At 46.4% G+C, this 144,179-nt stretch overlaps 1 long non-coding RNA gene across 2 annotated transcripts; it reads right to left on the bottom strand.

Annotated features, from left to right (window-relative positions):
* Window positions 1–63,910: 63,910 nt before the first annotated feature.
* Window positions 63,911–130,511, bottom strand: LOC131516105 (uncharacterized). 2 transcript variants are annotated; one of them, XR_009263892.1, is made up of 4 exons: window positions 130,024–130,511; window positions 69,510–69,593; window positions 66,141–66,268; window positions 63,911–64,911 (listed from the first exon to the last, which is right to left on the bottom strand). It is a non-coding gene; the product is annotated as an uncharacterized LOC131516105 (long non-coding RNA). The 2 variants fall into 2 exon arrangements; XR_009263891.1 differs by having other exon boundaries at window positions 63,911–66,268; window positions 130,024–130,212.
* Window positions 130,512–144,179: the final 13,668 nt, after the last annotated feature.

Below are 144,179 nucleotides of genomic sequence, written 5' to 3'. Positions count from 1 at the left end.
TAAATGCCTTTTTGCTTTCTGTCACACACAGCGTCACATGTCCTTTCCGACTGGCCAGGATACAAAGTCACCCTGTTTTCTGCCTTAGTAAGTAGTTTGGTTCTTGTTTTGTGTGTGTGCATGTGCTTTTGTGTGTGTGTGTGTGTGTGTGTGTGTGTGTGTTGTTTGTTTATTAGTAAAGAATCCAGGCTCTTAGCCATAGGGAAATAAAGGAAAGAGATCTTAATTAAAAAAAAAGAAAAAAAAGAATGTATTCAGGCATTTAACTCATGTTATTTATCCATCCCCTTGGATGTTGCATATAAACTTGTTTGCCCTGGTTTCTTCTTTGTTCATAGCCTTTTATGACACCCACCAAGCTTGTTCAACATGCACACTTTATTATATGTATTTGTCTTATTTATTGAGTGTATCCTACTAGAAAGCAAGAGCAGGGATTTTTGAGTGTTGTGTCCCCTGCCGTATCTCCAATACCTAGAATGATAGCTGGCACATAGCAGGTGTTCAATAAATACTCGTTGGCCGTAGGATTGTATTAGTACTGGCACGTGAATGAATGACGGAAGGTAACCTCTGACCTTGCCTGCTGTCTGGAGTTTAGACAATAGCTGGCTCATGACGTCACTCTACAGTCTGCCCGACAACATGCTCAGACTGTCCAGTGAATGAGTAAGAGGCCTGGGGCTTTGGGGATGCCACCTGAAGATTCACACCCGTATGGGGTCCCTTGAGGCCCTGGGTGAAGAGATCTAGCCAGTAGCTTCTCTATTTTGGCCACTCTTAGTTGAGTGATGGCTGAACAGGTGAATGTATAGCCATGTCCGGAGAGGGTGGTCCCAGAACAGCCTTCTGGAGCATCACCTTCAACTAACACAGAGGATGTTGCTGCCCCTGGCGAGTTTCCGGGAGTGTCACACCATATTTGACAAATCCTCTAGGCTGACAGTTGGTCCTATTTTTTCCGGAAAAAAAGGGAACACTCCAAAGACTAAGACAAGGTGCTAAACTTAGCAACAGCTGCCCGGTACAAGAGTTGGGAGAGGAGGCCATGATGAGGAAGTAAACCTTCATTTCCTCCCTACCTGTGACCCCAAGACCAGACAGATGTACAGAACACCTGCAGCTTCAGATCCTCCGCCGGGTCCCACACTCACAGACTCACTACCCTGGTGGACAGACCATATTGTATCATTCCCAGATTGGAGGGCCAGTAGCCGATGTTCTCCTCCATAGAATCATCCTTATGACTCTTACCCCCCCCCCCAGTCCTTCTTTCTGGCCAATGCCACGGTCTGGGAGGTCTGCACATTGGTATAGCAGGGTTCACTATGGTGAATCCCAACGCGAGGCATTGAACGAGAGAATTCCAATCTCTCGGCACCAAAAACTAGCAGTAAACCTCGAATGTCTTTTTATCAGATCACACGCTCTAAAGATTGGTCTCACACTCAAAAAAAAAAAAAAATATGAAGTAAGCAGAGAATATTTGATTCAGTAGGTTACATGTGTCAACATTTGCAGTATTAGAAATTAAAATTGAGAAGTATTTCAAATGTTAATTTTAATTAATTCTAGGATAACCAAAATAAACCATCGCATGCTAGCATAAATAACACATTTAATGAAAAATAATAATCGCAAAAAAAAAAAAAAAAACCTGCGAGGAGAGTAGGCTTGGTTGACGTTTTTATAAATCCATTCAAAGTTTGGCTTGATAAAAAAAACAGCTGGAGTCTCATGTCTGCTTCTGCATTTTATCTCTCGTAATATCACACAGCTTGCAGCCTCTGGAAAGTTCCACTGTAAACTCACGAGAGAATAAAAATGAAAAAGGCAAAAACAACCCTAGTATTATTATGAGAGTCATTTTGACAATTCTCATCGATTTGTTCCCCTCCACACTGAGGCTCTGGCCCAAAGGACAGGGACTCTTCTCTGGGGCAAGACGAAAGAAATTCATTTTTCCAAGAGATCAGTCTCCTTCTTTTTTTCCCCGGAAGAAATAGATTATTTCCTCCTTGCTAGCTATAGTCATTTTGTCCAAATCAACCAAAGTGTTCTACTTCGGTGGTTTGAGGAGTTTCCTAGGCAGCAAGCATAAAAATTCCATAAATGTACTCTAATAGAATATGCCAATATCCACTTACACCCTTATTTGAAACCAGTGGTTTTCGAACTTACTTCAACCATTGGGCACTTTATTTGAACGAAATCACATAAAACCTCATAAAGACAATACAGGCAAAGATGCTGTAGTGGAAATTGGCTCAGAGCCCCTGCTCAGCCTGCCCTGTGTCTGTGCCCCAGCACCTCCCCACCCTGCGCCCCACCCCCACTCACCCACTGCCACAGGACCCCCTGAGAGGGAATTTCAAGGATTCTCTGGGACAGCAGGGCACAATGTGAAAGCCAGTGAGTCAGGCCATTGGACATCCATCCTGGGTCACCTTAACTTATATTCCAGGCTGCCCCTCAAATTCGTGGCCCCATCCCAACGTCCCCTGTTCCGAATCCCAGATCCAAACCCATTTCTATGATAAGCCAAGAGTATAGAAGAGTAATCCCAAGAAATAAAAATTAAAGCAATAACGGTGACATGTTATACTCATCCTATTGGTAAAAGTTTTATTCTAACATATCAAATACTATAAAGGATAAGGAAACATAGGCGTGCACTGTGCATGGGAGGGAAAATTGATGCAAATTGGGCACTATCTAGAGACGCTGAAAATTCATCTTTTGTACAATCCAACACTTCTGCCCTGATCTATTCTGTTTAGAGAGACTAAACTGTGAACATAGAAGACCTACCCTAAGATATTTGTTACACATTCCTTGTCATGGCAAACCAAAAAAAATGGAAAAGATTAATGTACACTAATAGAAGGAAAGAAAAATAAATTGGGCTTTATACGCTGAAATACTATGCAACGGTTTGAATGAATGAATTCAATATAGTATACGCATATGATATATAATATATATATCAATCAACAAAGGTACTTCTCAAATATATTAAGCTAAATGAAGGAGAAAACTACCACGTGATACCTTTAGCACGTAACATTTATATATGAGTTCAAATGCTAGGAAATATTATTTTGGAGGTATTTATTAATATAGAAAAGCATCCAAAACAGCTGGAAGAATATGACGGTGGTTATTTCTCATGGAGGCAAAGGTGGTTTGGGACTGGGTAGAGTATCGAAAGGACTGCTATTTTATCCAGGATGTTCTCTCTCTTTTTGATTGTGTGTGTGTGTGTGTGTGTGTGTGTAAATGCAAAAAAAAAAAGATAAAATATTAACAGCTCTTAAATCTAGATCGTGATGACACGGACATACATTGTTTGATTCTGATTCCGTATTTTTCAAGCCTCTGAAAGTTTCGAAAACTGAAAGCAGCCCACAGCAAGTGCGGTTAACCCTTTTTCGAATGCTTTGTCCTCGTGACAAAGGGTAACTTAATCCTCCAGGCTTAGAAAAGCTCAATATAGCCGGCAGGAGACAACACGAGGTGGTCCACCTTAAGAACCCACACACTCAGCCCTTGGGCACTACTGGATTCTACTCTCACCCCACCTCGCCCAACCCCGGAGCCAACCCGAATTCTTTCTAGGCTCTACAGCCTGGGTTTCCCAGCTCTAAAAAAAAATGGTGCACGATGAGCGCATGTGTAGCCCTTCTGGAGTATCCATTCTTACCCATTTACCTAAACCCACAGAATCTGAACCCACACCCACACTCTGAACTATAACGGGTCTCCCGGGAGTGTATGCAGACTGCAATACAATCAGAGGATCCGAAGCGGGTTCTGCGTGCACAGCAATGAGCCCGGTGGAGACTCGAACTCACGAACCATGAGATCATGACCGGAGCCAAAGTCAGGTGCTCAACCGACTGAGCCACCCAGGAGCACCCAACGAAAAGTATTCTTAAGGATTGTGATTTTATTTATTTTTTTAATGTTTGTTTATTTTGGGGAGAGAGACCGCGTGAACAGGAGAGGGGCAGAGAGAGGGAGGCACAGAATCTGAAGCAGGACCCAGGCTCTGAGCTGTCAGCACAGGGCCCGACGGGGCTTGAACTCCAGAACAGCAAGATCATGACCTGAGCTGAAGTCTGATGCTTAACGGACTGAGCCACTCAGGTGCCCCAAGGGTTGTGATTTTAGAAATGACCTACGTAAGGCAGTAATGCTGATATTTATTTCATTTTAAGAATTAATCAGAAGTCTTCAACATATAGCTAGAGTCATAAAAGTGGCCATTTCTTTTTTTTTAAGTTTATTAATTTTGAGAGAGAGAGAGAGAGCAGAAGAAGGGTAGAAGGAGACAGAGAGAGATAATCCCAAGCTGGTCCACACAATTAAAGTGGAGCCTGACTCGGGGCTCGATCCCATGAACCGTAGGATCATGACCTGAGCTGCAACCAAGAGTCAGCTGCTCAGCCTGCTGAGCCAGCCAGGAGCCCCATAAAAGTACCCATTTCAAGCCCAGCACAAAGTATTTCTAAAGACCGTGATTTTAGCAAGGATACTATAAAAACCAAGACTTGCTTCACTTAAGAAGTAATCGGAGGTCTACAACAGGAGGCATTTGGGGAGCATGGATGCCCCATTCACTCCTCTGTTAAGGTGAGGAGGGGAGAAGGAATCTTCCTCCTTCACAGTGAGTCTGCTTCATGCTTCTCTCCTTACTCTAACATGGAATTCACAGAGCTTCAACGTGCAAGACCAAAACGCATGTCCTCAGCCTCCAAATAGCCACAGCCCAATTTTGTGAAAGTCCTCTGGGTCAGTCCTGATTTCCGCAATTATCTGCCTCGCCAACAAGAAAGCCCACCTTTAAAAAATGAATTTCTCTTATTAAAGGAAAACAGAGTTGCAGTGAATATTCTTATGGCTAAGGTTTTGTGCGCACTCATGGTTCTTTATACTACTGGCCGTCCCCCCCCAGAAAAAGAAGAAAGAAAGTGTCTGGGCCAAGAGAATTCGTTAAGTTCACACCAGCATTAAACAAGCAAAGACGTATAAAACGCTTAGTGGCAGGCTGGGACCTAGCCAGTTCTCAACAAAACATAACAATTGGTTATGCAATCAGGCAGCCAAGATCGGGATTGCATACCATATTTTTAAGACGTGGGGAAAGAAAATAGAACGCCACTGAAACATGTTCACAGTATATTATAAGGTAAAAATAACCTTTTTCAAAATAGTATATGCCCTATGATTTCATTTGGTTTTTCATATATCAAACCGGTTACTTTGGCGAAGTAACATCGCAATTTTTATTTGATTCATTTTGTTACTACGTCTTCGAGAATCGGAGCCCATTGATTTTTTTAAAGACGGGAAAGTTTGTTCTCACAGGAGACACAGAACGCAGGCCGGCTCTTAATGGAAAATCACGAAGCGTAACCGAAGCTGCCTTTCCCCCAAGCCTCCCCTGCCGTTGGAGCCTGATGATTTGGGGTAAGACAGGCCACACTTGGGTCTTTACTGCTGACCAGCAAAGGAACGGGGGCAAGATTCACAAGCTCCTTGGGTCAGTTTCCTCACTTACCAAGTAGGAATCATGGGTATTGTCATACCTCCTAGGGTTTTGTAAGCGCTAAATGACACAATACACCTAAAGCACTTAGCATAATGTGCCGGATAGGGACAGAAGACTCAGCAAATGTCAGCTACTGTCACAATTATTTGCCAAGACCATGGAAAAATAATGAGCTACCTTCCTACTTTAAGAATATTAAAAACTTTAAATCAGACCATGCTTGGAATTTCTGTAGCCCTTCTACAGTTTCCTATTTATTCTAGAAAATTGGGGCATTTGGCAAATTTCCTATTTGGGATATTTTCTTTCATCAAACTTTTCTTTTAGCCCGAGGATTAGAGGTGAAGTTCAAAAGTTCACCAGGTCTATTTTTATCTTTAGTTGGTTGGATAGCTTTTCCCTAAGAAAAAACCTTCTGTGAAAAAAAATATGCAGAAAGATTATGACATTACTATCCTAAAATAGGCTCTACAGACTGAATAGACAGGCCAGTTTATTTAAGAAAGATCTGTATCACAGAAATGGATAATTACAGTGATTATTCTTTTTTTTTTTTTTTTAAATTTTTTTTCAACGTTTTTTATTTATTTTTGGGACAGAGAGAGACAGAGCATGAACGGGGGAGGGGCAGAGAGAGAGGGAGACACAGAGTCGGAAACAGGCTCCAGGCTCCGAGCCATCAGCCCAGAGCCTGACGCGGGGCTCGAACTCACGGACCGCGAGATCGTGACCTGGCTGAAGTCGGACGCTTAACCGACTGCGCCACCCAGGCGCCCCTACAGTGATTATTCTTAATGGGTTTTTTTTTTTTGAGAAAAATGTCTGGATTCATCATTCCCATTTTTGTTTGTTTTTTTATTTTTTTTAATGTTTATTTATTTTGAGAGAGAGAGAGAGAGAGAGCACACTGGCAGAGGGGGAGAGGCAGAGAGAGAGAGGAAGGGAGAGAATCCCATGCAGGCTCTATGTTGTCAGCACAGAGCCCGATGCAGGGCTCTGTCCCACCAACCGTGAGATCCTGACCTGAGCCGAAATCAAGAGTCAGCTGGATGTTTAACCGACTGAGCCACCAGGCATTCCTTGTTTGTTTTTAACTTAGAAATCCACTAAACTACAGATAAGGCATCTTCAAAATTGTGTGTGTGTGTGTGTGTGTGTGTGTGTGTGTGTGTATTGACTCTTACAAATAGAAGTACTGGGATACTTATTAGATGGAATGATACTGGAATAAAATCAGATGAAAAGTCACTCATCCCAGAGACAATAGAAGACAGCCCAGGAAAGTGCCCTACCCTAAAAACTGAATAATGAGGCCCAATATATATCTCTGTAGATGAAGCAATAGAACATTCTTGGCGGTTTTTATTTAAATATCATGCTCTGGGGTACCCATAGAAGCATTATTTTTTTTTTTTTTCAACATTTTTTTATTTATTTTTGGGACAGAGAGAGACAGAGCATGAACGGGGGAGGGGCAGAGAGAGAGGGAGACACAGAATCGGAAACAGGCTCCAGGCTCCGAGCCATCAGCCCAGAGCCTGACGCGGGGCTCGAACTCACGGACCGCGAGATCGTGACCTGGCTGAAGTCGGACGCTTAACCGACTGCGCCACCCAGGCGCCCTGAAGCATTATTATCACAAGACCACGCGTCTGATTATGGGATAGAGAACATGTGACCATTGGGCACATAATAGATTTGTCTCCAATGGAGTCCCCAACGTGAAAGGCAAGTGGGTCACTTGAATTCTGCATATAGGGTTCACATCCGCCCCAGTCAATACATTTTCTCGTCAACCAATTCTACTCGAGGTCTTTCGGTACAGGAAGCAAGGTGCTTTGTTGGCCACTGCCGTGCCTTAAGTCCTCCTAGTCATTGCTACATCTCTTGAGCTCCCGCAGCACTTAGCGAGTTACCTCCCTTTCTTCTTCAGACTTCCAGTGGTAAAATGTGGTGGAATGTCAGTACACGTTTGGTCCTGGCCGCCCATTTCAATACCACCTACGCTAGTCCAAGTTTTCCTTTCGAACTGAATTATAATGATTTATTAAACGCCATGTCACAGTCTAAAGCCCCTTCTCTACTTCCCTCCCAACTCTGCTGAGGAACAGGAGGTGGAGGCAGGAAGACCGGGTTGGAACAAACCACTGCATTCATGTCAGCTGTAGAAAGAAGCCATTGACGCTGATGGCTGCCGTGGCTCTCGTAGCGTGAAGAAGAAAGGGCTGTAGGAACCACCTGATTGTGGTTCACCTTGCTAGCCACACAAGGCAGTATCCTTTGCCTGTGGCAGGGATTGGCAGGGAAAGAAAAGGGAACACACAAACTTAGCCTTTACCTCCTACCTGTGGAACATTATTATAATCTACACAAGAGTCCTCGGACTTTAATGAATTTTCCTATTCCCTAGACTTGTGTTACTTTTGTAAAAAAAAAAAAAATGTTTGTGAGGTTTATTTGGAGAGAGAGAGCAAGTGCACGAGTGGGGGAGGGGCAGAGAGAGAGAAAGAGAGAGAATCCCAAGCAAGTTCCACATTGCCAGCGGGCAGCCCAACGTAGGGCTTGATCGCATGATGAGACCACGACCTGAGCCAAAACCAAGAGTCAGATTCTCAACTGACTGAGTCACCCAGGTACCCCTTGTGTTACATTTAAATAACAGATGTCACAGCATTGCACTCAACAGCATGACACACGCGGTGGGCTCCCCTGATCATCTGATAGCGACTTCAGGGTGGTGACTGTGTCTCTTTCCCACTCTGAATCTAAGGCACGGCCTGACGCTCAGGAGATGATCCAAAAGTCATGAATAAGCGAACAGCTGGGTTTTAGGCTAACACCCGGTTGAACTACATAGCTTCTCGGCCACATCGCTCATGCCAGTATCTCTGCCTAGAATCTTTGCTGCCTTCCTCTTGTCTCTAAGAAGAATCTCATCCTTCAAGGCCCCAGTTCAAACTTCCATTTCCTTCGTGAAGATTTGGCTATGCCACTTTCTCAGTGTTGATCTGCCTGAATACGTGTCTATCATTTGTCCTTCAGTTTGACATAAGTTGTTTTGTTTTTGTTTTTGTTTTGTTTTGTTCATGTTTTTGTCTCTGGTCTTTTCAGTAAAAGAATGCATTCCCAGAGGATATAGGGAGACTATATTGCAGATCTTAATAAAAGTCCCCAAACAACCAGAAATTCTACACTGCTGATAAACAGGTAATTTAAATGAGTCATTCAAATGGGTTATAAACGTGATAGATTCCACAATACTTTGGAAAACTCTTTGGTGTTATCCTCGAAAGCTAAATATGTGCATATCGTGTGACCCTAGCAATTAAACTTCTGGGTCTGTGTGCATCAGAAGTGTGCATATATGTTCTCCAAAACCTATCACCTAGGTTTCGTCACAGCTGAAACTCAACAATTATGCAATGTTTTCTACAGTAATATGTCTGCAAATGAAAAAAAACTGGGTTTCTTTCATGTTTTAATCTTTTTAAGGTATATGGCTATCTAAAAGCAATTTTTACGGGCATCTGGATGGCTCAGTGGATGGAGTGTGTGACTCTTGATCTCGGGGTTGTGGGTTCAAGTCCCGCGTTGGGTGTAGAGATTACTTAAAAGTCTTTAAAAATCTTTAAAAAGAAACCATTTTTTAGAAAAACATTAGATTTTAAAAATTAAGACCATATTGGGGCACCTGGGTGGTTAGCCGGTGAAGCATCTGACTTTGGCTCAGGTCATGATCTCGTGGTTCGTGGGTTCAAGCCCTGAGTCTGGTTCTCCCCTGCCAGTGTGGAGTCCGCTTCAGATCCTCTGGCCCCCTCACTGCCCCTTCCCCCCTTGTGTGCACTCTCTCCCCCTCTCTCTCTCTCTTTCTCAAAAATAAATAAACATATAAAATGGAAAACAAAATGTATGACACACAGAGAACAAGAGGGTGTATGAATGGAAATGTATTGGAACAAGATTCTTCCACTATATACATAAAGTGGTGCCATATTATTTAAAGCCCATCTGTGATAAGACAATGTTATATACTGTAAACTCTATAGCAACCCCTTAAAAGTAAAATAAAGCAAAACAAAAACTCATGAATAAATAATGAAGAAAAAATGGAATCATAGCAAGCCAGTACAAAAGAAAAAGAAAAAAGGAAAAACGTAACCCAAATAGCCCAACTGTAGGTTAAACTACAACAATTTGATCATTGCACTGGTTTAAACACATCAAGTAAAAGGCAAATTTGGTCGAATCTGATTAAACTATGCAAGACTCAACCATACGCTAACTCCAAGAGAGATCATTGAAATATAAAAACAATAACACGTTAAACATGCAAGAGTGGGAAAAGATATATATGCAAATACTAACCCAAAGGAAGTTGAGTGGATATGGTATTATCAGACAAAGTAAATAGAACAATAAATATTACCAAAATAAAGGCTATTGTTTAAAGGGGATATTTTATAATGATAATTCGTCGAGGAGACAAAGCGATTCTTTATGTGTATGCACTCATTAACTGAGCTTGGAAATACATGAGGCAAAACTGATAGATCTAAAAGGAAAAATGAGCAAATCCACACTTAAGTTTGAAATTTCCACATTCCTCTTTCAGTAATTGATAGAACGATTAGATAGAAAACCAGTAAGAATTTAGAAGATTTGGACAACACTATCAATCAACCTGACCTTTATAGGCATTTATAGAACATTTTCCAGCAACAGCAGAAAACACATTCTTTTCAAGTGTATACAGAACATTTACCAAGACAGACAATACTCTGAACCATATAAGATGACTCAATAATTTTAACAGAACTGAAACAAAAAGTGTGTTCTCCGACCACAACAGAATTAAAATTAGAGAGTGAAAACAAAAAGACATCTGCAAAATCTGAAAATATTTGGAAATTCAGCAATGCACTTCTAGGTGTCCAAGTGTCAAAGAAGAAATTACAAGGGAAATTAGAAAAAACATTAACTTGATAAAAATGAAAGCAAAATATGTCAAAATTTGTGTGCTATCACTAAAAAATTGTGTGCGTCTGGAGGGATATTTATTAGAATTAAGTGCTTATATTAAAGAAGAAAAAGAAAGCAAGTCCTTGACTCACATTTTAATCCATTGAAACTAGAAAAAGAAGATTAGGTTAAAGCCACAAATGAAGAAATGAAATGATAAAGATAAGAACGAGAACTACAAAATAGAAAACAGGAAAACTGTTTGAAAAGTCAGTGTTCTTGAAAACAACAGCTCTAGCTAACCTAAACAGGAAGAAAGAGAGAGAATACACAAATTACTCTTATCAAGAGCGAAAGAGTGGACCTCACTACAGATGCTTCAGATTTTACAAGGTTAGCAAAAGAATATTATGAACAACTTTATACCAAGATAGTCAACAATTTAGATGATATGGACAAATCCCTTGAAAGATACAAACCACCAAAACTTGCTCATTCAAGAAGAATTAGCTAATGCCAATAGCCTTACATCTATTTTAAAAATTTACCTTATGGTTATAAAACCTTCACACAAAGAAATATCCAGAGCCAGATGGCTTCACTGGTGAATTCTACCAAACAATTAAGGAATGAATAATAGCAGTTTACATAAACTCCTCCAGAAATCAAAGAAGGAGGAAACTCATTCCAACTTATTTTATGAGGCCTTGGTTTGGCCATTACTATGAAATCTAGACAAAATTTACAAGAAAAATTACTTACAGACCAGTATCCCTGATGAACATGAACACAAACTTAAAAATTTTTTTGAAATCAAATCCAAAAATATGTAAGTAGGGTATTACATCATGACAAAGTGGAGTTGATCCCAAGAATGCAAAATTGGTTTAACATCTGCGAATCAAACAATATAGTTCACCATATTAACAGACTAACAACAACTACAAACTGATTACTTTAAGAGAGGACAAAAAAACATTTGACAAAATCCAACATCTATTCATCACATGGTAAACTTCCTCGACCTGAGAAAAGGAATCTAAAAATCAAAAGAAAAAACAAAAACTACAACACCATACTTACTGGTGAAAGACTGAAAGCTTTCCCCTACAGCAAAGGAATGAGATCGGATGTCTGCCCCCAATACTCATAATTCAACATTCCACTAGAGGTCCTAGCTAGTGTAATAAGGCAAGAAAAAAAATAAATTAAAAGCATATATATTGAAAAACAAGAAGCAAAATTTTCTTCATTCACAAACAACATGATCACCTAGGTAAAATATCCTAAGAAATCTATGTTTTTAAAAGCTACTATAATAATAGTGAATTTCATAAAGTTTATAGGCTTTAAGGTCAAGGTCTTAAAAAATTAATTATATTCCCATATATTAGGAATAAACAATTGTAAATAGAAATATAAAAGTTGTAACATTTGCAACAACATTAAAAACATAAGTTACTTTGGGACACATTTAACAAAATATGTGCAGAGCACCACTGAGAGAAATTAAAGAATACTTAAATAAATGAAGCAAAACACCATGTTCATATGTTCAGTACTGTGAAGATACCAATTACCCCTAAATTGATACATATGCTCAATGAAATTCCAATCAAAATATAAGAAGGAATTTTTGTAGGAATAAACACATGATTCTAAAATTTATATAGAAATCCAAAGGACCCAAAATACCCAATTCTGATAAAAAAGAATAAATTTGGAAAACTTACAGTTTCTTTTTCAGACCTATTAGAAAGCTACAATAATCATAAGGGCATGGTATTGGCATGAGGCTAAAAACTAGTACGATGGAATAGAACTGAGCGTCCCGAAACAAACCCAGACGCATAAAACAAATGAATTTTCAAGAGAGATGCCAAGACAATTCAATGGGAAAAGGATAATATTCCCAACACAGGCATTTTAACAATTGCACGGCCTTACCTGAAAAATGAATTTTGATGCTTATCTCATCATCAACAAAATTAACTAAAGTGAGGGTGCCTGGGTGGCTCAGTAGGTTAAGCATCTGGCTGTCGATTTTGGCTCAGTGCATGATCTCACGGTTTGTGGGATCGAGCTAACAACCGACTGTGCTCTGAGCATAGATCCTGCTTGGGATTCTCTCTCCCTCTCTCTCCGCCCCTCCCCTGCTCGTGCATGCATGCTTTCTCTCTCTCTCAAAATAAATAAATAAACATTTTTTAAGTTAAATAAAGAAGATAATAGTAGACCTAATATAACGGCTAAAACTGTTAAACTTCCAGAAGAAAATATAAGGGAAAATCTGTGACATTTGCCAAAAATATGTTTGCCCAGATGAATTTTTTGGATACGACAGAGACATTAACTATTCTTTAAAATTTTTTTAATGTTTATTTATTTTTGAGAGAGAGAGAAAGAGAGACAGAGCATGAGCAGGTGAGGGGCAGAAAGAGAGAGAGAGAGAGAGAGGCACAGAATCTGAAGCAGGCTCCAGAGCTCTGAGCTGTCAGCACAGAGCCCGACACGGGGCTCCAACTCACAGACTGCAAGATCATGACTTGAGCCGAAGTCAGATGCTTAACCGACTGAGCCACCCAGGCGCCCCAGAGAGACATTAACTATTAAAAATATATACAGGGTGCCTGGGTGGCTCAGTCGGTTAAGCATCTGACTTCGGCTCAGGTCATGATCTCGCAGTCTGTGGGCTCGAGCCCCGCATGGGGCTCTGTGCTGCCAGCTCAGCGCCCAGGGTCTGCTTCCGATTCTGTGTGTGTGTCTCTCTCTCTCTGCCCCTCAGCCGCTCACGCTCTGTCTCTCTCAAAAATAAATAAACGTTTAAAAATTTTTTAAATAAAAAAACACATATGAATTAGATTTCATCAAATATTTTTAATTGTTCTCTTCAAGAGACTCTTAAAAAATGAGAAAGAAAACTATAAAATGAGGGTAAAATGTGTCCAAAAGATCTCTGTGAAAAAGAGCTTTTATCCAACACATAGAAGAGGACAAACAACCTAATGCGTAAAGTGCACAGAAAGCAACAGAAGAAGATACCTGAATGACCAAAAACAACTACATGCAAAGGTATTCAACATCATTAGTCATCAGGGAAATGCAAATCAAAATCACAAGGAGTTTCTACTACAAACTCATTATAATGGCTAAAATTAAAAAGACTAACGCTATCAAGTGTTGGCAAATGTGTGAAACTGGAATTATCTTTTGTGCCCCTAGTGGCATGTTAAATGGGACAGCCACTTTGGAAACAAGTTTGGGATGTTCTTACAGAGTTACGTATACATCTACCCTGTGACCCAACAATGAAAACAAAAAAACTACTGATACACAGAGCATCGTGAATTAATCTCAAAAGCATTGTAATGTACCAAGTGGAAAAGGCCAAACACAAAATACCATGTAAGGTATCATTCCATTTATATGAAGGTTTAGAACACACAAAACTACAGTGATTGAAAATATATGTTAGTGGTTGTCACAGGCTGGAAAGGGACAGAATAATAAGCGGGAGAGAATCATGTGGGAGAGAATCATGTGGGAGACTGATATCATGGAAATGCTACATCATGATAGTGATGACCACACAACCATCTGCATTTGTCAAAACTCATCACAGTGTCTCTTAAAATTGGTGACCTCTGTTGTATGTAAATTATACTTCAGTGAAGTTGAGTAAAAAGTCTTCAAAGAGAAAAACTGTAAATATACGTGTATGTAAACCCATACACACACGCACACACCACACAGTATTACCCATGGATATACTTTTTGAATGAAACCTTTACATCCATGCAGAATAAAGTGCCCGTTATCCAAAATAATAGCTGTAAAAATTGAGTCTTCAATAAAATTTTATATGTACTTGTTCGCTTGTTTCCTCCGCACTCAGAAAATTACGATCCATACGTATGTTCTATACAACGGTATATGAAATAGCATTTTCAGTTTCCCTAAACACTTACTGTAGCCCTTGATGTAAACCATACTGCAAAAGAAGAAAAAAAAAACTCCATTTTTTAGAGGACAAATTCAGACTAGGGTTGATGAAAAGCTAATTCCCAATCCATGTTTAAATACATTTTATCAGACTATTTCATTTAGTAATGTTTGTGAAGAGGTTTTCCATCTGATTGGGTAACTATTTCTTAAAGAAAATCTCAAAGCCATGGTGATTCCATCATCGTATTGTAACAAGAATTTAGTATTTTTCTTACAACATACAGGGCAGAATTCAAGGTTAAGGGTAAAACACCAAAGATTTGCTTCAGGAGTAATTTTAATGGTAAAGGAACCTTGACTCTTGCCTATTATATTACTTCAACTAAAACTGACCTTCAACATATGAAGATTTCATTTTCGCAAATAAATGGCTGGACTGATGTCTTTTATTAGAATCACAAACAGTAATCAGTGTGCTTTCAAGGCCACAATCTTTCTTTTAATTCAAACTACAGATAATACAGATAATAGAAAGGAAGTCATGGGAGGGCACTAAAAGCTAAAGTAATCTTTGTTTCTTAAGAACACATAACTATTTACTTAGGGGTCACATTCTGCCACTTTCCAACATTACCAACAGTTATCATATTTATCCTGTTAACAGAATGGATTTATTGTTTGTGTATAATAATTTGGGCCCAAGCTGCATTGATGTGTTTTACGGCATGTAGTCAACGCCGATATATTGCGGGTCTATAACCGCTCCATAAACTGCAGATGCCATCATTGAAATGAATGAGCCCAAGTATCTACTGAGCTGTTTTTAATTATATGTTTATCTTTCCTCATTCCTTTGACTCACATTTTATTTATACCACATGTGGTTACATGTGGTGGAGAAGCAATTTTAGGAGGTTTTGGAAAACCCTAAGCAATCATCTCATTTTACTCAGCAAAGCCACATTACTTACATTGACAGCAATTATGTCTCTATATATCATAACATTCATACAATTTCTGGTCCCTTCCAACCACACTATTTCCATTTGAATTCTCCTAAAGACAGAAGACTTTTAAATGAAGCTTATTCATTGGTCTTGAAATTTTTAATGATGCTCTTGTGTTCATAGTTATAACCATGACATAATATCTAGACCTAATTATTTAATTATAATATGTCATCCTCTGCTAAAAAGAATCACAAATATTTACTGAAAACGTTAAATCATCGCAGGAAATAATTGCCTGTAGATGCAATTTAAAGAGGTATTTTGATTAACAGGGTTTATCTATACATGTAATACCTTTGTTTTGACTTAACAGGGGCTGGAAAGAGAGCACAAATTAAAATTCTCCGGCTGCCCCAGAGCCCAAAAGCCAAAGATTCTCAAGAACCGACATGGTCATGGGGTGCTTGGGGGCTCGGTCAGTTAAGCTTCTGACTTCTGCTCAGGTCATGATCTCATGGTTCGTGAGTTCCAGCCCTACATCAGGCTCTCCGTTGATAGCACAGAGCCTGCTTTGGATCCTCTGTCCTCCTTTCTCTCTGCCTCTGCCCCACTTGTGCTATCTCTCTGTCTCTCTCAAAATAAATTTAAAAAAAGAAGGAACCGACATGGTCATTTTCCACCTGAATGGCTTCTGGCTCACGCTTTCCAACCTCAGCCTATGCTGGTTACAGTGATACATAGGTGACTTCTGGCCTTAGTTTCTTTGATGTGCGCTTCAACTGCCCATGAAATGGAAGCCTCTCTCCCGTGTCCCCCTGGTACCCGGAACCCTGACTCAAAGGCTGCCTTTCCTGACCTCTGCCCTAAAGGCCGGGACTCTAACCATGAACTGTGGCTCACTGCCTCTTACCACCCATGGCAATGAATGCTAGGCTTTTTCTTCTGCTCTTACGCTAGCCTCCTCTATCTTGAACCCCCCCCACACACACCTGAATCTGCAAATGCCCTTCAGACGTTTGACACTTATGCCTCTACGTCCCTATACCACCTGGGCCAAACTTCCTGCTTCTCCCAGAATCCCTTGCACGAAGCCCACTTGCATGATGCCAGTGGCTTCAAAATCTCACACTGCTCTGTGTTTTCATTTTTCTATGGGTGGTTAATTTCCACACATAAATAATTACTATTTTATCTAAGGTTTTTTGTTTTGTTTGTTTGGTTTTTTTTGTCTGTGCTCATTCTGCTGCATAGTATCATGAATAAAATATCACTGGGATGACTTCATTAAGAGAAGGAATGTTCTCTAGCTTTAAAACTCAACATTATCTAATTGGTCAGAGTATCTGATTTAAGAGAAGTCTGGGGCTGTGAGTTTTATCATCAGCATTGGGCTCGTAGAGAAATCTAACAGGTCGTCTAGAGATAGCAGAGATTAGAACACAGTATTGAGACACTGAGAATAATTACCATTCCAAATCCACTTACGTACTTGCCACTTTGGACAGGTGAAGGGTCAAGGGCTTACCAAACAATTGTGTGCGGTGGTTCCAAACAGCTGGATACAGCCAGGCTCACATGCACAATTTAGTCCCCATCACACTGGCTGTCACTTACACTCAAAACACTGGCTCAAGAACTGTCCGCTTCAGCTCACTTGCTATAAACCAGATATATACACCCAGCCAAGCGCACGGGGAGGTAGGCTCCTCCTGGGACATATTTCATCACAAAAATGGAAGCCATACATGACTTCTGATAAACATTCTTGACTCTTTGGAGAAGGAAATCTCAATAGGCCAATGGTTTGTTTCAAAGCCAGGAAGGCAGCCGGTCGAAAGCGTTGGCATTGTTCCCTTTTGTTTCTTACGATGTCAGTTTCAGCCTGAATCCGAATTTATAATTCGGGGGGGGGGTATTTTCTAACTTAGAAGTTAGTTCATTACCTAAAGCATTTCTGAGAGCTGTTTTCAATGGTAGACAAGACTGAACTTGAAAGTTCATACGCTTGTTGGTTCATCGATCAACTATCTGTTGCTATGTATTCTGTGCTGAACACTATTCTAGGCATTGGGAACTCCACAGGGGGCAAAGAGCAGGTAAAATACTCTCTTCTTGGAGTTTACGTTCCGGTAGGGGAGAGCGGCAAGAAAACAGAATTAATACATGACAATCATAGGAATTATAAAGAAATGAGAAGAGGGTATAAGCGGAGGGGGGGGGGGGGGCAAGGCAATAGCAGAGGTAAGACGATCAGGAAAGACCTCTCGGAGGAGCTGAATGGAGACCCACATGCCTGAAAAAGAATGACCCAGGTAAAGAGTGGGGTGAGGAGTCTTCCAGAAGAAGGAAAAGAAGAACCAGCGTCCTTGAGGCCGAGAAAAATGGCCTTCATCTGTTCGGGGAGAAGCAAGAGACCAATGTGTCTCGAGCTAAGGAAGCAAGGGAGAGAGGTTAATGCTCTCCAGCATGGTCATTTCATATCACATTAATTTTTTTTTTCCCATAGCAGGCCGAGAAAATGCTGCTTTAAATCAAGCCTTTCTCTCCTGACCTCCAACCTGCCTGAGAAGTCACCTTTGTTTGAATTAATTATTTAATCACTTTCATCACACATGACTTCAAGAACTGCCTTGTGTTTAATTCAAGACAGTTGGCTTTCTCTTTGAAGACAGATTAAAAACGGAGTGGCAGAATAGAGAGGTGGTGTCTTAAGCTTAGGGCGGCTTCAGAGAAGTGCAGGGCGGAGGCGGGGGGGGGGGGGGGGTTGGCCCAGAGCTTTCCTTTGATTCACAAGAGCTGTTTAGATTCTGGCAGTGGGAAATTTCCCAAATTTACCCAAGTGACAATGTTCACTTCACAGAACAGGGAGCATGAGCTAATATAATAAATAAATAAACCCAGGCTAGGAGCCACACCTGCCCAGCCCCCATCACGATGTGACCAAGGGGTTCTGGAGACAAGAGAATGGGCAGGGGGATGGGGGGGGAGGTAAGCTGGGTTAGAAACAAGGCAAAACCCCATCGGCCAAGCCTCCTTCACGGGCCAGTGTGTGATCTGCGGGCTCCAAGGCTGTCTGCTTTATCTGGTTATTATTATATTATTATTATTATTATTATTATTATCAGACAGCTGTGATCTGCCTTCGAACCCTGTCACCACCATTCAGAGGAACGTAAGTGATATGATTAGGGAACATGGCATCTTGTGTAATCGGTCACAATCGCCCTCCGAGGGTTTGGGGAACACGACGCACACTTCCAGGGCTGCGTGACAGCGACTCGCAGGATGACAAGAGTTCCACTCATGTCTCCGCCTCGTGCTTACACGTCTTGTCTCGGCCACTATGTCCAACTGCTCCCGCTGTGCCCAAACAGGCCCAGCAAAGTGCGTCTCTCCAAGGAAATCCGTGCATTTGGGAATCCCTCCTTTTCTTACTTGTTAGATGAAAATTTTGCACCTGCCTCTGTCAAACGTGTTCTGCATGAGGGAATTTTCTAGTGAGCCAAAAACTTTACCTGTAAGCATTCAAATAGTTCTTCTTGCAATGCAAATTCGGTGAAATCTTACAAAACCAGGTTTTTTAATGTTTATTTATTTTGAGTGAGAGAGAGACAGAGACAGAGAGAGCAGGGGAAAGGCAGAGAGAGAGAGAGAGAGAGAGAGCGAGCCCAAGCAGGCTCCACGCTGTCAGCACAGATCCCAATGCAGGGCTGGAACTCACGAACCGTGAGATCGTGACCTGAGCCGAAATCAAGAGTTGTAGGCTTAAATGAGCCACCCATAAAAAAGGGTTTGTTGCTTGAAAATTGATAGTAAACCTTCTTCTTTTCTCTGAAATAATTATGACTTAACAGTCCCCCAAGGTCAAAGAAGTCTCATTTTCATTGTATGAAATGAAACAATGAAGTCCTTGGGGTATTTTAAGGGTTAGGGCTGTTGCCCCCTCGTAGGACAGCCTGTGCAGGAAACAAACCCAATAGGGGACCCGAGCTCTGCCGCTCTCTAGCTCTGTGATCTCGGACAAGTTGCTTAACCTCTCTGAATCTGCTTCCTCATTTCTAAGAAGGGACATCATAAAATCAGTGTCTCAGAGTTGTCCTGCGCATCTGTGCCAATCAACGTTCTCAGCTGCCAAGAAAGAGAAAGAAGAGAAGCTCCACCAACTTGAAGCGGAAAAGAAGGGTTTAGAAAGACATCGGGGAACTCGCTGAATTAAAGGAACACGTGGAAAACTAGACACAGGAAATGAAGAGGAACCAAGAAGCCAGGAAGCGGAGAGCCGAGGAGAAGCCAGGCTCCTGGCTGTCCAGTTGGAAGGACCTCACCAGACGCACCACCATCAGATCTTTTTGCCGCCGTGACAGGGGCGTGATATCAACAGTCTCTAGTTGTCTCTCTACCATCACGCGTGCTTCTGCTTCCCCAAAACCCACACCACCGAGATGCTCCCCAAAGACGAATGGGTTCAGCTGCTGGAAAGACGAGCCATCTCCTACACGAGTTAGGTGAGGGACCTACGGTAAGCGTCTCTCGCAGCACCTGGCACGTAGGACAGACTCCAGAAATGTCGCGTTTCTACTCCCAAGCCTTTTTCTTGGCTTCCTGATTACCAGCTAGTCCTTGCATACCTGCCTCTCCCCTCCAGAATTATTAGGCCTTCCTGACTGAGCTGGCACACCAGATTACTAAGCTGCTCTGAACGGTGTTGCAGCGGAAACGTTTCGCTCCTGAGTGAGACCGTGAAAAATGTCGAACAAAGTAAAGCACTGAGTAAATTTACGATATTTTATAGATATTGTTGTCACGTTAAACTTAGATTCTTGCTTTCAGAGAAGTGACGTGCGCTATCAGCGAGATCTGGACTATGACGGGGACACTCTAGCCAAGGGACTCTTATTCCCTTAAAAACAACAATTGGAGAGTTAGGGTTAGGAGGACTTCTGTGTGTTCTACGTGCTTTCGGAATCCCAAGCTGGAGTGAGCTGGTGCCCTTCTGGGAGAAGCAGAGAACCGTTGTGAGCATCACACCAGATAACAGAGATACAAAGCTCCCAGACCGGTGGCCTGGCACCTAATGGGTAAAGTTTCATCAGATGCTTCTCACTCATTAAAAGAGTGTGCTGAGCTCTTGCTGTCTTCCCTCCGTACCTGTTGGGGTTTTAAAAATCCCCAGGCCCAGACTGCACACCAGACCAATTATATCAGAATCATCTGGGGAAGAATCCAAGGCGCTAGTACCTTCCATAGGCTTCCTCCCCGGCCCTACATCCCATTACATTTGATTCATCTCCAAACCTCCTCTGTCTATCCTGGCCGCCACCACTCTCCCGGCACCAGGGCTAGGAATCATAGGTATTCATGTTCTTGCCATCACCTAAGGAGTTACCAAATTCCTTCTCTGCCTTCTCTCTGATCAAACCACGCTCCGCAATGCCATAGCCCAACCTCTAATATATATTATACCTAGACTTTTTATTTTTCTCAAAATCAAATCTACATACCCCGCCTCTGGATTCATCTTCCTAAAATGCCACCTCCTTTCTGACACCCCTACGATTCATCCATTATGAGTCTTCATTCCCCATTAGATAAACTCCAACTTTGTCATCCTGGCAAGCAAGGTCTTCACAATTTTCCAAAAAAAACACAAAAAACAAAAAACAAAAAACCCTGCTTTACTCAATCTACCAGTGATCAATCAATTAATCCACTAGTAATCATTACTGATTGGTAGAGACCAACCAACATCCTCTGTCCGCCTTATGCACCCCCTTGAGGAGAGGGTTTAGAGATTCTTGGCAGCCAAAATAGAAATTTGGTCCTACAGGGAGTAAATGGACCTGCGTGCATGAGCTACTCACCCTGCTGAGGGGAATCAGCTCCCCTAGGACACTAAGACCCTTCTAGAAATAATCTCTTGCACTCCATCCTGGAATCCCAGAGTGAACTGAATGCAGCTTACCCACGTTTGCTACTGAATCAGATATCCTTTGCAAATAAATAAATACATAAATAGGAGATAGATGGATAGACAGATTACAGATAGATGATAGATAGATGGATGGATGGATAGATAGATAGACAGAAGATAGATACAGAGATAGATAGGTAGATAGACAGATAGATAGATAGATGATAGATCTGCCCCAGTCAGATCTCCCTTTAAAAAAAATCAATCTTCATAGAATTTGCAAACCATTAACTCGTTCTAAGAACCACTGCATGTCAAACATATTCACTTTTTTCAACCACTGTATGCCATATCGTCCTCCTTTTATAGATGAGTAACAGATTCCCCGTAGTTAGGAAGCTAGCTCTCACGACTAGTGAAAGCCAGGAATAGAACTCAGTTCTCTTTGTCTCCAGACCTAAAATCAGAGCCATTGAGTTTCAGGGCTCCCTGAGCTTTAGAGCTGGAAAGAACCTCAAAGATGCCGTGCTGATGCTCTCATTTTACTGAGGAGGAAATAGGTTAACTAAATCTTACCTGGTCACGGGGCACCTGGGCGGATCAGTCGGTTAAGGTCATGATGTCACGGTTCGTGGGTTCGAGCCCCGCGTTGGGCTCTGTGCCGACCGGTCAGCGTCTGCAGCCTGCAGATTCTGTGCCTCCCTCTCTCTCTGCCCCTCCCCCGCCAGCACTCTGTCTCTCTATATCAAAAAAATAAATAAACATCAAAAAACTTTTAAATTTTACCTGGTCTTGCAGGACGGACGTGTCAGAGGCAGAACAGGAATTGGAGTCTCCTGTCTCCCATGAGCTTTTGTAACTCAGCTCGAGGAATCTGGAACAAAACCGGACCCATTGTCCCACCTGATCCCACGCTATTCTCACCACCTCAAAGTGCCCCTGTTTTCCTTTTCTTCTTACCCAAATCCTATCTCTTCCTCCAAAGCCATCTATAGTGGTCCTGCCTGTATTTACCAGGCCATCATTTAATCACGCACCTTCTGGCATTGTTTCCTGCTTATTTGTTATGAAGACCTTGTCTCCCTAATGAGATTTTTACAGGCTTTCTGCAGAAGCCATCTGATTCTTCCCGAGGGTCTCCACACCATAGGTAATCCCCGAAGCCTTGTGAGGGACAGGGTAGGGGCTCACTAAATGCGTGCTAAGTGAAATTAAATTTCTGTAATACTAACAAACAGCCCCGGTCATCAGTAATAGTTGCTTCAACCCCCGAATCTATTTTTTGAGTTGCCTTTACATCTGGGCATTTCTCGGCGTATTCAATGAACGTCCAAGACGAAGGTTAAGACTCTGTGTTCTCCGCGGTCTTGGGTGACCAGAAGGCCAGGGAGAGCTGACAGGTCTGTTTTCTTAAGTCCTCTTCTTACGACTGCCTTAAAATATTAATGATGTCTTCTTTTCAAATATAAGTGAGCCGATGTTTTTGTATCAATTCCAAGATGGATGGTTTAAAATGCACTTTTCTGAATTGGGTTGATTCGGGTCAAGGCTTAAAAGAAAAATGTGTGTATGGATAAGTAGTTAGAGATTAAATCCGTAAACAGCCCTCCATTTGCTAATGCTCTTTTGTCCTTCTGGGTGTTTGTTGGGTTTTGTTTTGTTTTTTTGTGGGTTTTTTTTTTTGCCACAAAATAACTTGAAGAATGTGTTGACATCTAAATATATAAATGCAACCCATAAAATTGATCTAAGTGAAAAATGTGTTTTAGGGTACCAATTAGGGTAAGAGTCAGACAATGTAAAAAACATGAGGGGGGAGGCGTCTAAGACTTAGTGGCAAAATTCCGCAAATTCCAGCATCTATATTTTTTCTTTCTTAGGAGCCCCACATGCTTCCTCTTTCTATGTAGACAACAGCTTGTGTTTCCTCCCTGTATGTGTCTCTGGCTTTTCACAAAAAGTATTAACTACCTGCCTCAAGCTTAGGCAAGGAAATTAACATAAGATATTTTCATTTGACCGCGATCGCATGAAGCCCTCTCTAATCTCATTTGGCACATTACCCATCAGATTTATGGAAATTCTCGATGAACTCTGACACTGAAGTGTAACAGTGGCATAAACTGTGTGTGAGATGCGGCTGTGGTGTTCACCAGGTATGCCCTTGACCTTGGCTACTGCCTGACTCTTTGCCTGGGTCTACTAGTCACCCTGGAATCCAAAATGAAATGTGCAGTAAAACCAGGCTTCCAAATACGCGGCACTGGGGCTGATTAGAGGGAGAGGGGTAAAAGGAATTAATAACGAGGGGAATTAAGATAGCCAGCAACTGCAAACAGCAGGGATCCTATTTCCACGGAACTTGAAAATAAAGTAACAATAGAAAGGGCAGTCCTCTAATTAAATAATAATTTTTTTTCCTCTTTCATGGTGTCCATGTTATTTAATGCCTCGACTTCTTCCATCATTTGAACCATAATTTCAACGGAATTATTAAAAGGAAAAGTTGTCAAACCTCACAAGCTCATGATCTGACCATTGTAAGTAATATGTCACAGATGGGGGGAAAAAAATTTTTTTAAGCCATGTGGCAGCAAGGTGCACTATAATAAGATTGATATTTGAAACCACATTGGTAAGCTTCAAACAATTCACGCCTTGCAACCTTATCATCTGGCACAGCTCCGAGGTATTAAAGAGGAGGTGGGGAGAGGAGAAATTATGGGGAAAAAATAATCACGAATTTCCTTCCAGCTAAGCAGTATTATCATCTGAAGGGGGCACAGGGCAGTATCTGTAGTTATCCACTGACCCCAACCCTCGTCGTCAAACGCCAAGTCAGCCCTCCCGGTTTGAATTCCCGCTCTGCCATTCATTAGCATGTGTCCTTAGGGATGTCGCTCAACCCCGTCACACCTTGGTTTTCTCATTTTACAGGCCTACCTTGCCTCTTCGTGTCTGCGTGAAGGTCAAAATGACACCATTGGTACAAAATGCTTAGTACTGGACCGAACGTATAGTTGATGCTCCAGATATTGTCAGCAGTCTCCTCTTCGTCCCAACAGATGGGAAAATGGAGCTCAAAAAAAAAAAAAAAAATACATGGCACACCCAAGCAGGAACCCCACGCTTTGCTGCTTTCTAAAAAGATAAAACAACACAACTTACGTTGATCACGTCTACGCATTGTACCGAGCGGACTGTCATTGGTCACTCTAAATTGCCACCCTGCTACCCGGAAGATCTCTTGAAATAGATTTTTCTAAGCCACCTGAAGTCCTTGGTTAAGCAAACATAACTACCGGGGTGCCTGGGTGGCTCTGTCGGTTAAGCGTCCAAATCTTGATTTCAGCTCACGTCATGATCGCATAGTTCATCGGTTCAAGCCCACGTCAGGCTCTGAGCTGACAGTGCAGAACCTGCTTGAGATTCTCTCTCTCGCTCTCTCGCTCTCTCTCTCTGCCCCTCCCCCCACTCGCCCATGCGCTTTTTCTGTCTCTCTCAAAATACATAAACATTTTTTAAACACACGTAACTACGTATTTTTCTTACTGAACTACCTCGTTTGGATTGTTTGGGTTTTTGTTCTCGAATGTATGATGGCAAGAAGCCAGGCTGAGACGTGTTCAACTCAACTGCACAGTAGAATCACCATTTTTAGGACTTGCTAAAAAAAAAAAAAAATCCGATCCCACAATCTCGTCTCATCCACTGAGTCAGGACCTCCAGGCCATGTGGTACCTGTGACTTCGAATATTTAGAACACTGTCTCTGGTATTTCCAGATCTGGGGCAAATCTCTGGGAAATGTTGATATGATAAATCATCTTTCAAACGTGATGATGGACAATTGTGGAGTGCGATGGAAAGTACGAGATTTCACAGGCTCTGAATAGTCTTTGTTGTTGGCTGCTGTTGTTATTAACTCCTTTGTCACCAAATGTCCTAAAGACATGGCTTACCTTTTTCACAGCAGACAAATATATGCACATACATACGTGTAAGTAGTATTTTTCCACTCACAGTGTTTTTTATTCCATATTCACACTTCTGCAGCCACAGCAGCATTGAAACCTGTGATTACCCATCGCAAACTTGGTTTTGGTGCCATTTTGATAATCTCTCTGTCTGAGGGTTACTTGTTACTCAGCGTCTATAATGCCACCACAACTTTTCAGTCTTAGATGGCTTTAAAAGGTTGTGGGGGGGGGGGGAGGGAGGGGAGGGTGGGTGAGGGGTATTGAGGAGGGCACCTGTCGGGATGAGCACTGGGTGTTGTATGGAAACCAATTTGACCATAAATTTCATATTAAAAAAAAAAACACCTCCTGGGGGGTGCCTGGGTGGCTCAGTATGTTAGGCATCTGACTCTTGATTTCAGCTCAGGTCACGGTCTCACATTTAGTAGGTTCAAGCCCCGCATCGGACTCTACATTCACAGTGCAGAGCCTGCTTGGGATTTTCTCTCTCTCCCTCTCTCTCTGTCTCTCCCTGGCTTTCTCTCTCTCTCTCTCTCTCTCTCTCTCTAATAAATAAACATTAAAAAAAAAGAATGATTCCTTCTAAAATATTATTAAGAGCCCATATGGACATACACACATTACTTGTATAATTAATTAAAGGTAACTTCAGTTTAAGAATTTCATAGCACCTTTGCAATAAATAAAGACCATTTAGGGTCACAAAGCCAGTCTCTGAACTAGAAATTATAAATGTTTAAAGTAGTACACGTGGCAATTTCCAAAAATGCATTTCTTGTTTTTTTTTAAATATGAAATTTATTGTCAAATTGGTTTCCATACAACACTCAGTGCTCATCCCAACAGGTGCCCTCAATACGCATCACCCACCCACCCCTCCCTCCCACCCCCCAATCAACCCTCAGTTTATTCTCAGTTTTTAAGGGTCTTTTATGGCTTGGCTCCCTCCCTCTCTAAGTTTTTTTTTTTCCTTCCCCTCCCCCATGGTCTTCTGTTAAGTTTCTTAGGATCCACATAAGAGTGAAAACATATGGTATCTGTCTTTCTCTGTATGACTTATTTTGCTTAGCATCACACTCTCCAGTTCCATCCACGTTGCTACAAAAGGCCACATTTCATTCTTTCTCATTGCCAAGTAGCATTCCATTGCGTATATCTATAGAGATGTCTGGAGCATGGAAGAAAATGAGGACATACTTCTTATAGCCTGAAACCTTGAACCACAGGGCACCCTTTTCCCCCTTTCATCTTGATTCTAACCCCTTTTTCTACTGACTCTCCATTTAACCGAAGAAACCCTTACGTGCCAGCATAGTGAGAGGGTTCAGAGATTCTTGGCAGCCCGAACAGAAATCTAATCCTACAGGGAGTGAATGGACCTGTGTGCGTGAGCTGCTCACCCTGCCGAGTGGAATCAGCTCCCCTGGGACTCTAAGCCCCTTCTAGAAATAATCTCTTGCACCCACCATGGAATCCCAGAGTGAACGGAATGCAGCTTACCCGGGTTGGCTACCAAAGGATCAGGTAAGACAGCCTCCTGCCGTTGAAATCATGGGTTAGAAAAGCAGTTGCAGGTATCAATGCTCAACCGCACCCACCCAGGAATAAGGGAGTGCCTCTTGGGTTATTCAAGGGAAATGTGAAATAAAGCCCTTGTTTTATTCTTGGCGGTAGCCATTTGCCATGACTCTTTAATGCAATGAAACAAAGAAACATGGATGAGACATCGTAATGGAGTTTGAGTGAAATATCCTGGGGATGCAAGGTTTCCTTTCTGCTATAATTGCATTACTAGTGATGCTCCATTCGGCCGAAATGGGACTACCAGTATTCATCTAAAAGATGCCCTAAGGCTTAAACCTTCCCCAAGTGGTGAGTCAGGATGGTGGGAATGTGGTTGGGGAATTTAAAACCCACTCAAACATCATTAATTAGAAATTCCCTGATGAAATTAAACCTTTGTATTTTGTGGGGATCATTTCGTGACACTCTGAGTGATTCTGTTGTGCGTTTTTTTTTTAACTGCGCCCTGCTCAGAGCTGTTTTTAAGCACACCAAATTTCTAAGAAAACCCGCCACATTCGCGATGTTTTCCCAAACATCTGAAACTAACAGATAAAGAAGCTGAAAAATTTTAGAGAATCGTACACTCAAGTGGCTTCCCTGTGCCTAGCTAGCTCCAAGGCCCAAGGCAAGACTTTCAACCTCGAAATCCATTGTCATCACTGAATACCCTCATCAGGCAAATGGGTGGAATCGTGTGCCAGGAACCTTGGGGAATGTCAGGGGCATTAATGATCTGAAAGCGAGCAGAACCGGCGCTGCCATGCCTAGGAAAGGATAAGAATTGTTTTCCCTCATTTTACTTCTATTTTAGCTTCTGCAAATTTCCAACACAGAAATCCAGGGAGATAACAGAGCCTGAAGATTCACTAACCCTTACCAGAGAGCTCAGCGGCAATCCATCGACCTCCTAAAACCCATCGTAATTGTCACCTGGAAGTTGGTCCCTGTGATCAGCTTTCCGTCTAAGGCATGAGACGGGTATCTTTAATCTCCCACTTTGCAGATGAGGAACTTGAGACTTAGGGAATCTGAGTAACTCAGGTCACGTACGTAGTAAGAGAAAAAACTGGAAGGTCCAACCAAGACCACAGCAAAGACATTTGGCCTCTCCCCACACAGTTGATTCAGAACTAGGCTCAGAACGGTAATGTTGATAGTTTTTCTGTCTTTTTTTTTTATTACATTTTTTTTTCAACGTTTTTTATTTATTTTTGGGACAGAGAGAGACAGAGCATGAACGGGGGAGGGGCAGAGAGAGAGGGAGACACAGAATCGGAAACAGGCTCCAGGCTCCGAGCCATCAGCCCAGAGCCTGACGCGGGGCTCCAACTCACGGACCTCGAGATCGTGACCTGGCTGAAGTCGGACGCTTAACCGACTGCGCCACCCAGGCGCCCCTTTTTTTTTTTAATTAAAGTTTTTATTTGAGTCTACAAATCTAGACGACTGCATTGTAGACTATTACAAGCTACTCACTTGAATATTATTGAATTGGAAGTCATGCGGAAGCTGGCGAGGCTAGGATTATAAAAAGATGTTCATCTCATGTCCCAACTAATAAGCTACAGATGCTGATGACGAAGTCGTCCAATCTGTTGACTATTGACATCCACGCACATACACAATTAGAGCACGTACTCAATAAAAGGAATATCTTTGTGAACAGCTTTCAACTTGTCAGTGAGTTTTATTCTTCCTCTCTCCAGTGGCTCCATGAGGACACTTAGCTTTGGGACAACAGCCTATGTTAGAGACCCTGATGGTGCATCCAGGAATTTTTCCAAGGCTTCATTATCCACCGTTACCAGTGCAACTATTCCAGTGGTGAAGTCAGAAATGCAATTGTCGGGGCGCCTGGGTGGCGCAGCCGGTTAAGCGTCCGACTTCAGCCAGGTCACGATCTCGCGGTCCGTGAGTTCGAGCCCCGCGTCAGGCTCTGGGCTGATGGCTCGGAGCCTGGAGCCTGTTTCCGATTCTGTGTCTCCCTCTCTCTCTGCCCCTCCCCCGTTCATGCTCTGTCTCTCTCTGTCCCAAAAATAAATAAAAAACGTTGAAAAAAAAATTTAAAGAAATGCAATTGTCTGGGAGCCGGGAGAATTGGCTCCTAATCTTGGGTGGGTGACCTTGGGCAAATCACTTAAATCCTGGAGGCTCTAGAAGATGGTATGGGTTTATTTTCCAGGTAGATGTTTCTTTATGAGACAATTTAAATAGCTCTCTCTCTCTCTCTCTCTCTCTCTGTGTGTTTTATTTATTTACTTATTTATTTATTGGTAGCAACTGATGATCCGATAAAATAGCAATTAGACAAGGAGGTTTTTCTGTATCCACCTCTGGCACGATAGTCTGAGAATAAGGATTGCCGTCTTTATTAGATAACTAATTAAAGCAGCAAGCTGATTTCAAGTCTCAGGGTGTGGTACCCATGCGTTCAAGTTTGCATAGTGCGTAGAGATCTTGAGTGTAACTTCTGTCATTTCACAGAAGTAAAAGGAGGATTTACCGTACCAATATGAAATCCCAGATCCACCAGAACGATTGTATGAATGGGATTTTGTGTCTTTTTTAAATCCTGTGACCTTTCCAGAAAACCATCCAACCAAGGTAGGATGCCAAGGCCAGTGGGTTCACCTAAAAGTCCGGCTGGTGAACTTGGGTAGCCATGGCTGCCCAGATGCTCAGGCAGAGCTAAAAATGTTACGAACCCTCGGAGCATGACCGCCAGTTGTAATTATTTGGTGGAGCTAAGACAGCACAACAAAAGCATTCACAACGACTTCATTTCATAGGTATTTTCACTTTCTGAGTTAAATATATGTTTGTACTGCGTGAAAGTTTACAACCCACAGATCTTAATTTAATCATTGAAAGGGGACGATAAAGATACTGACAGCACTTTACAAACGATGTTTTCTTTGACTCATTCATTTCAATAAATACATATTGAGCCAGGCTTGGGCTGAGTCCTGAGAACAGCAGAGTGAAAATGAACAGCTGTTTGCCTTTAAGAACGCTACAGAATTTTTTTTTTAACTTTTCTCAAAATATAATGGATCTGATCATCTTCTCAAAAATCTATGCTGTATATATTGCATATGAAGTCCAAAGGGCCTGCTTGGGAGTCTCTCTCCTTCTCTTTCTCTCTCTCTCTCTATCTCTCTCTTGCTCTTTCTCGCCCTTTCTCTCTGCCCCTCCCCCAATCACACACTCTCTCTCAATATAAATAAACAAATGTTAAAAAAAAAAAAAAAAAAAAAAGCTGGGGCACCTGGGTGGCTCAGTCAGTTAAGCGGCTGACTTCGGCTCTGGTCATGATCTCGCGGTCGGTGAGTTCGAGCCCCGCGTCGGGCTCTGTGCTGCAAGCTCAGAGCCTGGAGCCTGTTTCAGATTCTGTGTCTCCCTCTCTCTGACCCTCCCCCGTTCATGCTGTGTCTCTCTCTGTCTCATAAATAAATAAACGTTAAAAAAAAAATTAAAAAAAAAAAAAAGCTGTCTTTCTTGGGGGCACCTGGGTGGCTCAGTCAGTTAAGCCTCCAACTTTGGCTCAGGTCATGATCTCATAGTTCGTCGTGAGTTTGAAGCCCACATCAGGCTTTGCGTTAACAATGCAGATCCTGCTTGGGATTCTCTCTCTCTCTCTCTCTCCTCCTCCCCCTCCAGTGCTCTCTCTCTCTCTCTCTCTCAGTCTCTAAAAAGAAATAAGTAAAATTTTTTTTAAGATATATTTCTTTGGTCTTTTCAAATGTTTCTTTCCCTCAAAGTTTTAATTATCAATTGTTTTTTAATCTGTTTTATGGCTTCCATCTTCTTTTTTGGTAAGAAGTTTAAATTGGTATCTTAGAGAGTCTGAAAACATGTTTTTTCTGCCTAAAATATTTATCATAATATTAGACACACACTTTTTTCCCATAAGATGTTAAAAAAACAATAATTTTACATTTTTCTCACAATATTTAGGGGGAAAACGTCTCTTTTGACAAACATAGTGTATGTACACACTTAGCGTGACAGAAAATTCGTGTCTATTCTGTCATCTTTAAGCTTCAGATTTTTAGACATTTTTATGGTCATAGATCATGATATACTCAGATATCTCCCAATTCAGATATCTCCTGCTATTTACAGCACACATTTGCCGATTAGTTTTAGTTGTTTATTTTCCGTTTGTTTTCATGAATGAAAAGACGAACGATGCTGTTTAAAATAGGACTCATGGTTAGTTGTAGGCTATCTTGAACATTTTGTTCGGCTCAGAGTAGCAATGAATTCTTTTTCTAGATGCATAGGTAAAGCAGCAACAGTCCGTGATCATGGACTTAAAACTCAGAGCTAGGTCTGAGGGACCTTGGGCCCTTCCCCTGAGCCTTCGTTTCCGTGCGTACAGTGATGATGCTAATGTTCCCTCCTTCACAGACTGTTGGCAGATGAACCGGACGATGTGTGGAAAGTGCCAGGCGCGTGGCGGGCACCCAGTACGTGGACCGTATTTCTATGGTGCTCTTCTACGTGAATGTAGATGTGTTTGTGCCGTGATGAACCCAGTGAAGGTGTTTAGTCTCTAGAAAAGACAGCCAGAGTTTAGAAACAGTTGCTGGACTTTATTAACATAGGAAACCTTTCGTTAATCCATGCTAGGTAATACTAACTTTTAATTAATTAAAAACCTGACTGCGTATTAAAATGCCTTACTGTTTGATTAATAGAAATAGATTAGAAGGCAATGTTTTGTCATACTAAAGGTGCTTTCGATTGCACAACCAGAGAGAGAGCAAATGACATGGGACACCATCTAAACAAAAATCAGCAGCTACTAATGAGGCTTGTTAGTGATGCTAATCTATGTAAATGTTATTAATTGAGAACATCTATCTTTTATCTCCAACATTTGGTAATCAGGCAATTAAAAAACAATGACATTCCCGGTGGTTGTTCTTCCTGGGTTTTTTTTTTTTTTTTTTTTTTTTTTGAAGTGATCAAAGAGTTCAGAATAAGAAAAAAGAAAGTCCCTTATCAAGAGGTAGGCCTTGCCTTGGGCTACTAGGCCTCATTAAAGGCAGAAAAGCTCTGTTGATCACCAATTAACCTGATTTGTAGGAACTCTGATAAAGACCTCGAACAACAGGAGTTTTCTTACTATGGTAAATGACACAGTTTGTTGACAAAAACAAAAGCAATGCATTGAAAAAAAAGAAAAGAAAACTATAAAGGAGCCTTTGGCATTGAAAGTCAGTCTACACATAGGGGCCCGTGGACTGGGGAGAAGGGATGTTCTGCCCCTCTGGTGGCCTAATCCCCAAGCCCAGGGAATCAATCCCACCTTGATTAAGCCGGGTAGAAACAGGACACAAAGATGCCTTTGCCTTTCTACCATCGTGTAAAATCTCTGCCTGCTTCCAATTAGAGCAGACAATGGATTTTCTCAATGACGTGAAAAATGGTGGGTACCTTACAGAGTGGGCCCACATTCCTGGAACAATAAAATTCAAATCCAGGATTGTCTTGGCACCCCATCATTGAAGTTCTCGAGTATTCAGCCTTGAAATCGAACGTGGTTTTAAATTACGCCGGACAATTTATATTGTATGTTTTACACATGGGAGGTATAGTTGAGAGGAGAAATAACAGTAAAGACAGCAATAATAACAACAGTTTCTGTTGGGCACTTACCCGATAGGCACAGCACTAAGCACTTGGCAATGGATTCCTGCAATCGATGATCACAATAACCCCGTGACGTGCATTCCATTCCAGAAATGGATGGATAGGTAGGGATAGACAGATGCTTGATACGACTGATAAATAGATAATAGATAGATGATAGATAGAGAATAGACAAATGTGCTGTATTTAGCACCCCACTCAAAATTCATACTTCATCAATTACCGTTCAAAATCGTTTATTTTAAGCAGATCCAATTGGGTCCGTCTTTCGTTGAGGTTTGAAAGTTCTTTGAGAAACCATTAACTGTTCAAACCGAATTTCCCAGGTGGAGGGTCAACACGCAGTGTAAATTTCCCAACAACAGAGTTCGTCCGCTAGGGATTCGGGGTAAGGCAGCCAAAGCATAGGGTGGCTGTTTTCAAACAAGCTACACAACTGGCCAAGGGGTATAAATCTTAGAGAAATCTTAGGATTTTAGACATCAATGTATGTGGATGTGGTATTTCTGGCTTGTTTTTGTTTTCTTTTCTTTTCTTTTCTTTCTGGGTTTTTTTTTTTTTTTTCCTTTCCACATTGTCTCAAGTGGCCCAACACAGGCTAGAAAGCAAACAGCATAAGCACTGCCCATCATGGTCATAAAAATCATTTGCTTGATCATGACCCACTTCAGGAACAGCCTAAAAAGGAATATTTTACCAGGACAATCAGACTCTCTATTCTCAGGGCACCTGGGTGGCTCCGTCAGTTAAGCATCCAACTTCGGCTCAGGTCGTGATTTCATGTTTCATGGGTTAGAGCCCTGTGTTGGGCTCCGAGCTGACAACTCAGAGCCTGGAGCCTGCTTCAGATTCTGTGTCTCCCTCTCTCTCTCTCTCTCTCTCTGCCTCTCCCCTTCCTGTGCTCTCCCTCAAAGGTAAATTAATAAACATTTGAAAAAAAGAAACTCTATTCTCATCCTTCTTTCCATTATTTCTTATTGTATTGTAGTTGTTGATGGTTGATAGCTTCAAATCAGTATGCATTGGAAAATATTGTCATTTTCATATATTGTCTTTAAAATATGAGGTCTTTGAGAATTAGAAACGTTTAAAATACTGGGTATGCATATTGATCTATTTCTTCCATTGGATGGTCAAGGATAGACTGTCGGGACTAAAAGACAAGTAAGCTGGTTAACAGTCTGGGCCACACTCTGACTTTAGTCTTATAATGTGATGAAAAAGATTTAGGGACAAGACTGACAGAGATTCTCTGAACCTCAGTAACGGCCTGTTGATGTGGGCGGATGCGTAAGATATAGGAAAAGGCCTTATTTGTGTACTTGTTTTATCTGAGCTGATACTTTCTGAATCTTGGATAAAATTTGTAATAAACTACATTTGAACATTATCGTAAGGCCGCGGTTTTCAAATATTAATGTGCATAAAAACTCCCTGAGCGCTTGTTAAAATTCAGTGAATCTAGTGTAAGGCTTTAGAATCTGACTGAGCCTAAGAGACACCCCCCCATATGTGTACACACACACACACACACACGCACGCACACACACACACACACCATCTTTAACCAGTGATTCTGTTACTAGTAGTTCGAGAAGTAAAACAGCTCTGAAAATGATTTTACTTCATCCTAAATAAATAAATAAATAAATAAAATGTGCTGAACGCTTCTGTGTGTAACGGAAGATGTCCAGAAGCTACAAGATATTTAAGATTAATTTCTTTCGTCCCCTCCTATCTAAGGGACGATTACGAAATAAATTCCAAGCAAGACATATGGTAACCGATCGTCAATTGCATTTGAAAGCTAGAAAATCCATCACCGGAGATTCAAATTCATGGTACAATAACAATTTGTAACAATTTTACAACAAGAAATTAATCATGTTAGCCCCAAGTCTCAGATATCGGATTCTATCTTCATTTTAAGGACTTACTTAGCAGTGGAAAGGAAACATACGCGAGAGGAGAGGAGCAGGGGAACAATTGATTTATTGATGAGCGATTTGGGGGAACCATCAAGCGACCTGGAGCGTGGGCAAAGACTGTAGATCACACCATCTGTGGTTTTTAAATGCCTTCCTCTGTTGGCTCACCTCTACGTGGTTTGACGTAAAGGGGTCCCTGGACAACTGCCCAGTGACTTTCTGGCTGTCCTCGGGCCAGCTAGAGCTGGTTACGTGGTCGCAAACACCAGCAGGTAACTGAGGTGTGTGCGGAGGGTTAAACAGTAGGATGATGAGAAAGAGGCTCAAGTCAGGTGCACACAATCTAGAAAGTTTTGCCCCACGGCCGAAGCAAGCAGCGCTCAGAAGAAGAGAGATAAAGACTGACAAGGATGGCTTGGTGAAGACGATCCTGACAGCCACAAAGGGAGCAGGAAGGGGAGAGATTAAAAGTGACATAAAAAGGGATTGCCTGGCTAAAGGTCTTGAAACCAATAGGTAATAATTTGAATATGACCCAGAAGCTAATGGGAAGTCATTGGAGGGTCTTGAGAAAAGGAGAATGGAAACAGCAGGCATAAAAGATTATCGGAGGCACAGAAGATTGGGCCAATTGGAGGATAAGAGGCCAAGGGCTGGGGAAGGCTGGCGGGGGAACCCCAGGCCAGAGCGGGGCCCTGCCGCAGGCAGCAAAGCCAGGCAGGTTAAGTGGCTTGTCCGGGGGTCCCCTTGGGAGTTTCTTTGCTGGTGTATCAGTGTTATGTATACATGTATGCATACCTTGTCTTATTCTCAACACAAGATTTAACATAGTCTGTTTATCCTGCGTATCTACTCCGCCAACTTCCAAAAGCGTTTACCAAATAAGCTCTGAGTCAAAATCAATCAACTCAAAACTTCCAGGGGGCAGATCTCAGGCTTCAGTATAAAAAAAAAAAAAAAAAAAAAAAAACCACTCAGAAAATGACAACGTGCAGCCAGGGTTGAAAACCACTTTTCCAAAGGCAGAAAGGGAACAGATGTTCTCACGTCCCAGATGCTCGGCACTGATGACAAATTAGAGAGGTTCTCAGTAGCTAAGGCCAAACAGGACGTGCCCTGGGTGAGCAGTTTTCCTTTTTAGCTAAAAGACGGGACCCGCACCAGTTTTCGTTGACATTTTGTCCAGAAACTAGACTCAAGTCAGAAAGAAGTGTATTATCTTTTTATAAGGGTTTTGTGGAAAAGTTGCTAACGTCAAGTACGGTTTTAAGAAAGCGGTGCGCACACTTTGTCCAAATGTCCTCCTGCAGACGTTGGTAAGTCACCAGGTTCACACCATTAATGCGCAAGTCAGGAAAGCCTTTACTCCAGGGACCAGGGCAAAATGACGCTATGGCTGGTTCTCCTCCCCCTCCTCCCCCTCCTCCTCCCCTTCCTCTTCTTTCCCCTCCTCCTCCCCTTCCTCCTCTTCCCCCTCCTCCTCCCCTTCCTCCTCTTCCCCCTCCTCCTCCCCTTCCTCCTCTTCCCCCTCCTCCTCCCCTTCCTCCTCTTCCTCCTCCTCCTCCCCTTCCTCCTCTTCCTCTTCCTCCTCCTCCTCCTTCTCCTCCTTCTCCTCCTCCTCATCCTCCTTCTCCTTCTCTTTCTCCTTCTCCTCCCCCTACTTCTCCCTCTCTTTCTCCTTCTTTTTTAATCGAACACGCTAAACGAATATGAGATGTTTGAACAAACCTCTAGCAGATGCCACATGGTCAACAACCCATGAAATAATCCTCTCACGAAACCTGTAGTGAAGATATTTCCTGATCTTCTTTAGGCTGGAAACTGTATGCTTTACACACCGGACAGGAAGAAAAGTTGTTAATCTTCATTGCTTGTCTTTTAAGAGTGAGACTTTTTTTTCAAGTTCAGAAGGAGGCCAACCCTATTCAAAAAAAAAAAAAAAAAAAAAAAACAAAACACCAAAGGTATTTTTTTTTTTCTTCAGAGAGAGCCAATGTTTTCATCTGAAAGTGGGTCTAGTTCTTTTCGGGAAATGCAGATACCTGGTTGAGACCCAAAGTTGTTTGTCTGATACCGTGGAAAGACAGCAAATCAGAAATCTCTGATCTTCCCCCCAGAATTGTGCTTCCCACACTGCCCCTCCCTGCTTTCCAGTCCACACTTCCATGTTAGATGTTAGGATTGGACTCTCAACATGAATACAGAGAAGGAGTTAAAGAAGAAAAATAAAGAGACTACAAGATTTGATAATAAGGTAGAAGAAGAAAAAATAGGACAGAGGCATGAAAACCGGAAATTGGAAATTTCATGCGTTTGCCTAACACCAGAACACCCAGGCGGAAAAGTGAGTGCTTTAAGAAGTCAGTGATCTCGCTGCTGGGCCATGATATAATCAAACATCTGGTCATCTGGGGCATCTGGAAGGTTGTCTGAATTCTACATTTCTCCAGCTGAATGTTTAAGCGTCACTTGGACACCACCAGACAGCCTTTATGGAGAGCGTGGCAGAGAAGATGGGAAAAGAGAATACGGCTTACTTTGTGGGAACCAAATTAGTCTTATCAATAAGGTAGAAAAGTGGAGATCCAAATAGGGGTCTAGCTGGTTAAATCTGGATCAACGGAAAATACGCCATACACACACACACACACACATGCACAAAACCCTAAACAAAGAGCAGCAGTAATTACACCCACATGAAAGAGGGGCATGAATTAAAATTTCAGCAGCCGACCAGAGAGCGTGCGTCGCAATATGGCGGGATTGTTGTAGTTGTATTAAGACGTCTTAATTATATGATTGATGTGGGCTTCAAAAGAAAACTCAGAAGCCACAGTGGCTCTGAGGGCATGAGTATTATCGAAAGGATAAAGACAGCTTCCCCAGAAGAAAACCACTCTAAGAGGAAGCCTGGGAGGTTTGCCTGGCAGAACTAATCAATAATGTCTTGGTTTTATCCATATTAAGTTTAATAAAATTTGATGACATCATGATTGAAGATCCCACACACAATTATGGCGACATCAAAGGTATCCAGTAGCATCGTTCAGCTTGAGAAGTATAGCAAATCAGAGCCTGAATGTATATGACACACAGACCCTGGGAGGGCAAAGGCACTCTCTGAAGTCACTTCGGCCACATTTATGAAAAGCTGTGTAGGCTTCCTCACCAGCTTTAGCCCTCTCTTCCCTCTCATCCTCCCGGATTTCTGACCTCAGACTTCGGTTATTTTTTTTTTTAATTTATTTACTTTGAGAGAGACAGAGCACGAGCAGGGGAGGGGCAGAGAGGGGCTCTCAAGCAGGCTCTGTGATGCCAGCCCAAAACGCCATGTGGGGCTCGAACCCGTGAACCGTGAGTTCACGACCTGAACCAAAACTAAGAGTCTGAGGCTTAACTGATGGAAGCACCAAGGAAGCCAGAGTCAGCACTGGATTGGTCCTCGCTTGACCACGCGCCGCGAAGCCAGGTGAGACCAGAGCATTCCAAGGAAGACACAGCCTCGCAGAAAGGGAGAGATCTGGTGAAATCTCCACCCGGTCCCTTGCAACAACAACAAAAAAGGGGGGTGTGGGGAGAGGACTTGCTTGTCAAATTTCAGATGCCGTTCTGCAGAACAAAAGAAGAAACCGAGACCCGCAATTATCTCGGCTTTAAGAGCTCAGCGCAAATCGCTTTAATCCCCCGGACTTTGTACCGCCGTCAGATTTTATGTTCTCTTCAACAGGTGTACAAATTGTTTGGACCGAAGCAAGAAAACACCACTCAGCCCCCAGGGGCTGAAAATGAAAGCAGGTGATTTCAGTAGTTGAGTGGCGGTTGGTCGCTCAGTGTTTTCTCCAAGAAAGAGAGGACTTTCTTATTCCCGTCCGTGGCATTTGTTTTCCTCAGATAGGCGGCTGAGAATGCTATACAACTGTCCTCCCAAAAGCGGTTCAGTTAAGTGAGCATTCACTGGTTTTATGTCAGAGAGGCAAGGCAACTTTGCTGGCTTATTCAACTTCAACTATCGGACCAAGGAAATCATGAATTTCAGTACAGTCTTTCTGGTACTCATGGTTGCTAACCATTTAATTGTATTTGTTTATTTGAGGCAGGGGAGGATTGAGAAAGAGAGAGAGAGAGAGAGACAGAGAGAATCTCAAGCAGGCTCCACACTCAGTGCAGAGACCAAAGGGGGGGTTCCATCTACCGACCATGAGATCATGACCTGAGCTGAAATCAAGAGTTGGACACTCAACCGACTGAACCACCCAGGAGCCCCTGATAATCATTTTATTTGAGGATCTCTTACCACCCTGATACCTAACCAATGTGACTGACATGATATATTACAGAAGTTGGCTTTTTTTCTTTTTTCACTTGGCTTTTAAGAAAATAATAAGGGCGCCTGGGTGGCTCAGTCAGTTAGATGTCTGACTCTTGATTTCGGCTCAGGTTATGATCCCAGGATCGTGGGATAGAGCCCTGAGTCAGGCTCCATGCTGAGCAGGAAGCCTGCTTAAGATTCTCTCTCTCTCTCTCTCTCTCTCTCTCTCTCTCTCTCTCCGTCTGCCCCCTCCCCCACTCGCTCTCTTTCCTTCTCTCTAGAAAAAAATTTTAAAATAAACGAATAAAGTAATAACTTGTAGGTCCCTCCCCCAAAAGTCATAAAGTCATGATGAGTTATCAACAAATCAAAAAATAAAAATAATAAAAACTCAGCTTCTAAAAATAGCTGTTTCCCTGAGAGTCTCATTGGGTTCTGTTTTCGTCTCGTAACTTCAAGCAGATGAGAGTTTTCTAGGAGAAAGTGAAGTGATCTAATATTGCCAAGCACAACCCCTTCATTTCCCTCTCTGAGGGGGGTGGAGAACTCAGAAAGTCAGAGTCGGGCTTTGGACTCCAAAGTCACCTTGGTTTTGTCACACCACACGGCCTTCGATGAGCGAAACCAACACAATACCATATTTGAAATACCCTCAATCTTCCAGGTTTCTCCCAGAGTATTTTCTACAGCCATGTAACAGAAACTTGCTGAGGTCATTAAGACACCAAAGATGAGGGGACATTCGTCTCCTGGCATCACAGCCCATGACTACCTTGAGAGCCAATATTCCCACTGGTAAAAGGCTCTCCTGCAGTAGTTCAGATCTACTAAGAAGCAGAAGCCAAGGTAGGATTAGCCATACAAGAGATTTGACCAAAGAAGCCCGGCTGACTCGGCCAGGAGAGCCTAAGATTCTTAATCTCGGGGTTGTGAGTTCAAGCCCCACATAAAGGTTATGAAAGAAAGAAAGAAAGAAAGAAAGAAAGAAAGAAAGGAAGGAAGGAAGGAAGGAAGAAAGAAAGAAAGAAAGAAAGAAAGAAAGAAAGAAAGAAAGAAAGAAAGAAAGAAAGAAAGAAAGAAAGAAAGAAAGAAAAGAAAAGAAAAGAGATTTGACTTCTTGTATTTGTAACGTGGGGGCTCTCATGACAGAAGCAGGGCGGGTCCTGAGAAGGTTACTACCAATTCGAGCGCCCCTTCACCAGGAAGACGCCACATCCCTCTGTCCCCGTAAGAAGGAGCCTTGATTTCCTGGCCATGTTTGGGGACTCTGTCTTGAACTCACCAGAGCCGCCGTCCCCAGTGAAGAGTGATACCATTCGCTCTGATTGACCAGGGCTGGCGGTAAGAGAGTGAGAGTTAGTGCTACGTGACTTACACAGAGTGGGTAGAAAGATGAAAATAAAAGCTACTCTGTGCAGACAGGAGGGGTGAAGGGTCCATTGAAAATCAGAGAGATTAGCAGCTCATCACATTATTTGTGGGTTATCAGGAGACAGAGGTAATGAAAGTGAGACCTATATCCTTGATCAATAAGACTTTGACTGCATTTTGAGTTCATTTTCCCCCGCCGAGAGAGAGACAGCAGGCTTACTATTGATCACCGTGTTAATCCATAACCAGACTGGGCCTTCGCCTGGTGAAGCAAGCAGGAAAAATAAGATAATAAGCAGGAACTCTTGATCTTTTATTATGGTGTGCTAGATAATCACTCTGACTTTTAGTTGACCTTATTTTGCCAGCTTCCTAACTCCACTGTATGAAGGACCCCTTTTGAAAGACCGGAGGCCGAGAGTAAGTAGGCCAAGGGACAGTCACATCGCCGTAGGGCCCAGCGGTCAGAAGGCAGTGCCTCCAGACTCCACCCCCCGAAGGCCAAGTGAGATTCCGTGTCGATTGCATCTATATATATTTTACTGTCTATTTTATACATTTGTCCTGATATGTCAGGATCACTAAATCTCAGCCACACGTGTCACTCTCCTGTCGAAGGAGCCGACATCGTTTAGCGCGTAGTTACGCCAACGGGAAAAATGGAGACGTTTGAAGTTTCTGTTGCAGTGACTCGAGGGTCTCATAAAAGCCTACGGGGCCACTAAACGTCAGCGCGATTGCTGATCCAGAACCATTGGAGAGAGAAAGCAGTGTGTCTTTTCCTTCAAAACCTCTCAATCCGGCTTAAATCCTGCTGTAATGTAGGCGTTTCCTGTCCTGCCTTAATCTGTAAGAATATCAGCTCTTTGTCGGCGACTCAATATTGACTCAGGACTGTTTTTGCTGACATTTAGACCAGCTTTACCACGAAATCCCTCTGATAGCCGTGTGCAAATTAGGAAAATGTGACCCCTCTCAGCAAGCACAGCCCAGGCAGCCGGGGAGGTAGGATTTCAGCCTGCCCCCCCACCCCCCTTCCCCCCCCCCCAGGGAACAGGTGTGCACAGCCCCCAGGGGAGACCTCGATGCCCACCCGACTGCCAAGAAAGCGGGTTGATGGCGAGAATTTAGCCGGTCTTACCGCACTTTGCACAGACACGGTTCACTTTCCGCTCTCTGTGTCCTTGTCCCAAGTCGGCTATTTCTCATTTAGATTGTTCCTGTGATTTTCCAACTGAGTTTCCATCTGGTTCTTCAAGATGTTCACCCTACTACCCAAAGAGCACCTATTGGTAAATGGCAACTTCTTGTCACCCCCGAGTTAAGGATTCAGGAACAAAAGAAGGGGAAGGGTGTGTGCGTCAGTCAGCGTGTTAGTTGGATGAGAGAGGAGGAGAGTTCCATTTTGGAAGCATAATAATACTTCAGCTGCTCGACTCCAAATTCCAGAGGGATCCATTTGAAAGCAACACATTTAACGAAATGCCTTCATCACGTATCATCGTATCCTCGAGCTCTTTACCTTTGGATGAGCAGGGACGTTAAACCACTGAAGTTCCTATAGTTGTGAGGGGTGGGGGTGGGGGGCCTGAACCCTAAGGCAGAACTTCTGGAGCTGGGGTCAGAGGTACTTTCACACAACTGAGCCTTAAGAAACTTGAAACAGCATAGGTTACTAAAAATCTCATTTTCACAGTGAAAAGCACCAGCTTGAAACTACTATACTCAGTGCTTGGGATACATAAGTAAGTACCTCCCTCTAGCGTCAGGGTGGTCCACAAAGTTCTCCCTGCCAGGGGCACCTAGGTGGCTCGGTAGGTTAAGGATGACTTCGGCTCAGGTCACGGTCTCACGGTTTGTGAGTTCTTCGTCAGTTCGAGTCCCGGCTAGGCTGTCTACTGGCAGCACAGAGCCTGCTTTGGATTCTTTGTCTCTCTGTCTCTCAAATGAATAAACATTAAAAAAAAAAAATTTTAGGGGCGCCTGGGGTTGGGCATCTGACTTCAGCTCAGGTCATGATCTCACGGTTGGTGGGTTCGAGCCCCCGCATTGGGATCTGTGCTGACAGCTCGGAGCCTGGAGCCTGCTCGGGATTCTGTGTGTCCCTCTCTCTCTCTCTCTCTCGCTCTGCCCCTCCTCACTCACACTCTGTCTGTCAAAAATAAATAAAAACATTAAAAAAAAATTTTTTTTTTAATTTTAAGTTCTCCCCCAAGCGTTAAGTATCCCCCCTGAGGGGGTGTGTTAGTACCGATTTGCATTTCAAATGTAGAAAAGATTGTTGAGGAAAGATTTCTATTTTAAAATGACAAAAGTCAGGGGCACCTGGGTGGCACAAGGTGTTGATTTCGGCTCAGGTTATGATCTCACAGTTTCCTGGGATCAAGCCCTGCATCACGCTCTGCACTGACTGCAAAACCTGCTTGGGATTCTCTCTCTCCCTCTCTCTCAATCAATAAATAAAATTTTAAAAATTTAATTTAATTTAAAAAGTCGACCACAGTTGGGGCGCCTGGGTGGCTCAGTCGGTTAGGCATCCGACTTCGGTTCGGGTCATGATCTCGTGGTCTGTGAGTTCAAGCCCCACGTTGGGCTCTGTGCTGACAGCTCAGAGCCTGGAGGCTGCTTCCGATTCTGTGTGTGTCTCTCTCTCTGCCCCTCCCCTGCTCATACTCTGCCTGTCTCTGTCTCTCAAAAATAAATAAATGTAAAAAAAAAAAAAATTTAAAAGAAAAAAAAGTCAACCACAACTTACCTAAAGCCCCCAGAAAACAAGCCCGTCAACTGATGCGCTGGGATTTAGGGATGTCAGGACGGGGGGGGAAGAAAGTAGAGTCAGTTTTGAGTAACAGATGCTAGACTATCTCTGCTGGTCAGCCAATGACAAGTTGCCCCGAGGCCTTAGGCAACTTCTCTGAGCTTTCCTCTCTTCTGGAATGATCCAGATGGTCATTCCAACTTTAATGTCCCATCATCTCCCCTGCCCCATAAACAGATCCTAGAAGTCTGTTAAATAACAAAAATTCAGGGCGCCCGGTGGCTCAGTCAGTTAGGGTCAAGGTCCGTGAGTTCGAGCCCCACGTTGGGCTCTGTGCTGACAGCTCAGAGCCTGGAGCCTGCTTCAGATTCTGTGTCTCCCTCTCTCTCTGCCCCTCCCCTGCTCACACTCTGTCTCTCTCTCAAAAATAAATAAACACTTAAAAACAATAATTAAAAACTTACAAAAATTCAACTAAATAAATTTGAAGGTTTAATTGGCCTAATTAAGTAATTCATCCATCGACCAGAACCCCATTTAACAAATACAGAGAAGCTCCAAAGATGTGTACAAAATGTAAGGTTTTATAGGAAGGAGGATGGGGCGAGGAAGTTTTTGCAAAAGAAAAGATTAGTCCACGTGAGTCCACCTTCCCTGAGGAGGAAGGTCGGGGTAGGGTGGGGGGTCTTCTTATAGGTAGATCCTCTGTGATGGCTCCTGGGTGCGGCCCAGAAAATTCCAGATTGATCAGCTTAAAATTCTACCCCTCGGGTGGTCGAAACTGCAATTAAGTCTTAGTTTGCTGTCCTGGGAACAAATGACTCCACCTTAGCCTTGGTCTTGGCTGCGACTTGGCCAAAATCTTTTCGATTGCCACCACAAGAAAAGAAACCAAAGTTCATTACATAATCCATTGGGATGTTCCTACGAGTTTAGCTGGCCCTTATTTTAGGAAACCAAAAATAATTTCATCGAGTAGATGTTACTCAAAAACAGAGTTTATAAAAGCGGGGGCAACCTGTAACCGCTCTGTAAAATACTTGTTTTTAACTTCATAAAAATTCAGGTCTAGCTTAAATGGACAAACGATGCGTTTGGAGATAGCCGCAGAAACCAAAAGAGAAAATTCTCTTATCAACAACTTTTTTTTTTTCCCCTTCATTTTAAGGAGAAGGCAGGATCTTCGGGGAAAATATGATGCACGCGAAAAATGTCCCAAGAGCAAAATATTCCCGAAAGCCATGGTGGACGTTTTGTAGCGTAAACACTAAGCTCTTTGTCCTATGCTCATATACAAATGCAGATTCCTGACAAAATCGAAATCATGTTCTAAATATTATTCAACTTGACTTTTTTTTCATTTACCCTCTAGGATCATTTCTCCATACTCTTAAATGCTGTCGGAAAACTAGAGACCAGAGCCTTGTCATTGTAGTCTCCTTCCTCTGCATCAAATGTAAAGTCTACTTGCCTCATGTGTAAATGGGCCAAGGTAAACTGGGTCGAATTCTGAAAGACAAGATGAATTCCCAAATAGCGATTCAAATTCTCATTTAGCGATTGGACCATTTGTTTCTTTAAACGTAGCAACGAAACGGTGATTTCCAAGGTGGCTTTCATCTAGAACTGATTTTCCAAGCGGTTAGAATATAAACAAATAAAATTAAGGCCCCCGTGCCGGAAAGATGGTTGGAAACGTTGCCGTGGGCATAGGCTCTACCTTTGGGTGTTTCCTTGGTGCGTTCAGACTGCTCTACCAGAATCCCACAGATTGAGTGGCTTGTAAACTACAGAAATGTATTTCTCACAGCTCTGGAAGCTGAGAAGTACATATCAAGGCACTGGCAAATTCAGTGTGTGGTGACAGCCGAATTCCTTGTTCAGAAATGGCTGGGTTGTATCCTCACTCGGCGCAAGGGGTGAGGGAGCTCTCTGGGGCCTCTTTTATTAGAGCACTAACCCCACCCATGGGGGATCCCCCCCCTCGTGACCTGATCCCCCTCCTGGTGCGACCATACTGGGGTTAGAACGTCAGCACTTGAATTTGGGGAGGACACACACATTCAATCTCTTGCAGGCACTGTAGGACCCTATCTACTCCCTGATGTCGGGAGACACCTTTGGAGGAAATAAAATAACCCTTATGAGTAATCTTTTTTTTGGGGGGGGGGGGCTTCTCTTTTTACTTATTTTCCTTGATATCACGGGCTTGATTTATTTCATTGGTTTCCCTATGCCTGGGAAAAACACAATGGAAAGAATCTAAAGCCACTTAGAATGTTTACTTTTGCATTTGATCAGCCAAACGTGGACCAGCACTCTTGTCCACGAGGATTCCACCGTGCCTGCGATAAAAAGAGGTTTTATTCCACTAAGCTAGTTAATAAACACATATTTTCTTTAAAAAAAATTTTTTTTAATGTTTTTCTGGGGTGGGGGGAAGGGGCAGAGAGAAAGGGAGACACAGAATCCAAAGCAGGCTCCAGGCTCTGAGCTGTCAGCCCAGAGCCCGACGCGGGGCTCGAACTCGCGAGCCCTGAGATCATGATCCGAGCCAAGGTCGGCCACTTAACCAACTGAACCATCCAGGCGCCCCAATAAACACATATTTCCAAGAGCAGCTCAGAAATCCTGAAGTATTTTTAAGATTTCCATCAATCGACCCATCCCAAAGCTGGTTGATAAGTTTCTCTGCAATGGCAGATAGCCCCGCAGGCAGGCAGAAGCCCAGATTCAGGAGAGAGGGCAGGTATAATCCCTGCCATAAAATTTCTCCTTTCACCAGAGTGGCAACTACCAGGCATCACGGTCGGCTTTTTCGTTTATTCCAACTATTTAAACAGCTCTTCGCTGTAGGCAGTGTTAGCTCCATTGGACGGATGAGAAAATGAAGGCTGTGAGATCTCGAAGCCCTAATTAAAATGCGTGTGATTTCCAAGGTGGTAACCGTGGACACTCTTATCTTTTCCTTAGAACACTTAGTAGAGGGGCGCCTGGCTGGCTCAGCCGGAAGAGCACGTGACTCTGGATCTCAGGGTCATGAGTTCGAGCCCCACATGGGGAAGAGGGAATGGCAGTCTGGAGAGGGGAATATGTGGTCCTCAGAGACAACGTCTTCCTGACTGTGTCCAGGATTTTAATGACACTGGAAGCCTTTAATCTCTGCCAATAAAATGTCTTGGCATTCCTGTGGTGGGTATTACCTCAGCCTTCAAAAGGCAGCGAGATTGGACATTCTCCAAATCTCCTCCCGCCCCAAAATTGTAGACTCCCGGAACCATCCCACAGATACATTTGTCACCAAGAAAACTGGCTGTCATTTCAGACGGGGAGAACCACACAGGCTCTTGCTTGATGAGGTTCCATACGCTGGGTTATCTCTGGAGAAGGTTCTTTGACTCCTGAAGAGCAAGGCAGGCGTGTTGCGTCCAGAATGCATTATTTCGGTCGAGAAGTTAGGGTTACTTCTCAGGCCAGGATGTGGTTATGGCACCCCAAATTCTTACGTCGCTTGGTGCCACAATCCAGGACAGCGACCCCAGTCCCGTCTGTTTTTGCAAATTCCCGTGCCGTGTTCATAAAAGAGAGAATGAGAGAGGATGGCATGAGTCATTCAGATACATCACGCGACCAAAAGAGTATTCCCCGGGACTCCAAGAATAAAACATGGTTCTTCATGAAACATTCAAGATGCCTACTTTTCAGTGATGCAGTGGTTCCCCAAGTTCTCTTTTCTCAACCAGAAAATGGAAAAACGAAAATGGCACATGAGAACGTGAACATCTCATGAGCTACAAAGTTTATGCTGTCAAGTAGTTTTGTTTTTCTTTTTCTTTTTTTTAAATTTTATTATTATTTTTTTAATTTACATCCCAATGAGTTAGCATCTAGTGCAACAATGATTTCAGGAGTGGATTCCTTAGTGCCCCTTCCCCATGTAGCCCATCCCCCCTCCCACACCCCCTCCTGCAACCCTCAGTTTATTCTCCATATTTAGGAGTCTCTTCTGCTTTGTCCCCCTCCCTGTGTTTATATTATTTTTCTTCCCTTCTTTTATGTTCATCTGGTCTGTGTCTTAAAGTCCTCAGATGAGTGAAGTCATCTGATTTTTGTCTTTCTCTGACTGACTAATTTCACTTAGCACAATACCCTCCAGTTCCATCTACGTAGTTGCAAGTGGCAAGATTTCATTCTTTTCGATTGCTGAGTAAAACTCCATTATATATATATAATAATTATTATTGTATTATATTATTATTATATATTAATATATTATATTATATTAATATATATTATATGTATTATATTATTATATTATATATGTAATATATTATTATATATTATATTATAATACATATAATATATATAGAAATGGATGGGATGAATGGATGGGATGAATGGATGGAGGGATGAATGGATAAAAAAGACGTGATAATATATATACGTGTGTATATGTATATGTATATATATGTATACATACATAAAATATGTATATATATTATCACGTCTTCTTTATCCATTCATCCCTCGATGGACATTTGGGCTCTTTCTATACTTTGGCTATTGTTGATAGTGCTGCTATAAACATGGGGGTGCGTGTGTCCCTTCAAAACAGCACACCTGTAACCCAGGGATAAATGCTTAGTAGTGCCATTGCTGGGTCGCAGGGTAGTTCTATTTTTAGTTTTTTGAGGAATCTCCATACTGTTTTCCAGAGTGGTTGCACCAGTTTGCATGCCCTGTTTTTTCATTAAGAAAATGGTTGGGGCACCTGGGGGGCTCAGTCGGTTAAGCATCTGACCCTTGATTTCGGCTCAGGTGATGATCTCATGGTTTGTGAGTTCGAGCTCCACATCAGGCTCTGTGCTGATGGTGCAGAGTCTGCTTGGGATTCTGTCTCCCTCTCTATGTCCCTCCCCTGCTCAGGTTCTCTCTCTCTCTCTCTCTCTCTCTCTCTCTCTCCCTTCTCTCTCAAAATAAATGAATAAATAAATAAATTAAAAAAAAAAAAGAAAATGGTTTTTGAGGGGCACCTAGATGGCTCAGTGGGTTAAGTGTCCGATTCTCAATTTCAGCTCAGGTCATGATCTCACAGTTCCTGGGATCGAGCCCCAAGTCGAACTCTGCACTGACAGCACAGAACCAGCTGGGGATTCTCTCTCTCCCTCTCTCTTTCTGTCTCTCCCCTGCTCGTGGGCACTCTCTCTCTCTCTCTCTCTCTCTCTCTCTCTTTCAAAATAAATAAATAAGCTTTAAAAAAAGACATTTTTGAATATGCTTTTTTTTAAGTTTATTTATTTATTTTGAGAGAGAAAGTGTGCATGTGAGCAGAGGAGGGGCTGAGAGAGAGGGAGAAAGAGCATCCCAAGCAGGCTCTGAGCTGCAAGACCCTGGAATCATGACCTGAACTTGGTCATGATCAAGAGTTGGACACTTAACCAACTGAGCCACCCAGGTGCCCTTGAATAAGCTTATTTTTAGATTTTAATTTTAAGTAATCTCTACACCCAACATGGGGCTCACACTCACAACCCTGAGATCAAAAATTGCATGTTCTACAAATGGAGCCAGCCAAGTGCTCCTAAATACACTTTTAACTCTACAGTTGAACAATAAAATATTCACAATTAGAATACAGTAGAAGTCTAAAGGAAAATAAGGAACTATTCCAAATTCTTTTTTTTTTTTTTAATTTTTTTTTCAACGTTTTTTTTTTTTTTTATTTATTTTTGGGACAGAGAGAGACAGAGCATGAACGGGGGAGGGGCAGAGAGAGAGGGAGACACAGAATCGGAAACAGGCTCCAGGCTCCGAGCCATCAGCCCAGAGCCTGACGCGGGGCTCGAACTCACGGACCGTGAGATCGTGACCTGGCTGAAGTCGGACGCTTAACCGACTGCGCCACCCAGGCGCCCCCCAAATTCTTAATCAAGTATTATACATGATGCTTTCACTCATATACGTATGCTTTCACTCATTTCTCTTTTCTCCAACCCACGAAATACGAGAAAAGGATTTTTTTTTAAGACATAAGTCTACAAGGATAGGGAGAATGAAAGATAATATTAAAACAATCAAAGTTTGGAATCCATAAAGCGGGTGAATGGCTGGTCACTGAATTAGCAGATGCCAGAAAACTGAACCATAAGCCAAGCATGAAGGAATCTGTGAACAGATATGAATTACATAAAATAATCTCCAAGGATGCAAATATGCATAGCATCAAATATGTCTAAAACCTATCGTGAGAGGGGAAGGAGAGATTGGGACAGTAAAATAAAGAAAAAAAATTTTTTTAAATCTGCTGAAGAACAAGTCAAATATCTAGATCTTCTTTTAAGATCACATACCCAACAAATAGCCCACCCTCACCTTAGATACAAAGGACTGGAAGTTTATTCTCTGGGGCAAAATTTTTCAAAATTTCAAAGTCAAATGATCTCTAACTTAGATTTCTATACCCAGCCAAACTAAGTATAAAACTAAAGGCTAAAATACAGATACATTCAGATGTGTCTCTAAAATTTTCCTTCCATTCACTCTTTCTCAGAAAGCTATCATTTTGGGGGGCTCTGGGTGGCTCAGTCAGTTCAGCATTTAGCTCTTGATTTCGGCTCAGGTCATGATCTCACAGTTCATGGGATCAAGCCTCTCATTGGGCTCTGTGCTGACATTGTGGAGCCTGCTTGGGATTCTCTCTCTCCCTCTCTCTGTGCCCCTCCCCAGCTTGCATTTGCACTCACTCTCGCTCTCAAAATAAGGAAATAAACATTTTTTTTTTTAATGAAGATATGTATTTCTCTCCACCATAACAGTCTTGAGTGGGGAGGCTGGCTGCTGGGCCAAAGCTGGGTCCCAGTAATTACAGTAATAACAGAGGAAAGAAAACTCAGGAGAGCGTGCACACAATGTTTTAAGGACCAACCAATGACGTGGCATATATCACTTCTGTCCTACTCTGTCACTTACATGGGCACATTTCCCTACAAAGAGCCACTGGGGAATTTAGTCTCTGGCTGGACAGCCACGTTCCCAGCATGCTTACCAGCAAAGAAGGGGAGAGTGTGGAGAATCCATTGTGGTCACATTCTGAGACCAAGAAGAAATGTCTAAGACCGTACACTCCCACAGTGAATCCAAGAACACAACTACTCGAAAAAGGCCAGATGGGAGCAGAGACCAGTAAGAGCACAGGAGAGGCCACCTAAAGCCAAGCTCTTCCTCATCCCTAACGACCACAGGAAAAAGCAGCAGGGAAGGAAAGAAACCCAAAACACTGTGCATTGGCCCCGAAGAGACAGTTTTGCAGACAGTTGAAAGCAGAGAAACTTGTATTTCACTAAGCGGCACATTGAAAGTTCAAGCACCCACCAGCAACCCCACTATTACCCTCCAAGAAGGTCGGTCCTCATAGAAGCATCCAACCCAATATCATGAAGTAGAAAGGCTGCATTTTCTTTGCAAATCTCTGGTAAGTATGTACCAGAACCAACCCCCACTGACGGACATGCGCATGCTTTCACCTTTTCCTTTTATTTCTTTTTATTTATTTTTTTTTCAACTTTTCCTTTTAAACAGTGCTATGATGATTGCGTGTGGGCAACGTGCACACCTGTTCGTGTCAGTGCATTTGCCAGATTTGTTTCCTTTGGATAACATCTTAGCAAGGAACTGCTAAATTGAAGGGAATATGCTTTTTCTTTCTTTTTTTTTTTTTTTTGAGAGAGAGAGAGTGCAAGTTGGAGAGAGGCAGAGAGAGAGAATCCCAAGCAGGCTCCGCACTGTCAGCCCAGAGCCTGATGCGGGGCTCGATCTCACGAACAGTGAGATCATGACCTGAGCCGAAGTAGGACGCTTAACCAACGGAGCCACCCACGCGCCCCGAAGGGAATATGCTTTTTAAGGTTGCAGATATCTCTATGGAAGCCAATTTGACAAAAATTATATTAAAAAAATAAATAAAAGGTTGTAGATATCTCTTGCTAAACTCTCTCCGGTAAGGTTGTCCCAACTTACAATACCACGGCAGTGGAGTCCTAAACTCTCCTCATTCTGAGTGTTGGAAGTGCTTTAAACACTTCATAGGAAATTCTTATCTTGAAGTGGCCACCTAGAACATTTTGTTTTTGTGATGCATCCCGTACATGGAATAAGGATCGAAACTGAGACACTGGTAGGGAAGCGTTAAGCTCAGTAATGGGTTACAACTCATTTCTAATCGCGCAATGCGATGTTCGGTGACAGGTGCCGTAGAAGAAATACTGCACTGAGACCCAGAGTCACTACACTCAAAAGGCACTTCTAGGACTAGGAGCTGTGTGACTTTAATAAATCATTCTACCTCTCTGGGCTTCAGTTTCTTTATCCTTACGAAAATAGGTGATAGAGTGGAATGTATTAATTTCTTATCCCATAAAGTATCAGAAATCTTAACGATCACAAACGTTCTAATTTTCACTGGAGTCAGAGACCCTAGCCTAAAGACTAAGCCACGCATGACTGAAACAGAAAACTCAAAGGAGAAGAAATGTTTCATTTTGTACTGTCACCAAAATGATCTCACCAGAAACCTCATTAAGGATTCCCCTATGCAAGATAGCAACTGTTGGCTTAAACTCAGATGGATGGCTGTAGCTAATGTAAAATTTTCAGCATCATTTCACTTAAATTCAAAATTCAAATTCTACAAACATGTATTGTGCCGGGAGCTATTCCGCGCAAAGAATATAAAGCAGTGACCCTGTCCTAGAGAATGTGACAACATAGTTAAGTCATTTTCTCTCAGTAGGTTTTCAACCTAGAATTGTTTCTATTTAAATGACAGGGGAGAATACTAAGACTAAGAAATGCCAAAAGTAAATAAAATGTCCCAACTGATCTCAACATTGAGACTGACTTTTGGCAGTTACGTGCAGACTTTTCTTCATATTTAATATTTTTTGCATATTGTGCAAATAAATGGTTTTAATAGATAACACTGTGTGGGTCTATAATCTTACTGCTAACGTATACTAATTTAGTATTAAAATGAACCAATGATACATCTAATAATGCTTGAGTCAAAGTTTCAAAGTTAACAGAGAAATATGATCGACATCAGCAGAGTAACATGTTATATAATACAATGACTTAATTTTAAAAATTAACTCCGTATAATTAACTATTACACCAATTAAGCAATACGTAATTAGGTAAGTTATAGTCCCTGACACTTAGCCACTTCATCATAAAAGCGAAGCATATTTTTATAAACAAATAAAATAAATATGAAATCTATTAATTAGATGTGTGGTTGGAGCTAAGAATAAACATGAAGAATAAAAATTATCTATTTCCACAATCTGTGTAATCAGAAAATAGGCCTTGCGATGCGGCACATAATTATTATATTAGCACAGAGTGGTTGGTATGCGATGTGACTCAGTCCCTCAGTTTGGATGCTGGCTCTGGCATGTACCAGCGACTTAACTTTATTGGTTCATCAGTAAAATGAGGATAATAATGGTGCTTATCTCATCAAGCCTTTTTCAGAATTAAATGAGATAATGCACAGACAATGTTTAGCATAACCCTTGATGCCTGGAAAATCCTAGGCATGAGTACCACCTAGTTCATTTGCCAAATGGTCAGCTTCGTGCACAGTTTAATGTCAAACAGAATTCGGTGTTCACGTGGGCATACAGCCTGGTTCATCTCTGTGACTGGTAGGAGACCTCGGAAAATGGAAGCATAGGAGTTGTGTTATTTGGGCAAAAGTTCTATCAAGTCCTGTCCTCCGGCAGCTTCCTCCTTTCTGTTCGAGGGAATCAAGGTATTGTTACCGAAATCCGCACCCGCTCCCACTTGCAAACCACTTTGGCAAACAACGTCTGATGACGTTTCCAAAAGAGAACTTACACAGACGGGCGCTTTGAGGGGAGACAACAGAAAAACGACGCCGGCCAATGTCAAGCGAAGAAAATCTGTTGGAAGGAGATTAGGGAACAGGAAGGCTATAGAACCAGGTTTGGGAGCAGATGGGAACAGAGGTGACTCTTGAGGGTGGAGGCAAGCCCCTCAAGGCCACCCTCACTATAGGGGTCTGCAGGGTAGGGGCACCTGGGTGGCTCGGTCCATTGAGAGCCCCACTCTTGATTTCGGCTCAGGTCGTGAGCTCACAGTGCATGAGTTTGACCCCTGCTTGGGACTCTCTCTCGCTCCCTCTCCGTCTGCCCCTCCCTTGTTTTCGTGTTCACGCTCCCCCTCTCAAAATAAATAAATAAACTCAGTAAAAAGGAATCTCCTGGCCAGAAGTATCTGACGAGGATGGTCTTACACCTGCTCCCACCTATCTGCAAGGCTTAGGACACACGCCCTGGTGTGTTTGTACTGGGACAGAGGAAAGAAAGACGTGTCCCTCCGGACTGCTCTGGCAGCATATCAGTCCCGGAACGTTGCACAGGATGGGTGGCGGGAGAGGTGTGCATGCGTTCTGGACAACCTCACGACCCGGGGTGGTCACAGTCAAATTCATGAAGAATCCATGGAACCTCGTGAAGATAAAACACCATTGGAATCACATCGTTGGAGGTTGGGGGACGGGGGTGGGGGGAGGCAGTATAACTCCTCCCTGGGGAGCTTGGGGCAACCACAGTCTTTTGAAGGACTCACGCTGGGAAAGGATTCGTAAAACCAGGAGACATTATACACTAGCAGAGTTCTCGTATTGTCTGGGATTACATAATGCCATGTCTGTGAATATCCTTCATAAAACACAGCCCAATCTGCAAATGCAAAGTGGGGTATCAGCCCCACCAGACATGTATTAGAAAGGTAGGCACCATGAAGGCGGCTGGCTCAGTCAGTGGAACATGCGACCTTCGATCTTGGAGTCGTGAGTTCGAACCCCACATTGGGCGTAGAGATTATTTAAAAATAAAAATCTTTAGGGGCACCTGCGTGGCTCAGTCGGTTAGGTCGTGATCTCGGGGCCTGTGAGCTTGAGCCCCGCATCAGGCTCTGGGCTGACCGCTCGGAGCCTGGAGCCTGATTCGGATTCTGGGTCTCCCTCTCTCCCTCTGCCCCTCCCCGCTCGTGCTCTGTCTCTCTTGCTCTCAAAAATAAATAAAACATAAAGAAAAATTTTTTGAACAAAAAATCTTTAACGAAAGAAACATTGACACCTGTGTACACAGAATCTGTGGGAGATAAGCCATTCTTTTCCCTCGGCCACTGTTCCCCTATCCTCTCTTTTAACAATATCAGGTTTTATTTTATTTATTTATTTTTTAACATTTATTTAGTTTTGAGACAGAGAGAAGCAGAGCGTGAACAGGGGAGGATCAGAGAGAGGGAGACACAGAATCTGAAACAGGCTCCAGGCTCTGAGCCGTCAGCACAGAGCCCGACGCAGGGCTCGAACTCACAGCCCTCACGGACCACGAGATCATGACCTGAGCCGAAGTCAGCTGCTCAACCGACTGAGCCACCCAGGCGCCCCAACAATATCAGGTTTTAACTCATTTTAAAAATGAGTTTTGGGGCGCCTGGGTGGCGCAGTCGGTTAAGCGTCCGACTTCAGCCAGGTCACGATCTCGCGGTCCGTGAGTTCGAGCCCCGCGTCAGGCTCTGGGCTGATGGCTCGGAGCCTGGAGCCTGTTTCCGATTCTGTGTCTCCCTCTCTCTCTGCCCCTCCCCCGTTCATGCTCTGTCTCTCTCTGTCCCAAAAATAAAATAAAAAATGTTGAAAAAAAAATTAAAAAAAAAAAAATGAGTTTTAAGGAATTTTTTTTTTAATTTTAAGAATTTTAAGAAATTGTGGTGAGGAAGAATACATAGGCACAAAGTATACTAAATACACACACAGACACACATGCACCCAGACCCCATTTTATAAAGCTACCGATAAAATAATCCTCGTGCAGGCTTAACTGGTAATATTCAGGTATTACAAAGAAGGAACTCAGGATGGGGAAGGCTTTCTAGAGAGCCTGTCTCTGGAGCTGCGATCACATAGGAATTCAGGGGATGCTCTGACATTAGTATTAGGGGGACTAATTTGTTTGCATCTGTTAAATTTACAGTGCTTAACTTTTCAACGCCAAGACTGTCAAATTTCCAGGAAATGTTTGATTCTCTCCATTTCCTTTGTCTGCAAAATGAAGCTATCACTGAAATATTTCCAGGGAAATCCCAGTGGAGATCTTTATAGACAAAGGGGTAATTGCATAGATGGAATGAATTGGCTCTAAGACTTCGTACATGTAGAAAGGCAAATAATATTCTGATGATACTGAAGTTAGCAAATCTGGGGTTTGAGAGGTAAAAGGCACAGAGTTATGTAGGTGCTTGATAGCGACAAAGAAGGCAAAGGAAGTTTTAGGGAGAAAAAAAGCAAGTTGAAAAATATCTTTCTTTTCTTTTTTTCTTTTTTTAAATATTTATTTTTGAGAGAGGGACAGAGCATGAGCAGGGGAGGGGCAGAAGAGAGGGAGACACAGAATCTGATGCAGGCTCCAGGCTCCAAGCTGTCAGCACAGAGCCCGATGCGGGGCTCAAACTCACGAGGAACCGTGAGATCATGACCTGAGCTGAAGTCAGACTCTTAACCGACTGAGCCACCCAGGCGCCCCAGTACCTTTCTTTCTAAGCAAGGTTCAAAAAACTATACATTTTACTAAATACTAAAGAATCCAAATTATATTAAAGTTCTGTGAAATGGAGACAAAAACAAATCCCATTCATTTCTTTTTTTAAAATACCATTCATTTTCTTTTTTTTTTAATTTTTTTAACTTTTTTTTTTTTTTTTTGAGACAGAGAGAGACAGAGCATGAACAGGGAAGGGTCAGAGAGAGAGAGGGAGCCACAGAATCTTAAACAGGCTCCAGGCTCCGAGCAGTCAGCACAGAGCCCGATGCGGGGCTTGAACTCACAGACCACGAGATCATGACCTGAGCCGAAGTCGGACGCTTAACCGACTGAGCCACCCAGGCGCCCCTCATTCATTTTCTTAATAATGCCTTTTATTAAATAGAACTAATATTTTGATGAAGCAGTTTATCTTTTTCTATTTAATTTTTATCTTTATTTATTTATTTTAATGTTTATTTATTCTTGAGTCGGGGGGAGGGAGACACAGAATCCGAAGCAGACTCCAGGTTCCGAGCTGTCAGCACAGAGCCTGATGGGGGCTCCAACTCACAAACTGTGAGATCCTGACCTGAGCTGAGGTCAGAGGCTTAACCGACTGAGCCATCCAGGCACCCCAGATTTTTATCTTTTTTTAAAATGCCTTTATATTCTGACAAATATTTGCCTACCCCATATTCTTAAAGAATATAATTATTGCTTACACTTTATATCATCTGTCTGGAACTATAGTTTGTATATGCTATAACATAGGTACCATATTTTTCATTTTCCCATCTCAATTGTTCCAGAACCATTTATGGAAAACACCTTCTTTTTTTTTTTTCACTGAATTGTTCTGTGTCCCTGTTGAAAACTGACTGACTATATATGAGTGGGGCTGTTTCTGGACTATATTTTGTTTCATTAGCCTATTTGTCCTCCTTATACCATACAACACTGCTTAATTGTTATAATTTTACAATAAGTCTTGAAATAAAGTGCTGAAAGTTTTCTCACTGTATTCTTCTATAAAATGTTGGCTATTCTAGGTTCTTTGCACATCTATGTAAATGTCAGAATCAGCATGTCAATTTCTTCCAAAAAAAAAAAAAAAAGTCTGGAACAGAGCTAGCCTATCTGTCCTAAAACAGTCTACCTCTGGACTTATCCATGAGGCGGAAATAAAATGCCTTTTATTGAAGCCACTCTCATTTTGGATGTCTTTCCAAACTTCATTCTAATTGCTACAAGCTTTGATTGGCTCTGACGGACTGCTCGCTAAGCTCTGGACCAGTCGCCATGGTCAAGGAAGCATAATGGAGGCAGCCCCACCAGAGCCCCAAGAACTGATTGTGGAGAAGAGATGGCTCCCCGGGGAAAATGAGGGCAGGAGCGAGAACCAGAAGCTAGAGAGTAAGGGGTAGGTAATGCAGCATATATCTACCATCCACCAACATAGCCTCAAAACTAAACAGGCTGGAATGTAACATGCCTTGATTTGTTTTGTGTTTGACCTTTTTTTCAAAAAACTCATTTGCTTTAAAATGTGCGCCCAGCCATCCAGTTGCTTATACACTCTGAAGTACAAACAACAACATCCAGAGTGAAGGACGGCAAAACTTTGGCTTCTGAGCCCAATTCGTTCCGGAAACATTCTTGTAATCCAAGGCACTTGTATATCTAAGTTCATTTCAAGGACCTTTGGCTCAGTTGTGATCATGTGACGTTCGGCATCACTCACTCTTCACATTGCAAGACATCACTCGTTTACCAAGTTAAAATTTATTGGAAATGTCTGCTCGTCTCGCAGAACGCTCGCAGAATAAGTTACTCGCAATCCAAGGTTTTGCTGTATATAAAGGAGATGTAACTATGTAGCGATCCCAGAGATCCCAGACCATGGTTCTCTGAACAAACCTGGCAAGCCAGGTCAGCTATGCGAGAATCCAGAAGTTATGAGGACAAACTATTGTACCTGCCGTATGTGGAAGCTTCAGAAAGTACTTTGTTGGTTTGTTTCTGCTTAGTTTAACTTGATTTGCACTAACCAAACAACAAGTTGAAATAAAAATAGGAAGGGGCATGTTTTCAGATTGCAAACTTAATTTGAAAAGTGGGCAACAGGATGCCTGCCTGGGTGGCTCAGTTCTCCAACTCTTGACTTTGGCTCAGGTCATGATGTCACAATTCATGAGACTGAGCCCTGCATTAGTCTCTGCTCAAGCTGCTTGGCTATATCTCCGATGGATGCTCGGCCGTGGCATTCTGGGGATTACTTCCTCTTTCTCCTGTGCTCACCTCTGACGCCATCACATCACAGTCTGAATCGTGCCTTCCCGAGTCTTGCAGACAGAAAGAACCTTAAATGTCAATAGCACGCCAACCTCCTCATTTTCAGATGGGGAAACTTGCAGATAAGACCTCTAGGAACTTTTCTCAAATGTGAGCGAGTCTCCTTGCCCTTGAACAGGAGATATTTCTGTTTTGTATTTATCTTATTTCTTCCCCGTGGTTCATTTTGTTTCTTCTTCTTCTGAAGTCATCTATCAGAAAGCTCTCCATATGCGTCAACCAATCAAAGGTACTGAACCTTAAAACAAGTGAAGTGGGAGAACAAAGACAGACTTCCAGGGTTGAAGTGCATGACGGCCGTGATTGTATATTTAATTTAAAGCAATTAATCCGAAGGATTATCATCAACCTGCTGGCAGTGTTTGAATTCATAACCTGTCTGTCTACAGTGTTGTGCCAGACAGATGGAATTACCTGGACAGGATCCCAGGCTTCAGATCTACAGTACCATGCAGGTTGTTTGAGGTCAATAGCAATGAGGGTTGTTCGTAGCCAGCACCCAATACTTCTCCGGGGATTGGAGACACAGGTAGATCCATGAACACCTCCAGAGTCTCCTCAGGTGGTCACGAGCATACTGGACTCAGGATAGAGACCACACCGCCTTCACATGGCCTATCACCCCATAACACGGTGCCCTTAGACACTACCCTTTCTTTAGGAGCTCAGGGTCAGGTTCATGAGCCACTGCTACTGAGGGAATACGACTTCAGGCAAAGCCTTTTGGTACTTCGTCTTTCTTTCCTTCTTGTTTTATTTTATTTGCTTCTAATTTATGTGGCAATATAATTAACATTTTCATTAGTCACTTTGCATCCTTTATGGGGCAAGGGATGATTTTTATCTGATACTAATTTTACTCTATCAAGTTATACTACTGTGTGCGCTTGTAAGTTTGGAAGTATCCCAGAAGGAGCATAGGCTTCAGAACCATGCTGCTTTCCTTTAAATTTCTCCTCTGCCACTTAGTGTCTGTGTGACCTAAGAGGAGGTATGCAACTTCTCTGAGACTCAGTGAAGTAGGAATGAAAATATCTATCTCAGAAACGGTTGTTCGCACTAAAGGTAGCACAGAAAAAATACCTTGCACATTGCCAGGCACTGAGTAATCACCCGTGCGTCACTGAATATACTTACTTATGAAGCTGGTTATCTGTAAAGTGTTTAGGGGTGACCCTATTTCTACACAAGATTGAGTACAAGCAAGAAAAGCAAAATACCACAAGTAGGACTACATCAAACTAAAAAGGTTCTGCATGGGGCACGTGGGTGGCTCAGTCAGTTAAGCGTCCGACTCTTGATTTAGGCTCCGGTCATGATCTCACGGTTCACGAGATCGAGCTCTGCATTGGGTCGTGCATGGAGCCTGCTTGGGATTCTCTCTCTGTCTCTCTCCGTCCCTCCCCTTTCTCTCTCTCAAAATAAATGAATAAACCTTAAAAAAAATATATAAGAGGGGCACCTGGGTGGCTCAGTCGGTTAAGCGTCCGACTTCGGCTCAGGTCACGATCTCACAGTCTGTGAGTTCGAACCCCGCGTGGGGCTCTGAGCTGATGGCTCAGAGCCTGGAGCCTGCTTCCGATTCTGTGTCTCCCTCTCTCTCTGCCCCTCCCCCATTCATACTCTGTCTCTCTCTGTCTCAAAAATAAATTTAAAAAAAACGTTAAAAAAAATTAAAAAAAAATATAAGAACTTCTGCACAACCAAAGAAACCATCAACAAAATGAAAAGGGAACCTAAAAATGGGGGGAAATATTTGCCAACCATATATCTGATAAGGGGTTAATATTCAACATCTATAAAGAATTTCTACAGCTCAATAACAACAGCAGCAACAACAACAACAACAAAAAACCCCAGCCCAATTAAAAAAAAAAATGCGAGGAGGAACTGCATAGACATTTTTCCAGAGAAGACATCCAAATGGCTAATAAGTACATGAAGGGATACTCTACATCACTAATCATCAGGGAAATGACAATCAAAACCACAATGAGATATCACCTCACAACACCTGTTGGAATGGTTAGGATCAACCATTCCATCGTCCATTGTTGTCCATTGTCAACCACTGTTGACAAGAGGCCACCAGCGTTGGCAAGGATGTGGTGACAATACAACACTCGTGGACTGTTGATGGGAAATGTAAATTGGTACGGCCACTATGGAAATCAATATGGAGATTCCCCGACAAACTAAAACCAAAACTACCATACGATCCAGCAATCCCACTTCTGGGCATAGACCCAAAGGAAATGAAAGCAGGATCTCAAAGAGATGTCTACTCTCTCATGTTTATTGCAGTATTTATTCACAATGGCCAAGATATGGAAACAACCTAAGTGTCTGTTGATGAGTCAATGGATGAACGGATAAAGAAGATGTGATATGCACACATACACACACACACACACACACACACACTGGAATATTATTCTGCCATGAAAAAGAAGTAAATCTTACCATTTGAGACAACATGGACCTTGAAGGGATTATGCTAAGTGAGAAAAAAAAAAAAAAAAAACCTAGCTCATAGACACAGAGATCGGAATGATAGTTACCGGAAGCTGGGAGGCGGGGGAAATGGGAAAATGTTAGACAAAGGGTATAAATGTGTGGTCAGATGAATAAGTTCTGAAGATCTAATGTACAGCATGATTATAATTAACAATACTGTATTACATGCTTGAAAGTTGCTAAGAAACTAGATTCTCAAATGTCCTCACCACAAGAGAAATGACAATTATGTGACACGAGAGAGGTGTTGGCTAACACTACAGTGGGAATCATGTTGCAATATACATGTTGTATCAAATCAACATGTTGTACACCTTAAGCTTACCGAATGTTTACGAATAATAACAATAAATGAACAGGATCCAGCATTTCCTGCCAAGTTAACCGGACTGGATCTAAGCACATTAATACTGCCCTGCTTCCCCTGCCCTAATGCAAAATTGCCAGCTACAACCTTTCCTAAGGTGTCACCTTGATACCGGGAGGGAGGGAGACAGGAGAAGCAGAACAAGAGGAGTCAGGGAGACTCCCTGAATTGATCAAATGAATGCCCAACACTAACCAAGCCAAAGGGGGGCAGGACTATGACTGAGTCCTGGCTTACACAGTCACGGGCAAATGTCCGTCTCGGTACCAACAGAGAACTTGCAAGAAATCCCAATCAGAGTCTCTTACTATGAAACCCGGAAGTCTGTGATTTAACAAGCCCTCCAGGCGATTCTTATGCACATCAAAGTTTGAGAAATGCTGCTGGAAAATACTCATGATGGAAGGCACCCATAGCCATCAGCCGGTCCGGATAGATTAAGCACCAGTGACCCATAGGCTGGATCCAGCCTCCAAGATTCTCCGTCTGGAACTGCGAAATGATATTTTAAGTGGCCACCTTCACATTTTGAAGTTTGGAATTCCTAGGCTATCTTGAAAAATCAAAACCTGTGATAAAATTGAATCTGTGTTTCCACAAGGTCACATTTAACAAGGGGTCAAATAGCGGCACCCTTCTTTAGAAAAGGTCCATGCCGTCCGTGTTGCCATGGTCCCCACCGCTCTCCATGACCACACCTGGTCCCCACAACCCACCTACAGTCCCCTTCATGCCCCCGTGTGCATTTGGAATGATCAGTCCCGATCTGGTTCCACGCTCCCATCCCCCCAATCGCGAAAGTAAAGCTCGTGTCAGAGAGTTTAGGAACATTCAACTAGCAATTTAGGAACAGGATAATGTCTTCTATAAATGAGAGCTACCATTACAATATCATTTATTAACAGAAAAAAAGAACTTGGAACGAAACCCTGGCTCGGGGATGCTCTCTGTGTTGTGGTTCTGTATCTTCTTCCTTTGTGGCTGTCCTTGATGTTTACGTTCATGAGAGTTGTCCAGAATGTTATTTGGAAAAGGGAGGCATGGTGTAATTTGCTGAGTTTCGCAGGAAACAATCTAAGAAGCAAACAGTTTTGTTCTTGAGCGGGCAGCATCTTGTCTCGGTATTACATAGTCAAAGTGTGTCATTTCTAACAAATACCAGCAATTACTCTTGGAAATGGTATGCTTGTGTTTGTGCGGGAAGAGGTTTCTCATGTATCTGTAAAATGCGGATTTTTAAAGCTTCCCAGGTGATTCCATTTCATGCAACCAGGTTTAGGAAACACTGATTTGTTCAACCCCAACTAACACAATTATCTGCTCTCTGCCACCCCTGACAGATGGGATGGTCACTTTTATTTATTTACTTAATTTTTTTAATGTTTATTTATTTTTGAGAGAGAGAGAGAGAGAGAGAGAGAGAGAGACGGAGCACGAACGGGGGAGGGGCAGAGAAAGAGGAAGACACAGAATCTGAAGCAGGTTCCAGGCTCTGAGCTGTCAGCATCGAGTCCGATGTGGGGCTCGAACTCACGAACCGTGAGATCATGACCTGAGCCGAAGTCGGACGCTTAACCGACTGAGCCACCCAGGCGCCCCAGGATGGTCATTTTTTAAAATGTTTATAAGCCAATCGAATTATTGGAAAGTTCTTTTTTATACTGAGTCCACTTTTTTATACTGAAGTCCACCACCTACAATGCCTGTTTTCTACTTGATCCCCTTTGAAAGCTCTATTAGGACATTTAGCACATCCCACCCCAACAATGTCTCAACTGATCTTTATTTTATTTCGGAACTGACATCCATTACAGTCATCATCCTCAGGAGTAATGATGAGATTCGTCCCCTATGAAGATCTTCTGTATCAGACGCAGAGCTAGGGACTTTGGATCCCTTGTCTCGCATTCTCAACAAGACAGAGAAGTGAATTCTATTACCCACTCTTTCCCTGGCAAAGCCAGAACGGGGGCCAAAGCTACACTGTCGTGTTAGTCAAAGCTACAGTGGCCTGGCACCACTTGGTAGTCAGATCTGGGCATGGAACGTTTTAAACTGGGAGCTTCCTGATTTAGAACATTATATTGTCAGGTTTAAAGTGAGTAAGCATATCAGCGCATCATTTGTTTTAGACGCAGCCTCAGGTCTGACTGGCTGGGTGATGCACCCTGGAAGACGCCAGCATGGGCCTGCAGAACGCATCATCCATTACATGCGTCCATCTGTAAGCGCAGGCCATTGGAAATGAGCTTGCCGGGCCCTTAAGCGCAAGACAACAGTCTCAATAGAATAAGGGGAAGGATAGGGGGGCGCCTGGGTGGCTCAGTCGGTTGAGCAACTGACTTCGGCTCAGGTCACGATCTCACGGTCCATGAGTTCAAGCGGTGCCTCGGGCTCTGTGCTGACAGCTCAGAGCCCGGAGCTTGCTTTGGACTCTGTGTCTCCCTCTCTCTGCCCCTCCCCCACTTGTGCTCTGTCTCTATCAAAAATAAGTAAAATATTAAAAACAACAAATAAGTGAAAACTTAATTTAAAAAAAGAACTGTAGCCTATAAGTCCAATGAATGCTCCCCAAAATACAGAAGAAGAGCTACACAGTGGTCTAACGTGCTCAACAACCATTCGTCTTACCTTGTACAACAGGCGTCATAAAACCTACGCGCTTCAGATATGTGCTTGGTGTTCGATGTGTCTTTGTCACTTAGCCATGAGTTAATTTCAGAGCTCCAAGATTTCTTTTTTTTTTTTTTTAAGTTCATTTATGTATTATTTGAGAGAGAGAGAGAAAGCGCAAGTGGGAGACGGGCAGAGAGAGAGAGAGAGAGAGAGAGAGAATCCCAAGCAGGTTCCATGCTGTCAGCACAGACCCCGACACGGGGCTCGATCCCACCAACTGTGAGCTCATGAGCTGAGCCGAAATCAACCGGCGGTCGCTTAACCAACTAAGTCACCCAGGCGCTCAGAGATCCACAGATTTCTGCTAGGATTTTATTTCATGGTAGTGCATCCTTAAGGACAATGATTCTACTGGAGATGCGTTTGTAACATGTGATTTTTTTTCTTATAATTTACCAAGTAGAGTTGGGTGTGTTAACCGCTCGTTTACCTTCCGTTGTAGATATTGTTTCAAATTCTGTTGGATGGCTGTTTCAAAAAACAAATAAACGTGAACTCCAATTTATGTTTTTATTTTTAAGTGGCTTCAACAAATTGGGTCTTTCCTAATTGAAAGTTATCCGGTTTGATTACACAGCCTCAAGAACAATAGCAAAGTCAGTTTGCAATCACTTGATTTATTTCAAGTTTTCCCACTCTGCCGTTATTAAATTAATTCACCTTCTAATAAAAATAATTCCTAATGTTGAGAAAATACAGATAAGTAGAGGGAAGCTTTATTAAGATCATCAGTATTAAAACTAAATCCTTTTTTTCTCATTAAAGAAGATACAGTCAATTTAATTAATTCACATTAATCCCTAGTTGACATTAAATTCATCTAAAAATCTACACTCATAGAGATTATTAACACTAAGCCATAAAAAATGTTTAAAATGATTAATATATAGAAGAAACACAGTTCTAAAAATTCAAGTGATTATATTTTATAACGTTCTATAGGGGCGCCTGGCTGATTCAGTCAGCAGAGCATGCGACTCTTTCTTTCCAAGTTGTGAGTTCAAGCACCAGGTTGGGTGGAGAGATTACCTAAAAATAAAATCTTAAAAAACAAACAAGAAAAAAACCCCACTCTCAGAGCACCTGGCTGGTTCAGTCAGTGTAGCATATGACTCGTGATCTCTGAATTGTGAGTCTGAGCTCTGCCTCAGGTGTAGAGATTACTTAAAAAAATAAAATCTTAAAATAAAATAAAATAATAAAAATACTTGTGATTTAGGAAAACAAGAAATCAGAAAAATATCTTTTCTTTTTTTTTAATTTTTTAAAATGTTTATTTACTTTTGAGAGAGAGAGAGAGAGAGAGAGAGCGCACGCACAAGCAGGGGAGGGGCAGAGAGAGAGGGAGACACAGAATCCCAAGCAGCCTCCAGACTCGGAGCTGTCAGCACAGAGCCCAACACAGGGCTCGAACCCACGAACTGTGACATCATGACCGGAGCTGAAGTCAGATGCTTAACCGACTGAGCCACCGAGGCGCCCTGAAAAGTGTCTTTTCTAGAGAAAAAAAAAAAAGAAAATTTTACTAGGATATTGATTTAGGGTTGATATTTCCTTCTACATTAACTGAAAGTGATCATGGTATAAAAATTGAGCCCCAAATTATTTTTATACCTATACCAGTTCAAGTCTCATTTTGAGAGACAGCTCTATTTTGTGAAGCTTTCTGATATTTTATTCCTTTACTTTTTCTAGAAAAGGAAAATTATTATAAGATAATCAATAATTCACCTCCAACATTTTTACATCACTCCAGATTGTAAAGCTATCTATGGACCTCTAGTTACCGGTAGATGTCCGGTGACATATTTTGATTCTGGCTTTTTAAATCTGTTTTCAGGCTATAGGCCACTTAACAAAGACTGTCATCATGTGTGTTCAACCCTAATTTCAGACTGAGTTCTCATCCCAAGTCCATGCTGATCGGCCTTATAAGAGTTTAACTTTGCTTAATGAGCTCCTTCATACAGGGTTCAAACCTTCTACCAGGGCAAGTCAAGCTGAACAGAATAACTGTCTTTTCAACGTACACTGACTTAAAGAACTCACCCTTCACATCAAATGACAACAACGAGAAACAGACTTGTATTTTATCCAGCTTTTCAACTGCATGATAAGCTCTGGAGCTAATTAATTTAATAGACTAAAAGATGCCCATTTTCTTTATTTACTTCTTTTTTTTTTTTTGTCTTGATCAACATTAGTGTGCTTGAACTGACACCTCTATTTTTCTTAGAGTTTTAAAGCTTCCTTTCATGTGGGAGAAAAATGGCTAAATATGTCAGGGTTTATCAAACAGAGCCTTGCTTTTTTGGCTGGTCCCTTTTGCCTTATCTAGCAAACACATTACCCTCTCCATCAAAATGTGGCCGAGCAAACAAGGCAGTAAAGCCCGCACACATAACCAGAGCTACCTTTAAACAGCCTCTAGACTCTTTAAACTCAGCTAGAAAGCTGATTAGGTCCCAGATCTTGCGTATTATCTTATTTTTGATAGCTGTGCTATGAAAAGGCAATAAAGAAAAAGCTGTCTAATAAGAAGGCAAGTTAAAGTGTCTGCTTACTTAAGAGGTACACTTAAAAGGAAGGAGGAAAAAAGAACTGTGTAAACTAGTAGAACTATTTGCAAATCTCAAAGGGAGCAATTGTTCAAAAAAAAAAAAAAGAATTTATTTGTGAGTTAAAGGGGAGCCACGATATTTCCTTAAATCTCAGCATTCACATACAGGAAACAACTTCGTCGTGGCGTATTTTCCTTTCTGGGGATATCCTCGTATCATTGTTTAGTACACTGTCGACAACTTTGAAGCTGTTGTTTGTTCAAATGGGAGAAAGTCAAAGATTCCTTCCAGGCCTGTGGAATAACCACAAAAAGACACACAGGAAGTTATGTATATTTCACTGAGGTTACCTTTCCCTGATCTAAGAGTGAATTAATTAAAAGATGAGAAAATACTTAACACTGAAACTGACTTGAAATATCTGAGATGCACTTTTCCTATCAAACACAGCAACGGCAGGTATTTAGAAGGAAGTATGTCAGCCAATGAGCAAATTGCATGCCTGTTTATCTGCATCTTAAAGTCACTGAAAGTCCAACTTCTTGGGACTGTACAGATTTTTGGCGTATGTGCAGAGTGGAAACAGACTGGCTTACCCCACGGAGCAGGTGGAAAAGAAAAGATGTGAAAGGGATATGGAATGCTGATTTAAACAGATGGGGGGGGGGTTGATTCTAGGTGGCAAGGTCAATGTTAACATGTGTAAGAAAACACCAGCTCCTGTCTGGACATGTTTGCAAGATCTGGTTTGGGAAGTGACATAAAATGAAAACTATTCCTACCTGAGGTTCTGTGATCTAATTGTAACAAAAGCAAGTCATACTCTGTATCCTTGGAGGGTGACTTGGAGGGACTGGGGACGGGTGCTGTTAGTTGCCATTCAAGGACTCTGGTTCCATTTAGCCCAGGTCTTGAGTTACTATCTGGAATGGCACTAGAGCAGCTCAAAAAACATAAAGAAAGAGATCCCATAGTTGAGGCAATGCTGATTTTATTCCCAGTCGAAACTGGCTTTGTCTTAATTCCAAAAGTCAACATGTGAAAAAAAATCAAACCCTGAAAAAAGTGTATTATCTAACTCTATTCCTTTCCATACCAAGACTCTAGTTTTTAATCAATATCCTAACATGAGGAAATGAGGAAACATCCTTTTCTGTTAAAAAAGAAATTTAAACTTGGGGCGCCTGGGTGGCTCAATCAGTTAAAGGTCAGACTCTTGGTTTCAGCTCAGGTCATGATCTCACAGTTCCTGAGTTCGATCCCTGAGTCAGGCTCTGTGCTGACAGCATGCAGCCTGCTTGGGATTCTCTCTCTCTCTCTCTCTCTCTCTCTCTCTCTCTCTCTGTCTCTCTCTCTCCTTCTGCCTCTCCCCTGCTTACTCTCTTTCTCTCTCTTAAAATAAATACACTTAAAAAATTCTTTTTTAAACCCTTATTTTTTTTTAAGTGTACTTGTTTATTTTGAGAGAGGCAGAGACAGTGCCAGCAGGAGAGGGGCAGAGGGAGAGGGAGAGAGAGAATCCCAAGCAGGTTCCATGCTGTCAGCACAGAGCCAGACTCAGGGCTCGAACTCAGGAACCGTGAGATCGTGACCCAAGCCGAAACCAAGAGTTGACACTTAGCTGATTGAGCCACCCAGGTGCCCCTAAACTTTTTTAAAAAATTTTTAATGTTTTACTTATTTTTGAGACAGAAAGAGACACAGCATGAGCAGGGGAGGGGCAGAGAGAGAGGGAGACACAGAATCCCAAGCAGGCTCCAGGCTCTGAGCTGTCAGCACAGAGCCCGACGCAGGGCTCGAACTCACCTACCATGAGATCATGATCTGAGCCGAAGTCGGACTGAGCCACCCGGGCGCCCCGTGCCCCTAAACTTTAAAAAAAAAATTTCTTTAATACATTTAAACTTGAACAGCTTCATAGAAGATAATTCCTAGTACATAGGAAAAGAATATCATAAAACCCAGAGGCTGTTAAAATTTGCCACGAAGGACTTAAGTACATAAGGCAAAATGGGGAGGCAGTGTGCTGGCACCCTTACCAAACCAGGGGCTAAGAAGTCACATAGCTGTTAGCCTTTTTAGAGGCTCTTATCGGAATTTTCCTGTGACTCAGCCTACAAACCATTCAGTGGCGTGCCAACCACACCCTGCAGCAGCGTTTCAGCTTGACATTTACAAGGAAGGCGACTTACTGGGGCTCGGGAGACTGGGAGCAAGACAGTCATCGCTCGGCCCCAGGGACGGTTTTGCACTGCGGTCAGCGCCTTCATAGAACCACTTCAAATACAGAGTTGAAATTTTGGAGTGTAATCGCAACGCTGTGGGTGACCGTAAATAAAAGCACTGTTGGGGCGCCTGGGTGGCTCGGTCGGTTAAGCATCCGACTTCGGCTCAGGTCACATCTGGCGGTCCGTGGGTTCGAGCCCCGCGTCGGGCTCTGTCTGGGCTGACTGCTCAGAGCCTGGAGCCTGTTTCAGATTCTGTGTCTCCCTTTCTCTCTCTGACCCTCCCCCGTTCAAGCTCTGTCTCTCTCTGTCTCAAAAATAAACAAACGTTAAAAAAACAAAAAGCACTGTTGTCAATAACACAATGCGACCCTGATGCAAATGGTGGGCTGTGAGGATAGCAGATGCCAGCCTAGTAATAGATACAGGGCGGACGCTGCCTTAGGAGGGTTGTGTCTTAACTCACTCCTTACAGCAACCCCCGAGGCAGGCACTATTATAATTTCACTAGATGAGGAAACTGAGGGGCAGAGAATTGTAGTAACGTGTGCCCGGGGCTGCAGAGCTAAGAAGCGGTCAAACTTGAAACAAGTTCAGTCACGTACGTGTCTGTGCGTGAGCATGTATTAAACACCACAAAGGTGCCCCCTTGAAAAGAAATGGGAGCCCAGCCAATTTATTGGTCTCCCCCGGAGACAATATAGGAAAGTATTTTTTTTTTTGTCATTATTGGGGGTAATATACATTGCATTCTATTAAAGAAACCTGGTGGTGGATGGCTTTAAAAAAAGGTTGATGTTCAATGCAAACCAATGATTTGTAAAAACGGTTTGGGAAAAGGCTGCAAATTGATTTACAGCGTAGCTCAAAACTCCTTAGCTCACCTCATTAAAATGTGGAGATTCCGTTCACCACAAATTGGTCTTTCCTTCATCTTGCTTCATTTGCTACCTTAGGGCCCCCTGACTGACACTCTGTCATAGGTAAATATTTCCTTTGTCAGCCTACCCTCTTCTCTGTCTCTGTGGATGTTGTGTCTGTACTTACTTTTCTTTTTTTTTTTTTTTTTTAATTTTTTTTTTTTAATTTTTTTTTCAACGTTTTTTATTTATTTTTGGATAGAGAGAGACAGAGCATGAACGGGGGAGGGGCAGAGAGAGAGGGAGACACAGAATCGGAAACAGGCTCCAGGCTCCGAGCCATCAGCCCAGAGCCTGACGCGGGGCTCGAACTCACGGACCGCGAGATCGTGACCTGGCTGAAGTCGGACGCTTAACCGACTGCGCCACCCAGGCGCCCCTGTACTTACTTTTGATAATGTCTGTTTTTCTCCGCAGAAAGACGCATGTCCTGGAGTTTTGCAAATAGTTTGGGTCTTGTCACTGAACACCATCTAGGGATAAATAGCACCATCAAAGGATTGAAAAAAATTGCTGAACTTAGTATTGTCAGCAAAGAAGGTATGCCATCAGAGTCACCCACACCTGCCCCAAGTCTAAGGGACAATTAAAAGGAAATGGTCGCCGGAATGGAAAGTAGAGATCACATTTGATTAATCTCTTTACCATCATTATAAAGTATACAATCAAGCCAAAAGATGCATTTTTGTGAATAACAGCACGAAAGGGAGGGAAATGAATGAATGAGTAGATGAATGGATGAGAGAGTAAGAAAGTTTTAATTATAAATGTTGCCATTGTTGCTATCACTGGGATATACAAGAATTTTTCCTGCAATGTTAACCTAAGACCTGACGAGAAAGAATAATTACTTTAGATGCGCTGACTTATTTGGGGGGCAATTATGCACTTAACATCTTTTTAAAATGCTATGAATCTTCACCCTCCGGTGCAGCATTATATACTTATGCAATTAACCACACTGATAATGACCTTCCCATCGGATCTAGAATGACAAAATGAAACTCTGATCGACAAAGAGATTCATAACAGTGCTAAGGTGGCCTTTCCAGGCTTCATGAGTCATCCCAAGAGTTTCTGAAGGACAAACATAAAAGTAGCAAGCACAATAAACAACAGTATGCCTATTACTGAGAAAAGAACACACATTTGAAACTTTATTTTTACACACACACACACACACACACACACACACACACACACACACCCGTTGCTAACCCGATTGATAGAAACCCAAGAAGATGCACCAAAAAACGTGTTCCATTTTTGGAAACACTATTTTTTCAAGCACAAATTAGTACCCATACCCATGCGTACTCTGTTGGTGTTAGTTTTTCAAAAGTCAAGGAGAAAGCTCTTTTCCTCCAGAAATCTCATAGGAAGTAATTATTCACTGGTCCGTCAATAGGTAGTGCTAATTTCACTAGGATGTGCCCAGATCATTAGGATCATTTACTTGAAAAGACCCAAATAGTATGAAAGTGTATGTATGGACAGTTTGTTCTTGTGGGGAGGGGGGGAAAGAATCGTTTTCTCACCCATGGGGTTGGGGGTCTGGGGCCATTGAATATTAGTAACAATCCAGTCTGCTGCCAGAGGAGGTTAGGAACCAATTCCCAGTGCAACCTCAGAAAACTGTAAAAAAACAAACAAACAAACAAAAAAAAACATTTTGTCTCCCTTCCTACTGCTTTCCACATCCCATAGCTGTTATTGAAAGAGAGCAAAGGAAAAGCAAAAGAGAAGCCCACACTATTTGACATTTTCACCACCACCACCACCACCACCACCACGACACCCAACCACCTTGCCACCCTCCAGCTAAGGAAATGTTAGCCCAGCCACAAATCAAAATGAATAATCTGATTACACTTGGGGAACCAGAGTAAATAAAGGTTGTGTGCCCTGTAATTACCCACACTGAACCATCTCAGGAGGTATTTAAAATATTTGGGGGTTGCAGGTGGAGAAAGGTTTCTTGGCCGTAGTTGTTCATTGAAATCTCTTACAGGATTTTTTTTTTTTTTTTTTGAAACCTAGCCTGTGATGCAGAGCCTGCTGGGCTAAATTATGAACCAAAGGCTTTGGGGTGGGAACAATCAATCAAAATACCTGGGGTAGTGTGTAATGTGCATGATCTTGTCAGCATGAGCAGGCTGCCCCTGAACACGGTCCCTCAGCAGGTTAAATAAATATGATACTATAGACAAACCGACAGGATCACACGGCTGCATCAATCAGCTGTTGATAAAATACAATCTTCCTTTAATACACGCTGAGAAAGTTATTTAACACTTACAAAACCTATATCCATTTCTTGTCCTTTTTTTTTTTTTTTTTCTTTCCAAAGTGTTACTCTTTTCAAGAGCAGGGGAAAGAAGTTGAGCCATCTCGGGTGGAGGAAGGGGATTTAATGGACCCAAAGAAACAGACGCGGCAGCCTAACCTGGGCGGGGGGGGGGGGGGGGGGGTACAAATAACAGCCATGGGGGTGGGGGAACCGGCCGGAGCGTCCCCCACCCCCCAGAATGCAAACCATGCCTGAAGCTTTGCAATGGGTCTCAAAAAAAAAAGTGGATACCCTTGTTGAAACTACCCCCGCAGGGAAGCCCCCGGGTGCACAAGCAAACGCGCGTTATTTCAATTCCGTTCTTATTTCAGCTCTGCAGTTTGCCTGCCTCTGGAGCAGATGAGAGAACCATTCCGGATTTATTGAAGGGGGGGAGGGGGGGATGGAGGGGGGTTGCTGGACAGGAAATCATTTAACAGGCGGGGGCGGGGTGGGGAGGGGGGCTCCAGTGAACTTAGAAAAGTGACCCCATAGACCCGGTGGTAAAGGGGTGATCGTGGCTGACTGCACACCGGTGAAATTTGGGGGGGGGGGGGGTCAGTACTAGGGAAACAGGGAGACAACTGCCCTGAGTTCGCAGCGAGGGTGCTAAGCGCCTGTGTGCTCTGTGGCTTGAGAAAAAGCCCATCGGTGATTAAGGAGCCACTCTCCCCGCTTGCAAACAGACGACAATGACAGGGGGTTGGTGCCAGGACCCTCCAGAGCGCCGGCCCAGGCTGGACCGTAAGTCGATGTTGACTTTAACCTTCGCCTGGCGCCCACGGTCCCCCCACCCACCCACACGCGGCCGCCTGGCCTCCAGTGGAACCCCGGGATCCTCTCCTCGGTCGCGCGTGGACCCGCGACACCGCGCGCCCGGGGCAGGGCCGGGCGGAGAGTGGCCCCGAGCGCCGGGGAGGGCGTCGGAGGCCGGGGGGGGGGGGGGGGGGGCCGGGGAAGTGCCGACGGGCTGTCTCTTAACGAGTGCAGATTAATGTCCCATCTCACACTAAGCTCTCCTAAGTGCCGTCGCTCCAGCCCAAACACTGCGAGCGTGGCGAGGCGTCGCCTGCCACTCAAAACGCCGATCTTTCCCAGCCTGTTGAAATAACCCGCCGGGGCCGCCGGAGGTGCTGACGGCCACGTTTGTCAGCGCGCGGAGCCGCGCGGGACCCTCCTCGGCGGCGACCGGGGCTCGGAACCAATCCAACGCGCGCGAGCGCGGCCGCACTCGGCGCGGCTCCTCCCCCGGCCACGCACGCCCTCCCCTCTGGTTTCCCGAAGATTCGCGCGGGGAGAGGCTGCTTTTGGGGACCCAGGGGTCTGCGGCGGGGGCGACTTAGGTCGCCGAGAACCGCTCCTTGCCCCGCACTGTCGCAGGCTTGCCTGGGCGGCCTGTGCCACGTAGGCGCAGAAGGCGACAGATGGAGACCCGGCAAAGAACCGGACCGGGACGGCCGGCCTGCACGGACCCCCTCGGCCCCAGCAGGCCCCAGTCCCCCGGCAGACTCCCTGCCCACGCCCCACGTCCAACTCGGAGGCTCCGTCCCCTGGGCCGTAGGCTCCGTCCCCTGGGCCGGAGGCGGGGAGGGATCCAGGTGAGGGAGGGAGGAAAGGAGGGATCTGGCTCCCCTAGGAGCTCTTTCCATCCCGGAAACTCGCTTGAGGTCCCCTCCCGACCCCCGACCCTCTCCCCTCCCCCCTCCCCCGGGTGCGGCTTCAGCTCGCGGTGGCGGCGACCCGGGCCTCGGGGACGGGGGGAAGCGCTGGAATCCTTGCAGACTTTTTGGAGACTTGGCGCTTTCAAGAGCTCTTTACCTGAAACTGACACCCGCAAGCACTCCCCGGGGACCTGTTGGGCAGATGGAGTGGCAGGGCCAGGCGGGGCCTGTTGGCGAGACACGGGGACATTTGTCATGGGTGACCCGGCGCCTCGGCTTCTGAGCCCACGCCGGCGCGGGGAGGCCCGCGCTAATGTAATAAAGCGAGAGCGACAAGAGGAAAGGCCTCTCTCGCCCCGGGGCCGCCACATGCTCACTCCGTTTTACTGTCAGGGCTGGTCGAGGCTGTGGCTTCATTTCATATTCCATTAATATTTACAGCAGCTATTGAATTTCCCATTACAAAGTTCACCATACACACTGCTAATATGAAATTTTAATAGTATTGTGCACATTATGAAAAGTCCCACCATTAAGAGGGGACGCGGGAGGGTCCTAGGGAGAAGTTGCCCTGGGAAGTTATCCTCCACTGAACGCTTGAAATGCCTCCCAACGCCCCCCTCCCAGGTCATTACATGAATTCATTTGCGACTATTACCATAAAGACGCAAAACGGTGGGCATTTTATCAACACGGAAATCAAAAGCGAAGGAGGGAGGCAAGTGGGTAAAAACCCCGCTGGTTAAATTGAGTTTGCAAAGTTGTGCGTGTCGGTGCTTTGCCGTGACTTACGGATGTTTCTACACCGCCGCAGCTAGGCGTCCCTGGGGGGCAAGGGGGCGCCTGAGGAACCGGCAGAAGTTTCTAGGTTGGGCTGGGTTCTGGCCGCAGCCGGTCCGAGGCGGAGGCTCCAAGCGCCGGCGGGGCGGTGGGTGAGGCCGCCCTCTCCTCCCCGCTCCCCTTCCCCGTACGCCTGGCTCTAAGCCCTAGAAGTTCCCAAGGCTGCAGTCCTGGGGTGGCCTCGGGGGGAGGGGGAACCTCCCCCGAGAACCGTGTCATCTGTTTGGCAACTTCTCAGGACTGGCACCCTAAGTTCGGGTGGTTCTCTGGCAGGAAGATTGCCCTGAGAAACGTGGTTCCCTTGCCACGGGTTTTGCAACGGAGCAGAGAGGGGCAAATGCTACCCTGGAGGGAAAAGGAGAGGAGGGGGAAGGAAGAGAAGGAATGTGGCCTGGACCGTTGGAAGGGCTAGTGCACACCCCCTAACCCCAAGGTCCCGCCGCCCAAAGCGGCCCGAGGGAGGTAAACCCAGAGGCTCCAAGACGGCAACACCGAGCCCTAGGGATACAGTTTGTCTCGACGGCCCCTGGAAGGCTGCACAGTGGAGCCCGGGGGTGGGGGGTGGGGGTGGGGGGGTGGGGGGGTGGGGGGGCTCGGGCTGGAGACGCACCGTCTGCTGCAGAGGGGCAGCGGGGGGCGGGGGGCGTCCCCTTCCGCCAGGGCTCGCAGGCCGGTGGGTCCGTGCGCCCACCTTCCGCTCAGGTCCGAGCCCCGCCCACCTGGGTGCCGCCCCCAGGCCGCCCTCCGGAACGTGTCGCCTTCCCAGTCTGTGCCAGCATAAGGACAGTCAACTTCCTGGAAGACCCAACCGGCTCCGAACCCCTCTTGCTCTCGCATTTAACCCCATCCTAGAGTGGATAGTCAAAACAGAAGGAAAATCATACGTATTTGATTTTGTTGGGGGCGCGCGCATGGTGTCATAGCACTAGGCTGCACTAGGCTTTCACACCCCCTGCCCACGCACCCTCACACCACCCCCTTCCCACACTCCTGGGGTGTAAATTAGGGGCAGTACTTTAGGCGCCACGGCGGGGTCTTAATAGGCTTGTTTCTGCCATGAGACGGCAATTTCTGAATCTTTAGGTTACTTCTCAGCCTCAGGAAAATGACAGTGACAGAAGGTAAAGATGGGTGACATTTCCACAGCACGATCTGGTGTCGGGTTTTTTTTTTTTCTGGGTTTTTAAAAATTATTACTATTATCATCATTCCCCCAATTTTGTCTGTTTTTTTTTTCCCTTCAGCCCCTAAATGTGTCATGCTTTGTCACATCCTCTGTGTGTGTGTTTAGAGAACATTTGAATAAAAGGCTCGATGCCAGGTATTGGTGACACAGGGGGTGGAATTTTCAGCCGCTCCACAAAGAGTTGGCCGCCTCTATTTGCATAAGGTCAGAGTAGTGCTTCTGATAGAACTTTAGCAGCATCTCTGTCTCTTAGCAACACTCTTGCACTCTTGGTCCCCGCATTAAATTGACTGGTCCCTTCCTTTTCTTCCTTTCATTGGGAGGCTTACAATAAAATGTCACCCTTCCAACCTGTGCCTGTCACCCAGTAGGTCATCTGTATCTCCCCCTTCCCCCTCCCCCAGCTCCTCCCCTCCCCCTCCCCTTTCTCTCCAGCTCCAATTAGAGGAGGAGATGTTTCATTTGGTGGAGTCCCAAAACTGTCTCATTTCATTGTGTTAATTCATATTAATACCATTTCTCCCTTTGTTAGTATTAAGAAAAAGCCCTCGTAAACAGAGGCGCGATAAAGAGCAAATTGCCAGCACCTGCCAGACAATGGGCCTGCGAAAGGGTAATAAGGCGAGTGCAGAGAGAGAGAAAGCGAGGTTTGGGTCAGCCTCCCCACCCATTTAGTTGATGCAAGGTTGAGTGCAGCCGGAAAACCCTGGAAGCACTTGGAATGTGCCGGGCAGCCTCTTGGCTCTGCGATGGGACACGGTGACAGGATCCAGATGCTGATAGGTGGTGTTAATGGAGGGTCACGTTTGGACAATAGTATCCATCACTTGCCTCCTGGCTCCTCTGTCAGATGGAGTCGTTTCTGACTGCTCCATCACTCAGGTTTGGGATAGATTCAATTATTACCTTCACCCTGGCAACGGGATATACGAATCTCTGCCCAAAGGACGTTGTTATTATTGGTATTAATTATTATTATTGCTGCTGCACCTCTCCCTTTGTTCCTTTTAAAAGAAGAAGCTCCTAAGTGTTCAAAAACCCCTTCCTATTTTAGCCTAACCAACAGCCGCCCAGTTACTAAAGCCCATGGGATAATGGCCGCTTAATTAACACAAAGAAACTTTTGTGTGCATGCCTGAATGATTATTGCTGATTTTTATAATATTATCAGTTGCCTAAATTAAATCGTCTCTGGATGTTTCCCCAGGTCTTGGGAGAGTCCAACTTAGGGTCTTGGCGCTCTCCTTAAAAGAAAGTGAAGAACTCATTTCCATCAGGTTGAAGATCAAGAAAACCAAAATCCCGGGACACTTTTCGTAAAGGGAATTGGGAATCAGATGTAAGGTGTTGCTGAAGTCCCTTTACACTCTTGTCTCTGCTCTCCTGGACAGAGAAACTGAACCTTTTCTCAGAAGAGTGGTTTGTTTTCTGTAACACCCCCTTGAGTGGGGCAACTGGGAACGTAAAACACCTTGCTTTTCCCTGGTATTTTCACAAACCCTGGCTTCGCTTTCTCCTCTTTTCTGCCTAGCTTGCACGCCTTGTAATTCCTGCACTGTATTGCTAGATAAATGTGCAGGTAATGGGGTCTGAGAAAAGCAATCAGGGTTAGAAGTCAACTAGCTCCTCTTTAATAATTCACGTGTCATATTTCTTCCACTATGTCAAGTTTGCTAAAGAAGATGGACAGGGGCTGACGGGCAGCCACTTGAGTTTATTATTCTCAGCCTCAGAAGGGAGGAAAACCATAAAAAGAGATGTTCCCGCTCTTCTTACAAAGGGGCTCCGCCAGTTTGAGGCTTCCTCAGAATTCTATGTTGTCTTGCTGACCCTGCTTTCCAGTTCTGCAAGCTGACTGGAAGATTTGTAAAGATGGGACAGGGGAGCCAAAAAATATTCCTGGGGACTTTGCGGATTTCCATTTACCTCTCCTTTCCTCCTCACTAGTGCCTTCATACTTATTCTCTTCCCAGTGGCAATTTTTTTTTTTTTTTTTTTTTTTTTTTGCCACAGTACAGAACACCTCTGCCAGGTCAATTTCAGTCAGTTACAGATGACAACTCTTGTTGTAACTTTCTTACACATGACCTTTCTCCCTTTTACAACTTTTTCCCTCCTCCCGGGGCACTGTTTGTGACAGCTTCGTGTATCTTCTACTTTTAAATCTCTCTGTCCTCTTTCTTTTTGGAAGGGTGTGGGGAGGGGGGAGGGTTGAGATATGGGATTTTCTTCACTCAATAATTGGTTCTTTCCAGAAAGAGGGAGGGGCACAGTCTAGAGAAATCAATGAAGTTTTAAGCAGATTTAAGTTTGGTTCTGGAGAACAAGATGTTTTGTGTGTGTGTGTGTGTCCAGATTCCAAAAAGGAAGAGAGAACAAAAAGATAAATAAAGATTGATTCTTAGGTGGTGAGACTGTGCCCCAACACAGAAATGAGCATCATGTTTACGCAGTTTTCATTCCCCTATGGCTCCTGTTGCCTCATCAGATTTCTAAGCATTCCACTCTACACAGACCAAGCCCGGGAGTGATTTCGTTTACAATTTCTCTCTCCCAATCTTTTCAAAAAGCCAAACATTAGAGGAAGGTTTATCCATCGTGAGGGCTAAAACTTTTTCTACGGGTTACTTTTTCCATGAAAAGAACCCTAGAGTTCTGCAAACCTTTTAGCTGATTGGTTGTTGATGGCCAGGCGGATAAAGAACAAGCATTTTGCATGTTTCAGTTCTTAAGAGTTTGCCAACAAAAATAACCCAGTAAATCGGTCTTTGGGGGAAATATAGTTTCATCTTCAAGGTACTAATGGCACACGTCATGACAGAAAAATAGTATCTCCTATCCTATTCATTCTGTAACTTCAGTGCTAAAAAAATTATCTATTTTAGGCGCCTTTTCCACTCAGTTTAGTGGCTCTTTAAATTCAGCGTCTTTTCTGCAGCAGGTGCCCACCGTGGGCACTCACGACTTGTTTTTCAGCCTCAGTTGTTACAATATGAACCTTCCCAACTTGTAGATCTATTTGTCTGTCTGACAAAGTGGTTGGGGGGGGGACGTTTAACCGAAAGTTCCAGTGGAACAGCAAACAATGGTTTATTTAAAAAAAAAATCAGGCATATTTGACAAGAGAATAAATAGTTTTGGAAAAAAAACTAACAGTAAAAGATTGTATTGAGGTTAGAAAAACTAACTTGGGTTTACACCGGTCTTGTTGCATGGTGTGGGGGAGGGGTACAATGTGCCCAAGACCGTGCTTCCAAGAAACTGTCTATTTAAAACCACTCCCTACAACTTTTTCGGGTTGATACACTTTATCCGCTTCACTCATCAGCCAAGCCCTGGAACAATTTTTCAAACACCCCTCAGGACCCAGCCCTCTTTCTTGAATGGGAAATACTGATGGACCCTAGCTGTTTGTTCAGTTTATCTAATTTCTCTCCCTCCTCAACGATAGAGGTTCATGTTTTATTTGCATAATTTTTTTAAGCCGGGCGTCGGGAGGGGGGAAAGAAGGATCTGTAGGGTTTGGGGTTTTGTTTTTGTGCTTAACGCATTTTGCTATGGCGCGCTAAGCACTGCTGGGAGAAAGTTTCTAGTTTTCTGGCTTTCACTGAGTTCGAATCCTTCAAAGCAACGAATTTTGGATGGAGGCTTGCTTTTGAAACTGCTAGCCACGCCTTCTCTAGATATGAGAAATGGGGCTAGAATTTGGAGAAACAGATCACCCTTTGGAGGATACAACGTTGCCCCCCGCCCCTTTTGTCCTGCATTTCTGCAGATAACTGAGCCACCACCCCGACCCCTACTCAACTGGCATCCCCAGACCAACCCAAACCTTGCAAGCTCACTTCCCTGTGGGGCGCTGGCTTTGTGCTCCGTTTGGGGTCCCCTACCCTACTCCGAGTTGAGGGCCAGGCGAGGCAGGTCTGAGCACTCACAGAGACAAAACTATTTTCCACTGGCGATGGGTGATGAAAAACATTTGAAACGCTGCCAGGGAGAGAGAGAGGACGCGTTCCCCACCCTGCAAAATCAGCAGACTTAGCAGAAACCCCCAAGGCCGCGTCTCCCACCTTACAGAAAATAAAAGTCTGCTCGATTCCTTTTTCTTTTTCTTTCTTTCTTTCTTTCTTTCTTTCTTTCTTTCTTTTTTTTTTTTTTTTTCTGTTTTAACTAGGCGAGAGGATGTAAACTCAGAGTAAACCCAAAACAACTCAAAGGAGCTCTAGGGGGAGCGTGTGGGGGGCACATCCCGTGGATGGCAGGAGGCACATCCCTGTTCTCGCAGAGGTCCGCAAAGAAACAGAGCCGGGGAGACAGGGAAATGCACGCTTGCCGCCTGAAACCTAAGACGCAAATTTGCGCGCCGGGAAAGGGGTGGGTGGCGCGAATTTTCTGGGCCGATCGCGGGGCCGTGGGCGGCGCGGCTCCAGGAGGGAGGGCGCGGGTTGGTGGGACCCGGGGCCCTAGGGCGCAGGGGGGCGGCGCCCCGGCCCCCGCGGGTCGCCCCGCGGGCCCCGCGCACCCACGCGCCTCGGCGCCCACCCGGATTCCATCTCGAGCCGGCTCACACCTATCATTTGAAGCCATCTTCGCTCTGTCTTCCAAACATCTCGAGCATTTGTGATTCCACCCGCCGCTCCTTCTTATTGAGTTCTCCGTGTCTCTCGGCAACTTGTCATAACCTGTAATAAAATGCCCTTTCTGGCGGGAGGTAGCGTCCAGAGGCCAGTCTTTCCATTTGCAACTGATAGCCGAGGACAGGAGCCGAGGCGGCCTCCCTTTTGTCCGCCTCCGGCTTTAACTCCTGCGGGGCCGGCCTCGCGCTCCCAGATGCCGGCCGGGTGCGGGTGAGGGTGCGGGTGCGTCCCCTGCAGCCTCCGGGCAGGGCTCTGGGAGAAAGTTCTGGGCTTCTGGGGCTGCGCGCACACGTGTTGCCAAGGCGTGTTCCTCAAAATGAGAAGAGGTTGTTTGCACATTTCGTTTCTTCTCCTCCTCCTCCTTCTACTTTTTTAATGGGGTAGGGGGTGAGGTTGACGGAAAGGAACAGACCTGGATAGGGTCACATTGAATGATCCCGAGGTCACCGCGGCCAGCAAGGGGGGGGGGGGCGCTTCTCACTGGGTTGGTTCTTTAACTGGGCCGAACCATTTTCCTTCATTAGGGAGACCCATCCTGTAATTCTTTTTGTAACATGTGTTCGAGATTTTTCTATCCGACCTGTGAACGTTAAGGGTTCACACGGGACAGCGGTGTGAACTCACCAAGGATGGGGAGCCCCAGAGGGCCAGGGCGTTCGGCTGCCCAACCCCGGATGTGCTATCTTCCTGCAGGGGTGAGCCCCCCCCCCCAAAGCGCACTCTGGCTTCGCAATTCCCCCTCCCCCGTCCCAGTTGTCTGAAACACCCCTCTCCAGCAGCCACCATTATGCATTTAGAAGGACCCCCATTCCGAGATGTCACCTTAGCATTCTCTAGGGTCGCTGATGGGAGAGGTGGAATCGACCAAATATTTCTCATGTGACTTTCACCATCTGTGACAGAAGTCACCCGCTTGGGGAGGAGGATGGGGAAGGCCGGTAAGGTTGTGTCAGGACTGGGAAAGAGGAGCCAAGCCAGGATCCCTGCCACCGTCTTCCTGGTGCCTCCTTGTGTCCTTGGTTTATCTGTTTAAAGAAGGAAGTAGGGTGGCCAGGCAAAGAGACGGTGTGAGTGTCCCCTTCCTGATCCCGGGGGCCCCCTGTCCAACCCCACAAGTCTTCCAGGTCCCCCAAGCGAGGAGGGGGGCTGTGAAGTTATTCTCATCCAGCTGTGAGGCAGAAACAGCTTTCCCTGATCTCGCACCCTCGGCCTGCCTCCCTTGACCTTCTCCAAAAGAGATGCCCACTGACTCTGGTCTGTCCAGCTGAGATTCCAGACTTCCTGTGCCCACCCCTCTCTGCCAATTCACACACTGTCTGCTGATTTCTTTCTACGCCCGGAAGCCAGTTCAACCTTAATAAGCAATACTTGAAAAACCCAAACCACGTTCTGTCCCCCAAAGGAAACCTGCAGAAAATGGCCAGCTGAACTCTGCAGGCGATTTCTTTGGGGGCAGGGGAGAGTGGGAGGGAGAAGGAAGAGTATGTGTCACAAATTGTGATAAGAGACGGAGAGTGGAACCATGTGATTTGAGAGTAGCGGTTATTTTCTTGTTCCTCCCCATCAAAGTCCATTCTGTTTAGTTAAGCAAAACAAATGCATTTCTGTCTTCTGCACGGAAAGGAGCTGGTGAGATCTAGTGGGGAGGAGTTTAATGGATCTGGGCAAACTTAAGCAGGGGAGGCTTTTAATCCCCCGAAAGAGAGAAAATTAAGGGGAAAAATAGCAAGAACACAGAAAAGGCATTTCTAGTTGAGCAATTGTTTTAGAAATAGTCCACCGCGCAGTTTCTTGCCATCCCTCATTTCTCCTTTGTTTTATTTCTCAAGCTTGATGGGTGGGTCTCTAGGACGTCCTGGGACGTGGGCATCTGAAAGTGGTTAGTTTGCTATCAGTTGGGCCAGTGCTCCTGCCTTTATGAAGGTGATTATTACTGTCCCTTTTAATCTCTGCACAAAGCCAGACTCCCTGTCCCCCCGTGTGTCCTACTTTTTGTAGAAACTACGAGGTTGCGAATCCTAGAAACAGTATTCATTTAAAACACTGTTCGGAAACACTCAGGACATATTTGAGGAGCCTGACAATTATAGCCCCATTCTCCCCAGTTAGCTCATAGGCTCTATTCAGAAGGAAGCCATTTGGGGGCATGTAAAAGCCAGTAAATTTCCCGCCGCACAAAAGAAACGGGTGCTTTCTGCCCACTGCCTATTTCCACTCGAAAGCGAATAATGCCCCAGTTACCACCAGGCCTGACTTGATTTATCTTGGTTAATAGGATTAACGTGTCAGCCCCTCTCAAGAATTTCCAAATGCAGATCTGGAGGGTCACTGACTCGCTGGTGTCTTTTTTCCTCTCTGATGGGCATAATGATGCACCTCCAAGCAGAGGGCCTTTGTCCGGTGAGGGCAGGCAGATTATCTGTCTCCAGTGAAATAAGGCGTGTTGCCACCACCTTTGCCAAGACTCAAAGCCAGAACCCAGTCACTATAAAATAATTGTGTCACTGCCTCACCAGTGCCCTGTTCGTGTTTCATTTCTCTTTTGACCGTAATTGAATGGTTGAAAAGCAAAAATGTAGACAAATTCCAGCCGTATTGAGATCCGTTTCTTCCTCCGCTACCTCGGCCCATCATTAGATACTTTCCCTCTCTGCGCAGGAGGTCAGAGTGTATAAATATAAATTGCATTTTGCATTACTTCTAGATGAGTGAAGCTGTCAAAGCAATAATATGAGCTTTCAGTCCCACATTCTAGCACTTCTTTCCCATTTTTTGGCCAAGAGGTCATGTGCAAATTGAACGTGACAACCCAGAAGACATGTCCAACAGACTCGTATTGTTACCCCGCTCCGCCGCCTGGCTCATAACAACATTAAGCCCACATTAGTCTCCAGCCTCCTCCGCCAGACAGGAACTCCTAACCATGGGACCTAGGCTTCTCAAAAAGTTCACTTCGATGCTGACATGTCGTCTGAAAGTGACAAGAAGCACTAACCTAGAATATTTTTCATCCAAGATGCATGAGCATGCCATCCTTGGAAAGACCGGGCCAGTGTCTTACAAGACAAAAAACTGAGGAACAGGTGAAGAGCCAAAGAGCCCCCAAAACACACACACACACACACACACACACAAATATACTTGCTTCTATTTGCAACTACTGAAATTTTCCAGAATCCAATGGTAATGTGGTTGGAAATCATTTTCGCCGTTGTTCGAACGATGAAGGTGTCACTCAGGAAGCCACCTTAAAATATGGATTGACCTTGGACTCTTAATAGCAAGTTCTGGTTCACAATCGCCTAACACAGAGTTTTAGCAGGGCACCGCCGTGATTAAACGATGACCCTCCTCAAACGCTACTGTAGCAAAAGAATTAGAAATTGTGATCAATCCGAAGGAAACTCAATGGCTTAGAGGATGGGTAATTGGCTATCAATGTGACCCATTCTTGTCTCGCCCAGATTGCAGTTAACGCAGAGCTGTTGTTCGCTGACAGGGTGTTTGATGGCTTCTAGGAAATGAGTGGCTGTTTTCATTCCTGTTCCAAATGGACAGGTGTCTACATCAGAATTGGCAACCTGGTTGGCACGCTCCAAGAGTGGCCAAAGAGCGAATTGTTTATGGCGAATAAACTTCCCCCCCTCCTGTGACACTCGTGCACACGTGTGAGTGCTGGCAGTGGGGAAGGGGCAGCGATGGAGACACCGGAGGCAGAAAGATTGGTACAGGTCCTTGAAACTTCAGCAGGCTGACGCCCTTTGTGTTCTGGGCGGCCGCCATATGCAACCACATCACCCCCGCAGCCCCTCTTGTGCCTTACCAACCTGCACTCGAAGTGCATCGATAAAAGTCATCGAGAGGCACGATAAAAGTCATCGAGAGCCGTGGCCAGGATGCTCCAATTGGTCTCGACCGCGAAAAAATATATGAAATAAGGCGATTTTTTTCAAAAGGTTTTTTACACTTTCTTAAATAAGTTTTCTTTTCGCACATCCTTCTTTTCTCACAGAAAGTCTCCTGATTCTATGACTGATACTATGTCATAGTCTGATACTATGTTTTATTATTTATTTATTTTGACATATAGTCCTTGCAACCCCAAGTTATGATTTCTGCAAACGATTTCGACTTCCTGAGCGTTAACAACAACCCAGTGTACGAGTCACATGCTTGAGGAAAAAAAAAAAAAAAAAAAGCATTCACTGTATTGCCCCAGGACCTGACATCATCTTATTATCTAACCTCTACTTTCGCAAGTATTAAAGTTGTTTTAAGTATAGGAAAAGCGCTGACTTCGGCGCGGGTCATGACCTCACGGTCCATGAGTTCGAGCCCCGCGTCCGGGCTCTGTGTTGACAGCTCGGAGCCTGGAACTGCTTCGGATTCTGGGTCTCCCTCTCTTTCTCTCTCCCTGCCCTTCCCCCGCTCGTGCTCTCTCTCAAAAATAAATAAACATTAAAAACAATAGTCCTTACTTTACAAATTTGTTTGAGGCTTCATGAGGTATCATGCTTCCCACCTATCTGGAAAGGACTTAGTCCTAAATCCGTGTGAAGCACCATCACTTCTGTCTTGGAAACTGAAGTAAGCTCGCTAAGTGCTGGAATCTTCATCTGTAGGGCAGACATAACAGCAAGAAGGTTGTAGATGTAAAACATGGGAGACATTTGCCGTGGTGGCCGAACCAGGAAAGGCCTCCGGTAAATGGGCTTGTGGTGGCCTCATTCAGAGATCCAGTGGAAACGAGTGAAAGACTCACTTTGGAAAGAAATGCATTCTTCAAGAGTTCCCCTGAGCAGTTCATCACGCCTGGACAGAGAAGTTAAACTTGTAGAGGACGGCATGGACGAAGGCAAGCTGAGAACAAGGCCCGCTTATCTCTCTTTGCCCCATGACCTTAACTCATACCTTGGCCTCGCACGAATTCGTCCCACCGGGGTGGGGATGAGAAGCCCTTGCGAGAGTGGGTTGGAGTAGACAACCCAAGTCCACTCTACCACTGAAGAAAACAGATGAAAGGAGACTCGGGGAATGTGTTTCACTGACCCAAAGAGGAGTCTTAAGAGCTGAAGGAGAATGTAGACAGTTGGAATATATTGTTTACTTCCTGCTATGATACACTCACTTCTGCATACGGGATCAAACCTTTCTGGAATTCGTATGTAAGAATAGACTGAGATGCCATTTAAAGATGCATCTTAAAAGAACTTAAAGAGACCCTGAAGCCAGCAGCCTTCAGTATCTGTAGACAGAACCAGGCGGTTATCGGAAAATCTACCCTGCCGGGGAAGGAGCCATCAGCCCTGGTTCTCTGGGAGCTTTACGTTAAGCCAGTGGCTATGTTTTATTTGGGCCTTTGGAGGAGTGGGGGGTGGCCTATATATCTGGAATAATATTTCACGTTGAAAATAATTTTTCAAAGTTTAGGAGATACCCTGGGATATCAGAGTTCATGAGTATAATCTCCCTGGGGGATGGGGGAGCTGGTAAAAACTGGAAGTTGCCAACCTGAAACCATTTATACGTCACTAAATAAAATGCTTGTGCGGGACGTATACAATACTTCTGTATATAAAACCAAACATTCCTTGAATGATTAGAAAGAAAGCCAGTTTGTGCAGATAGACCCTACTGCTGATTCATTGTGTCAGATTTGGTGTGTGTGTGTGTGTGTGTGTGTGTGTGTGTGTGTGTTTCCACTGTATCAACTGCCCAGTGATATTTAAAACCTCTAATGTCTTCAGTTCAGCAATAAAGCCAGATGGAATTGGGTTCACTCCATTCTCCCTAAACATAACTGCCTCATCCTGGAAGAGTAAATTAGATTTCGGGAAAATTAAAACATAGGCAAAAAGAAGTAACTCGTCTACGCAGTCACCACTGAAGACCCACATAGCCAAGTGTCTGGCATTTGCCTGTCATCTGCTTTGCTGACCATAGGGAGCAGCTCAAATGACAGGCACACAGATGGACACATTGTGTGATTAATGGCATCTACCAGGCCTGGTGGGGAGAATGCAGGAAACGGTGACAGACATGAGCTGGTCCCCTTTTTGGTTAATGCTCCTTCCAAGCTTTGAAGTAGAAAGGAATCAGGAAAAATTCCAGCCCCATTTTTTGCTAGAAAATCTGAAGGCACCCTTCTTGCTTTCTCCAGGATCATTTGCCAAGAGCAGACCTTTGATGGGTGGCTACACCAGGCATTTGATTGACCCATCAAAATTACATTCCCTCTCCCTCCTTTTTTCCCTTCCTTCCTTTGTTCCTTCCTCTCTCCCTTGCTTTGTTCTTTTTCCCCCCTTGCCTTCTTTTTTCTCCTCTTCCTCCCAAGCATTGTCTCACGTCAGCAACCTCAGAATGCAAACTAGCCTACCAGAGTGGGCTCTCCACTGAGTCTCTAAAGAACAGATTTGGAAGGGTGTGAAATTGGGAAGGGTCCAAGCAGGCAGCATGAAGATTTATACCAACTTCCAACTTGGTGCCCTTGGACTTCGCCTCGGTCACTGTCTAGCCAAGTGGGTCATTCCCAAACGTGGGACTTCTAACACGTCAAGAATATGGGAGACCCAGATTCTACTACTAGAAACGGGCCAAACTTGAAGCCACAGTCTTGGGATCATACCCAAGTTAAGAATTCTTTCTTTTGCTGTCTTTTATCTATTTAATTTGTCTTAAAAAGAAGTAATAAGTACATGCAGGAGGTAATAAAAGGTGAAAAATATTCATCCAGTCCTATTTTTCAGCCCCCCTATCCAAACTACCAATGCCCCCCTTTTGAAATTTTTTTTAATGTTTACTTATTTTTGAGAAAGAGAGAGAGACAGAGACAGAGACAGAGCATGAGTAGGGGAAGGGCAAAGAGAGAGGGACACAGAGAATCCAAAACAGGCTCCAGGTTCTGAGCTGTCAGCACAGAGCCTGATGTGAGGCTCGAACCTACGAACTGTGAGATCATGACCTGAGCTGAAGTTGGACGCTCAACCGAGTGACCCATGTGCCCCACCCCCCCACTTTTAAAATAATTGTTTATTTTTGTGAGAGAGAAGGAAACACAGTGCAAGTAGGGAAGGACCGGACAGAGAGGGAGACACGGAATCGGAACCAGGCTCCAGGCCCTGAGCTGTCGGCACAGAGCCCGACGCTGGGCTCGAACTCACGAACCGCGAGATCATGACCTGAGCCGAAGTCAGACACTTAAGGGACTGAGCCACCCAGGTGCCCCAGCAACAACCCCCCCCCTTTTTTTTTAATTAATAGACTTTTTTGGAGCAATTTTAGGTTTATAGAAAAATTGAGTGGAAAGTATAAAAAGGTCCTATACCCCCGTGCACCTCTCCCCACCTTCCCTGCCGATGATTAACATTTCGCTTTAGTATGGCACATTTGTTAGAATTGATAAGCCAATATTGAGGCATTATTATTAGATACAGTTCATAGTTTACATTAGGTTCACTCTTTGTGTTGTACTTTCTGTGGGTTTTGGCAACTGTGTAATGACATGTATCCACCATCATGGCATCATAAGAAATAGTTCCACTGCCCTAAAAATCCCCTGTGTTTTACCTAGTCATCTTTCCTCCCCTAAAAAACCTCTGGAAACAGCTGATTTTTTTTTTTTTTTTTACTGTCTCCAGACTTTTGCTTTTTCCAGAATGCGAGTAGTTGGAATCATACAGTATGTTGCCTTTTCAGGCTGGCTTAACAATACACATGTATTGGAGGAAACTTTTCCTCCATATCTGTGCATGGCTTAAGAGTTCATTTCTTCTTTATTTTAATGTTTACTTATTCATTTTGAGAGAGAGAGGTAGGGGGGACGGAGAGAGAGAGAAAGAGAGAGAGAGAGAGAGAGAGAGAGAGAGAGAGAATCCCAAGCAACCTCCACACTTTCAGCACAGAGCCCAATGCGGGGCTTGATCTCACAAACCATGAAATCATGACCTGAGCCGAAACCACGAGTTGGACGTTTAACCAACTGAGTCACCCAGGTGCCCTGATAGCTCATTTCTCTTTCTTGATATACACTATTCCAGTGTCTGGATGTATTACACTTTGTCTATCCATTCACCTACTGAAGGACATCTTGATTGGTTCTAAGTTTTGCCAACTATGAAAACAGTTGCTATGAACTCATGGGCAGGTTTCTGCGTGGACAGAAATCTTCAACTCAGACGGAACTCAGAATCGCCAAGGAATGTGATTACTAGGTCGGATGGTAAGAGTGTGTTTACTTTTGTAAGAAACTGTCAAAGTATCTTCCAACTCAGTGCGGTTTTTGTTTTTTTTTGTTTCGTTTCGGGTAGTTTTCAAGTACATATCGGTCAGCAGAATAGGCACTTAGCAATGATGGAAACCCAGACCCCACCAACGGCACCTGATAGACACCAAGGCAAGAGCTGTCACTGCCCTTTGGAGGAACACAGAGTTTGAACTTGAACTTGACCAAGCTACAGGGGTTTACTTCTTGCCTTGGCTGCTTACTTGTTCTGGGACCTCAGGTATTATTTTGTTTCCTCAGCTGAAGTTAGGCTTGGTAATAGTACCCAGACACTAAGGATCTGAGAGTTAGTGAGATATCCCAGTTGGGCACACCACTTGGTACAAGTAAGTGTTCAGTTAATGTTCATTATTTTTATAGCTTATTACAAAACCCAGCATCTTTCCCCCCAACCCCTTCCCAAAATAGCCAGTATATTCTTTCCTGATGAATCTGTGTAACAACGCATTCAAGGGAGCCAAAGACAGAACAGTTCGATGCATTGTATAATCTGGTGAGGAAAGAAAAAAAAAAAAGTGCCACCGCTAAAATAAAAAGAAATCAAAACTAGAAAGGAAATGTCTTTCAATGTTGAAGGTTTTGATCCACAGAATAAATTCCCTCACTCTCCTCTCATCCCGGATTCCCATTAGTGTTTCGCTGGCTCAGAATCCTCTGGGATGAGTCCTGGATTATGAAATGCCCTCTCTCTGGTGGCCTGCCAAAGCCTGTTCTACAGACACCCAGGCTAACCTGGCACTGGCTCACGGTAAGAAGCCTCCTCACCCCGAGGGCCTGACTAATGCTCATGTTTTTCCTTTCGCAGACAACTCCACAGGCAGGCGGAGCGGGGAGGGCCATTAAGCAATCCATGCGGTGATTTTTTTTTTTCTTTCTTTCTTTGGGCAATTCTTACATGATGCCATAATGATGTGTGAAAAATACAAGGGCCGGAGCTGTGTTTCTTTGTGCTGGGTTTGTTTTGGAAATTGACAAACAAGCCCAAAAGAACTTCTCTCCTGTGCATTCCTCATTAATAATCGATGGCTCCCCACAATACCCGCGCCCGGGTGGAAATGGAAACATCTGAGGGCACCTACCAGCTAATTTGCCTTCACGAGATCAGATAACTAGTTTTCCTGTTTTAACTGCATGGGCAGGGTTTAGGTGTCATGAGGTCAGAGTGTATGGAATTTTTTTTTTTTTTTAACTAAGGGTAAACAGCGAAACCTGATAACTTATTCAGGGCGTATGGCTCAAAAGCAGGCACTGGCTAATATGAGTCATATCACGTTAATAAAGCATGACACTAAGGGCAAATTTGGATCAAAATATTTTTGGTTAACTGTAAAGCTGAAATCTGACGGCAGGACCCAGAATCCTGCCAAGGAATCACAAACAGGGTGGGTTTGGAAAGTTGAACCGCAGGACACTTGGGTCTGTTGGAGTCGTCCAAAGCGCTGGCCACAGCCAGGTTTTAAGACCGTTCAGCCCATTGGTCCTGTGGGAAGAACAGGAAGAGGGCAGAGGGTCAGAATGAGCAACGTCTTTCTTTCTCTTTCCTCTCTCCCACCCCTGCTCACCATTCCTAGCACAGCTTAATGGCATCGTGAGAAAAAGAGAGGAAGGACAAAGGAAAGAAAGAACCAGTCCCCAGGAGACATCTCTCACTCTGTTTGCTTTGGGTGCACTGGGAAATCCCTCTTCTTTTCTAGAACATTTGGTGCTTAAAGGTCCAGTCCGGTGGGTCGGGATCACGATGAAGGGCAACGGGTGTCCAGAATCAGACAACAGAAACCAACCTGAGTGCTGGGTCGACCCCCTCCCAGCTCTGGGCCACGAGCCCTTAGCCCTTGTTCTCTAAGCCTCACTCTTCTTTGGCTGCCAAATGGAAATAGTAAAAGTAAGGAACATACCCCCTCCTCGAGTAAGGATCCCAGAAAACAACCGTGCCCAGCACGGTCTCTGGTGCACAGTGAGTGCTGAGTCTCAGTTCCTATGGCATCACTGTTGCCAGAGAACTACCCAGCTACGGATATTTGTTTTCTGTCCAGAACAGGAAATAGGCAGGAACAGGGTTGGCACCAGCAGGGCTCAGGCATGGACACTGAGGCTGGGGGTTTCAGTGGCCTCGGATGCCTGAGCCAGGTCGGTCTTTCAATTTGGTTCAACAAATGCACTGTGAGAAGCTTCTCTGCAGAAGACCCAGTAAGGGGTTGTCACCAGGATACAGGTGAACCCCACATGGTCCCTGCCCCACCAGCACTCGGCGGACACAGGGGGATTCCACAGACGCGGCTGTCCGGTAAATGATGCCGTGCCACGTTGCAGACAGTCCCTCAAAATAAAAGATTGGCCTCTGAATCTGAATTAACAGACACTCACCCTGATCCCTGTCCTCCACAAAAAATATATATACATGGAGATACATACATATATATACACACATACATATATATGTATATATACATGTATGTATATATGTATATACAATATATATGTATATACTATATGTATGTATATATGTATATGTAATATATATGTATATACAATATATGTACATATATATACAAATATATATACACAAATATATATATATATATATATATTTGAATAAAATAATTTCTGATTAAAATCCTTTGAAAATACACCCTGCAGGGGCACCTGAGTGGCTTAGTCGATTGAGCTCCCACATCGGCTCAGGTCATAATCTTGAGGTCTGTGAGTTCGAGCCCCGTGTCAGACTCTGTGCTGACAGCTCAGAGCCTGGAGCCTGCTTCTGTTTCTGTGTCTCCCTCTCTCTGTCTGCCCCTCCGCTGCTCACACTCTGTTTCTATCTCTCTTTCAAAAATAAAACATTAAAAGAAGAAGAAGAGTAAGTGAACAGATAGTCTATTAAACTGAGCAGTTGAGCTAATTCATCAAGAATTATTTGGAAGAAGGATGTGGTCCCACACTACATTCTTTTTTTATTTTGATTTTTTAAATGTTTATTCATTTTTGAGAGAGAGAGAGAGAGCATGAGCGGGAGAGGGGCCGAAAGTGAAGGAGACACAGAATCCGAAGCAGGCTCCAGGCTCTGAGCTGTTAGCACAGAACCCAGTGCGGGACTCGAACCCACGAACCGTGAGATCATGACCTGAGCCGAAGTCAGACGCTTAATGGACTGAACCACTCAAGCGCCCTCCCCGCAGCCCCCACTGCATTCTTGATGTCCCATGCGTCAGAACTCCAGTGGCAAAGCTCTGCTGGGCTCGGGGGAGGCCTTTTCGAGCAAATTTTCTTTCCCACTTAAGGCTGACTACCTCTCGGCATCCTGTCAGTCGTGGGGACACGGATGGATACATGCAGGGGGCTAAAGCTTTTATCTCCGGGCACATTCGGAGCCCTGCGTTTATCTTTCTGCACCAATAAAAAGAGGAGCAAGGGGAACATGACCTTGACCTTTAATTTTCTTTCATTGTCAACCAAGTAACCCTCTCCCTGGGTGAGACAGTTAAAAAGTTGCTTGATTTTTGTGACTTTTATGGCTTTGGCTACAGGAAGGAAGGAAGGAAGGAAGGAAGGAAGGAAGGAAGAAGGAAGGAAGGCAGAAAGGCAAAGAAAAAGAAAGGAAGGAAGAAAAGAAAGAGAGAAAGAATATTTTGAAAGCTAATATTAAAGTGTGAAGTACCTGAAAAGGCGTCTTCTAAGTTATGTGTGTCTGATACTGAGGAGCACTTGTAGAGAGATCTCTCTCTACAAGGTGTGCTTCTTTGCTGGTTTACAGACAAGTAACCTTTGCTGTTCCCAGCCCGTCTCCCTGGGCTGCCCCTACCCTATAGCCAGGTCCCCATCCAGAGAGCGGGAGACAGGGAGGCCGATGTCTGGTATGTTCTTGAAGGTCTAATGTTCTCTTCCTTGAAGTTCTGAGGCCACTTCAAAGAACCTCATTGTAATAATTGCAACTCTACCTAATCTTTATTCACTTTGGGGAAAAGTACGCCCTCTTGTCCCCCAAATAGCTTTCCAAACACTGTCGTTACTCTTTTCAAAAGAGTTGCCGGCACTCTGAGCTCTGATGGCCTCAGGAGCAAACCCTCCCCTAGACCCCTGTCACCCACCCATCCAGCTCCGTTGGGTTCTTCTGCCACAAGATCTGTGTGCTTTGTGGATGACTTTTTCTCCCCCTAACTCCTTCTTCCTCCTTCGGCCAACTTCTCCCCATCCCTCCCACATCAGTTTTAACATGGTTTCCCACCGGAAACCTTCATACCCACCCCCGCCCCCAACCAGGACCTGGCCTCTTCATCCACGGGGCTCTGGTTCCCAAAAGATGACTAATGAACTTTATGCAATTGTTTTCTCGAGGGTTTGTTTCCTGCTCTGTGAGCTCAGGGACTATTGCCTTCTTACCATTGTGCCTCAGTGCTTGCACAGAATAGGTGCTTAGTAATATTTGATGGGAGTCAAAGAGAAAAGACAGAAAGAGACAGAGGGAGAAGGGAAGGAGAAAGGGAGGGAAGAGGAACAAGGGAAGAAAGGCATAAAAAGGTGTCACTGTGGAGGCATTTCTAATTTGTCGTTACCGCCCCACCACACACACACACATACACACACACACACTCATTGGCCTCTCTTTCTCTTTGTTCCTCCCTCCTCAATTTTCTCCTCTTTACAGAAACACGAACATTAAAATAAAGTTAAAAGCCTCCCTTTTTCAGTGTGTACCCCAATTTAATCCTTTGTTATGATCATTCTGGGCCCCCACAGTTCAAATGTATTTCAAAGCCAATTTACCCAACAAGCGCAAAATATCATTATCTTTCACACAACATCTCAATAAATAAATGGCAAGATATGTCTTACTAAAATACAATTTTTCCATTTAAGTTTTGAAAATCTTACAGAAGTTTTAAGACATCAACGAATTCCATCTTGACAATGACATTAGTTTTGCAAAAACTAATAAAAATAAGCCACCAGGAACCATATTATTTGGGGGATGCAGGTGGGAACGAGACACATCTTGGCAAAAATCTAGAGAAAACGGGGTCTTTGGAGAGCTAGACATTTTAGTTAAATTTTTATTTCATTAGTAACTAATGCTTGAGGTGTCCATTTAGTTACTCAAATGACGTCTACCCTACTTAGGGAAAATAAGAGTTGCTTGCCCCCAGGGGGTGTCAAAATTGGAACAAAGTTGTGTCCAAGCCCCTTTAGGACATTTCCCGTAGGATAAAAAGTCCCAAGCTATACAAGGCTGTATAGGGACCAGACACTACACAGTGTATGAATTAGATAAAAATCCTTCCAAGAAATTTTCCCTTGCTTTCAATGAATTTCTCTTTCTTTGGTGTGTGTGCAGAGAAATCAAGAAGACAGAAGGGAAGAAAGAAAGGAAGAAGGAAAGAAGAAAGAAAGAAAGAAAGAAAGAAAGAAAGAAAGAAAGAAAGAAAAGAAAGAAAGAAGAGAAAGTGAGAGAGGAAAGGAGGAAGGAAGGAAGGGAGGAAGAGAGGGAGGGAGGGACAGAGGAAGGAAGGAAGGAAGGAAGGAAGGAAGGAAGGAAGGAAGGAACAGAGGAAGGAAGGAAGGAAGGAAGGAAGGAAGGAAGGGAGGAAGAGAGGGAGGGAGGCACAGAGGAAGAAAGGAAGGAAGGAAGGAACAGAGAAAGGAAGGAAGGAAGGAAGGAAGGAAGAGAGGGAGGGAGGCACAGAGGAAGAAAGGAAGGAAGGAAGGGAGGAAGAGAGGGAGGGAGGGACAGAAGAAGAAAGGAAGGAAAGAAGGAAGGGAGGAAGAGAGGGAGGGAGGCACAGAGGAAGAAAGGAAGGAAGGAAGGGAGGAAGAGAGGGAGGGAGGCACAGAGGAAGAAAGGAAGGAAGGAAGGGAGGAAGAGAGGGAGGGAGGGACAGAGGAAGAAAGGAAGGAAAGAAGGAAGGGAGGAAGAGAGGGAGGGAGGCACAGAGGAAGAAAGGAAGGAAGGAAGGGAGGAAGAGAGGGAGGGAGGCACAGAGGAAGAAAGGAAGGAAGGAAGGGAGGAAGAGAGGGAGGGAGGGACAGAGGAAGAAAGGAAGGAAGGAAGGAAGGAAGGAAGGAAGAGAGGGAGGGAGGCACAGAGGAAGAAAGGAAGGAGAGAAGGAAGGGAGGAAGAGAGGGAGGGAGGCACAGAGGAAGAAAGGAAGGAAGGAAGGGAGGAAGAGAGGGAGGGAGGCACAGAGGAAGAAAGGAAGGAAGGAAGGGAGGAAGAGAGGGAGGGAGGGACAGAGGAAGAAAGGAAGGAAGGAAGGAAGGAAGGAAGGAAGGAAGAGAGGGAGGGAGGCACAGAGGAAGAAAGGAAGGAAGGAAGGGAGGAAGAGAGGGAGGGAGGGACAGAGGAAGAAAGGAATGAAGCAAGGAAGGGAGGAAGAGAGGGAGAGAGGCACAGAGGAAGAAAGGAAGGGAGGAAGAGAGGGAGGAAGGCACAGAGGAAGGAAGGAAGGAAGGGAGGAAGAGAGGGAGGGAGGCACAGAGGAAGAAAGGAAGGAAGGAAGGGAGGAAGGAAGGAAGGGAGGAAAAGAGGGAGGGAGGCATAGAGGAAGAAAGGAAGGAAGGGAGGAAGAGAGGGAGGGAGGGAGAGAGGGAGGGAAGAGAGGGAGGGAGGAAGGAAGGAAAGAACATAGTACAAAAGCATCACAGAAGAGAATACTACATGTTCCTTTGTGTCCTGTCTTCACCTCTCACTTCCTCACCTGAAGGAATGATGTGATACAAAGATAGCAGAACTCCAAGGCAGGGCAAGAAATTGAGTGCACTGTAGACTCGCTCGTGACGGGAGATTTCAAAAGTTGGCATTACTAAATCTGGGCTGGAAAATAGAGATTTACTCGGGCATGTTAGGCATTAAAGATATGTACTGGCCAGGAAAACTGATGGATCCTTATTACATTGTCCCCAAAGAGACCGCACTGCGCTGCACAGTGAATGCTAAGGAAATTTAAGGCAAGTTATAGGAAATACTTCTTCACCTGGTAGAATTCATTCGGAGGAATTCGCTGCCACGGGCAGTCATAAAATCAATCACTGAGCTGGATTTTTCAAAGGGGCAGGATAATGCATGACCCACTCTGCTGGCGAGTTGGGAAGGATAGAAGCAATCAATTCGCCTGCTTCTAGGAGATCACAGTTGATTACAAGTGGGGTCAGCGAAAAGATGTCCCCCACACTTGATCAGGATAATTAAAAAGTCTTTGCCCGTGCTCACACGTCCTGGAAGGAAATCGGAAATAGGATATAAAGATCAAAAGATCTGATCCAACATGACAAATGTTTTTTGACAGGGACAAAACATTAAACAATGCCCAGATCAATTCCAGGAACTAATTATAGGTGTTCCTAAAATGTTTGTTTTTTTTTTTTGCCAAAGCATTTTTTTTTTTCTGGCCGTATAAATATCACACAACGTTTTCGTTTTTTGATCTGATTCTCCAACAAGTCTTCTTGGAGTACGTCTACCAAACCTGATCACGCTTAACATTTATGACTTTGCTTTTTCCCAGTGGAAAGTGGAGTTCAGTCGAAAGCTGCGAATGCAGGGGAAATATTGGCAAGACAATGCTAATTTGGGGGCTGTCATGATGAAGGTCGGTAATAAACATCTTTGATAAAGTCATCACAGGTTCAGTTCAGCGTCTTTTTCCTTTGAAATCGATCTCAGCTCTTTACCTTATTTTTCTTGGAAACGTGTTGTCTCTAGGACTTCCCTTTGCGCTGCCACGGATGTATCGAAAGCAACATTGCAGAGAAAGACAAACACCATATGATTTCATTCACGTGTGGAATTCAAGAAACAAAACAAACGAATGAAGAAGAAAGAGGCAAACCAAGAAACAGACTCTGGACTACAGAGAACAAACTGATGGTTACCAGAGGGGAGGTTGGGTGGGGAGATGGGCGAAATAGGTGAGGGGGATTAAGGAGGGCATTTGCGATCAGCTCTGGGAGATGTATACAGTTGTTGAGCCCCTATATTGTACACCTGAAACTAATAGAACACTTTATGTTAAAAAAAAAAAAAGCAGGGGCGCCTAGCTGTCTGAGTCGGTAGAGCGTGAGACTCTTGATCTCAGGGGTTGTGGGTTCGAGCCCCACGTTGGTGTAGAGATTACGTAAAAATAAAATCTTTAAAAAAAAAAAAGGAATATTGTACCTTTGCCATTCTAATTCATGAGCTTCAGGAAGAGACACTAAAAAGGCATTTCAGGTGTCACTGGAGCCTGCATTTGTGTTTGGGCACAGTCTACGAAAAAGGGAAATTTTGCTTTCCAAAATTACAAAACAGAGTCTTGAACAAGTCATAGTAAAACCGAGTCGTTGAATTTCACAGAAGCGCAGCGGGGCTGAAAAGCCATCATTGTCACCTCCTGAGAACCAGGAAGCGTTACCGACTTTAAGGGACATTGATCTGTCTAGTTTTATCACCTATGTTAAAGAAAAAGCAAACATAAAAAGCAAAGGTGTCTGGAAGTTCTCCGCAACTTGAAATCGTAGTTCTAATCTGAACTTACAGACATCCTTGTTTTCGTAAGCATGTTCTATGAAAACATCGTCCTGACCTGAAGACTAAAACAAAGATGAAAGTATATATCTCCGTGTTAACGTCAGCAAAGTTTTCTCTCACTACCAGGACACTGCGTTGGAAAAACTCTACAAGCCATTCCTGAATCAGCTCATGGGACACCTCATTGCTGCAAGCACTCATTTGTGGAGGGGACAATCTCTGGAACCAGACAGCCTGGCATCCAGCTGTGGCTCTGCCTCTCATCAGCTGGATGACCTTGGGAAAATCTTTTCACTCCCCTTGCGTGGACATCCTCTTCTGTAAAATGCGTAGAACAATATTGCCTACGCCATAGGATTGCTCGTAAGTTTAAACCAATATGAAATCACCAAAACCGTGCCTGGTGCATAGTAAGTGCTCAGAGGTGGTTATTTTCCTTCGATCCCCAGAAAGCCTGGCTTTTAAGGGAAGGCGTCTTTCCCCTGGGAGAGAGAGAAGGACAAGTAGAGGTCATTTCCTGTCTCGTGGATTTGGGGGCCACAGTGGGAGAAGCTCCCATTGTTACACTCCCTCCCCCTTCCGTCCTCCTCTTTCCTCTGCCCCTCTCCTGCCAGATTTCTACATAAGTCCTACACTTCTCAACCCAGCTAGGTGTCCTCCCTTCCCTTACTTGCCTCTGGTCTCCCCCAACCAAATCCCCATTTGGCTCACTCACACTCACCCACCAGCCCTCTGCTCAGATGTCATCAATTCGGAGAAGAAGTCCCTAAATCTGAGTGGGGTGTTCCTTATACACTCGCTCACAGCTCCCTCTGCTTCCATTGCCATCTTCCATTATTTGTTTACTTTCCGTTCCCACCATCAGGCTGCAAGCTCCGCATGGCAAGGACTTGGTCTTGTGCGCTCACCGTTGCTCCCCACCACTGAGCTCCACTTCTGACACGCTGTTCAAAGTCCTGAACGGCTCAAAGAAGCAACCAAGATCAAGAGGAAGCCTGCCCTTGGGGCGCCTGGGTGGCTCAGTCGGTTGAGCGTCCGACTTCAGCTCAGGTCATGATCTCACACTCTGTGAGTTCGAGCCCCGCGTCGGGCTCTGTGCTGATGGCTCGGAACCTGGAGCCCACTTCAGATTCAGTGTCTCTCCCTCTCTCTGCCCCTCCCCTGCTCATGCTCTGTCTCACTCTGTCTCAAAAATAAATAAAAACATTTTAAAAAATTAAAAAAAAAAAAGAGGAAGCCCGCCCCTTCATAGAATCATGCTATTTTCATTTGCCTTTACTCTGCCAAACCACGTGCTGAGGAAGGGCTGCTCAAATGAAATGGCTGTTTTCACCATTATATGACAGAAGAGTCACTATCAGGGTTGTGTGGAACTAAATGGTTTATCTTTTCAAAAACTAATATGGCGCCTGGCTAGCTCAGTCAGAGGAACATGGAGTCTTGATCTTGGAGTCATGAGTTTGAGCCCCACGTTGGGCATAGAGATTACTTAGAAAGAACAAAATCTTAATTTAAAAAAAAAAGACACTGGGAAATCTATAATGCAGTCTGCATTGGAAAAGTTTGAAACAAAGTTAAGAAATTCTTTCTTTGGGGCTTAGTTAGTCTAAGAAGAAAGACTCAGATGGCTGTTGTTTTCACATAAGTCTAAACTTAATTGTTCAGTCTCACTGCTGAGTTCACATTTATCTGCTAAAATATGCAAAGGGTATTAACCTTATAATCTTTTAAGTACACACAGTGTATACTTGGCTTTGTGGTGGGCAACTGGAATGGGAAAAAAAATAAATCAAGCAATTAGAAGACAAGTACAGTCTGGTCTGAGTGCAGTAGTGTTTACAATTAATTGATCACAGCCACTTACAGATTTCTTTGTTCCTTCTCCACTTTCACTGCTTCTCTTGACAAGAAGAAGAAGGAGGAGGAGGAGGAGGAGAAGAAGAAGAAGAAGAAGAAGAAGAAGAAGAAGAAGAAGAAGAAGAAAGGGGGGAGAAGGAGGAGGACGTGAAGGAGAAGAAGAAGGAAGAGAGGGAGAGAAGAAGAAGAAGAAGAAGAAGAAGAAGAAGAAGAAGAAGAAGAAGAAAGGGGGAGAAGGAGGAGGAGGTGAAGGAGAAGAGGAAGAAGGAGGAGAGGGAGAAGAAGAAGAAGAAGAAGAAGAAGAAGAAGAAGAAGAAGAAGAAAGGGGGGAGAAGGAGGAGGAGGTGAAGGAGAAGAGGAAGAAGGAGGAGAGGGAAGAGAAGAAGAAGAAGAAGAAGAAGAAGAAGAAGAAGAAGAAGAAAGGGGGAGAAGGAGGAGGAGGTGAAGGAGAAGAAGGAGGAGAGGGAGAAGAAGAAGAAGAAGAAGAAGAAGAAGAAGAAGAAGAAGAAGAAGAAGAAGAAGAAGAAGAAGAAGAAGGAGGAGGAGGAGAAGGAGAAGGAAGAGGGGAAGAAGGAGGAGAGGGAGAAGAAGAAGAAGAAGAAGAAGAAGAAGAAGAAGAAGAAGAAGAAGAAGGAAGAGGAGGAGAAGGAGAAGGAAGAGGGGAAGAAGGAGGAGAGGGAGAAGAAGAAGAAGAAGAAGAAGAAGAAGAAGAAGAAGAAGAAGAAGAAGAAGAAGAAGAAGAAGAAGAAGAAGAAGAAAGAGGAGAAGAAGGAGAAGGAGGAGGAGGGGAAGGAGAAGAAGAAGAAGAAGAAGGGGAGGAGGAGGAGGAAGGAGAAGGAGAAGAAGGAGGAGGAGGAGGAGGAGGAGGAGAAGAAGAAGAGAAGAAGGAGGAGGAGGAGGAGAAGGGGAAGAGGAAGAAGAAGAAAGAGGAGGAGGAGAGGAAGGAGGAGAAGGAGGAGGAGGAGGAGGGGAGGAGGAAGAAGGTGGCAAGAATAGCAAGGTAAAGGACTGATTCACGCAATTCATCCCTCCCATTTCACCCAGACCTGAAAGTTGCAGTTAACAGAGGCAGAAACATGGAACACTACAGATGAATGATTCAGTTCTTTATTCTCTCTTTGTGAATGCAGGCTGAAACAACATTTCGAGATTCAACAGTAACTAGCATATTCAAGCCGGGGCCAACTATGGAACCTCTGCTAAGCACTGTCTGGGCATTATGCCATTTAATGATCACAAGAATCCTATGAGGCGTGGAAGAATTATAACAATTCAGATGAGTATTTTGAGGCTAAGCGATTAAGAAATTTGCCCAAGGTCACACGACTCCCAATGGGTAAAGCCAGTCTCCAAACCATTGGTCATCTGATTAGAGTTTTCTTCCTAGATACCAGCCTATGCTCCTGCCCTCACTGAATCTCAGATAACCTGATGTAATGGGGAAAACTTGAGGTCCGGAATCTGAAGACTTGCACTAATTATCTGGGTTGACTCCCGGTTTCATCATTCGTGGTATGAGAATAATAATGTCTACCCTGCCTGCCTTCCAAAGCTCCCATGATGATTGGGTGAAAGAAATGCCTTACATGCAAGAACTTAGGAAACAAGAATGTGCTATACAAATATCAGCTGATAAGGTTTATTTACAAGTGTAGTCTGTTGATGGATTTGTACGAATTCAGTTGGTGTTTAGGGAGTATTTTATGTGTGACAGTTGGGAATGAGTTCCACCCCAGATATGATAAATGGATGAAAATGATGGACTTTGCCCACACAGATAAATGGATGTGACTTGAAGAAGGAAGCGTCTGTCCCATAACCATGAACTCCAGGCTTGGGGACATAGTAATTGGCACCTACAGAAAAATAGAACATCAAAGACAAGGTTCCTCTTCTGAACACAGCTGTGCTGGGACCAGCACTGCTCACAGATTAAGCAAAGGCAAATCCATTTGAATAACAGGGATTTCCTGGGGATTAAAAAATGATCTTATCGAAAGAAGAGACCAGCATTGGGGCGCCTGGGTGGCGCAGTCGGTTAAGCGTCCGACTTCAGCCAGGTCACGATCTCGCGGTCCGTGAGTTCGAGCCCCGCGTCAGGCTCTGGGCTGATGGCTCGGAGCCTGGAGCCTGTTTCCGATTCTGTGTCTCCCTCTCTCTCTGCCCCTCCCCCGTTCATGCTCTGTCTCTCTCTGTCCCAAAAATAAATAAAAAAAAAAAAAAAGAAGAGACCAGCATTTCCACATGTATTTACTTGGAGAAGACTGATCACTCATAAGGCCTCAAAGTTTTGTTTTATAACCTGTACGTCCTCCCCTCGATGTATTTTTCCATAGAAAATGAAAATGTAAAAGACGTTACCCACTGCTATTACCTTGCTGGGGAGATGTCGTGTTAAAGGGAAGAAGGTAACTTGAGATCCAGTTTCAACCATCAGAGTTTTCCACCTGTCCTTAGCATTGTAACTCTTGTCGCTTTTCGCATAAAATAACACCCTTGACTACAACAGTGTATTTTCTCATCCGCACTTGGCGAGTACTCACGCATAGCGCTGAGCGGGAGAATAGATGGCTGTAGGTTTGCTCTGTTCAACATCCATTCCGCACCTCCGTTTCCCTTTAAGACACAATCCCCTTTCTCTACTCTCAGTCCTTAAGATTTCATTGGGGCTGACTCCACCTGTTGTTTCCAATGGTGGGCGGGTGGCCTCACCCTGACCAATCAAAATGGCGGTGATTGGGTTCTTTTTTTTTTTTTTTTTTTTGGTTTGTTTTTTTAAGTCTGGGCCAGGGACCCAATCAAGACCTCTGGGTATCAAACCCGCAAGGTTTGGCGCAACTATTGGGAAAGAGGCTAAACTTCTAAGACAGCATCGCTGAGGTGCTGGTAGCCATCTTGGCTGCCCCTTGAAGCGAACCTACTTGAGGATAAGGCCAACGCGAAGAAAAGTGGAGCCAAAAGATAAAAACAAGTTTCCCAGGGGCCTTCTGGGCACACTCATCTGTCCCCCTGTTCTTTTCCATCAGGTGAGCTAATACATTCTCTTTTCGATTAAGCCAGTTTCTAGCGAGGTTTTATTACTTGCATCTGAAAGCAACCTCAACTCACCCAAGGGGATTTATCAGTTGTGCAATGTTTCTATGAATTACATGTTTTGTCTGCCAGGACTCTGATGGCTTCTCAGAAATCGACAGAAGACACTGAAAGAAAATCTGCGGAGCTGGGATTTACTCCTGTAAACGTTTCACTTTCCTTCATCATTCTTGATCCTTCCAGCACGTTGACTAAACGTCACAGCAAATACACATACAGCACATTCAATGTGACAGGTGCTCTTTTCATCCCATGTGTTTGGTAGAATCATTATTCTCACGGTGCCCACTAAGGAACCCAAAAAGAGAATTCAGTGTTCCAGAAGACAGCCAAGTGCTTGAGATGGAAGTTTAGCCTGGAGGTAACACCTTCCAGATGTTAACAGGTATTGTATTTGTATCAACATAAGAATCTATAAAAAGCACTTTGGTTAAGAGTCAAATTATCCTCATTCTGCCACTGAAAAGCTGTTGAAATTTGGAGCCAGCCGCCTAATCATTCCTTCACGCCAGGAAATGGAGAATGCCGGGAAAGAGGAAGGAAAAAACTAGCTTGTGCTCTGGCACTAGTCTTGGAATTCAGAGCTTTGGGTTCCAGTCCCATTAATTGGCTGTGTGAGCTTGAGCATATCATGTCATTGCCCCGGGTATCTGTAAAACTAAGTCAGCGATTCTACCTGCCTACCTCCGGTACATTGTATGTGAAGCAAACAAGAAAAGTTACCTGAAAATGACTTGGGAAGTTGAAGGCCCATGCAAGGTATCGTGACTACTTCTGATGTCAAAAACCTGCATTTGCCTGAGCAAGAGAGAAGATTTCCTTCATTGTGGTACCAGAGGAGATGGCGTAGAAATCCCCCAAGCCACAACCAGAAGATAAGCCTGGCCTGGGGTGGGATAGGAAAAAGAAGAAGAAGAAGGAGAAAAAGGAGAAGGAGAAGGAGAAGGAGAAGCTAAAAAACACAAGAAAGTCTTCATTTTTCAGCCACGCTCGATGCTTTCTCGGACATATTCTAAAGCTCTGCAACCTCGTCGTGTCATCAATTTCCATACACAAAAGAGTTAACCACTATATAAATAATAACAGAAGTAATACCTGGCATCGAAAGAGCTAGGTTTTAGTTACTGGCTCTACCGCTGGCTTATTTTGTGACCGAGGACACAACTACCTCCGGGGCTCAATTGTCCTGAAAGGATTGAATTGTATAATGGGATGGGCATCACTGCTGCGCTCCGGGATATGGCTTTCCTCTCCCTTTCAGGCACGTAGACTATTTATAGTTATGCTTGGACAGGTGGCGAGTTCTTGCCATCCGCCCATGAGCAAAAGAGCGACAGGTCACTTCTGGGCACGAGACATTCCCAAACTCTCTTCCTTTGCTCTGGCCACAGAGGATGCCACTAATTCAAAATGGCCTATTTGTCGATGGCAGAGCCTCTGTCATCGGCCCCTCGGGTGGGTATTTGGAACAAAGTCCCCTTGCCAACTTGCAACCAGCATGAAATATGAACAAGAAATAACCCTCTGTTTTGTTAGGCAACAAGCCTTTGTTACAGCAGCATAATCTAGCTTATCCTGAATGATAAAATCATTTTCTTTTACTCGCTAAAGTTGCTAGGCATATATGTTTCCTATGTTGAAATAATGGGGTTTAGAGCAAAAAGAAGCTACGAACCCCACAGATCTGCTAGGATATTTTCCTTTATAAGTTGGAGGGAGAGATGGGGGTAAGGAGAGGCCATGGGGTTTCTCTGCCCTCAGGAGGGGGCATTCTCTGAGATTTCCTTGACTACGTCTTCCAATTTGTCCCACCAAATTGGAATTTTTTTTCAAAAAAAAAAAAAATTAAAAGGGGTGTTTTATCTTACTAAATGTCAGAAAAATAGACGTCAGACTGGAAAGATACATATGTTAATGTAAACGTGTAGTGAATAGACATGTAGAGTTACCAGAATTAGATATCACATTTAATGCATCGGTCATATTTGTTTGCAGATGTGGCCCAAGCAACTTGCAAAACAAGGACATTTTAAGAAATCTAGTAAATAGCATCATATTCCTGGCTGCGCTCATTGTACCTCTACTCTCAGAACCAAGAAGTTTGTCCCAATTTACTATGGTAAATTTTATGTATTCCTGTTTTGCCAAAAGGTCAGAAGACCCCTTCAAGGAAAACACCGAAAGGTTGAGAATAGGAATAATGATATACTTGGTGGAAGGAAGCAAGACAAATGAGAAGGATATTTGTCTGTGTTATCCAAAGACTTTCACGCTTTTTATCGAACACTCATGTAAGCCCTAGACTTCCACCTAAAATATAAAATATCACAGGACCCATCCAAAAAAAAAAAACCCATTTGCTTGGCCAATTTCTTTTTTTTTATTTTTTTTTTTTAACATTTATTTATTTTTGAGACAGAGAGAGACAGAGCATGAACGGGGGAGGGGCAGAGAGAGAGGGAGACACAGAATCGGAAGCAGGCGCCAGGTTCTGAGCCGTCAGCCCAGAGCCCGACTCGGGGCTCGAACTCACAGACCGCGAGATCGTGACCTGAGCCGAAGTCAGACGCTCAACCGACTGAGCCACCCAGGCGAGCTTGGCCAATTTCAAAGTGCCTTTAAACAGAAGCACATAACACGAGTGAGGAAAAGGCAGGAAAGGAAGGAAGTAAAATGGATCCAGCCCGACTCCTGGTTTTCTTCTCCCCTACTTCATTCTCCATGGTAGAGAGGTAGATGGGAAAGAGGAAGGGGGAAACGACGGAGATTACAGGACTGGATGGGACTAGAAGAAGACATTGGCAAAGCGAGCAAGGTTAACGTGATAAAAATAAAAAAGGAGACAAGGATATGCAGGGAGTCTCATACAATTTCAAGCATGGTAGAGTCAAGGTGAAGTAACCAAGTGACGGACAAGAGAACCACTTAGTGACCTGAGTCCCTCACTAAATAGCCTTGAAGTCCGCTCGAGCCATTTCTGCAATGGCACCTATAGCTCAAACCTCAGAATTACGGCTTCAAGGTCACCTTAAGTGGTGGAAGAAGGGTCTCCAAATGCATTAAGAGAGACCAGTCAAAGGGCAGAACCGACATTGGACAGAAAGCCATTTGGAACTGATAGAACAGGAGCAGGAATGTTCAGCACCTTCTCCAGAGTCCAGCCCTACAGGCTGTAAAAACGTGTCCCTACTATCCTTATCCTACCTCGTCAGGCTCCTCCTACGGTAGCAGAGCGGTCAAACCATGCTTTAATCATACTTCTTGTCTCCAGCTTTTCAGGCAATCCCACCATACTGCTGGTGGGTAAGAAGGGCAGCCGAGTGGTCTAACAATGTAGGAAACAGAAAAACTCATCACGGAAAGGGGCAAGTTTCGAGAGACCTCCTGCACGCCAGGTGGTAGGTAAGCTAAACCTTTTCATACCTTGTCTTTTAAAAAACCCTCTACAGGGCACCTGTTGGGATGAGCACTGGGTGTTGTATGGAAACCAATTCGACACTAAATTCCATAATAAAAAAAATAAAAATAAAATAAAATAAAAATAAAAAGCCCTCTATCACACTCTTTGTTTGCTTGACTTATAGATGAAGAAAATGAGGCTCCAGGGGATTAAATGAATTAAGTTCTCACGGTTTGTAAATAAAGAGGTGGGATTCTGAGCCGGGTCATCTGACCCAAAGGCCAGCTCTGATCTCATATGGCACCACAGAAGGCATAGGTGAGCCCCACCCCCTTGAAGTTTCTCCCATTAACTGTTAAATGCCTTGCATTATCCACATTCTTCAGTTTGGTGGTTGGACTCATTCTCACCCATGAATACCTTGAGTATATCACTGTGGTGACACCCTTACTCATCTGGGTTGGTCGCGTCTACCTACCAAACGCAAAATCTGGGTTTTAACTTCTGTAAGCAGTGAGACGTAAAGAGAGGGCTTCAGCAAGTATTCCTTTAACAAAATGCTGGCAGATGTTCAAATGGGCTCAGAAGTATTTTGTAGTTAAGGAGTGGTCCCACTGGTGGGCAGCGATAAATACTTGCACAAGGACTGAACTTTTAATAATTAAAGAGATCCTCCTTCAGAAACACTCTTCTGTGAAGCTATTTTAGAAGAGGCTATACGAAAAGATGTGAAAGGATGTACGTTAAGCTTTTCATGTATTCATTTTAATTCATAGTCTCCACAAATATTTATGAGCTTTCTAGTCAATCCCAGAAACTGTGCGACTTACTTCTTAGGGATGTACTCGTTACCCATCGCTATGTAACAAATTAACCCAAAACTTGATAAGTAAAAACAACAAACACTGATGGTCTCACAGTTTCTGTGGGTGAGGAGTTGGAAAAGAGCCTGGAGTGGGGGGGGGGGTGCTTTTGGCTCAGTCTCTTGTGCGATTGCGGTCAAGTTATTGGCTGGAGGTGAGGTCCTCTTAAGGCTTATGGAGGCTGAAGAATCTGGATCCAAATTCACTCACCTAGGTGTTCCTGGCTGGCTATTACCAATTGTTACGCCAGTTCCTTGCCATGTGGACCCTTCTGGAAGGCTTCCCAGAGCCAGAGATCCAAAGAAAGAAAAAGAGAGAACACGCATCCAAACCAAAAGCCACAATTGGCTTTTTATTACTTTTCATTTAGTCTCCAAAGTAGTTCTACGCCGCATCTCAAAATCAGGCTCCAGCTCTCAAAGAGGGAAACATCAGAGAATCCCTGGATATAATTTTAAAACCATGGAGCGGAGCTGACTGGAAAGAAAACTGTTAAAGCCGTCTTTACGCACACGCCCGTGCTTTGACGGATTATAATTGACAAGTGCTATTTTATAACTTAATTTTCTATTAATATACTATTTATGACCATGTGCTTGGGACGGAAATGGAGACTCATTAGACATAGGGGGTAGGGTAGGCCTTCTCCTCTTTCTTACCCTCTCCACAGGAAACCAAAATTGCATCAATTCCCCCCACCAAGATGTCTGGGGGGAATTTAACCGAGGAGTGTTATTTCCATTTATGTGTCAAGATACTGCATGGACCCAAAGTTCTAGTTGGGCGCCGTCCCAGCTAGCTCAAAGAGAGTGGGGCACACTCCCAGTGACACAGAAAAGGCTGTCAGAGAAAGATCATCAGGGAAGCTAGAAACTGCCACCTACGTGTATTTGCCAATGATTTGCAACGTTCCAATTCATTTAACTTTTAATGGTCTGTATTTTGACCTGTCGAACTGTTTAGCAGATTCAGATTTCCACCATTGTCCTTCACAGCAAATAATGAATTCTGAAGCGGACTTTCCATCTGTCAGTGGAGAGGATCTCATCTCTGCGGTGAAATCGAGTTCCCCTCACCTTTCAACAGCCAAAGCACCATTTCATCGTTGGCAATGTGGAAAGCCACAAATCAATTAAACTTACCTTGCATTCACGAGTACCCATGAATTGCACTTACAATGGTTTTGCAAAAAAAAAAAAAAAAAAAAAATGGTAGCTCGGGGTTCTCATCAAAAGCACGGAAGTCAGGTAATGGCACATCCGGGGTCAGAGACTCCTTCCCTCTTTGTCCTGTGTGTGACTCAAGCGGAGTTCTTCTCCTTTTTTTTCTTCTTCCTTGGGCCCACCCGCCACATCCACTTTGCAATATTCCTTGTCGCTCTATTTAAATCCAAGAAGAAAACCCCATGCAGGTTTCTGAAGAGCCGCATGTGGCTAAGAAAGCCTCAGGTTGGAATGCAGCCCCTGTAATCCCCTCACAGGGGTAGAGAGAAAACAACTCCGGAGAAGGCTCCAAATACAACCAATGCCCCTTCGAGCTAAGTTCTGCATTTCGCTTTCTGCGTTAAAATCGCTATTGGCTGCACATCTGAGAAGGCTTAAGAACATAATTTATTCCATATAAAGTTCCCAGTAAATTATGCTCACTAAATTGGCAACATAGGAAGAATTTTTTCATGGACTACCATGGAAGATTATTAAAGGCCATTTCGTACAAGTAAAGACAGGACAGGTAGCCATACTTCATACAAAAGGAAATCTATTGGCATCCCAAGTTTTAAATGAAAATAATTTTTATCTTTTTAATTCACACGTTTATAATTTCAGGTTTGGGATAATTGCCCCTTCACACAAAATCTTCCTCTTAGCCCACATTTTACCATTTTTAAGCGCTTCTTCCTCAAACTGGGGAAATCCAAGAAAACCTTCTTTCTTGAACTCACTTTACTTCCATATATTTTTTTTTTTTTTCAGTTCCAGATTTATGCCAAGATAATAGCTCATTGCTCTGAAATGCTTGCTTTCCTGACAGGTAAATATTAACTCTTTGTTCTCAGCTTTGCTTTTCTCAGCAAGAGACCGAATTTAGTATCAGCCCTTCCTTTGTTTTGCCCGGGAATGAAAAACAGATTGGATCTATGTGCACGAAGCCAAGGCTATGGTTGCAAAGCAGGAAATGTGCTCCATGATTTATATAAAAACTCCTGAACATCTAGATATTGCATCACTGTTCAATGATTAATGAATATTTCATTTTCCTTCCACTTTATTTTTATTTTTATTTTTTTTGCAGCGAATAAAGACAATCATGGGCTGCAGAATGTTATTTGTAATTGTCCCATGATGACGTGATTGCTCTTCCCTCCTTGGTATTTCTTAGAAATGCCTGAATCAAGAATGTTAAATCCATACATTTGTTGTAACAATTATTTAGATACTTAAGGGTAGGCACGTGCGCATGGAGACAGTTCTCCAAGGTGGAAGAAGCTATTGGCTTCCTATCCGAATCCCAAAAGTGAAGGCTCTGTGTTTTGTGGTCTCCACAGAACCACCCGGATGCTGAAGGGCTGGCAATTGACCAAAAGCTGAATTCCCCCATCTTTTGCATTTTGTGCGTCCGACCCCCTTGGACTCTGGAACCATGTTTTCATATTGCTAATGGGAAAGATTGATCTTTGCCCCTGGGGAACCCACAGCCCTCAAAGTTGTGCCTTTCTTTGAGTCATATGCTGATGGCCGGATGACATTCAGACAACATCTCAGCTCTCTGGATACTGAGACTCAGGTCAGGATCTCTGAGATGATTATCAAGGCTACCATGGCCCCCTCAACTCAAAGCAAACAAAAGCTATAAACTTCTTTACTGAAAGTGTCTGCTGCTCCCAGGGGCTACGCACAACAGTAAACATAGTTCTCAAAAATGTGTTCTGTTTCACTTGTGAATTCCTTTGCAATTCGAATTCTAAAAAGAGAATTCACAGTAGAGATACCGGGGTCGGGAGGATTTTTTTTTTTTTTTTAAGGGAGAACGTATTTAGAAAAGAAGAATAGGAAGATATCTTGCCATTAAGCCAGTGGGAATTTGAAATTTCTCCAAGCCAAGGAGCCAATAGACTGGCTAAAACATAAGGTAGAATTCAAAGGGAGCCGATCATGTTTTGATCTCATTTTATGCTTTTCTTCATGCTTGTTTCCAAGATCTAATTGGTGCCTATGTTAGAGAACGTTAACGCAGAACAGTGGTACAAAAGAAGGGCATCAAAACATCTTAGATTAATCTGTCCTCCCACATAGATCTTGCCCTTTCCCTGGGCAAGTGGCCATAAGGTACTAACTTTTAAGAATCCAGATTATTGGCATTCCTCAGGTCACCCAAAGTTATAAGGAAGCCACAGGAAGAACCACAGTTGAGCCTAATTGAGAAAGTATCTTGGCCAATGTACAGACAACACATAAAATGACAAACAACAACAAAACATGCACACCCAAGTGAGTTTTGGTCATATGAGACTTCACTGTAGCTCTGAATGGTACAAAGACCAAGAAAGAGAGCAAAGTTGAGCCTTCCTGTCATGCTGAGAAGTAACGAAGGCAAAAAATTGGGCATCGATTTGAAGCCTCCAGCCCAGTGTTTTTCAAACTTGCGGGTCTTGAGTTTCTTGGAGGTGACTGCCCAAGGTCAAGGCAAGAGGACACAGTTTAATATCTACGGTGCTTTTACCCTTCACTTCGGCAGGCCAGTCCCCGCCGTCAATAAAGACTAGTTTTATAAGAACCGGTTTGCGTTGCGATCACTCTGTGCAATCACAGGTGAAAACTCCAAATGATAAGCCGAAGACAACCTTCAGATGCCCCACCTCTCACGAACACAAATGAAAAACCAAAATTCTTCGACTTGTATCCCTCGCTCGTTCAGAATGTACTGAGCTCTTCTTATGCGCCTGGCACCGTGCCAGGGGCTGAGAGCAGAAGTGAATCAGCTAAGCTCCCAGCCTCCAAGGGAGAGGCAGACACATAAAACTCACCAAAGCATCGCGTTTCATCTGTTCTGATAGAAGCGCGAGCCCCGAAGAGGAAGCCGATTGGTACCAGGACTTTTTGGCATACTTGCAGAGTCAGGAATACATTCTGGCAGGAATTGGTTTTTTCTTTTTTGCCACAGCGCTCAATATGCTAATCTCCTCTGACCTGACGTTTCCACAACTTGGTCTACTCGTATGCGTCCTTCTCGCTGTCTTAAACCTTCAGTGAACGCTCAGGGCACAAGGAGCTGCATTTATTCCCTCTAGAAGGAAATCTAAATGTGGCTCATCAGCTGGACTAAAAAGAAACGCCTTCCTTTGGGAAACAGTCTCGCCTACCTCCTCCCCTCCATGAAAAGGACAGACGGGCAGAAGACACGCTGTATGCGAAACCTACAGCTTCTTTACACAGGCCCCCGATAAGCCAAGGAGCGTTGCCTTTGACTGTTACCCCAAGAAAGAAGAACCCGATCTGACCTTCTCTGCCTGTATTCTGCGCCACCAATGTCTCTCTCTTGTCCCCACCCTTGTTCTGCCTCACCTGCTGCGGCTTCTGAGTCCCAGGTGAGATCGTCTCCATTATGAGGTCTTGCCCAGGTAGTTTTCTGTGGCAGGAGGGACCGCTCTTTCTTTCACGCTTCCAAAACTCTTTGTATCCATTGTCAGAATCAGTAGGTTACATTTTCTTACCCGTCCCTGCAAACTTGAAAATTCCTTGAGGCCAGGGCCCGTGACTTCCTAATCCACAAGTACCTTGCTCTAGGCTGGGAACATTTTTTTTTTTTTTTAATGTTTACTTATTTTTGAGAGAGAGAAAGAGAGAGCACGAGAGGGGGAGGGGCAGAGAGACAGGGGGACAGAGGATCCCAAAGGGCTCTGCACCGACAGCAGAGAGCCCGGTGTGGGGCTCGAACCCCCAAACTATGAGATCATGACCTGAGCCGAAGTCAGATGCTTCACCAACTGAGCTACTCAGTCACCCCAGGCTGGGAACATCTTCCCTACTCAATAGGCAGATGTTAAATGCATGCATAAGTGAGAAAGATTCCCTGAAGAGCAGGAAAATAACCATTCCTTCCCCTTCTACTAGGTTCTATATTCTCCACGTTATATACCCATGGCCCCACCCACACTTCTACTGCATCCCAGGACCCACTTGCCAAGCCAGGGAGCTTTAAATGCAGGATAGGCCTGGGGTATAACCAGTAGACACAGCCAATCCTGACCATCGGTGTCCCTCTAGGACTGACTGACCCAAGCTAACCACCTCCCTCCAGAGGAGTAACACACGTGTTGATGATTCCCTCCTACAAACTGGAGATCTGAATGCTATCTGTCATTCTGCTGTTTTGAACCAACATAATAACGACTACCTAGGTACATTGATTCTACAGTGGCCTTGAAAATATTAGATGCTTCGGTGCCCTTGGGTGGCTCAGTCGGTTAAGTGTCCGACTCTTGGTTTTCGGCTCAGGTCATGATCTCCTGGCTTCATGAGTTCGAGCCCCATATCAGGCTCTGTGCTGGTAGCTTGGAGCCTGCTTGGGATTCTCTGTCTCTCCTTCTCTCTGCCCTTTCCCCAATTGTGCTGTCTCTGTCTCACTCAGGATGAATAAATAAACCATAAAATAATTTAAACAACATATTAGCTGCTTGGCCTTATGGAGATGCCTTCGTCTTACAGAGATGTAACTTTAGCTTGAACCAGGTTACCAGATTTGAATCTGAATCGCCAGGTAGTTTTGCTTTGGATTCTCCCTCCTGTTTGGCTGAAAACCTGTGCTGTCAGCTGCCTTCCGTTCCCCCACTGATCAGCCAAAGAGGGTAAGCAGAAAAAACTGGGGCTGTCTTATTTCCGTGAACCAAGGTTGGCACTTCTAGCGTGAGTCAGTGGGCTGTGGCCAAAGGATCCTGCTCCGGTTTCCCTGGGGACAAGGCTTTGGCCCCCTTAGCATCTCAGCATCCAGACAGGTCCCACCCCTCAAGGACAATGTCCTCGCAGGGTTTTCAGGCGCAGTCACGCCCTGCCTATGACCAACAGGCAAAGGTTCTTCTCATAGGTGAGAAAACGATCCCAAGCAGTCAGTGAAACAGAAAAACAAAACAAAACAAAAAACAAAAAACAAAAAACCAACCAACCATCCGAATGTCTGTAGAGACCTACACATGTGGCACCTAAGACAGGGAAAGACATTTAGATCTCTTAAGGAAGTAATGATTTTGAAGATGATCACGGAACGGAAAATGGAGACAACTGGGGGAAGGAGAAATAGAGTTAAAGTCACATTGCCCATCCTTTGATCCACCCATCCCCCCAAAAGAATAGATTCTGAGGGGCCTCTGGGTGGCTCAGTTGGTTAAGCTCTTGATTTGGGCTCAGGTCATGATCTCACGGTTCCTGTGTTCGAGTCCTGGTTCAGGCTCTGTGCGGACGGCACGGAGCCTGCTTGGGATTCTCTCTCTTCCGCTCTCTGTCTCTCTCTCTCTCTCTCTCTCTCTCAAAATAAATACATCAACTTAAAAAAAAAAAAAGAATAGATTCTGAAATTCAGGAACGCTTTTGCATATAGCCAAAATGGACAACTTGGTGCTACTGATTTTATTAGCAGAAACCCTGTGATGAAAGAATCTTGGTTCTAATCTTGCCTCTGCCACTGACTAGCTGTGGATGACCTTGGGCCTATTAGGTGACCTCTCTGTGCCTTGGTACCCACATCGACAATACGGAGATAGTATAACGAATAGCATCCTATGCCTGTTGCAAGAGTTAAGGTATCTGACATAAATAGTGAAGTGGGAACCTGTCTGGCTCACACAGCTGAGGGGTCCTTCAGATAAAAGTGAACACCTGATGCGACAGGTATTAACATTGGAAACGATAGGCTACAGATAGAATTATCCTCATAGCGTCTCGTTGCTTCCACCTGCCAGGTGCAGGTCTATGTGGTTACCATCAGGACAACAGCCATAGATCTCATTTGTTATTTGCTTACTTGCTTTTATATTACTTATCCAATAATATGTAACATATATGTTCGTATATGTACTTGAAGCAAATAGCAATATATAGAGTATAGAAATATATATTTACAGAGAATGCAAATATATAATTACAGAGAATCATACAGGGAGGGGGGTTCTAATAAGGAGGGTATTTTCTTAAATTTACGGAACGTGAACTTGCTTAGCTAAGAAACCACCCTCGTGAGAATGTTGAAGAAGGAACACCTTAAAAAGTAAAGAAAAATGGCGAGGTCAAATACTACCCATCCCAATTTGGTAAGATAGTTCATGGCTCTCTATCATTGGTACTACGTAAGTCTGTGAAGACAGCACGGAAGTAGACGAGAAAAAAAGGGGGGAGACGTCCTCCTTGCTATTATGTCCCTCCATTAACACCTGCAGACAAGTCCTTCTGGTGACACAAGGGGACAGCTCTCTGTTCCACCTTGAGAACATTTTTCTGGGGTCCCGTGAAGAAACGGGACTTTTTAGTAAAAGGGAAGCTCTCCTTCGTGTGTTTACATCAGTGTCTCTCACCGTCATAACGGGGAGCGTGTTGGGGTGTTTGAAATGTTGCTTTGGGGCTACAAATTGTGTTATGGCCTCGCACAAGCCGCACCCATCTCCAGAATAAATCTGCACAAGCGTTGCCCCATAGTACAGGTGCTCTCTTTTCTTTTTTTTTCCTCTTTCCACCCCCACCCCTTACATCCAAAGGCAAGCGCTCTTTTCGTGGGACCTCAGAAAGGAATGATGATCTTCTCATTCTCTCAAAATAAATCAATAAACTTAAAAAAATAAAATACAGAAAGTGCAAAGTCATGGCTCTCAGCCCTAGAAGCATGGAGGGGAATCCCTGACCTCAGCTGAGGGGTTCAGGCACTGAAGCCCCTCACTGGCTCTGCAATGGGTGGGGGGGTGGTCAGATCGCCAAGCAAGGCCACTGCTCGGTCCCAGAGAGAGGCTCCATTTTGCTCTCCAAGTGCACCGATTTCTCTCCTGAGTGCGGGTTAGGACAGAAGCTGGCCTCCAGTAGGATCTGCCTGGTTCCATCCAGGTCTGGCATACTGCTAGCTGGCTAAGCTTGGTCAGGGCTCTCAACCTCCCTGAAGCTTCCTTTCCCCAGCAGAAAAAAAAAGAAAAGAAAAAAAAAATAGGAGGCCATTGTAGTACCTATGTCTCAGGGGTGTGTGAGGGTGTAAAGACATAACTACAAGTAACAGGCTTAGCCACCTGCAGGGCTCCAGAATGTATTTCTGACCCTTTATTTCTATTTTTCTCCTCGTCTTTCCCAGAGAATCCTTCTAGCTGTTGACAAAGTCGTTGCAGGAAGGTTAACACCCCGTGAAAACCACTGCTGGGCAAAGTTTAGAGATGGGAGGCGGGGTCAAAAGCGCGTGTGGATTTCATCAGGACTGGGCGGTGGAAGAGGGGAAACGGGGAAAAGGGCCGCAGCCAAAGCCCGAGTTCCAAGTCCAGCTTTGGCTGCCATTCCGGGTGAGAAGGGTCTCTTGTTGACCAGACCCACCCAGGTCTCGCTCCTGATCCAGGGTGAGAAGAACGAGGCTTTTGCCCTTGACTCCCTAACGTGTTCTGAAGCCCTGCCTCCCCTGGGTGTCTCCTTGCTCTCACCATGATGCAGAGCGAGGCAAGCGCGGGACTGTCGATCTAGGGGACGCTGGGCTGCAAATCCAAGAGCGGGGAGAGGGGGAGGGGGGTTCCGAGCAGAGAAAATTGGGGCCAGATGCGGACTGGGTCCTGCTCTTCTGTCCTCAGCTGAGCCTTGAAGTAATCTACCCCCAACGCGGAGGGAGGCCTCCCTGTCAAAGCCACTTTCCCAAGTTCTTGCCGATAATACCGAGTTCCCCAACCACTCCATCTCAAACCTGCTCGGATGTTGCAGGAGGCCACGAGCACCAGGGGCAGGGAACCCTGTACCCATCATCTCCTGATCACGCAGGAAAGGAAAAGAACTCGGTTGCCAAGAAAAGGAGATGTAGGCGGTGGGGTCGTTGCGGGGAAGGAGAGGAGAGGCGTCAGCTCGCCCTGCTGGAAGCCTCCAAGAGCAAGAGACTTTTGGATTCCCAAGGCCAATTAGGTCTAGCAAGCCCCGGGGGAAGCGGAAGTTCCCCCAGGAAAAGAAAGGACGGGTTGGGGTCCCAGTGACGCGTGTGGTGGGTGCCAAGTTTCCCAGCCCCTTGTCTTCCTGTCACCACCCCCACCTTGCGCACAGACATCGGTTAGGTGAGCCCCAAACAAAGGCCGTAAGTCTTTCCCACCGGGCCTCGCGGGGCCAAACCCAATGGTGGCTCCTTCTCACCTGTTCTGCCCTCTGGTTTCAGCCTCGACCTCCCCTGGACAGTTCTTTGGAGCCTAACTGACTTCTGCCCCGCACAGCGCTGGACCGAGAGGGGAGCCCGGCGTGGCTGCGAATGTCTTAGCCTTCTCTGGCTGACCTGCGTGTCTGAGACAGAATGGTCAGGTCCGCGGGGTACCCTCTGGGCCCAGGGTCCTGGGCCCAGCCTCACTCGGGTGGCCTCCCAGGGCCTGTGAGGCACCCTCCCGTCTCTAGTACTTGTCGTTCCCTTTTCCCAGCCTTTAAACGGGCCATGGGGATCTTAACTCAGGACAGCGAGTCCGGAGATTGCCCTACCCTCTCCCCTACTTCTTTCAACCTGCTGCTCTTCTGGTAACAGCGGCGCAGACGGTGCGCTGAAGGCCGGGGGAGGGGGGGTCCAGGCTGGGGGGCGGGGTGTGTGTGTGTGTGTGTGTGTGTGTGTATGTGTGTGTTGGGGGGAGCGTCGTACGATTCTCAATCTTGTTCTTTGTGCCTAGAAAGCTGCGTGGAGCCCGCGAGAGGGGCGAGCGCGGAGTGAGAGGTGACAGAGAAAAGCATTGGCCCTGCGGTCACAACGAGGACACTTGCGGGGTAGGGGAGCCGCGCCCGAGGGCAGGAAGGGTGAGGGTAAGTTCCACAAGCCCAAGAAGGAGGCCAGAGGCTTCGCGAGAGAAGGTGACGAATCTTGCTGCCTCGAACGTTCTGCCCAGGCCCTCAAGGCAGAAACCCGAGGCTAGGGAGTACCATCGGAGACCGAGCTGGGTAGGCGGAGCACACGAGGGGGCGTTTCAGCATCAGGCCCCAACCTTTGGCTTCTAGCCCCGGGGCGGGAAACCTTCCTACCTCCTCTGGGCGAGTTGGTACCTGGAGAGGCCAGGCCAAGGCTGGGGGGAGGAGGGGGGACGGGGTGGCGCTCCCGAACCACCTGGAGCCGCCGCACCGAGCACTGCGAATTCAAATCCAGTGGAACGGTGAGGGCAAAGGCCTTCGCAGCGCGGAGTTCACTCCCGACCGCGCATTGACTTTCCCAGTGTCTGCAATTCCTGATCCTGACCTCATAACCTTATTCAGTCTCCGCTCCGAGTTCCAGCTCACTCGGGGTGCCCGGCTTCCCCAGAGTATCAGCCAGGGTAGGGACGTCCACCGCCCCGGATGGATTCGCCAGGGACCAGGTTTCTCCGAGCTCCGCCCGGGGGCGCCTCGAGCCCTGTGTCCCCAATCCCGGTGTGGCCGCTCTGCCTGCTGGGCGGCCGGCCGGCCACGGCAGGGAGAGGCTAGGCAGCCGCAGGCCGCGCGCACAACTTTTTTGAAACGCTTTGCCGTCCACCTGAAAGGTGTTACAACAGCAATTCAATTACAGCCAATGGCGCACATCGTCCTCGCAGCTGGAAAGTGGGTAACTAACTGCGACCGAGCAGTGCAAAGGAATGTGGCCAAACGGACGTTACTTATTTTATTTTCCGCTCCTCCTACAAATCCCGCCCCCCCCCCCTTTCCGTCTTTTCCTCGCACTCTATTAATTGTAGCTGGACCTCTGGTTAATTAACTCCAAAGAGCTTTGTCTATCTGGACAGAAACACACTGAGAAATTTGCACCGGACCCTAAAAGCTGGACGTGACTCAAAAAGATCTCCCGAAGTTCCTCTCCTTTCCTTCCACCGCCATAGCCGCGGCCCCCAAGGAATAGAGCTGTAGTCCCCGGTGGCAAAGTCGCCTGGGAATGTAGCCACCTAGGTGCGCCTGGGTCCATGGCCGGGCTTCCGCTAGAGAGCCTCGTCCCAGGGCATGGTGCCCACCGAAGCCCATGTGACGTGGTCCGCAGGCACCCAAGGAGAGGTCGGGTCTGCTCCTAGGGGGCCGCACTTGGAGTTCATTGGAGAGAACAGACACGTTCGCCATTGGTGTCACGGCACGTGCAGTTCATGCTAAACTCTAAATAGCGTTCCGTGAAATTAGGAATATCAACAAAAATGCAGGAAGGTGTTGGGGGGTGGGGACGAGGCCGGAACGAGCTGCTTGCTCTCCAGGACAGTGGTAAATCATTACTCTACTCCACACGTTAAAATCTGGAGGGAGGGTTGGAGGAGGGGGAGAGGCCCTCACCAGGCAGCCTGGGCAATCATTTAGATGAAGGCAAAATTAACATTCGCTCCTTTGAAGCTGGAGAGGAGATGGCCTAAAAGCGCATGTTTATTTAGTGGATGTCGTATCAAAACGGGAAGAAACGCGTTGGCTCGCCTGGAGTTTTTAGTTTCATGATTAGTTGTTTAAAACCTCATTTCAGAAAAGGCCAAGATGGCTACGTGGGAATTCGAGCGCTTTCTCGCCGCCCCGCGGGGCGGGCCTCCCCCAGCAGCCACGGGATGTTTCCGACGTGGAAACGCTCGGTTTTCCGCGCCAGTATTAACGCAGCCGGAAGACGCCTCCGGTGGCGCCGCTTCTCCCTAGCCAGCACTCGCTAGACCCGGGGATGTTTTAGTGCTTTACTCCCGGAGAGGGCAGAGCGCGAGATACAGAGGTTGGGATGGGGTCCCGGCGGTGGCCTCCCTGCCACCAGTGCCCCTGAGCTTTCCACCTGACCCCACGCCTTCCCTGGCCTGGGCGCTGCCCCCTCCCCGCCCCTCCCATTGCCAGCCTGGCCGGAGGGGCTCGGCAGCTGCAAAGAAGGGTGCACACAGAGTCTCCTGAGTCGAGGCGAGCCGAGGCCGTGGCGCGCGGGGCCCAGCCCCGAGTTTGGACCGAAATGATGCCGGAGCAGAGTGCTCGGCGCGCGCTCTGCCCTGGACGCACTGGGCTCTGGGCCATGCACAGCCAGACGTGTTTGGGTTGTTTTTGGCTTTGTTTGCTTTAAAACCTAGAGGCGCGGGTTCCTCTCCAGCCCCGTGAAGCCTCTGACCTCCAGTTTACAATTCTCCGCTGGGCCCGGCCCTGCCCTTTTTTTCTTTCTTTCTTTTTTTCTCGTAAGGCGAGAATGGGACGGCTAGAGGAAGGTTCCTCGCCTGTCCTCCGCTCCCAGGGCCGGCGATGGTAGGAAACAGGGAGCGCCATCAACATAACCAGAGGTCACCGGCAGCCTGTGATTTGGAGTTGTCACGCTTGTCCCCGCCCCTGGAGCTCCTGGTTAAGCGGTTGCAGGAGGGGTCCGAGTTTCGCGGGTTTCGCCTCCCTTCCTGGTCCGAGGAAACCCCTCTGCTGCGGGCCAAGCGGGCAGCCCTCACGACCGCTTCGCTATTGGTGTTTTTCACGGAGGCTCCGGCCGGGTCTGCATTCTGCAGGGAGAGTTACCCCAAGACCTCCCACTTTCCAGCGGAGCAGCCTGGACCCCCGCTCCGGCCTGCTTGGGGGAAATCCCGGGCCCTGAGCACGCCCGCGGTGGCGTCGATGGCGACCGAACCCTGGCCCGCGTGCGCCGCCTCCCCGCTGGGGCCCGGGTGCGGCTCCGGCTCCGAGCACACGCAGCCCCCTCCGGCCCCGGGGGGGTCCCTTCCTCAGTCTCCCGGCTTCCTTCCTTCTGCTTATCCTTGCCGGCCCCTTTTACACTCCGTGAGCTTCTCCGGGGTGCCAGGAAAGGCCCCATAGTATTCGCTGCACGAAAGCTCGCTTTTAAAGCCCGGCTGGGAGGGCTTGGTCCTTGATGGGCGATCGGGAGCGAGACTTAGAGCCCTGCGGGTGGCCCTTCTGCAAAGAGAAAGCTCCCCTTCGTTTGCAGCTCTGCTCGAGCTTTTTAAAGTTCTTCTAGGAACCTGCTCGCTCTTCCTGTACTGTGATTCTGGGGGGCGGGGAACCGAGAGGCCGATTTTGAGGGTAGAGGCCGCCCTTCAGACACAGGGCCTCCAGTTCTGCGGTCAGAATTGGCTCCTCGGGTGTCTGCGAAAGCTCGAAAGTCCTATAGGACTCGAGGGGCACGCATGCTCCACTTTTCTCCACCTTGCTTCCAGAATCACCAAACCCAGGGCGCCTGCGGCCGCGTTCTCGCTCCCTCTCCGGCCGGCGCAGCAAAGCTGCAGGGGCTGGGGCCTGTCCCACCGCCCGGCAGCCTGCGGGGTCCTCCCACAGCGCCTCAAACCTGGGGCTCCCGCAGCCGCTGCCCCAAACTCCAGACGCGGGAGGAGTCACGGATTTGAACTTGTGAAACCAGTTAGTGCAACTCTTAGAAACTTTTCCGTTTCTGCCCACCTGTTAAAGAACACACGTTATTAACGGTTTAAGTCGGTAATTCAGGAAAACAGGAGTCCTTCTTTACACCGGCCTCTTCTCCCCTGGGGGGGGGGGGTCCCTCCTCAAGAGAGATCTCCTAAAACCTGCACTTAAGGGAAGTTCTTAGGAAACTCACTTGTGCTCATCTTGGTCTCAGAGGAAATGAAACCCAACTATAATTCAAATCGTTTCCCCCAAATAACTTCTTGTTTATCTAAGATAGCCAGCTAAAAATTAGAGTTGGCAGTGATGATAAATTAGCCCTTTGTTTTACTCCTCCTAAAGTTCCCCAAACCAGTAGAAGCTAATTGGAGATGATTCCTATTTTGGCAAAGTTGACATTCATTGCTTCTGGTTGTCCCCAACGTGTTCTCCAGCCCTAGCTGTCTAACCAGTATTTTTTTTCTTCTTCTGCTCAGCCTGGTCCCATTTCAAATTCCTTACTTTGGTCTGTTCTCATAGAACTGCCCTTCCCACCAGTTCCTTTTATTTTCTTTCCCCTGGTGGATCAATCACAGAGACAATTGATTTTTCTGTGTCCTGTTTGAACCAGAAAGTGCTGACATCTTGGGGGGGGGGGCGCGAAATATGAGTGAGCATTAACTCTCACCAAATAAGAGGCAACCAGGCCAATCTCTGGGTTTAGTGATTAAAGTTGTGTGTGCATACGTGTGCGTGTAAGTGTATACTCCTGTCTACATACCTGAACTTGGATAAATTGCCAGGGGTAAGAAATTTCAGTGTGCTGCAGGAAAACACGCTAAATGAGAAATCGTGTTAACAAACCAGATCTAAAAGTCCAGGAGTAGATCACTAATTAGGGAAACCCAAACTCTTGAGCTATGGTCCTATGCTAGCTAGCAAAGAATAATTTTTCCCTCTTTTCTTGGACATAAGACCCTAAATTCCTTTTGACTAGAAGGAAGTTACGAGACAAGATGCAATTTTCTCTTTCTTTTCTGACAACTGTCATCCAAAGGATCACAGCCCATGTCAGAGTATCTGTCTTGAAGAGAAGAAAGAGAGAGGGAGAGAGAGAGAGGGAGAGAGAGAGAGCGCGTGCGAGAGAGCACTCGTGAGAGAGGTCCTGCAGCCCGTGGCCATCTCTGCATCACAATTTTCCAGACCTCTATTTTTGATTGTGATCCCACTGATCTGAGTTTGAAATGCGAGCGTAGTGAAGCCCCTAAGCCTTCAATCGTGTGAAATTTTCAAAAGATCTCTAGAAGCAATCTCAGGCTGCCTGACCCCTGACAGGCGCCGATCTCTTTATTCCTCTCTCTGCCAGCACTTTATTTGTTGGAATATCTTTCAGATTTGCACCTCCAGATGACAAACCTAAGTGTTTATTATGTGTACATGAATCGGAAATCTTCAAGCCCACACAAAAGCGCCATCTTAAACATAATATTTAATTTCCCAGCCTCAGTGCCTCCTTCTTTATTTGCTTTTCATTAGCTTAAATATTTTTTCCAGGTCTCCCATGTGTCACTTTGATATTTAGATGATTCTGTCTTTTAATCATCATTTCCCCCTTGAAAAATCCCCTGTCGCCTGCCTCTGCGGGGCTCACACTGCAGTGTCGCTGTGTGGTGGGCGGTGAGGCCTCCGAGCTGGTGGCAGAGCAGTTCTGGGGGGGGAGGTGGATCCAGGCAGGATGGGGGCCCTGGAAGTGGCAGAGAAATGCTTGTATTAACTGGCGACCGGAGCTGGGTCGGGACCGGTGATGATGACCCTTCTCATTCCACCTTTCCTCCTCAGGCCTTTGAAAATTCTTTATGTTGTATTTCAAAAACCACACACATAAAATAAAACCTCGGGTGCTTGGCAAAGGTGCTCTAGCAGCTGGGAGTCGGCCCCGCTGGGCTGCAGATGTCTCTGAGCATGGGCTCAGGGTTGAGACTCCTCACCCAAACCGGCCAGGCACTGCCTGGCACTCCCTCCGAGCCCTGGCACTCCCTCCGAGCTGCCTTTCTGGGGATCCCTAAATCCTGGGGCCCTGGGGGCACTAGAGGTAAAGGGAGGGGGGGAGCTTCTTCAGAGAGAGTTGTTTTGTTACAAGTGCTCTCTGTCAAATAACTCCACAGACGAGATTTGGGGGTCGATGACATCGCCCATCCCCCCCATTTCAGCCCCCCACTGGGGCTTCAGATCCCAGAGGGGCACCTAGGTGGGCTGAGCTGAGACACAGCCGCACCCCACCCCTGCACAAGCAGAAGGTAAATCGCCACCCTCAAGGACAGTTCCGGGCTGGGAGGTGGTGAGCTACAGCCTGAACACCCCTCCCTCTGTGTTTGGATGGGCCGTGTTGCTATGATTAACTTATTAAACCCCTTCGTAATTATTTTAATTTGACTCCAAAAAATACTTTGGGCGGCGTTGCGATGTGTTTGTATTTATCCATCCCCCCCCCCCATAAAACCTGTGTTAAAACAAATGTTACTTTTCTCTCTCTGTACATAGACCCTCCCTTTTTGAAATAGACCGCAGGGACTGCCATTAGATCGAATGGCAAGTCTTTATGGAAAGTGTTTTGCATAATTACATACCAAAGCCAGAACAGTCACCTCCACATTTTATGGGTCACAAACCAACAACAATTGCCACATTATTGTCCACGAAACCTTAGTCCCTTCATTGACGGAGCGGACTCCACTGCCTAATCTAGAACGAGAGAGGATGGAAATTTCTTCTAATAAGAACCCGAGAAGATTAGGTCCCCACTGACAACGTGTTTACATATAGTTATAAAGTTCAGAGGACCGACAGGGAGAGGAAAGGAAATCGGACTAGGCCTGATTAGGAGCCGCGCATCGGTCTAACGTAGATAGCGTATCAAAAGGAGCGGCTGAATGCCTCTGCCGTTTTCAGATCCGACCCCTTCCCTACCTTTGTGATGCAGTAATTAAGATATTCTTATTTAGACAGACAGCTTCTCTGGTAACTGAATAATATTAGCTCCTTTGATGTCAAACTTTTGACAGTTATCACACCAGCACTGGGCAATTTAGTACAAATACCCTCCTTAAAAAAGAAAGAAAGAAAGAAAGAAAGAAAGAAAGAAAGAAAGAAAGAAAGAAAGAAAGAAAGAAAGAAAAAGAAAGAGAGAGAGAAAGAGAGAAAAAGAAAAAGAAAGAAAAAGAAAACCCCCATCGGCTTTGAAGAAATCTAGTAAGTGTGATCCTTAGCACCAAATGATCTAAATCGCCGCCGACAGGCCGCCCGGCTATAAATTACATTCGGTGTTACATAATGAAGGCGAATTTGGGTTTTAGCTCATTGAGCAATTTTGGTGGAAACTGGAGCGGAAGCCCCCCCCCAACTCTTGCACCCCCATTCCCGACCCCCCGACCTCCCCCCACCCCCCCAGAGCCGCTGCCCAGATCGGGAGGAAAGCGCCACAAAGTCGCCAGGGTCAGAGCAAGGATGGGGAGGGGGGGGGGGGACGAGGTCCGGCCGTGGTGGGGGCAGGTGCGGGCAGAGCTCGATGCCCTTGTCCCCGCTCGGGAGAGCGGGACAGGACCAGCCACCTACTCCCGGGATGACACCTCGCCGTTGCTTTAGGAGCTTGGTCGCCAAATTTGGGATTTGCCAGATGGCAAGATTATTTTAGCGTCTGTTATATTATGCGTGTGGGTGGGGGGGGGGGGGAGCGGGTGCAGAGGGAAGGCAGGAAGTCCAGAGACCGCGCTGGTTCCTTAAAAACACACGCCCGTTCCCTCTTTGCTCACTCTCGGGCTACGGCCGCGTGGACCCTTCCCGCGGCTCTGGGATCTCCGAACCGCCCTGCGGCAGACAGCAAGCCGAGTCTCCGCCATCCCTGCCCTTCCACGCCGGCCCACTGCCCGCATATCTAGACCCGGGACCCAGATGCGCGGAGCTGGGGGGCGGGGGGGGGGGACGAGAGAGCTTCCCTCGGAGAAGAAAAGGGGGGTGGGGCGGCCAGGAGCGTTGGAAGGGAAGGGGGCAGAGAGGGCGGGTTAGGAGGGATGAGACTGTGACGGTGACACCTGGAAGGCATTGTCCTTGCGAGCGACACCTGTCAATCTCCGCTCCGGGGTCCCGGGGCCGGGGGCGGGGAGGCCGCGGGTCTCCGCGGTGATGTCATCGCAGAGTCCCTTCCCGGCGGAGGGCGGAGAGGACTGGGAGGGGCGCCAAACCCGGCGGGCTGAGAGAAGGGTGGGGGAGGAACGGAAAGAAAATAAACAGAAATCGCTCTCACTCGCCGCGTCCTCTGCTCCGGATTTACATGGAAATCAATAATCCGACTTTAGGGTTATTTCTGATCTTGATTGACCCGTCTTGCCTTTTTTCACTGGGGGAGGAGGTGTGGGGTTACAGCCTCCCCGCCTACAACCCGCAGTCCTTGGGGGAGCCCTGTTACCCCGGAGCCTTGAGGTGACCGACCCTCCTTCCAGACCCAGCTCCCTCTTTTCCTGGCGGTTGATTCCAAGCGCAGGCTTCAGGCTTAAAGAGGAAACACTTGGGGATGAGTTTTGAAAGTCTTCCGATATTGCAGGGGGCGAGGGGAGAGTTAATTAACGCCGGGCTCGCTCAGCGAGTGGGAGAGGGGGCCTCGGCGTGGGTGGGCGGGCCGGGTCCAACACCCGGGTGCGCGCAGCGCAGGAGGCGTGTGATCGGGAGGCCCCAGCTCGGAGGCCCCGGCTGGGGGAAAGCGATCTGCGGTGGCCTCCGCGGGGGGCTGCTGCGATGCCCCAGGCAGTCGCCCGCAGGTCCTGGGGCAATTCTGATCTCCCACCTACGGCGCTCCCACCCCCACCCCGCCGAGCACTACTGGACTCTCCCTCTTCCTATTCTTTTCGGCCTGAGCTAATTAGCAGCCTGCCAGCGGCCTGATTTATGGAAACGCTCGGGCGGGCGGAGACGCGCCGCCAGCCGAGTCCCGGCTGCCTCGGGGCGGAGTGGAGGAGGAGTTTCCACCGGCCTCCTCCGAAGAGTCCCCCCCCACCCACCCCCTGCTGCCACCACCACCACCACCACCACCACCACCACCACCGCCCCGCCGGAAGCTGGAAGTTGCCGTCCCTCCTCCCCACCCTCCACCCAGGCGGGTCCTGGAGGCCCCCGCGCCCTCGGCGCCCCAGCCTGGGACTCCGGGCACCCTGGCGCCAGCGGGGCGGGCGGGGGCGGTGGCCGCGCAGCCTGCTGCAGAGTCTCGGGCGGGCAGGTTCCAGCCCCAGCTGACCCGGAGGGCAAGTTGGGCGCAGATAGAGCGGGAGCCTCCTTTCCCACGTTCGGGTCTCCAAAAAAAAAAAAAAAAAAAAAGGGAAATCGGACCTGAAGGCGGGGGGAGGGGATGTTGCTCAAGGTCGGCACCAGGCCCCCAAGCAGCGAGGAGGCGTCGTAGGCCAGGGTGGGGCCCCGAATGGAGCCACCAGCCCAGCCTGCCCCCAAGAGGTTAGGGACTGTCCCAGGGGAGGGAGTGGTCCACTTCACTCCCTAACCCCCCACTTCCCCCCTATACTTTCTCTTGGATCTTATCCTCAGAGGGTCCTCTGAGTTGCTGCCACCAGTCAACAGTCTGGGAATTTTGAGCTAGGAGAATGCGGGGCCACCGATGGTCCTTAGAGCCACCCAGCCAGGCAACTTGCCCAAAGATGCGGGCGCCGCCTCCTCGCCTCTCGAGGGTTGCACTCGCTGGCCAAGCGGGAAGAGGGCGAGAGGTGCTCCGTCTCCACCCACCCGGCCCAGAAATGAGAGGGAAACGAGTGGAAGAGTCAGGGAGGAAGTACACCAGAACCTGTTGCTGGTGGTCCGGCAGTCTGGGGAGGTCGCTAGGTGACCGACTTGACCTAGAAGCAACGACGCAAGGCGATAAAAGAGAGAGAGGGAAGCATCTGTGTCCTCCCCACCTCGGGGAAGTGTTGGGACAAAGAGCAAGCAACAGACCCAGAAGGCCAGGCACCCCGGGGTGTGTTTTCCTCGCTCAGACTTGAGATAGGATGGGGACACCGGTTGAAGTCACTGGGAAGAGGGCCATGCCCCGAGTCTGGCTGTGACCCACCTTGCAGTGGTGGGGAAATGTGATCTACAAGAAAGTGTTTAAAATTTATTTAAAACACCCCACCAGTTCACCCTCCAGAAACCATATCTGGTCTGTGACCCCCCGCAGGTGCAGAATTGAGAACCTTCTCCCCCATTAGGAGACCTTCAACCTCCTGCCCCAGTCCCCCTCTGTCCTGGAGCTCCCTCCCAGATTAGGGCCCGTTGATGTCACTGAGAGCCCAAAGGGCCCCCCCCGCCAGGGCCTCAAGGAAATATAATTTCCTGCTCATCTTCCTCACCTTCCTCCCCCACCTCAGCCACCACCATTTCCAAAGAGTAAGGGTCTTTCAGGCCCTGGCCCTTCCCCACGTGGTTGGATCAAGAAGAGGAGACCCTCAGCCAGCTGGGGAGCCGGGCTGAGCGCCCATCTACATTGTGGCATTCAGTCCCCTGAATTTCCAACTGTGCTGATGACTGTCCAGACACACTATGGTGGGCCAGATCCGTGACCGAAGTCTCAGCGGAAATGGAGACCCGCCCACCACAAAATGTCGCTGCAGACAGCGTGGGTCTCACTCGGGCTGGCTCCCAACGCAGGGACCTGGGGATCCGCCACTCCGGAAGCCCCCGCAGGCCGACTCCAGGGCCTGCAACCCGCACAGCAAATGTTGGCTGTTAGGCGCCCAAATAATATTCTTCATTCGTCTTTTTCGAAGTTGATTTATAGCAATCGACAGGTTAAAGCCTCATCTGACTTCATTACTTTTAAAAGCTGTCTATTTCACAACTGTCACTTTTCATCACTTAACTCAAATAAATACTTGAAGAAATGAATTGGAAGAGACTTTTAGATCATGTTTATAATTCTTGGTCGCTACGTTCACATTCCTAATGACCTGACCCACCGGAGTTTCTGTAGACTTCTCAATTGGGCCGAAAATTCTTGCATTTACGCTAGACAACTTCAAGGAAAGTGAGGTTGGCCAGAAACCGGCTAAAAGAAGCAGCACAGCTGGTAGGAAGCGATAGGGTGCAGGTTCAGCAAAGCTTGCCAGCGGCCACCGTGGCCCAAGCCGGGCACCCGAGGCCACTGGGAAGGGTGGCGGCTCCCGGGTCAGGGCGTTCCAGTGCAACCAACCGCTGGAAAGAGGGCCCAGGCTAACAGCCGCTCGATGCCCGCCTTGCTCTTGCTTCACGGAGCCAGGCTGCAAACCCAGGAAGAAATTCATGCAGAGTGGAAAGGCTGTTCATTTTTACTGTTACTATTATTATTCCTATCATTGTTGCAAAAATGTTTTGGAAGCCCCCCCCCCCCCCCCCGTTCCGACAACCACAGGTGGAGTGTGACCGGGTGAAAGGCATTTCCTCCGGGTCAGCGTTGACCTAGAGCTTGTGAGATACCCAGGGAAGGCAGAAGTGTGGAAACGACATCGCTAGGACGCAAGTGCGTTCAATAAATCGAAATAGTTTCTTCTTCAATTTTGCTGCCATTTGCCAACGCTGAGTCCTCTAGGGCTCGTGCCACTCAGACCCGTCTCTCTCTTTCCCACCCGCTCACTCAGAACCATCTCTTAGAAGTAGGTTAAGAAAAGAAAAATTAAGAAAACAGAAAACAAAGGAAGGAAGAGGGGGAAAAAATAAGGAACGAAAAGAGAAGGAAAGGAAAATGGCAGGAAAGAAAAAGAAAAACCTATTAAACAGAAAAACTGCCTACTTTGGAGGACAAAGCAATAGGGAGCGCATACGATTTTCTTTCCTTTATTTTTTCTTAAAACAAGAAAAGAGAAAGAAGCAGCCAAGTCTGCCGACCCGGGGGGTGGAGGTGGGCGACGCTCTGGTGTGTGGAGCGCGGGCCTCCCCGCAAACCCGGCGGAGGCTGAAGCCCGGCGCGCGGATCCCGGAGGCTCCGAGGTCCCCGCACCCTGGCGTCGGCCCCGCCCGGTCCCACCGCGAACGCGAACTTCGCAGATTCCCCGGAGCAACAGCGCCGGGAGTGTGCACCGGCCCCGGCCGGGTCGCGGCTCGCCGCCGCCGCCCGTCTTCCCCGCTCGTGGCCTCAGGCCTTCGCCCGCCCTGCGGACCGGTCGGCCCAGAGGGGGCTGAGCGCTCTCCGACTTCGGGTGCAGAGGCGACCGGGACCGGCGCGAACCCGGCTCCGCGGCCGCTGCGTCGCTGCGGGAACGCGGCCGGCTGGGTGCGCTGCCGTACCCTGGAGCGCCACCTCGCTGCGGAAACTGGAATGGCATGGCCACGTTCCCAGCCTTCTGCAGCCTAACTTGACCGTCACCGGACTTTTTTCCTTCGTCAAAACCTTACGAGAAGCCGAAACGCACAGGCCTTCTTCCCATCGGTTAAAACCCATTATCTGTGACCGACGTATCGCACAATGTCTGCATTGGGGTGAAGGGAAAATAGCAGGAGAAAGAGAAAAAAAAAATAGGTCTAATTTCACCAAGTCCAAGCTGTGACACTGCTTTGATACGAAAGATAAACTAAATGAGAGATGTTTTCTTGGAGGCCCATGGGTTCGGGCCGCCGAGCTCGGGCCAGTCAGCTGAGGCCAGTGCAAACATCTCCGATGAGGCCTATGAAGCCTTCCCTTCCCAATTGTAAGTCCACCCAAATTCAGTCATTCTGGTCAGTCGGACATAAGAGGCACTTTTCCATGCCATGTCAGTGGCCAGCCTACCAAACCTCATATCCCACAGCCTTCGGCTCTGCTGACAAAATAATCACAAAACGCAGCCCTTAAACATATACACCTGTCGGCAGGCGAAAGCAGCACCAGCGAGAAGCATAGATTATACTGCATTGGACCCTATTTCCTCCAGTTGAAAACTTAAGAGGCTCGCCCGGCTCTTAAACCCTCACGACTAAAAAATATACAGCAAAATTAATTAGCTGAATATAGTGAGGCTTTGCTTCGACTTGTTTTCAAAGTGCACCATCCCAGAGACAGAAGGGATAAGTAAAACACCAATTTCACGAAACAAGTTTTGTGGTTTTTTTTTTTCTGCGAAGATTCCAAACGTGGTGTTAAAAGTAGGGCATGTATCTGGTGGTACTGAGAGCATTTGTGTGGTTTCTTTGTTTTCGGGGGGGGGGGTACAGTCCTTTTTCTAACGCAGTTTCCACCACAAGTTTCTTTTGGTTTTTGTTTTAAGGAAATCAGTGGATCGCACGTATAAATGATGGCGGAACTGGGGCCCATGGGGTGGAGGAGAACGTGGGTGTGACGGTGCGTAACCCTCGCATTTTCCTGCCTGAGCAAATCCAACATAGAGACCCTTTCTTGAAACTTCGGTCTCCCTAAGTTCACAGGGTGGTGATGGAGGGTGTGCTCCGTCTCTCACTGTGACCAGTACTTTCTGCCCGGCTCAGAAACTACAGGGCTGTGCGGAGGAGGGGGGGAGGGGGAAGCCAGGTTGTTTTTCTGGTTGTTTGTCCTTCCCCATCGGGCTAGGAAGAATTCCTAAAAGGGACCACACAGGAAAGAGGCCCTAATTTCTTAGCAGGACTTGAATGAGGATCTCTCACTCTGGCCAGCGGAGGAGGGGTGGCCTGGCCTCTGGGAGTCTTGGGGTCTTCCTGTCTGGAGGGATGCTACCTCCGGGCGGAGGAAGGTGTTGAGAGATCCTGGGAGCTAAGAGGTACTTGCAGGGAGGGTCCTGGGATCCACTGAGGGACAAGGGTGAGGGGCAGGGGCAAAAACAGAAGGGAGAAGGATCAGCAAATGAAATGCTTGAGAAGGGGAGTCTCTAAATTAGAAAGGTTTTCTCCTTTCTCTCTCTCTTTCTCTCTTTCCTTCCCTCCCTCCTTCTTCTCCTTCCCTTCATTTCTCTCTCCCTCCACCCCTGCCCACATTCAGATTTTCTGGTTGTTTTTTTTTTTTGTACTGAATAATGCCTGGAGATGAAAAATGGTTTTTATTGCTATTACACTTCCTACCGCGAGATGCAGTGTAAGGCGCAGAGTTTGTATTACAACTATGTCACAATGTTTCACTGATGCAAAACATGTAGCCAGAGGGTGTTGCTAATGACTCCTGGATTAGAGCGAGATTGAGACTGGGAGGAGAAAGAGAGAGCGAGAACAGGAGAGAGACAGGAAGGGAGAAGAGAGAGGAATTTCATTAGAGGAGGGGGGAGGGGAAGCATCACAGAATCAGGTCTAATAATCTAATCAGGATATTTTCCGAATTCAATGTTCTCTCCAGGCTTGAGAGTGTGAGCTAGAGAGAGACCAATATCCTTTCAAACACCACAGAGGGTTTTTTTTTTTTTTTGCATGTTAATAACTATTAATTATGTTTACAGCCAGTTAGCTGAAAAAGTGTCCTTTGGAAAGAATCAAACTTCGGAAAACGCTTAATATCTGATTAAAGGCTTTTTCCTGGAGCCGCGGGAGGTGGGAACCCGGTAATCACCCAAGGGGGTGCGGAGCTCAGCGCGGCCAGCAGAGGCTCACCGCCCCCGCCCGTGGTCGGGCCACACGTGTCCACACGCCTGCGACAGCCTGGTGGGCCCAGGGTGCCTCGCCGTGGCCGGGGCGGAGCGCCGAGGCACAGCCTGCGGCCCGGGCTCGGGCTCGGCCTTCGCTGGGTCTTGGCGAAAAGGTCCCTGCGGGCTCCGAACTCCCCGGCGCCCTCCCCCGGGACGAGGTCTACTTAGGGAAGCGGGAGGTTTCGCGGTTCCTACCGTGGCCCGGGCCGGTCCCACCGCCCTGCGGTCCGCTTCTGCCCCTCGGGGCACAGCGAGGAGGGCATTCCCTCGGGGCTGCGGCCCTTTGAACCCGGGGAGCCCTCGGCTCCCGCCCGGGCGCGCGGAGCTCGCTCGGGGCCCGGCTGCGGAGCGGAGTGTGGGTGGCGGGTGGGGTGGAAGGGGAGTGGGGGAGGCGGGAGGGGGCGGAGGGGCGGGGGCGGCAGCCGGGCGTTAAGTCTGGAAGCTTGGCTGTTTACCCAAACGATTTTCCTTTCAGGCCCGAGACGCCAATGAGACAAGATCAAACTCCCCTCTTCGGTGTGTGTGTGTGCGTGTGTGTGTGTGTGTGTGTGTGTGTGTGTGGTGTAGCCTCCTCCAAGCCGGGCTTTGTGAATGGGGGCTCCGGGACGCCGGCTGGGAGGGACCAGAGGCCGACCCGGACACCAGCGCCTCCTCCCGGGGGCGAGGAGAAACCAGGCGGAGGGCGCCCCAGACACAGTGGTCCGGAGCGAGACAAGCAAGCGACAGGGACACAGGCCGCGGAGAGATAAGGGCCGCGTCCCTGCAGGCCGAGCGGAGAGACGTATGGTCGTGTGTGGGAGGGGGAGAGGGGAGAATAATATGAATCACATCCACCTTGCAGTCCCTTAATTTCCGATCCCTCCAAAGCTTAAATCTAGCTCCTTGGGCCACTGATTTCTCGGCCGACTCCTTCGCTCGAGATATATTAGCTGCAAATTAGGCCAAGGTTTTGGCGATTAACGGTACAATGCAGGCCGCGTGACACGCGCCGCCGGGCCTGCGCCTGGGTCCCTCCTCACGCCGAAAAATGATGAGAAAGCAAGAGAGGATGGATGGTCTGTACTGACAAGACATTTGTCATTTTTAAAGGGGTCCACATCCGAGAATAGCCACCAGCCTGGGGGGGGGGGGGGAGGGCAGAGGAGAGGAGGGGTACCAAGTCCCGGCCGCTTGCGCAGCAGGTGATCGCGGTCCTGGGCGTGGCTCCTGCCCGGCTCCGAGGGCCCTCTGAAATGTCGTTTGCAAAATAACAAAAACAGTATTTTTAGTACTGCTGATAATCAGAGGAATCAGGAAGACGGGCTTCTATTTGTTGGAGGTCAAACACTAAAACCCGGCTTCCCGGCGTGGTCCATGTATTTGGTGGCGCTGTCTCGGACAGCTCACTCCCTTCGGCCTGGCGATTAAAAGCCTACTCAAATAATTGTTTCTGGAAGAAAAAGGTGTCATGCCGCTGCTTCTGACTCATCTACGATTGGCACGCCTGCCTCCGCCTGTCCCTGATCCCCACCCCCACGCACTTTCTGTTTCTCTCTTGTCTCTCTTCCTCACCGAAGGCCCCCCCCCTTTTTTTTTTATTGTTTTGAAACGATGAACCACCACCCCCTGTCCCAGGATGCTCTTATCTAACCGAAATTCCCCAGCCCCCGCGCTGACCGAGGCAGAGTGCAACGTTTGCTTCAGGCTTCAGTGGCCCAGGCCCGGACAAACACCCTGGGGGAAGAACCACAGAGGCCTTACGTTTTCTGCAGGCGTGTTAGGGTGGAGGGCTGTGGCTCCAGGGCTCAGAGGGGGCAGGGGTAGGGATCTTGGGGACCCCGGCTATGCGGTGATTGGTCTGGGATAAATGTGTGCCAGAGACTGAGATGCCCATGGAGGAGATTTGATGTGCCTCGTGATAAAAACAGCTAACATTTATTGAGTGCTTACTATATACAGTCATTGTGCCCATACCCCTGGAAGCCTCCAAATCTGACGTCAAACATGGTGGCCAAGGGTTGGCCATTGGAGCAACGGAGGCCGAGATGGGGCAGGCAGGTAGCTAGATAGGTGCCATTGTGTGGCGGGGGTGGAGGTTTCTGCCCCGCAACGCATTCTCCGGGCCAGGAGAGGCGGGGCGCCGCTGGCAGCCAGGAACCCGGCCAATGCTTCCTCCCTCTCCGCCTGCGGTCGTCTGTAGCAGGGCAGAGGAAAGGCCTAACAGTTTTCAGTGACATTCCCACTTCTTCGCACTGGAGCCCTGGAGGGAAGTCGATTGGGCGGCCAAGGGCCGTGAAGGCCAGCCCCGGGCGGATGGCGAGCGCTCGGTGCGCGTAGGGCAGGCTCCCAGCCAGGCCCGGGGGGGGGGCCCCCGCGTCCTGCGCCTGCTCTGCCCAGGTCGCGGCCGCGCTGCTCCAGGCGAGGTGCGCCTCCCTCGTGGTGCCAGGGGGCGCTTGACCGCCTCCGGGGCCTCCGCAGCCGAGGAGGGAGTCTCCGGCCTCTGAGGCCTGGTGCGCGCCGAGGCCAGCAGCAGGGCGCAGGCCGGATTGCCCTGGGAGCATTCCGGACGCTCCCGGCCCCACCTCACCCCGCCGGGTTTCTCCGCCTCGCCTTCCGAGGCCGCTTCCCAGGAGCAGGAGTTTTGCTGCATTCACTGCTTCACCCTCCCATCCGCCTAAAGCAGGGGCTGAGACTAGCCCGTGACCCCGTGCCGTGCCCCGCGCGGGTGGAAAAAAGCAGGCGCTGCGCTCTGTCTGGAGACAAAAGGCCTCCGCGCTCAGGCTCCTCCAGGCTTAGCCACGGCGCGTTTCGCACCCGCCTCCACCTATGCAGAAGAGGCTGGTGCACGTGGAAGTGTCGCTGTAGGGGTGGCTTGGAGCAGAGAGCCTTGATTGATCCCAGAAGTTGGACACCTCCAAGGGCATAGGCACTGCCCCGGGCATCTGCTCCAAAAATATACAGTCTGCCCCCAGCACTCCCTGCCAGCCCCCCATCCAGACATCCTTGTATAAAGGGGGCCCCTCGTTGCTTTTTTTTTTTTTTTCCTCTTCCTTTCTAGTCCCCTTGCAAATCACCTGGCAGCTGGAAAACGCTCGCCCCTGTTATCGACCTGCAGAGGTTACTTCATTCCCGAAAAACGACTCTGGCTTTCCTTCTTCTAGTAGACCTAAGGGGGAATTCACTGGTTTAAAAAAAAAAAAAAATCTTTAAACTCTCTCTGGGTGTGAGATGTGGTTGGAGCACGCAGAGTCCCCTGTCTCCCCACACGGACTCCCCGCTGCACCTGGAAAGCTAGCAGCAATAGTCTTTTCCTGCAGTCTATCATTTCGGTATTACAAATAACAACCATGGAGCGAGAAATACCCCCGGCCTAAGAATATTGATAGATGATAGTAGCGATATTCACAATCGATCCTTTAATAGGCAGACGTCATAAATCACGTTCAACTCCCTGACTGCACACCACTTCGCTTAATAATATAATTAAGATTAAAACTCGAGAGGTATTGGAGGCAGCAGGTATTGATAGCTTCAAAAATTGCATTCTGGATATGATGGTGGAAGGGAAAGGGACCTCTGGAAAATATAACCCCGTTCCCAACATGTGAGGTCTTCTCTGCTCTCCTGTCTTGGGAGTCCCTTTGACCCTGCTCCCCACCCCCCCCCCCACACACACCTTCCCCCTACCACCACCAATAATCCCCATCTTTGATAGGTGAGCAGAGAATAGGCTGGCTCTTTCATAGAAATGTCGAGGAGGTTAAGGAGAAATAGGGCTTCGCTTGGGGGGGGGGGGATTTCATGGATTTAGGGATCCTTCAAAGATCTACTCCTTCAGCCTTGAATCTGGAGGGGAAAAAAATGTTCAGGAGACCCAGGAAATGATATTGTTTGGTTCTTTCCACACGATCAATTTCCTCGACAGTGTTTTCCAAATTACGTAGAAATCACTGAACATCTACAGGTCTGCCAGTGAACTCCATCCCTGCGGTTTTCACGGCCTGTGAACCTTTCCACCACTGCTGTCCCGTCCAAATCAGGCCTCAGAACGGAAACCAAAACTTCACATGAAGAGTAAAACCAGTGGGAGAGGGTCCCGTGCAGGGGGTGGCGATCTGCTCTTTGCTTCATGGCTGAAGCTGATTGTAAGTGTTGCTAAAATTATTTCAAAGAGTGAAATATTAATCAAGTCAATCAGCGCTGACAAATGAGAAATATCTGAAAGTCAGTGGTAATTTACAACTTTGTTATTAGTTAAGAATCGCCTGCCTTGTAACAGTAATTAATAACACTTAGGAATCATTTGGAAATCCCCCTCCCATGCTTTTTATTTTCCTCTGTCTCTTAAGGAAGGAAAGAGAGAAAGGAAGCAAATGAGTGATCAGTAGAAACAGGAAAAACACTGAGTCGTTAGTGAGGAGAACAAAACTGGAAAAAATAAAAGAAAGGAAAAAAAAAAAGATTAGCCCCATGGGAGGCCATCAGGAAATAAAGAAAATATAGGAGGAGGGGTAGTAAATCAGAAAATGAATTCTGTAACCATACCCCATGAGCAGGCTGGCTAAAGGTTGAATTTCAAATGGCCCAGAAACCCCATCAAAATGAACAGTGCTGCTAAAAAATCTTGAAAGTAGCTCAGCTCTGAATCAAGGCAGAGCTCAGGGCATTGTCTGTTTTGTTGTTGTTAACAATGTATTTCTTTATAGCCCAGGAGCAGACGTGTGCAGGCTCTTTCCAAAATTCCATCCCTGGAGACCCGCCTGGCTTTCATGTTTCTGGTGTTAACTCTCCTCTTGGTCACAGACAATCCCCTCCCCCAGTCTTACATTGATTATTAGATTGTCTCAGCCCCACCTCAACAACCGCACCAAAATAATGACTTGTTGAAAAACTATAAATCATTTCGGTTGTCTGAGCTTGGAAAGCCACTTCAGTCAACAGGCTTGCTGTGAAAAGGTAAAGAAATTTCCAACCTTCTACTCACCGAGGAAAAGCTGCTACTTCCCTGAACTTTTATTTGTTGGATGGGGGAATTTTCCAGATTGGTGAAAAAGAGATGGAAGGGGAAAAATAACTTTGGCAAACTTTATCTGGCCTTTATTATAAACCTCAGTCTTGTCCATGAGGAGCTCAGGCTACGAAAGGTAGCTAGAGATGGAGATTTATTGGTCTCTAAATGAAAAGATTCATTTGATATAAGAGGTTAACTCAAAGTTCCTATACCGTGACTAGCTTCGGCAAATGCCTCTGTCGAGTCAGCACAAAAGCAGTTCAAAGAAATCTTAAAAACACACACAGATATAGACACACAAACACACTTGCCCACTTAAGCCGCAAATGCAATTCTCTTTTCTTTGTTGTTTCTTCTGTCATTACAAATCTCCAGTCTCTTTCTAGGTGGCTGGGATGGCGGGCTCCCCCCATGCACGCGCAGCTGAACTTTGCCATTTTGTATCTTTTGCTTTTTCTAGCAGTGAATAAACGAATGAGGGGGGTGGTGGGATAAAGTAAGAGAGGAGAAGCGAACTAATTCAAATAAAGCAGAATGCGTTTGTAAATGAGGTGGAGGGGAGAGAGAGAGGGAGAGAGAGGAGGGGAGATGTGGACGGAGGAGAGGGGCTCTGGGATAAACGTAGGCAAACTGGAAATTGATGAGATGGGTTTTCAATGATCAGAGTCTATGGGTCCAACAGGAACCTGCAGAATATAAGCCGGTGCAGAGGGAACCATGAGAGAGAACATGCCAGAGACTTGGGGGGTGGGGGGTGGGGGGAGCAGGGAGAAGACAGCAGGCAAGGACCTGAGATCCTGTGCAAGGAGAGAACTATGGAGATGCTAATGAGGGAAAATTAACCTTCGGGGTTGGGTCTGTGACATGGGCCCTGCATTGAATGCCTGACCCAGGGGCTGCAAGCGGCTTCGCTCTGCACCAGCGAAATGAGATAATCGCTCTGAAACCCACCAGTCTTGGTGCAAACGAGCTCTGAAACACTGTTGTGGAGAGTAACTAGCCAGCTCCTCCAAAGAAAAGGCAAACAAATGCAAGCAGGCACAGCCACAACCAGGCACCGAGAGAGCAAACCTATAGACATTGGGTACATTTGTTCAACTGTGGAGCCTCCCCCACCACGCCACCCCCGACCCCCCTCCCGCCCCTGCCGCCCTAGGCTGGCACATTAAAGGGAGGAGCGGGGCCTGGGAAATGAGAAATGTCTTCATCTCTCTTGCACCAGTCTGTCACCAAAGGCCCCGGATAACCGGGCCTTGGTGAGGCAACACAAGGGATAAATGGATTTTATCTCCAGGAACGTGGCCACCGGGCCAGAGGATTATTGCTTAGCCAGAGAAAATATACGGGGGCGGGGTCGGGACGGTGGGGTGGAGGGCTAAAGAACAGAGAGAGAAGTTGAAGAGGACAGACACAAAAACAAACAAACAAAAAAGAAATTCAAAGGGAAATTTGAAGAGTCGAGTGGCTGTGGTTACATATGTCACAGACACTGAGACATTAACACACACACACACACACACACACACACACACACACACAGGGATTTTATTAAACAAACAAGCCAACAACTAAAGGCACATCAAAAACACATTTGCTCCCGTTGTCAGAGGGAAAGAGAGTTTGAAATGATTATGGGGTTCCGGTAGGAACCCTTCTGGCCTTCACTGCTGTGGTCTCTCTCCGCCCCCCTTGGCCTTTTCACAGAAACCCTAAAGTCACCTATGGAGAATGGGCCTCCCAGAGGCTGCCTGGGGAGGACTCCCTGTTGGAGGCAAAGGGGTCGTGTTTCCAAGTAGAGACATCAACAAACCACAGTCTTAGTGACAGTGACAGCGCAAAATTATGTTTAATGTTGCAAGGGGGAAAGGGGAAATATAAAATTAGCACAGAGAAAATGTTTCCCAGACCTGCTTTACAATTAGGGCAGTGGCATAGGGATGGGCGCAAGAGGGGTGAGAGGTCAAAGGCGACCTAGCAGGGGCCACAGCACTGGGTGGAGGCCAAGGTGCCTCCAGTCCTGGGAGGAAAAGGAAGGAAGGCTTCTGAGGGGGGGGGGGTAATGGCACTCTGCCCAATCGCTTCACTTGGTTTCGAACCTGTTTTTGGAGAAGGGAGGATATTCTAGACATTCCATCCTGGTGGAGATTGACAGTTCAATGACTGGCCTGCTCAGTCCCAAAGCCACGGGGTTTTTAAATTAGTGATGAGGCTGGTGAGCCGGTGGGGGCGAGGGGCTGGAAAGAGGAAAAGGAAATAGGAGGGTAGATGTGTGCTCCCAGACCCCCCCCCATCCTTTTAGGAACATGGGTGGCTATAGGGAGAAGAGGGGAGTTAAGAATTATTTAATAAATTAGCAAGCCCCTCTTTGGAATTTGCTATCGCTCTGCCTCTGCTGCCGGGGGACAGGCGGGCAGGACCCCACAGCAGTTTTCTCATGGGCCCTGGGATCTCCATGGGCCCGCCCCCACCCCTACTCAGGACCAAGGGCGAGCAGATACCTGCCAGGCAGCAGAGGGGATTTGCCCAGAGAGAGCCAGGGGAGTGGGAGCGGTGGCATTTTCAAGAAGGAAGCAGTTTCTGTTCAATAGCAGACATTATATTTCCTAAGTTGCTTATTTAAAGAGACAGAGATGAGAGAGAGAGAGACCAAGAGGGAGAGAGAGAGAGAGAGCATCCCCAATCCCCATCCTGTTGTGATTATAAAGAATATAATTTTGTCTTTGTCTAGAAAAGACCATATCTTTGCGGTTATTAAACAACACAGTTTCCCTTCTTAGTGTCAGGCAAGGGGAGCAGGGATGAGAGAGAGGGCGAAAGGAAAATTCATTTTTCAAATAATACCAATTTGAAATGAGTGTGTTTGTAAAAAATGAACCCTGGACGATAAAGGCAGGAGAGGAGAGACTGCAGTGAGAGCGAGAGACAGAGAAGGAAACACGGAGAAAAGGGCCTGATTCTTTAAAGACTAATCTGTGCAGAATAATCAGGAAAAACAACTTGGGGAGGAGGAAACAGCAAGTGCCATTTCCTACGAGGTGGCTCCATGACCTTAGGAAAAATGAGGAAGCAGCCAGACCTTGGGGTTGTATTTTTACACTTAATTTTAGCAACAAGTATCAAAAGATCTAAACTAATTGATTGTCGAGTTCCTTGGCCCTTCTCCAAAGAGCAATATAGGTTTAATTGTATGTTGCTTAAAACTCCATTTCTCGAACAGTGTGAAACATGTAATAAAAGTCATAAACCGTATCGGAGAATTTTTTTTTCCCCCACAAGCATAAATACCCAACTGACATTTGGAAATCTTAGCTAATACCCCTAAGGGGTTAAAAAAAAAAAAAAAAACCAGCCGTGTGAGAGAGGTAGCCACATAATAAAATCTAAACTGTTAATCCATTTTAACTCATTCAAAAAGAACCTGAGGTTGCGGGAGGGATGTTTTGCAGACGACGGGTCGGGGCGAGGAGACCCCACATCAGACATCTGACCTGTTTCAAACGTGGTCCATCTAAACCACACTCCCCTAAAGGAAAGGAAGTTCGGGCCTTCCAGAAGACACCAGAAATCTCTCTCTACCCCGGGAAACAGAGCTGAAAGTTGCAGCCAAACACCGGGAAGCCACTCGGCGGCGGCCGTCGCTCTCCATCGGCCTCAGCCCGGCTTCTCCGGAGGGAGACGGGGAGCTGGAGGCCGGCAGGAGCTCCCCAAAGCTGCGCGACAAAACCGCTCTCTGCTCCTCCCAGGCAGCCCCCCCCATTGTCCTCTGCTATCCCTGACCCACCCCCCCAGCGGCTGTTCCTTCTAAACCAGCGTCCCCCCACCCCCACCCCCGCACGACACCCCTCCGGGGCCCGGGCATCTCCGAGGAGGGAAGGGTCCCAGCCACGCCTGCGATTTGGTCCGCGATCAGCCACTGCCGCCAAGTTCGCGGCCGCCATCAAGCTGGCGGCTGCGCTCGTCGCGGGCCGTGCCCTGGCGTGGCCACGCGGGCCGGCTGCAGGCGGAGATCTGTAAAAATCCACGTGAGCCGCCCCCTCCTCCTGCCGCCCGCGGCCCCTGACACGGCAGCATTGAAGCCGGCCCGGAGGTCCCTGAGGTCTCCGAGTGTGACAGTACTCAGCATAGCGGGTAGATGGCACAATTTTCTAACATTTAGAGAGAGGAACCCACGCTGGGAGCAATAAGTCCATTTAAAAGCCCTTTATTTAAAAGGAACAAAGATAACTGACAAGCGAAGTACAGAGACATCTCAATGAAATTTCCAAAGAAGAAAGAGAAATCAGAGGCCAAAGCAAATGCGAACTGGGCTTGATGGAACAGGCCAGCACTTTCCTCCCCCTCGGAAAGAAAGATAAAAGACAAAAAGAAAGGGGTGGTGGTCACTGGGGCTGCGTGTGCTAACCATTACAGTCCGAACCAAATTCTCAAAATCCACAGCCACGAAAACTTTAAAATGGCCAGGTGGGCCCTGCTGGGGCAGGTGCCAGAGAAGCCGGATCTGTGCAGGGCAAGAGGAGACTTGGGAGTTTTGCCCCCACCTTGGAGGCTACACCCTACCCTTGGATAACAGGCGCCTGCCTCTGCCTTGGATGGTTGGGATTCAGGGAGCCCCGGGAAGGTGGATGGGCAAGGCACCCACCCTGGGCACACTTAGGCCCCTCTGAGGGCCTGGGAGCCAGGGGGGTGTCTGTCTCGGCGCTCCCTCCCCTAGAATAGGCCTGCGGGTCCAGCGAGGACCCCATGACCTAAGATTTGGTCAAAGTCAAGGTACTCAAGAGCCCACTCGCAGACTGAAACAATTATCACCCCTTCAGACCCAAGAGGGTCACGAGAGCGCCCACTGAAGTCTCCCGGCAAATCCAAGAACAGCCTACACTTCATCGTGTGATCTAACACTGCCCCCACCAGCTCCCCACCTCCAAACCTCCATGCCAGGTCCCCCACGCCCCCGCCAAGAGCCCTGCAGGCTGGGGGGGTGGGGGGCGGGGAGAGACAGAGGAGGGGGTGAGAGGCCAGGAGAGCGGCCATGCCCCTCTGGGTCTTCCCTGCTCGGTGCTGACCCGGCAGAATGGGTGAGGCGGCTAGCGCCCCGCACGGGGGGTCAAATGATTGTATTTGGGTGGGTGCTCCCCGACATATTTGCTGAGTAAACCTCCCTCGCTGTGCTGAAGGCGAATCCCCGTTGATAAATCCATCATTACTGTTCGGATTCAGGGAGGCAGCCGCGCCACTAAATTCATCTTACATTTGTAGCGCTTTAATAGACATTTATTAAATGCTTTTAGAGAGAGGCATGGGGCGCGTGATTACATCCTAGTTATAGACAGAACATAAAGACCCACGTTAACACCCATTTGCAGGAAGGAAGGAAGAGGTGGGGAGGGGTAGGAAGGCAGAGGGATAAAGCGAGGAGAGGCGAGGAGAGATGGGGCGGGCGGGGGGCACCGAGCCTGGGCGTTATTAGCAAAGGCTGCCTGGCGGGGAGCGAGGCGAGAGCCGCAGGAAGTCGCGGGCTGCCGAGCGGAGAAGTCCCCCGCTCGCTTGGCAGTTCCCTGGGCTTCCCCTTCCCTGGCTCTCCCCCCACCCCCTTCCACACACGCACTTGGCAGCGTGAGGGGCTCCTTTTCTCTCTACCAGGGCACAAGGGACGTCCGCATTGCCTTTATCGCCCCCATCTGTCCCCACCCCCACACCTCTACTTTATTCCAGGCCTCTCCAACTGAGACTCCTTGGAGCAGCCGGACTAGAGCGAAAGGAGCCTCCGCACCCGAGGACTCCAAGAGCTCCTTCAAAGCAACCTCTCCACCCCACTCATGCCCCAAACAGTTGGCCAGAGAGCTGAGCCGGGCCTCCTTCAGCACAAAGCAGGCAGTCCCCGTGGCCACAGGGCATGATACCCCCGGCTGCTCCCAGGGTGCCTTGGCCTGACTTGCTCTGCTCAGTGGATCCCTCCCCCTTCCTAGGCCAGAAGAGCACCACGCCACCTTTGCACCTCCACCATCTCGTGCCTGGGGACCTGCCCCAGACTTGGCCCACGTCCCTCGACCTCAACCTCGGCAGCTGGACCTGCAGGAATGCCTGGGCCTCCAAAGGGCCTAACGCCTTCCCGAGCACCCGCAAGACCTTGCCTAAAGGCCCGGTCCCCAAGCTCCGTCTGTTCTGCGCGGGCCCTGGCTCCCCTGGGATGCAGCCACTGACCTGGGCCAGGAAGGCAGCGGTCAGCACTCCCGGCCCTCTCTGGCTCTTGGTAAGGAACACTTCCGCTATCTCAAAGTTGCCATAAGAAAATAAATACAAGTGACACTGTGCTGGGCCAAAGCTCATTAGTTCGTTGTCCAGGGCTAATAAAGGAACAGAAGCGCAAATTATAGAGTTCAGCTCCAACACACGCTCTGTCACCCGAGATCAGCGTACCACGAGCCTGATTCCAATGGCTCCGAACTTGCCGCGCAGTTTTGCACCCCCCCACCCCCTCCTCGCGAGCAGGAGGTTGGTGGAAAAATATAGTTCCAAAGGGGGTAATGATCAAGCTTTTCCTCTCGGAAGCCTGCGCCACCTCATTTCCCATCAGTAATCCCAATAAAATTAACGTCGTGGCTGCAATTGAAAAGAGGTGGGCCCGCGACACTCCTGAAATAACACACTCTCCCCCAGCAAAAGGTAAAAGGCAAAACGGCCCTTTGTTCAGCTAATTAACGAAGGCCCAACTCCGAAAGCAGATGTGTTTGCTTAGCTAATCACAAGCATGTTTCTTTCAAGGAACATCATTTCGAGGGGGCCGCTCCGGGGGATGGGAAAGGGGGACACGGCACACACACACACACACACACACCCCCAGGCCCTCTCTGCCTCAGGGGTCTCTCACCCCAGACTAGGATCCAGAGGCTGAAACCAGGCAGCCCATCTCTCACACCTTCTCCCCCCTTGGCCCTACCCCAGAGGCCAATAGGCACCTCCGAGCTCCACAGAATGCCAGGCCTGCAAGACGCGAGGGGGAAAAAAATAATAAAAGTTTTAATGACACAGATGCCATATTAAATGAGGCAGTTTTACAATTCACTTTGAATAGGACGCTAACTTATTACAAGTGTGTTATCAGAAGGACGATAAGATTTATAACTCCAAGAGTCAGCTTTTCGCCTTAATGACAATGGATGTGAAGGGGAGGAAATCTGTTCTCTATTAGAGAAGATGAGAGTCCCTTCCCTGTTTTTGGGCACTTACAGATGGGTCCAGGAGGGCAGATACGAAGCCCCTTTGTGTCTCCTTATGAAAAATTGTCTCATTCCCATTTGGCTATGAAAACGGGGCTCTCTGCTGGGTGAGCCCCTCGCTCAGCTTTTGAGCTTGAGCTGAGAGAGGGCAAAACAAGGAGAGAGAGAAGAAGGGACAGGAGGCAGACACGGGGATGGGGACAGAGGTGAGGGGGTGGGGGCGGTCCTCAGCCCTCCGGTTTGTGCAGCAAAACTATTTCCCCGTCTTTCTTTGCCATACAAAAGATGGCTTTCCCCTAAACCAACACAGTAAGCAAACTTTAAAAAACTGGGGTCCTATTACAAACCAACGCCCAGCACTAACTGCTTTAAAATTACTGCATAATTAGATTTAGTTGAATTTCACCATTAATTAGGCAGCCGCACTGCAGGGAGCCTTTGAAATCTGAGAAAATGGGAAAAAATCATCTGAAGCACGTTTTTAAAACCCAACTTCAATAAATCTTGACGAGGCCCGGAATTCACAGAGTACCTCGCTTCCCTCCCAGGCGGCTGAGGGTAGGGGTCTCCAGGCCCGGGCAGGGGCTGGCATTGGACGTAAGGGGCGATTCCCCCATCCGCTGAGAGCTCAGCCCGGGCCAATCCACTGTCTCTCCAGAGGCCCTCTGAAGACCCTCTCTGGGAGGCCAAATCTGTCCCACGGCCGGCCTCGCCCGCTCAAACCTATTAAAGAAAGGGGATCTTCAGCTGCAGGCGCGCTCCTGCCAGGGGCGCCGTCCACGCAGGCTCACACATTTCTTGGGCCTGCGACCACCCGCCCGGAACCCGCCCTCCGCCGCTGCGCGCCCCCAAGTCAGCCCTCCGCCCGGAAAGCCACCTTTGCTGTAACTTTGACAGGCAAGCAGCAAGTTCTGCCCACGCCTGGCGGGGTTCGCAGCCCAGCCTCCACCCCCAGCTGGACCCGGCCCGCACAAACCCCGGCGCAGCCCCTGCATTAATGAGCGCGAGCGCTGACCAGGTCTGTAAATACTGGCCTCTCCCCTCCCCCTATACCATTCAGACATTTAAGATGCTTTGAGGATAAGAGACTTTTGCTTTTTCTAATTTGGCTCTTGTTGGGAGGGGAGACATGAAATAAACTCTAATTACAAGGGGGGAGGGGAGCGAAGGGAGAAGGGGACACTGCATTACCAATCTTTCCCCTACGAATTCTGCTGCTCTAATTACAGAACAATCGAGGGCCGCACTCACTCGCCAGCAAGAGTTTAAAAGAGGGTTTTCTGCCTGCAGATGCAATGGTCTTTGGTCGCCCCCCCCCCACCTCTTTTTTTTTTTTTTTTCTTTTTTGGTAACCAATGTGTTTTCTATTACCCGGCCCTGCCGTGCCTGGCAGCCCGGCGCTCGCGGTGCAATGGGAGACGCCATGTTGGCTCAGCTCATAGGACCAAGTCAAAAGCGAGATTCGAGGCAGAGTTTCACACGCTCGAGCTCCCCCTGACCGCCCCCCGCCCCCGCCCCCCGCCTGCCGCCGCTTCGTGCACATCCAGGGAGTGCAGCTCCGCGCGCCCGGCACCCCGGACTTTCCCGGGGCGCTGGCGGAATTCCGCCGCACGTAAGTGGGGGGCGGGGGCTGGGGGGGGCAGGCACTTTTCCGCAGCTGCTGCCAACTCCAGGCCCCCGTCCCTGCACGCCGGCCGGATGCGAACCCAGGCGTCTCCGCGGAACCAGCCCCGGACATCGCCCGCTAACTTTGAGCCCCAGCCCCTCGCGGCCCAGAGAGAGAACTAACGCTGCAAGGCCGAGGCAGGGCGACCGCGAGCCGAGCGAACGGGCTACGATCCTCCCCCCCCCCCCCCCCCCCCGCCTCCCACCACCACCCCCAGCTCAGTCTTTCCCCCAGGTTTGTTTGAAAGTGGCGAGAAGCAGCGATCGCCCCTCTCTCTCTCCTCGGACTATTGTTGCATTTCGCGTCTAACTGGGTTCTCTCACACCCCCGAGCGCCAAGAGGAGGAGGGGGAGCGGGTTGGGAAAAGAAATAAAGCGAGCTCAGATCAGATGGAGGAGAAAAAAAAAAAAAAAGAAAAAAAGAAACCAGCAAGGAAAAAGAGACACTTAAAGGGAAAGAGTCGCCATGTTTAGCAGCTTTT

The sequence above is a fragment of the Neofelis nebulosa genome, chromosome 7 (genome assembly GCF_028018385.1).
Source record: "Neofelis nebulosa isolate mNeoNeb1 chromosome 7, mNeoNeb1.pri, whole genome shotgun sequence".
Classification (NCBI taxonomy): Eukaryota; Metazoa; Chordata; class Mammalia; order Carnivora; family Felidae; genus Neofelis; species Neofelis nebulosa.
Note: the sequence above shows the minus strand (reverse complement) of the source record. Positions and strands in the feature narration are given on the sequence as shown.